Source organism: Spea bombifrons, chromosome 9 (genome assembly GCF_027358695.1).
Source record: "Spea bombifrons isolate aSpeBom1 chromosome 9, aSpeBom1.2.pri, whole genome shotgun sequence".
NCBI lineage: Eukaryota > Metazoa > Chordata > Amphibia > Anura > Pelobatidae > Spea > Spea bombifrons.
Genome location: NC_071095.1, coordinates 26,176,448 through 26,320,626, shown reverse-complemented (window position 1 = coordinate 26,320,626; position 144,179 = coordinate 26,176,448). Strand labels below are relative to the sequence as shown.

Genomic DNA, 144,179 nt, shown 5'->3' with positions numbered 1-144,179 from the left:
CTGTGCAGATACAAAGACTCTGAATGCTGTCCCTTTAATCGGACCGCGTGGGATAATGATAACGGGGGCGCAGTCCAGCTCTCTCTGCAGCCCGGGTCGTGGGATATGGAAATTATGTGTTTGGTCCAAAATCCTGCGGATCGAAAAAACGTGTCCTTTCATACCCGAAAGATCTGCCTTCCTTCTGAAAACAAAAAGGAGATAGAGATAAAAGGTGAGAGAGTAAATTCTGATGATTACAGTATAAAGAGTAATAGGGATCGGACCCCATTATTAAATGAAGGACTGATATGTATTTTAACAGCTAAACCCTCTGCTGAGCTTCTATTTCCTGCATTGTGAAGACGTCAAGGCCTTGCTGTAGCTTAGACAGATATCATTGGAATCCTTTATAGCTTGGAATTGGATTCACCCACCAGGGGATTCGGAATCTCCAGCTCCCCAGTTTTAGGGGTAGATTATCGTTGGACAAGCACCAATCAGCAAGAGCCATGAGATGAAGCCAACTCAATCTCCTCTTCCAGGAGAGGGTAATACAGTGAGGGTATTAAACATACATGGGACAGGCATACGGCTCCTGAATCTAATATGAGATCAACGACTGATTAAGGTTTGAGTCTTTACAGCAGGAAAAACTGGCAGACTAGACAGGGGCCAGATGGGGCCGATCTATTTAAATAACCGGCCATGCCAGTGATTGTATATCCACCTGAGAAAGTGATCATTTAATTGTGTGATATTCTCACTTATTTATCAGAAGGAAACGGACCAATAACACACTTTATTTGTAATTCATTTCAGGTTGTGTTTATTGTTCTGTTAAGCTGGGCTTGTTTAGCCTTCTACTTCTAACGACTGCATCCGTTCTAATATGGAACAATCGAAAAACAGGTAATGGCTGCCATTATATATAAATATGGAACCCCACACTATGGTGAGATATAAAGAAGATGGTAATGCAGTTAGAGTTCTTATTACATCCTGGTTCTAACAGGTGATTGACAGCTGCCATAAACGTCACGAATACGGACACCGCACGCATGGCGCATCTTGGATCTGCCACCAATGTCCTAAGAACAAGCCATAAGAAGACGCAAATCAATATAAACTTCTACGTTGGTCAGAGCTAAGGACTCCCACAGAGACCGGTCACTGATTAACTTGATGATGGCACTCCATTATAGCAAGTCATTACTTGCTAATTGTTAAAAGAAATAAACGAGAGCCATAGATTATTAGCTTTAGTATCTCGGACATGCTGATTGCCTGACACATTTCGCCCTTACTGAAGAGCCCTATGATTACGCACGAGACTGTTGGCTTGTCCGAGACATCCAAGCCACTGTGTTGATATGTACGAGTTTGTTATTTTGTATGCCTAGCAAATAAAGCAAGTGTTTTTACTGAGACCTAAGGGAGCTCCATGCAGTGTTTTTGCATTGATTGGGGGGGGGCTATTGGAGAGAACTGACTTGTATAAAATACCTAAAATATAGCCATGTGCACTAACATTCCCCAGCACTGGATGGTTTTTGCTATGCAGTTTAATTTAAGTATGTAATACCCGGTAAACATACATATATATATATGACTTGTGGATTTAGATTCGTATGAATTGCAAATGTACCAAATTTTAGTAAATTCAGCGATTCATACGAAGCCCTAAAAGCAAGGCAAGACTCTTCACAAATCAGACGAAAACAAAGTAGAAAACTCAAAATCTCCGCAGACACCACATTAATAATAATTATTATAATAAAATAGTAATACTAAAGGTAAAAGATGGCTGTAATCCCACACTTTAGCACTAGGTGCCCCAGCTTCCCTTTAATAAAGGGGCATTTCTGGACATATGTGAATATTCAGTTATATTATGTATCACTTAGCTCTTTATTGGGATGCTAACAATGAGGTATTTGTAAATGAGCTTGATAAGACATCAGAAGCGGTTAACTGTTTTTTGGAGGGAAAACATAAGGGGGCGTCCCATCCCTTGTCCACACCCCGCTCTCATACTCTCCTCAGTCCCCTGGTAATGCTGCTCGTTACACAGATGTCTTAGTTACAGTCATGAGGTTTACATCTCCTCGGATCAGCTTCAATATTCTGTTCTTATTTCTACCCATCCCAGGTCAGTAAACAGATGTTAACCCTTTATTCGCACATACTAATGCTACCTGTAACCTCTAACATGTTAAACTCAGATCTGTGGCTTCGAAATATATTTTTGATAGTTTGTAACTGTGGGATTTATAGTCATTAACAACGTGACCTTGCAAATGGTCCAGTTTTTGGGGTCTGTTTTGTAGATCTTTTATATGCGGTTCTCCTCCTCGCGCTAATAACAGCTATTAACAGAAGAATAAAAGATATTCCATTTAAATTAAAATACAATAAAAGGACAGACAAATATTGCTGTTTTTTTCCCTGTATTTAATTGTGAGAATTTGTAGAGGGAAAAAAAAATACTTAGCGCATGTCTCTCCATATGTTTAAAATAATTACTACAAATATTATTATTATTATTAATTATTTATTAACAAACAACACAGGACTGTACAATTTAAATGGGGAAGTTAACATCTAAAAGAATATAATACTGTTTATGCTGTCAAATAGTTGCCTCATTTAATAGGGCAAAAAGATTATTTACGGCTGATATTAACATATTTACGGCTGATACTGTTTATAGTGTAACTCAAGACTTGCGAGCCGAGCCTCTCCTCCTAATGTATCGGTTTGTCTTAGTCTGTGGATTCTAGTCTTGTCAGACCCCTAGAATATATGTATTGCAAGAAGAGTTGCCTAAATTGTTGACGCTATATAAATAAAAGATAATAATAATAATAATAATAGTATATTATAGTATTTAAGGTACTAGTATAAATAGTAATTAAGGTGTTAAAAGGGAACTGACAACAAAAAGTTGCTCTGGTATTGCCTTAATATATATATTTATTTAAATATTGCATTTGTGTTGGTTTTAGTCCAATCTACTAAACCAACACCCTGATTATACTGCCTGCGATAGACAATAGAATGACTTTAAGTCACTCTAAGAAAATGTCTTCGGAGATACTAGACTGTTCCCCACCGGCAGAATGAAATGTAGACGGGGCTCTGTCTATTAGATAACAGAACAGGAACTCCAACTACAACTAGGGTAAAAAAACCACAGAAAAGAATATTTTTAAAAACCTGTTTATATATATATTAAAATGAATGAATCACAATAAAAATCTCATTAGTATTCATTGGATTTCACGCTCACATTTATGATTTTTCCGTCTTAGTTCCCGCAGCACTTGATACCCCTATGCAGGTAAATGGGGTATTAGGACAATCCGTCCGTCTGTCCGGCAATTTGAATTTGACTTATGTCGTAGAAGATGTCAGGTGGCTGTATAAAAACAGTGGTGGCGGCTCCATGATTGCACAATTCAAGAATTCCAACGTTGAAATTTATGAGGATCGTTACAGGAATCGTATAGAAACATCTAACGATGCAACGGAATTGCTGATCCGGGATTTGGGAGAGGGAGACAGCGGAGTTTATCGCCAAACCATTCTTTTTGCAAACAAAAAAACACAGGAATTTTTATTTAATCTCACTGTATACGGTACGTACTCCATCATCCGACAATATAAATACATTAGTCCACATAGCGAAGGCTGGATATTTGGTCTGCGGTTTATTTGATTATCACTTTCTTGTTTCCACATGTCTATGTAACGTGCTGTCGTATGATGTGTTCTTGTTTCATGTCACCTCCTCTTTGCCAGTCCATGTGGCTTTACAAACCATGTCCAGTCTCAATGCAGAGCAGTTCTCTATGATACGAGGCTGGACGGCATTGAGAGTATGGACCTCGTTACGCTCGTTCTATCATTTACGGGTCGCCGCTAGGAGATTTACTGGGGGATTTCTCTCAAGGATCGTTCTTTTACGCAGAGAACAAGTATGGCCACCCATCTGTAGCCATTGCATGCCACGACGACAGACAACGACGGCCAGGGACCCTCTGGTGGGTCTATAATCTAATTTCCTAAAATAAGATCCCAGAGCGGTCAGCACGCAGGGCTCTATAGTAGCGCACTGCTGATCACAGTATCTGTGATCAGCCTGTAAAGATGGCTCATCATAGGTCCCAGGAGGGTCTGGAACGCTGCATAGACCCTATGGGGACTACTCTACTTTCCGGTTGTTCGTTTCCATCAGAAAATGTCCAGATGGATTAGGAAAGCTGATAGAGGAGACCCCATGCTGTCTGACCTCACTGGTGTAAAAACCTTCTTTGCTATAACTTTTCAATTTTGATTAAGATATATTAATCCCTCCATCTCATTACAGAGCCAGTTCCTTCCCCGGTCATAAAGGATGAATTGGAGAAGAAGACGGCCGTCTGGTGTAATCTTACTCTTCGTTGTTCTGTCCCTTTAAACACATCAGCACTGTCCATCAGCTGGCTGTGCAGATACAAAGACTCTGAATGCTGTAATCGGACCGCGTGTGATAATAATAACGGCAGCGCAATCCAGCTCTCTCTGCAGCCCGGGTCGTGGGATATGGAAATTATGTGTTTGGTCCAAAATCCTGCGGATCGGAAAAACGTGTCCTTTCATACCCGAGATATCTGCCTTCCTTCTGAAAACAAAAGCACAATGAAAGGTGAGGGACCCTGGATTATCTTATTCATGCATTACTTTTTTATACATAAAAGTGCCAGAATTCCAAAAGGCAGTTTCCCACAGCTGGGGGGCAAATCTACTATTATCAGAATGGTCTATTCAGCCGCTGAACCCAATTGTGATGCAGAACGAAAGTGGCCACCTTGTTCTTCCTCTAGATATTTCTTTCCTTCATCTGCTTCTGTGATCATACAGAACATCCCGACAACACGGAGGGCCACTGGACAGCTGATCGAGGCCACAAATCAACTGGAAGCCCAATTAATCCGAGAGTTTATATTATTATTATTATTTGTTTTATCGCAAGGTATGAGTGGCGAGGAACATGTCACCAGGTCCACGTCATGGCAGGTCCTTCCACTTTTTGAGCCAATGACCCTACATATTAGAAGTTACAAAACACGAAACACAGTCCCATTTTTATATTCCACAGCTAGTCCGTAATTATATGTTGTCGGCTCGTTACAGGTCGCAGTTACCATATTTGGATACCCATCCTTCTTGGGGTTCTTCTGTTGATGATAATCATTTTTAGCAAATGGAAACGAAAAAGGAAAGGTAATGTGTGCTAATGTCTCGTCTAAAGTTTTGTGTCCTCATGAACAGAGCTAATGATTATCCTTTGTCTGTTTCTAGACATCAATCACATATTTATTTTTTATTTATTTTGATGACATCATGCAGGAATTCCAGAAAATAGGGCCGATCGGGACGTTGAATATTTTGATGTCGAAACCTTTAGGGGAGGAAGAGACCAGGTAGGAGCCATCAAAAACACCATGCTTAATTCTAAAGGAATTCTATTCTTCCCGTTGTTCCTTCTTCATGCCTTTTTAGGAAAATTCCATGAGAAACTGGGCTTTGTCACTCTATTATTTATTAAACGCTTTAGAACGGGAAGTATCAGTGTGTTTAGGTGTTCAAGGTCTTTTAAACAAACTTCCCCAGGCACCAGAATAACACCCTTCAATAGCCGGAGAGCCTTATTTCATTATGTCAGGTGCCATAGGTTTAAATAATGTTGAAAGCTAACACCCAGCGTTCTGTTAGATTCCTATAGGCTAAAAGTGCAGTTCACATATGATTTTATGCTGTTGCTTCTAAGGAGCTTTCACACAGAGGTCAGCGACGACATGTCTACCTTTCCCTTCTTGGCCTGTCTCTGCACCATGTTAAAAGGCACAACATGCTGATATATCAGCTGGCTGGCAGGAGGGTAATTTCCACGAGTGCTGCCCTACAGCCGACCCAGGGCTTGTACCCACAGCTTCCCCTCTATACCAGTCCTCCTTACTGCTGAGCAGCGACATGTGATATCATATGCTGGCACTCCGTGACTTAGAGGAGCAAAGCCTCCATAGTGTTATTGGGCTGGTCGGGGAGATCATTAAGGATCAGCTCAACAGGGGTCCCCCCTCTTTTGCAACATCACCTCCCTGGACTAGTCAGACTAAGGGTCTAGCTTGGTAGAATATGGCTACAGATGAATAAATAAATTATTGCGTATATGTGATGAATTAATCTTTGCCAATTCTGTTGTCAGTTATTATGTATCGCTTTATTCTAGAATGTGGTGGACAAGAGTGAAGAGAATGCCTCTACTCGTGAAATAGTTTACTCGAAATTGCAACACCCAGAGCTGTCCTCATCAACGTAGCATACGGTAAGACAGATATTCTCAATAATTCCCTCCACGGGGGGCAATAGGGCAATGTGAAATATGGAGGTCTTCCTCGCTCTTCCTCCAGGAGCCTGACTCATTTTCTATGTCATTGTGAAAACTGGAAGCTGGACATCTGTCGTTAGTCGTCTGGGCCCGGTTTGCTGACTATTAAGGTTTAGATACATTGGTACACAGAGTTGGAGAGTTGTTTCTCTTTTTTCCCCAGACACATATAGACCCCAAGGAACGGGGTGGACAGATGAAGAGCCAATATATTCCAACAGGACGTACCTGCTAAGTCAGGGCTTGACAAATTTGTTGTAAATCTAGGCGCCAGGTAAAAAAGTTAGGAGCCAGGATTTTTTTAAACTAACAGTTGGTCAGGAGTGATCTGATCATCATCAGCCCACTTACTAAACTCACAGCGTTTGACCTGGAAGCACCCTGGACTTTCAGGTCAGTGCTGTTTTTTTTTTTTTTAATACATTTTTTTCATTTTTTTAACTCTTTCGATGCTGATGTTCCATTGGAGCACAGCATTGACAGATATTTTGTCCCCACAAGCTTGTGGGGACAAATGTTAACCCCTGCAATGCCACGAATGTGTCATACACAATTGTGGCATTGAAGGGGTTAACGCTGCACCGTCGCTCTCATGGAGTGATCAGGCAGCAGGGGGGTGTTGGGGCTGGTCTCCACACTCATGGCGAGACCAAAGAACCCTCTCACCCTGTCCCTGAAGCTGCCTCTGGCAGCTGGGAAGCAATTGCTGGTCTATAGACCAGCCACTGCAGGGGGGAGTCTATGATGACTGCTGTAGGCTTCTATGCCTACAGGAATCATCAAAGGGCTTGTGGGGGCTCATTTTTTTGCTGTTGCTGGTCAGCCTGGGCTTCCAGGCAGACCACCGGCAGCAGAGCCCCTTACAAAACGGGAGTTAACCCCTAAAACGCCGCGGTCGCGGCATTAAAGGGGTTAACACTGCACTGTCGCTCTCAGGGAGCGATCAGGCAGCGGGGGGGGGGTGTTGGGGCTGGTCTTCACACTCATGTGGAGACCGAAGAACCCTCTCCCCTGTCCCTGAAGCTGCCTCTGGCAGCTGGGACTCAATTGCTGGTCTATGGACCAGCCATTGCAGAGGGAGTCTCTTTGATGACTGCTGTAGGCTTCCATACCTACAGGAGTCATCACAGGGCTTGTGGGGCTCGTTTTTGCTGTTGCTGGTCTGCCTGGGCTTCCAATAAGGGGTTAACGCTGCGCTGTCGCTCCCATGGAGCGATCAGGCAGCTGGGGGGTGTTGAGTGAGGTCCCCAGACTTGTGTGGGGACCCAATCAACACACAAACCCCTTCCCTGAGGCTGCCTGTGGCAGCTGAAAACACGAGTGCTGCTTTTCCAGCAACCGCGTTTTCAGCCTACAGGCTCACTCCGTGGGAGTGATCTCAGACTCGGGGGCGGGCTCTGAGTGGCTGTGCTGTCTGCCCAGACTTCTGGGCAGACAGCAACAGCGCCCTCATGTGGTGACTCAGCCTCTTACATCCACAATTTTTTCTGGATGTAAGAGGCTGACAAAACCTAGGCGCCAGGACAAAATTCTCTGTCGCCATGGCGCCTGGGATTTGTCGAGCCCTGTGCTAAGTAACCAAAGATACCCCTGGAGATCAGTGGCAGTACCAGAAACCAATCGGCATGGAGCTGGAGAAAGTAGACATCGCTTGGCGGAGGTTGATTGGTGGTCTTGCAATGTCTGAGGTGGTCAATAGTCATTGAAACATATATTGTGACTGCAGATCAGGCCCATTTCCCCATCTAATCACCCTGTTCTTCCTACTGTGAAGACTCAGACCTTAACCGGTCCTTGGTCTTATCACTCAGGAGCCATATGACTATGCTATGCTAGTTTACACTACTTCACTGTATTATCCTCTACCACTTCTGCTGGGAGGCTGTTCCACTTATGTACCTCCCTCACTGTAAAATGACTTCTAAACCTCTAGTTTTAGGTTATAACCAAGTAGAATAAGAACGATTAAGAAGTAACCAGCAGCCGGGTTTTCAGTTTACTCAGTTGTTGTACATGTCTCTATAATGAACGTTTTTCTCCTTTTATTTACCTACATTTCCCTCTGTCCTGCGTCTTTCTCTTCCTGCCTCTTTTAATTTCTAAACGGACGTTGCAGCTGTATGCAAAACTCCTTTGTTCCCTTTCATGCACACGTTATCTGAGCACCTGTCTCCGATATCAGAAGAACGCCGTTGCTGTAATTTGATACATTATAGAGGAAGCATTCAGACAACTCGTTGCAGCGGCCTCATGAGCGGGAACGTAGGCTTTAGCAGCTGTGACAGGTGATAAACGACCTAATAACCGTAATTATAGCCCACAATAAGTCATTTTTTGTGGGAAGCTATGTCACGAAGTACCTACTCAATTGTATAGCTAAATGCACAGGGACTGATAGGGTATACGGCTTTATGAACAAGCCTATGGAGAAGCCACCACCTGTCCGTTTTGTTGTCCCTGCTATAAAAACGTTTTTTTTTATTGTGTAAAACAAATGGAGTTTATGGGGTAGACAGTCACACCCTAACAGACACTCAATGTCAAAAGTACCAATGGGGAGCTGCTCCAAGGCAAATGTACGAATGGTAATTTGAGTAGTGGGCTAGAGTGACTTAATCTGGTGACCTCAAAATGTTCACTGACTAATGAAAGGGTATGGAGGAAGATTAGCATTGCCGCAAAGTATCAGTACAGTGCAGTGTAATCATGAAAGAATCAAAATATGTCTGACAATACATAACAGGTCTCCCAGGATAACTTAAATTTGTACTACTGGTTCACTACATTCAAAGGCTGCAACATTTGCTAGACACAGGTCTTACCCTCCCTGATCAGAATCCAACTGTTTTATTGCAGGGCCCTTTACCCAAAGAGCCACCATCTGGCCAAACGTTTAAAATAAAGAGCATCGGTGGTGGAGATAACCGACCGGACCAGTGAACCAACACTCTAAGGAATACATTTATTCGAATTCCCCACTGGGTTTCTTTCTGTACAACATTGCACTCCCTATTACGTGTTCCCCACCTGGGTCTTTGTCAGAGTGGTCAATAAATTCTAACCTTCTCCACAATTAACATTGCCCTTTCAAACTTTGGACCAGTGTTTGATCTGGTTTCTTTTCGGCCACCATTTTTGCTTTTTTTTTTTTTTTTTTTTAGGGTGCTTCTGTATGGAAAGCTTTCCTAATGACTTAAGTGTCTCATGAAGGATAAGTCCAGCTCCTTCCTGTTATCACCATCAATGACCTCCTGATCAACCCGTCTACCCAGTTTCTCATACCATGATTTCTTTAGTTAGTGTTCCAAAAATGCTGCAAGACCTTGGTATTGTCAACCTCGGCCCCATTCCAAAATAAAAAAAAAACAAGACCATATGCAATTGAATTCACTTATTTTATTCAACTTTGGATACATTTGGCCATTGTCAATAATTCAATATTCTCCCCAACAGTGACACCCACTACCTTTATTAATATGGTCTCATAATGACCCAGTATAACATCTGGTATTGTTATAACATCACCTGTAGAGCCTGCCAGAATCCAAATCCCTGCAGCCACACATAAATCATGGAATGTTCTGCTTCACAAGAAAAACCATGCCTTAAACAGCTGCCTCAACGTATGAACTCTAACTGCCACGTCTCTAAACATAGAATAAGCTATCTCTTCAACAGGGATGGGCAGGAATTTCACCCTCTTCAACCCACGAGTATGTAAACATTACATCCAGTATAGCCTGACTAAACCCCGTTTTATTTGAGGGTGTTGAATAATCTGAACAAGTTAACACATGAATCTATTTTGTCTACAGCAGGTAGGTTTCTTCCCAGCTTCTTTGTTTAACCCCTCATTTGGCAGGGGCTCTGATCTTCGAAGCGCAGTCTTTTTTTTTTTAGCAGCAAACATCTATAAAGAATAACATTTTGTTAATCAAAGATACTTTGTTGAAAACACAGGACTAAATGTTGCTAGATCCAGGGGGGGGGGGTTCTTGGAGCACCTCCAAAACACTGAGGTTTCTTAGAATACTATACCAGAAGGAGAGCTCCATTTTCTCACCTTTATTTATAACCCGACGATTATGGCGTCATTTGGTCAAAGGCATACAAAATCTATTGCTGTTAAGCTTAACTTTGAGTGGCCTTCTGAGGGTTGGGACTGTGCAGAAGGCCACCCTGTCCTGAATGTCCACCTCTCGGGACACATGCAGTACTAAAATCACCAAAAGGGCAACTTGTATTCCCTTGGGGCCCCCAATCATACAGCACTCACCCACACATACATGCATGCATGAAGTGGGAATTGCTGATCTTGAAAATTAGTTTTAATATATAAATAACTTGGAGAAAAGACCAGACAACTTGCGGTTGTTAGCGAGACTCGTGTGGTCTTGCATGAGAGGAACACGCGTATCTTCTGAAACTCACCACAGTCCACTTCCTAAACGTCCACTTGCGATCTATCTCTGAACATCCCTTTTCTTAAATAGTTTCTACCCTTGTTAACCGACATGCCTTCCAGTCTACACTGAAAGAAAAAAAAAAAAAGAGACTACAAAATAGATTAAACAGCCATCAACATTACATTGAACCATCTTGGATAAAGTAGCCACGTCGATCAAAAATATACCTTCTATTTGGCCAAGAATGCAGACAATTTAAAGTGACTTCTGAGGTCCAAGAAGTGTTTAGCGACATTTAGTTTACAGTCACTAGTGGTTTTTTTTTTTTTTTTTTTTTAGATATAAACTCATCTACCGCCCACTAATTGACTAATCAATGCAATAGCCTCCTAGTAGAAGTGGTAGAGGGTAATACAGTGAGGGGATTTAAACATGCACTGGATAGACATATGGATCCTGAACGTAAGACAAGACCAGACCAACAACTGATAAAGGTTTGACAAAGTAGGTGGCTATCCGGTCCGGATAAGTGATCTGCTGGCAGATTCTATGTTCCTCCAGCAAAAGCCATCGCCTTCAGCTTAAGAGTCGTCAGATGAACAAATGGTCCCACTTTGTGGTTGACTATGCAGAGTCCAATAGTCCAATTCCAGTAAGATGCGTAGTTGCCATTAGATAACGAGGATCATCAAAACAATGCGTAAAAACTCAACGAAAAGTAAATTATTCAGAGATTATAAAGACATGAACACCGGAGCAGCCAATGACTTAATACAAAGTGCTTCATGTGACAAGACATAACGAGCAGGGTTTGTGGTACCCTAGCGTCTGGCATTCTCTTTTCTGCATTCATCATGGGAGATTAAACAAGCAATCGTTTCCTGTAACTACATGTCCCAGCAGATCCTGAAACAGACAACGGACTGATGTTGTTGAAAGAACCCATACATCCCCCAATCTCTGGAACGCTGGGGACCTAAAACAGGCTACACGCCAAGCTTAAATTTTATTTAAACACATGCCTAAATACGGTATGGTGGGTCTGTCTCTCCTAGAGAAATTTAGTGATCAATTAAGGGCTAGAACCCCAGATGTTACTGCGAGCATATTAAAAAAAGCATTAGTCTTTAACTTAGAAAGTAAGAATTTCTCGAAATAAGGGGGTTTTTTTTCTCTTTTTTGGCTGTGGGAACACTAACATCCGAAGGGAATAGAATAGACACAGATAGTTAATTAAAGTCATATTGCTTAGCGTTAGGGCAAATTTATAAAAAATATAAAACGGTGTTGCTATTAGCTCAGCAAAGCTTTGCCTTTAAGAGAAGGTAGTAAGCAAATTTAAATTTCACTATTTGGGCATAATTTTAATATAATCTTTAAGAGTATTTCACTCAATCTGGACACAGATTCGACTTCCAGATCTGAAAAACAAAAAATAAAATAAGTGCATGTTAATAAAGCCCCTGTGGTCAAGTCCCAGCGCGCCGAGACATCATCTGATAACAGAATATACTTGCATGGGGGGGGGATACTTTGCATTCCTTTGGTAAATACATTTGTCAGAGGGGTGCAAACAAAACACCAGTTAAATACATGTTCCGATCTGTAAGTGTAAAAATATATTACAGCTTAGTTTCAGTACTCCTGCTGTACATTGTCAGCATTGAGAGGTTGGTAGATAAGTGGGACAGGAGATGTGGTTAAGCTTATGCAGCGAGGAGATTTACATATACATGGGGTAGGCAGGAAAACCAACACGCTAAACCCCGTGAGTAAGAGATATAGGACAGAGCCCATTCTAGCAGCAAAGGTGCAGATGGCCCAAAATTGTGTGTTACATGGGGCATCTGGCCAACTGTCACACTTACACTATGGGGTACTATGCTTTGCAGCCATAACACCATCATCATGCATCCATCATTGGCATAGAACTACTTCATCAGCCATCATCTCTAGTCCTGAGCAGTGGTATTTCATCAAAAGCCAGCTGGATCCGAATTCTTTAAGAGCCCACTCAGAGGCAGGATCTTGGCGAGGGTCAATTAACACAATGTTATGTACAAGCAGCTAGAGAGGCCATTGGAAAAGGAGTGCTGGCATGAGCACATACATTTTTAAGTCAACAAGTGCAAGAATGAGTAAAATACGTATGCCAGTGTGTTACCAGCATGTGCGCCTGCAGATATGTCTCAGGGGAAGACCAAAATTTTAATTTCAGCTGGTGCAACCCAGCCCCAGAGCGCCACCGCTGTCCCCCCAGAGGCAGGGCGCAACCCAACTGCAGAACACCACCGCTGCAGGGCGCAACCCAGCCACCGCTGCCCCACCAAAGGCAGGGCGCAACCCAGCCACAGCACGCCACAGCTCCATAAAGGCCACTTTAAAATGGGATTCAATTCCTTTTATGATGTAAAAAATGAATCTACTTTAAAGTATAGGCTGTATCAGAGAAAACACACAGCTGGCAAAGCAAATACAAGTAACCGGAAGAAGGTTATTGACTTAACCCCATGTCCTGCTGGGAGACAAATATTGTAGCTTTTCCTATGCAACAAATTGAGACATCCCATGTGCCGTTAAACTTTACCCATAAGTAATTAAGCTGAATTTGGCTCAATTTTTAATAAGACTGCTTAATTGCAGTGTGACAGATGGTGAGCCCTGAGGTGTTGCCACAGAATACACAACACATTAGTTTGTGATTAAACCTTCAGAAAAAGTAATAGTGTGCTATCCTAGAGTAACCAACGTAATTTAATAAGTCAAATAAAAATGTATCATTAAACTCCATTACCAGGCCTCGCTAAAATATTTGGTATTAATGTATTATATCACTTGAATTAGTGTTCTCTAATCCATGAGCAGACAAGCATGGAGAGTCTTGTCCAATTTCACAGCTATATTGCTTTTCAAGGGGGCTGAATCAGTGGGACTGCCTGCATTAAAACCCAGAAGAGACTCAAGTGGTTTAAAGCCTTCTCTGGACACCATTACCGGGGCAGCAGTGTGGCAGGAGGGGGTTAACCCCTAAAGTTTGGCCAGATCCTGCAATTACACTGAGGGTTCCAGCTGCCCCAGTAATTGGGGTCCAACAAAAGCTCCAACTGCTTGAGTATCTTTTGGGTTATAATGCAGGCAGTTCCACTGATTCAGCCCCTTGGCAAGCAACGTAGCCGTAAAATTAGACCAGACTCAAGACTTGGGACAGGGTACAGTAACATAGTAGCAACCAAAGCAATACACAGCCATAAAGTGGGACAGAACCCCCAATAGGCATTTTTTTAACAGTATTCACTGGATTCTTGCTTAGTTTTACGTATTTTTTGATCATACTTTTCAGGTTGCACCCTACATCATATATTTTTGAACAAACAGAACTCTTCAGCACACCAGCCAGCTACAAAAGCAGGGCATCTCACAGTACCTTCCACAGGGTCTCTCACAGTACCTTCCACAGGGTCTTTCACAACCTCCTCTCTCTCCCCAGTCAAAGACCCGAATGCCTTTAGAACTGCCTTTTATTCCCTGTGGAGGAGAAGACAATTACCTCCACCTGAGAAGGGCTTCAATTACATTATTAACCCTTTCCAGCAGTGAGATGCAGATGGGCAGGGGGTCCATAGCCACGGCTGCTGAACCCCGGTCTGAGGAAGGTGATTGAGACCGGGATTCCACATTGAGCCCCCCTAGGCAGACACCCTCACCTGTACCCCACCAAGTATCCAACAGATCCACAAAAGAGTGCTCTGATGGGGCAATGGGCATCCAAGGTATCTAGGGTCAAACGTCAGCCGACACTTCCCGGTTAGGTGTGTAAGAATTTAGGTGAGTAATACTATTATTGGACTAATGTAGCCCTTTGAATTTCTTAATGCTAAATTTGAGTTCAAATACATAAATTTAGTTATGATGAAAGGTATGATGGTACTAGTTTAACTTCGAAAGCAAATGGGATCCATGAAAGGAGAATTTGGCATTCCAAATGGCCGCCATTTTTTATGTTTCATTTTTCCATGCTAGGACATGATCCACCTTTAAACGTTATAGCATGGTGGTGGCCAATGGATACTCCATCTGTGGGTGATGTACAGGTCTCACGTAGCATTGGGAGAAATATTTTCTAAAAAAAGTTGTAACTCCAGTGGATGTGGTTACAAGGGCAAAAACTGGGTTCTTGTCACGTTCTGCCCAGGCTGCGGAGCTGCATATCTGTCCTGCTTTAGTTTCCCTGTTTTGCTTTGATCCATTCCTGGATTTCCTTTTGCTTTGTTCTATTTTCCATTCCTTGCTTCTGCTCCGGCTCTTTGCTTCAGCTCTGCTTCCTTTATAAGGTGTGCCCCAGCTGTGTGTTCTGTTTGTCTCAGCCTGCAGTCTGCAGTCTAAGGTATGTCTCAGTGCTGTGTGTTTGGTTTACATGTGTGGTTTGTTTTGTATCTCTGTCAGCAGGGATTAGCGTTAGGACCCGCCGTCATTGGAGTACTTTGGCGTAGTGGTGGCCTAAGCATACTATGGCCATATAATGTGACGGAATCTCTAATAGTTATCTTGTAGTCCTAGGCTAGTTTCTGTATTCATGTTTGTCTGTCTCTTATGTACCTTTGCCCTTCTTCCTTGAATCATCTGAGGATTCCGGTTCCTCTCTCCCCATGTCCCAGTTAATATGTCCTATCCTTGCTTAAAGGAAGAAGCGTCCGAGGGTTCCGGCTCCTCACTCCTTCCCCTGTGTTCCTTGCCTTCTTCCCTGTCCTTTGTTGTGCCCTGTAACATGTATGTCTTGTCTGGTTATGTTTATTCCTTGTCTTGTGCCTGTTTACACCTTGCGCTATTCATGTCATGTTTCTAGCCACTTCTCGTGAATATCTTATATCATGTTTCTTGCCTGGTCTCCCTTTCCCTTGCTTGTTATGTGTCTGCTATATTAACCTTTGCCTAGCTTCCATTCTCCCAGCCTGCAGCATCCTGCACGTGATTCATGTGTTATGCTTTATGCCTGCTCCAGGGTGCCTGCAGGATATATCTCTGCTTTGTTCTGGACTACATCTGCTGCCATATCAGGGTGCTGGTGTTTGGCTGCACTACCCCAGGTGCTCATCACCTGGGTGAGTGTGGTCACCCTGCAACCAGGCCCTGCCCAGACTCCACTACTGCATCGTGACTCCTGCATACAATCATCGGGTGCGCTGGGTCCTTTCATTCACCTGCTTGGACCCAGTCCGTGACAGTTCTGCATTCCCAACATGACTTCAATTCTCATCGTCATGACAAGAACTTTGGGTACACTAACCTATTACCTCTTTGTCAGCTGGGGGCTTAGAAGGAAGTTCTTATGACGGAAAAGGGAACTGTGAAATAAATTCATTTTAATAAAGCATTGAGTTCCTCAATTCACATCCATATTTAATTGTTTGTTTCCTTGCTTCAGGTAAATGTCACGGTCGGCATTATTATTTTATTATGTTTTCCTCGGTGTTGCTCTTCATCGTAATACTGGCTGTGGTGCTTATCATTGAGAAGATGTTTGTGGGCACCATCTCACCCAAGGAGTAAAAAGAAACCTCATGTTTCCTGTTTTGTTTCTTAAAACTTAACCAAATCGCGTGTATTACGGATCTTGTTACTTGCTGCTGGCAGATCCCCTGTAATAAATTGAAAAGACATTTTGGTATTTGTGAGGACATCTTGAGAACCAGCACTGTTTGGGGTCTCTTGAAGACAGGAGTCCAGGAACGTGCTTCTAAAACCTCAGTGTTATCTTTCTTTTAGGACAGAAATAAATAACACATCGAAACCTTCCTATCTATCATGTTTTGTCAGATTCTATTTCAAAGACCTCTCAGTGCTTGATTTTGTGTCACATGACAATTAGGTTTTCCCAGGAACAAAAATTATGATAATTTTGCATGATTAAGGAATTGTTTATGGTTTTAGACCAAGTGCTTTTCATTGTTGGCCAGATTGGTAACAAATACTCTTATAGAATGTGATTTTCACAAATATGTAACTTATGTTTTTTTATTTTGTTTTACAGAAAATGCAACAGATCAGCCAGAAACGGTGTATTGGGAAGTTGATGGTCGTCCCTGTACTCAGCAGGGTCCTTATCTGCAGGTTAGATAATTAACTACTGTTAACAGTAGGGCAAGCCAGACCAAGTTCAAAGTAAGAGTGGGTGCCCGCTAGTGGGGGTACTCGCCTCTTGATAAAAGCATTTCCGCCGTCATCCCGCCTAAGCTATTCTGAATATGAATCAAGAATAATTCAGGATTCAGGATTAAATAAGCTTCAGTTCTAATGAAGTTTCAAAAAAAATAATTAAATTACTTACCTGCAGCCCAGTGCAACATACCCTCTGCGGTACCATCCCTCCCCCAACACCGATTGGCTGTTTAAAGCAGCCAATCAGTGGCAGGAAAGTGCGCCCAAGTCAGTGGATATTATTAGACCCCACTCTGGATTACTTGCCGAGCCGGTGCCGGAGCTGAGTGAAGGTGAATATACCACATTGGTGCAAGTGGCCAACATGGAGCTGGGGGCGAGGGCTAAATATAGACGGGAGGATTCTAAAGAATCCCTCCATGGATTTGCAATGGTGAGCACATTAAAATTTAAAGGGACCACTGAGGCATCATAAGAAACAAAGTAGCTATGACGACTGGAATGTGGTTTACTCGAAACAGTGTACTTAATTCTGCTCGGCTGGTATCCGTTTCTCTAAATATTAGTGTTTGGGTGCGCATCTTTTTGGAATCAAGAAACATTAAAGGTTAAGACGACATTACAATAAAACAGCAGGCTGCTTCCCGCTAGAAACCAGTAGCAGATGGCTCCAAATGAATTATTTTTGTTCCATTTCGTCACCGTATCCATGGAGCCATGTTTACACGCATTGTCAAGCCGTTTAACCCCTAAAGGACAATGGGCGGCCCCTAAACCCATTGAAAACAATGCATTTTGAGCTCTATGTACGGGCTTTGTCATTAAGGGGTTAAAGCAGAAAACATACTGGGTGAGCTTTAACGCAATACAAAACCTTATGTTATAACTACGATACCCTCTCCGAACTGAGGCACAGACATTATTTACTAAAGGTGGGCAGACAGGAAGACCACGTTGCAGTTACAGGTGAAAGGGGTCATCAGACGTTATGGACAGTAGGTGTATAGTTCCAAAACCGTGGTTAGTCTCCTGTTTAGTCTACTGTCCCCTGTGATGGAGGTGTAAACATACGTAAAAAATCCTCCGTGATACACGTCACTAACTAAGCATATGTAATGGTGCTGCTAGAATAAACAATATTTTGTGTATCTTATGGGAGCAGTCAACTCAACTTCGTGTTCTCAGGGCCTGCATGATTATTCCTCCCCGTTCTGTTCTCTCTCTCTCCTATCGTTCCCAGATATGGGTACCATAGTCCCTCCACCACATAAACCATGGTTTGTCTTTGCTCAATAGAGCTTTTACAAGGGAGACACTATGGAGGCCATGCCGACCCAGCACTGCCTCTATTTAAAAAAAGCACTGTGCGCCTTTTAAGTCACAGAACTCCAGGATATGATGTCATACGGTAGATCTTCCCAGTGAGGATGGTGGCCATGTTGGGGGAGTCAGGGGTCACCTTTGCTGCTAATGCTGTATTTTTTTTATTTTTCCAAAAGTGTGAAATTAAGTGGAATAAGTAAGTAAGTGGAACTGCAGCTTTCAACTCAGAATTACTATTTTTGTGATGCGGTTCATTTTATGATGTGGATTATTTTTTCCCCTAAGAACTCTACGAAAATCATTTAACGCCGCATGCAAATATCACATGCAAATGTCACATGCAAAAGCGTATCGCATGATTATATCAGCATCGTGGTTACTTAAAATAATTGTCTGACATAACAAGAATAACAGAGTCTTTCAATGGTCTAAAATTTGTGAAACCAAATAAAATCACTATTTTGCTCATAACTTTTCACCTTCCAACTTGCAGCCTGTCGAGGCACTTTTGCGTGAAAATTAGGTCAGGATTACCACAAAATAAAAATTCATTATTTTTGCCATGCCATCTATATTTTATGTATATATATATATATAAAGGTTGAGAAATGTGCCCCAAATGTGAAAATTCTATTACAAAGTGCCCAATCTACATTTTTTTTTCTACTAAATAATATTAGCTTTGGAAATCTAGTAGGTAGCGAGGCACCTCCGCTTTTGTTCACCAGAACCACTCAAGATCAACCTTTAGGGTGGTCTACAAAACGTAGGTTTTTTTTTTTTGTAGAGTCTTTCGACTTGACATTCATAGACAGGAAATTTTTGGGTACCGCAAAAAGGAGGTCGCAGCCCTGTGGTGAGTCTTCTATTAAGACAGGATACCAAGAAATGGAACTGTAAAAAAAAATACTGTAAAAAAAAATAAAAAACACAAAGAAAATCATCATCCAAAAACTTGACATTTATTAATTTTGAATGAAATCACTGAAACCGAATATCCAATTCACAGAAATGGAAACGTAGCAGAAGCGACGTCTTCTGTTTAAAGGGACTGTTTAATGTCCCACACCAAAAAAAGCACGCATTCTGTAAAAGGTTAAAAAGATAAAATACAGCACTTACCTTTTGGAGAAGCTGCAGCTCCCCAGCTCCTACACAGTCTGACAATCCTTGCCTCTGATTGGCTACTTAAATCAGCAAGTCATTGGCAAGAAAGTGTCGAAGCACAAGAGGGGTCTTGTTCGACCCCCAGAGGGTTCTCCAAGGTGTGTTCATAGGTAATAGTGGGGAAGTGGGGGAAGGGGGCAAATGCATATGAGGGGTGACACCATGATTTTAAAGATATCAGTTATTATGTGCATTAAAGTGCATATGATGGCTGAAGTATCCCTTTCTGCAGTATAATTGCTCCAGGGCAGGGCGTTATGACACACTGGAATATCAGATAGAATTTGTCATTGTTAACATTATGTCATTTAATACATATTTGTTTATGTAAAAAGTGCTTTTGTAAGACGTAAAATGTATATTTCAGCGTACAGTTTAGGTACCGTATGAGAGTAATAGGCAATACGCTCTCTATGAGAAACTATACCATGACTTCTACGTTGGGCCAAACAACATTGGGAAATGGAAAAAAAGAATATTGTAGTTTAAAAAAAAAAAAAAAAAAAGATAACATGTTAAGTCATGCGTCTTCTTGGGGTGATGGGGCAGATCCTCCGGTTCTAATCTCATTTAATAATATCTGAGCTGGTGCTTTAGCAGATAGCTTCATTCAGAATATCTTCACCTCCAGACAAGTCATGGTTTCCAAAAAGACTTTTATGAGAACCATCAGCAAGCCACTGGGAGACAATCTTTGTGACAGTCTACTAAATGGTTAATATTTCCCATGTATGGAAATAATTACCTAGACTAACATGATCTGCTTCCTCCTTTTCAATACTGAGGGTTTCTCGACTCTCGTTTCATGTTCCTGGTGTGGTCAGCGCCTGCCTATGTTTTATGGCCAGTAGGCAGATCTGGTAACCTAACATTGAAAGAATCAAACGCAGACCTACTAATAGTAATCACTGGCCTCGTACAGTTACACCAGTCCTTGGCGTGTTAGTATGGCTCATCCCATGTACCGTGTAGTGAAACATATGTGGGATTTTAGATTAGATTCTATAACGAATTGATCGTATTCCGTCGGATAGAGTGTCCGAACCCTAAAGGCATGATACGCTCCCACGCTCATTATATTTCCCAGAATGTACAGAGAAATGACCCATTTATTGTTCTTATTTGTTTGAAAAAAAAAAGCTTTACAATCTCTATTTCTTAATCGATTCAGTGTCGTAGCTTCCACTAAAATGTCCTTCATTGTATGAAAAATAGGGTTTGAGAATCTTCAGCCTTTTTTTTATATAGGCTTCATATTGCCGTAATTGTGTGCGATGTATTCTTTAATTTAAAAATGAAATGTTATCTTATTTTTCCTCTCTCCTGGCTGCTTTCATCGCAAACAGGAAGTGTATTTAGGTACACTTCCTGCATTCAAGGGAAGCTGATCTGCCATTAATAGGAGTGGCGACAAGCTACACTGATGTTCAACAACATTCACGTGACTGTATACATAGAGGTGAGAAAGGCAGGGTATACTTTTAATAATAAATACATAAACATACCGAGAATTTTGTATAACTTTATAACTTCAAAAAAATATAGTAGAAATATTTTATTCCGCTGACTCATTTCTTGAGAAAGAACAGAATATTCGATGGGAAAAAAAAAATGTTCACGCTTTTCGTCCTACACAAAGTTCCTGTGGAGGTTTGCGCATGCACCCCTGTCTCTCTCGATCCGGAATGGCGAAACGTCCACCGACGGGGACCTTCTATCGTCGGCTTCTGTTGAAAGGGGAAGCGGACTGTCAGCAGATAAATGGAGTTTGGTGAAACCACAGTGAGTCCAGCGTGACTGCACCGCTTTGTCAGCATTCTTCCAAAATAAAAGTGACTTTTTGTAGTTTTTGAAATGATATAATTGTTTGCAGATCTCTCCTAACCGTCTCCAGAGAGACGTGTGATTTAAATCAAAGCCTTTAGCAAATTATTACTCTCTGTACTCATTAGATGCCGGATCAAGCATTGACAAAACCCCTCCAAGCTATTAACTTTTATGTCTGTAAAAAAACGAATAGAAGAAAATCCTGTGGCTGCTATATATATATATATAAACATTGAAATACTTAAAGGGATTTAACAAAGTACAGGAAGCACGTTCGTTTGAAACGAGGGGCAATGTTAGAACAAGGGGTCATGGTCTGCAACTTGAAGGTCACAGGCTTAGATGTAATGTAAGGAAAATTGGGCAGACTAGATGGCCTGGATGGTTCTTATCTGCCGTCAGCTTCTATGTTTCTATTTTATATATTTAAAGGAGAATTTCATGGACTCCTTGATCTAAACCCACCGCGCTGTATACAGTACTAACACCAAGCACTGTATACAGTTATAACCCCCAACGCTGTATACAGTAATATAACCCCCAACGCTGTATACAGTAATATAACCCCCCAACGCTGTATACAGTAATATAACCCCCAACGCTGTATACAGTAATATAACCCCCCAACGCTGTATACAGTAATATAACCCCCCAACGCTGTATACAGTAATAACCCCTCAGTGCTGTATACAGTAATAACCCCCAACGCTGTATACAGTAATAACCCAACGCTGTATACAGCAATAACCCCAGTGCTCACTTTCTTCTATTGTAGTCTGTGGAAGGTTTGCTCCTTTTAATTACTTGGATTCTATCTGAAGAAGAGACCCCTAAGCGCATGTTGTCCCGTTAAATAATTGATGTAGTTTCTGTGTTACAATACCGCCCCCTGGTGGTAATAAATGAATTTGGACCATGATGCCATCTGAGATTAAATGTTTACTTACCAACAAAAGAGGGATTATTATTATTATTATTATTATATGTCAAATATCCTTTATTTATATAGCGCTAACAATTTACGTAGCGCTTCTTACAGCACATATATTCAGGGTATATGACAAGGCTAGAACTGACAGATTCATTAAGAGCGAACAAGAGTGTGTGTGTGTGTGTGTGTGTGTGTGTGTGTGTGTGTGTGTGTGTGTGTGTGTGTGTGTGTGTGTGTGTGTGTGTATAAGCAAGGATGAGCCTAGGCTAAGTAGGGATTGGACGGAGTATTGCTTAGACCCCCCCAACTAAAACATTTGCACATACTAAAGCGCAAACTCATTCTAACATCATACACTTACTCAAACATAGACACACTATGCCTCCCCCTAACACCCAGCTACTCACAGCAAATACACTCATATCAACAGTAACCTACACACACGCTAACAGCACACATCCTAACACCACATACTTACACACACTAACATCATGCAGTAATACACACTCACTCTACCAGCATACACACACACACACTCTCTATTACACTAATACAAACACACAGCCGCAATCGCCCCGATACCTCGGCGTCATATAACACGCGACTCCGCGCCTTAGTGTGTGTTAATGTTAGTGTGCGTGAGACTGAATGTGAACGCACACCATAACATGTAAAAAAAAAAAAAAAAGTTATTTAGCAGAGAGAATATTAATTCAATTGCCCCAAAATGTTTCGAGGTCTTTCCCCTCTTATCGAACGAATAATCATATTTTTAAAGGTTGAATCTACCTAATTAGCTGGGGAATGGAAGTTACCCATAACAGTTTTATCTCTACCAAATTTAATAAAGAAAATAGCATTATTGGCTAATATATTGCAAGCTATTGAGACCATCTAGGTCTCTTCTTACATATTATCTGATTACATATATGTACGAAGAGACCTAGACGCTTGTAATCTATTGTACCAAATTTGCTCTTTTTTTTTCCTTATTCGGTTACCGCGGTGCATCTCTATACCTCTATCAGATGAGTAATAGGTGCAGGAATGGTGATACCTTGGGACATTTACATGATCCTAGAAAAGAGACCTGGGATTTGCAGATCTGGCTGGGCTGTAGATCTAGAACACTGTTTGAATATAAAAGACCCCCTGGTCGTGGTGGTCTTTGTCATTTACAAGAGCTCTTAACATTGAATGAAAATGAACATGTTTATTGAAGAGGCGGTGTGATTCAGACCGGCGTGTAACGGCGAAGCCAAACCCACCATCTCTCTGATGCCGCTGGTGACGATGAGGACGTACGTTACACCGACAAACCCCACTCCCTGCCGTGACATCATCACTTCACCCACGCTGTGCGTCTGATGCTGTCTCGGGTGGGATGGGGCTGTGGGTGGAATCGTGACGTGAAGTTCCAGTTCCCTGTTATTTCTCGTACTAAAAAGAACCACCTTTACAGCTTCCCCATTTGGCTGTAATAGGGAATGATCAGCTCTCTGATACATTGTAACAAACGGACAGCGTTCTCAAAGAGTTAACAACGTAACAAAGAAACGCTAAACGGAAAATAAACATGGAATTAAAAATCTAAAGCAATCGCAGGTTATAATAAAAATAATATTATACCTCACTGTACATCATATATATTATAGTTAATAGAATATGCCTAATATATATATATATATATATATATACAAATATTTATTGGTTATTTTAGTATATTACTCAGGTTTATTTATTGTATAGATGAAATGTACATTTGTAAATGATGATATAGAATTTCCCAGAAGCCACGGAAATCTGCAAATCCAACTCACTTCCCTTTTAGATACACGGACCGTTCCCCGATGGCATTAATGGGGAAGTTTTAAAGCCGCCCATATGTGTACCATACATTATATTACGTTAACAGAGCGCCTGCAGATTCCGTAGCGCTAATACAGTAGTATGTGTGTGTGTGTCTGGTTGTGTTTGTGAATGTGTGGGGGTACGAACATGTGTCTTTGGGTATACACGTGTGTGTGTCTGGGTATGTTAGTATGAGTGTGTGTCTGGTTGTGTTAGTGTGTGTTGGGTGTGAGGGTCTGGGGGGGTTTTTAGTACTGAGTGTTTGTGTGCGTGCGTGTCTGAATGTGTGTGTGTTTGTGTGAGTGCCCCTCCGGAGGTCAGACTCTGAATTTGCCCCCTCTCTTTTACCGAAGGGGAAGAGGGTCCTGGTCTTATGAGTTTACAATCTATTAATGACTAATGACCTAAACCAGAAACTAGAACCTGCTGGCAGATCAGCCCCACTCCGCCATCTAGTCGCCCGTTTCTCCCGCTGTAAAGACTCAAACCTTAACCTGTCACTGGTCTCGTCTTAGATCCAGGAGCCGTATGTCTATCCCATGCATGTTTACATTCCCTCACTGTATTACCCTCTACCACTTCTACCAGAAGGCGGTTCCACTTATCTACCACCTATTACAAGGTAAATTAGTGACAAATAATCTCAAAATTGCCAAGCGCCGGCAGCTTGTATAACCTTAACTAGCCAGGAGGGGGAGTCAGTGGCCCAATCATTATACGAAACGTATCCAACAGGTTACCAGACTTCCAAACAGCTGAGACGGAATAGACATTTAAACTTGTTTCGTTGCCTTTAGGATTAAACAACAAAAATGGATATTAAAGTACCGGTTCTACTGAAGATAATCCAAAAAAAACTTTTTAATGAAGCCACGGTCACAGAATCAGCAGAGGTCCCTCCTTCAAGAGCCAGCAGAACGCAACATCGCGGAGGTAAGGACCTTTAGTGACAATATTTACCCCGTTGCTTGGGGCATCTTGGATTGTAAGAACGTTGTAAGAAGTCTTCGAGTGGCGGCACCACCGGATACTGCTACCCCATTCCATACCTCCCTAATGTCCCGCTAGAGAAGAATGGACATTAAAGTACTCTGTGTGAGTACTATAATATAAATTCCATAGAAATAAAAGCACTCGCCCCCACCTGTCTTCTGTGGTCTGATGATTCTTGCTACTGATTGGCTGCCTGAAATAACCAATTAGAGGCAGTAAAGCCCTCCTATGTTTGCCAAGCCACCGATGGAGCTGGCTGGATGTAATTAAATATAACAGCTGTGGGACGCGCTAATGCATGTGGGGGGCTTTCCAATAGGGGGCTCCATGATAGTTTAAAGCAGGCATGTCCAAACTTTTTCCGAAGAGTGCCAGATTTGATGAAGTGAACATGTGCGAGGGCCGACCATTTTGCCTGACATTCTTTGAACCATTAAAATGAAATGCAAATTAACTATTTTATGCAAAGTTTATTGAAAACGGCATACTTTTCATTTTGTGACTTGGACGACAAATCTAACCAGGTGTTAAATCACTCTGCCTTTAATATCAAAAAAACAGATCTATATTTGGGCAACTTATCTGTGGGACCTTATCAGTCCGGAATGCGGGCCGCAATTGGCCCTCAGGCCGGACTTTGGACATGCCTGGTTTAAAGGGACCTCTCAATAGTGAATATGATGGCTGGAGTTTTATTTTAAGTTTGATTTGTGGTTGTTGGGTAATTTGGGGCTTTCCATGTTGCAAGTAGAACCTTAACATACTTTCCAGGCAATCTGGAGCATGGAAGGAAGCGACACTCCCCTAACATTTAATAATTCTGTGGCCTATAAATGAAATACCGGCAGGGCTGGGACACACGCTGACACCTACACGTGCCGTATTTTTCCTCTTCGTATTAACCGGTTTTCTACATCCTATAAAATAGCTGACATTCTTTATATTTTATTATCACAACTTGCCTTTAAAAAAAAATATATATATATATATATATAGTTTGCATATGTCCTACTTTTGCGGGCAGTGGGGAGACCCTTTCATATTGACATGAGTGCGTTGCTATTGTTGCCGTATTGTTGGGGGGGGTTATGGCTTCAGCTCAGCGACAGGACACTTGGAAGTATTACATTTACAATTTAATATAATACAATATGATAAAATGAATGAATACAATATAATAATATAAAATAGCATAATACAATATAATATTATAATACAATATAATGGCATTAAATAATATAATACGGTAATATTAAATAGTATTATACAATGTATTGATAGAAATATAATACAATATAAAAATATTTAAGAATAAAACATAATATAATAATATTAAATAAGACAATATCATAATATTAAAGAATATAACATATTATTAAATAATACAATATTATAATATTAATGAATATAACAAATATTATTAAATAATACAATATTATAATATTAAAGAATTTACTATAATACAATATGATATAAACTAATATAAAACAAGGTAATGATGGTACTATAATACAATATAAAAATATTAACGAATATAACATGATCAAATAATGTTAAATAATATGATATAATTTAATAATATAAAATAATACAATATAATGACAGTAATATAATATAAAATAATACAATATCATAATATTAAATAATATAATACAGTATAATAATATTGAAAAATATATTATAATAATATTATAGAATATAAAACAATGTTATATACTTTGTTGCATTAAACCCAAAACACCCCTGTCCACCTTAGCCTCGCCCCTTTAACCACGTCAGTAACAAAATGCTACGTGTGACGGACTAGAAGCCGAGTGACGACGGAAAGATCCGAAGCTGTTTCACAACTGGTGGGTGGGGTTATGCTGCGGCGTGGGCGGGGTTGGGTCGGTGACGTTGCACGCTCGTCTTTCTCGCTCTCATTCCAGAGCACGTCCTGTGTGTTCTGCGAGGGGAAGCGCTGAACCGGAAGTGGGATTAATAAGGCGGCAGGGACTTCCTGTTCGCCTGTGTGTGGAGACTGGAGGCGGAAGCGTCGTTTGTAGTGGCGGAGCTGTAACCGAACGGACGGCACCGGTGAGTGTTCGCTCTCCCCTTATTCTTTAAACCCCAGGCTTTCTTAACTGCCCCCTGCTGGCCAGCCTGCCCCCTTTGCTGCCCGTCAAGGGGAGACAGACACCCCTTCTCCTGGGTGCCAGTGGAGTCTCTTACTTGTTTTGGTTGCCTGTGGGTGAGGGGGATCTCAAATGATCGTGATTGGCCTGAGGCCAGGAGGCAGTATTATTGCTTCTACATCCAGGTAGCCAGGGGCATGTAAAATACAGGAGGCCTCAAACCTAAGAGAAATAATAGAGCAGAGAAAGGGGCAGCTCAGCTTCCCCCCAAAAAACTGTCCTTTACCCCATCGTATATGGTGTTACAGTAGGAGCTGATCTCTCTGACACTGTGTGGATATGTGTGTATATATATATATATATATATATATATATATATATATATATATATATATATATATATATATATAATGCACAGAGCTGATGACGTCATTTGTGATTTATTTCTCTCTTATCTCTCACTGCAGCCTTTTAGCAGAGCCGATGTTTTCTTTCCAGCTAAATAACTTTATCTTTTATCTCTGTATTTATGGTTATATCTTAAACAGCCAATGGCGTGTTATGCTACGGTAACTATCCAGCTGTTTCTGGACTGCAACTCCCATAATCTCAGCCAGCTTCTTCATAGTGTTCTTGCGGTCGGAGCGTTGTGATGGTTGGGTTTTCTCCATCGGTGGGGGGGGGCAAGTATACATTGTTTCTTTTTCTTGTTTTTATTTGGTGTTGCGATTGTTTTTGTTGCGATCGTTTCCTCCGGACAGAGCTGATACTTTGTATCCAGTAACTTTATTGTTCACTTATTTGTGGCAATTTGATACATTATTCTTCTACTATGGGAGTTTTTCAAAATATTTGCCCTGAAGTTCATTGTTTAACCCTCCCGTATGAAAATATGTGCGGTCAGAGGTTTTGATGTAATGTCAATACGTTTTCCTTTACTGAGAGGGTGCTAGATGAAACAGCCTCCCTGCAAATGTGGTAGTGGGTAAGACTGTGAGGGAAGTTAAACACGCATGGGATAAGCATATGGCTCTTGAATGTAAGATGAGACCAACGTTTGATTCTTTACAGCAGGCGACTAGATGGGCCGGGTTGGTGGGTCGTGGGTTCTGCCATTAAGACGGCTGTTTTATTGCTGTGATTATATGTTTGGGTTAGTCGCGCTTCGGTGACAGTTGAGCTCTGATGATGGGATGCGCTTAACACCCCATTGTGTCTTCCTTACCACTTCTTTGTGTGTTAGACTGGAATGATGTTGGTCTGGATCAGGAGTAGACTGTCAGACGTTGTGTAGTCTGGTCCTTGGGGTCACGTTACTGCAGCAAAGTGGTGATCTGTTATGCAGTTGATTGGACTTGCGTTGTGATAGAAAGCGTAGGAATGTGGCTATTCCCAACCCACCGCGTTGGTCCATGAAGACAGGAGGCAGAGGGGCTTAACTGACACCTCGCTTCAGATTAGTGAATAGAACTTCAAAGGTTTGGGGTCACTCAGCTGTTTCCATGGCAATATAATTGCAAAAGGATTTTCTAACCATCAATTAGCCTTTTAAACTTAAACTTGGATCAGCGAACACAACGGGCCATTGGAACACAGGAGTGATGGGAGTGATAAAGGGCCATTGGAACGCAGGAGTGATGGGAGTGATAAAGGGCCATTGGAACGCAGGAGTGATGGGAGTGATAAAGGGCCTTTGGAACGCAGGAGTGATGGGAGTGATAAAGGGCCATTGGCACACAGGAGTGATGGGAGTGATAAACGGCCATTAGAACACAGGAGTGATGGGAGTGATAAAGGGCCATTGGAACGCAGGAGTGATGGGAGTGATAAAGGGCCATTGGAACGCAGGAGTGATGGGAGTGATAAAGGGCCATTGGAACACAGGAGTGATGGGAGTGATAAACGGCCATTAGAACACAGGAGTGATGTGAGTGATAAACGGCCATTGGAACGCAGGAGTGATGGGAGTGATAAAGGGCCATTGGAACACAGGAGTGATGGGAGTGATAAACGGCCATTAGAACACAGGAGTGATGGGAGTGATAAAGGGCCATTGGAACGCAGGAGTGATGGGAGTGATAAAGGGCCTCTGTACGTCTATGAAGAGATTTTCTTAAAAATCAGCTGTTTCCAGCTACCGTAGTCCTTTACAACATTAACCCCGTCTGCCCTGGATTTCTGACCCATTTCATGTGATTTTAATAGACAAAAATGTGCTTTACTCATTTGTACGTGACCCCAAACTTTTGAACAGCAGCGAGCGAGCGAGTGAGTGCGTGCGCACGGTCACAGGACCTTTACGTTGCACACACGGGTCGTAGCAGAGGCGCATGGCGAGTGCTTCCTGTGGTTTGGTGTTGTGTTTGGCAGCGAGTGTTATGAGCAGTGTGTCGGTGTACTTCCCGCGGGCTGCGCACACGGCGACGGAATTCGTTCCGAGCTCCAGCAGATGTCACGGTGTTATGATCCGCATGCTGATCTTTCTTTGGCTGGCTGAGGTGTGCGGTTTTACTGCTTGGGTTTGACCGGGTTATTAATAACAAAGCAGGAGTCCTTTCGTGATTTACTCATCGTTATGACTATATTTCTGTGGAAAAAGGGCTGTTTTTTTACCTTTCCCGTCCCAAATTTGCATAAATGGCAGAATGTCACTGTTTATTTTGATTGACTGATGTCCCAAATCCCGGCTCCCCATCGTTCCTGATATTCCGTCCATGGCTGGCTGTATTTTTTCTTTTTTCCCCTTTTCTGTAATTTATTGCCATAATACCCATGCTTACTACACTTTTTTTTTCTTCTGTTTTTATGTCGACGGCACAATTCTTTGTAGCTCTAATGGATTTGCGACCGCGAGGAAGGAAACGCGTAAGCCGCACACTTCCTTTTGTTTATGAACCAGAAAAAGGGGGTCTCGCGCTGACCGCAGATGCGTTACTCACCTGTAACTGGGAGTTTTTGAGCTTCCTCCGCCGTGACGACCTCGAGCTCTTATGATAAATGTTTCTTTTATCGGAGGGGGATTAGAGGCGGCCCCCTAGTAGCAGGCTGATCTCTGCAGCGTTAGACGTGAAGTCTCCACGATGTTGCAAGTGCCGCCGGATTGCAGGGTGACCGTGGTATCGGTTCCTGGAATTATATAGCTGCTGTTTTTCTGCGCTGTTTCCACATCTGTGGAGACCTTCTGTGAACTTTACTATCAGAAGACAATTAATGGTTTGCATTTTTATTTTCAACAGTCAACCGGAGGGTGAAAGATGAAGACAGGTTGCAGTATTGCAGAAAAACCCAAAGGAGGAGGAGGTAAGACTCCACGTCTGATGCTTCTTCTATTGGGGGATTATTAAACTTGGTAAAAAAGGTGCATTGGGGGTCCCGTGCTATAGGTTTCCAGTTAGAAATGCTGGAACTCTCAGCCAGACGAGCGTCCACAGATTGCCAGCCTCCGGCCTGGACTTCTAGGGTCTCTTCCATAAGAGCTGGCAGTGAAGGAATAGAAGCTGATGCAGCTCTGCCACTCTTATCTGTTGCATAACACCGACGTGCAAATTTCGAGGCAGGGCCTCAAGCATCTGGGTAATGCGGCCAATAAAAGTGGTCTTGTTTTCTTTGGTTGGCTCTTCGTAAAAGTAACAGTGGAACTGAACACGAGAAGATTATACTCTTTGGTGATCCATTCAGATGACCGTTTCCGGGTGCATTGCCAACTCTAGAGCTCAGTTATTGTCAATGGCGTGCCATTCTTCCCCTCTGAGGCTTTCATCGATGATATCCTTCCAAATGTTTGGCTTTAGTACTTTGGCTGCAGACTGCGAGCTCTTGGTGTTGCCCACACGCGTAGAGGCTTCTTGTGTCGCTGTGCAGCTCACAGACTTTAAGCCGTTTGTCTCCAAGGGGGTCTTTAAATGGTATTCGTTGCGTGTTCCTTGTTCCTGTCGTGTCCTGCGTTGTTACTCTTGTATGCCGTGTGCTGATATAGTATTTAACGCTTCCGTCTACATTATGCGTTTACATTTTTTCTTCTGTGAAACTATTTATGTAAACATTAACGACTCTGCAACGGATCTGGTGGTTTGGAGGCAGAAATAAGTAAATACAAACTAACTGCGTGACTATGAAGAGCACAATATTCGTACACCCTATGTATATATATATCTAATCCATTAAGATCTCATCTTAACCCCCCCCCCAAAAAAAAATCAGAGCCCGCAGAAGATGTCCCAATACTGTTTCTTCTGTGCTTCTCCTGTTCTTGTCTCCAAATGTAATGTCGGCCCTACTCTCCACTCAGTCTCCAGTCCCTTGGAATTTGAGGTTATAAATGAGAATTTTAGGTTCCGTAATGAATGTTTCTCTCCGCTTTCTGATCTTTGCCTGCTTTCTATATGCCCAGCTCGTGGCTCTGTGTTCTCTTGTGTGCCGTCCGTGTAGCACGGGACGGACAATCTCACGTATTCTAATGTCTCTACCTTGTGTAGGTTGGTTTTGTGCTTCTGTGTAATGCTGGCCTTTCTAATCTCTCTCTGCTTTTCTTTATTTTTTTTTGTGTACGTTCCGCTTAATTGTCTTTTAGTTCCCATATTTTTGTCTGATCATTCTTTTGCTGTCACGCGTCTTTCTCTTTTCTTTTTTTTTTTTTTTTTTTTTTGTCATTTATTTTTTATTTCTTTAACGGCCTGCAGGCTACCATTTCCCGGACTGGGCTTACAAAGCCGAGTCGAGCCCCGGGTCGCGTCAGATCCAGCTGTGGCACTTCATATTGGAGTTATTGCAGAATGAAGACTTCCGCCACGTTATCGCTTGGCAGCAGGGAGAGTACGGAGAGTTCGTCATCAAAGACCCCGACGAGGTGGCCAGGCTGTGGGGTCGGAGAAAATGCAAGCCTCAGATGAACTACGACAAGCTGAGCCGGGCACTCAGGTGAGAGATCGAGGCTCTTGCTTCGCTCCATTACATCATATTCTTTTGTCATTACATCATATTCTTTTGTCAGTTTGTTTCCTTCCTTACGGAACTTTATCCTATTGTGTATTGTTTGTTTGTGATAAAGCCCGTCTCGCAAATCATCGCATCCAAATCTCTTCAAGTCCTTTTTTTGCTAGATTAGATAAATCTGTCTGCCCCCAAGGTCAGTCCAATGTCATCAAATTTTTTTTTTTTTTTTTTGACACATCGGGGAACGTGGCTTCTAGAACACACAGGGTTGTAGGCGCTCCGCTGTGAAGTTGAGCCGGTTAGTAAACAAAGGCGTGGTTAGGAAAGCGGCCAAGGAGCCGGCTATTACTCGGAAGACGCCTTACACGTAGGTGCGGTCGGATTCCTTATGTATGTGCAAGGTTGCTCAGTTGTGTCAAAAAAAAACTTTCATCCCAAGAATTGCCAGAAAATGCCAGGTTAGTGAATCCATTGGTACGGAAGCGGTCCGACCCACCTCTTCATGGGGGAGATGGGTCGGAATGTACTTACATTAGGACCTTAAGAAGGAAGAGGTAACGCCAGAGGGGGCTGCAATGATACAAATCTGTGGCGAGAGATGGAAGCTGCTGTAACCATTTCCCACTTGGACAAGGATGTCCCTCAACATTTAAAGGAGCATGAACTTTTTTTTTTTTTTTTGTGGCCAGGTGACACGGGGTTCAGGTGAAGCCACATGGGATAATACATCTTTCCTTACACACCTCCCCGTGTCAGAGAAAAACACGACTCCTGCCAAGGAGAGAACATTAAATGTTTTTAAATGTGTCCGATATTCCCTTCTCCCGCCTGTCAGACGTCTTCTCTGTGGTAGGAAGAAGGTTTTGTGTCCGCATTGTTGTTGGCGGCAGGTACAGGTTCCTCCACGGCTGAGAGGCACGATATGTTATTCAGACGTGATTGACCCCCCCCCCTTAAGTACACATTTCTTGCAAAATTAAGAAATGTTAAAGAAAATTTTATGATTATATCCATGGTCCGTAATGATTGTCCTAGTCTTCTTAATTTAAAAATGAATTTCACATGTGTGTTCTCCCCAGAGATATATCTTTAATTTACACATTCATATTTGTGGAATTTGGTTTGTGTTTTGGTGCCCTTTCAGCCGGTGAAGCGGCATAGTTTGCCCTCTGCTTCCCTTATCATGAATGTTTGCTGTTGATAATATCCCTATCTCAGCGATGTGGACGAGCAGTTTCCTTTCGTCCTTCCTCACGGTGCTAGCCGGCTCGTAATGGTATCTGTTAGGAACACGCAGGGCGTGTGGACTTTGCCTTCAGCATCTTATTTATAAGGGCAGCGGTTTATCTATAGGAGGGACCTCGTTGAGACTCTCTCTGTTCCGGGTCTCGGAAACAGAAACTTTTCCACCCCCACCTCCCCAATCTCTTATTTGTTTGGATACTGTACCCCTAACCCTCCTGTTTGCTTAGAGGTATCCGTATTTAACAAACAGGCAATAGGGGTTAATTCACCAAATGGTTGTCTCTTCAGCACACGCTTTGTTGTGTATACCTGGTACGTTTCTCGTGGAAAAGGGCCGAGCTGCCCCATCATATTGTGTGGTTTAAAATATAAGGGTCATTTATGCTTTATACAGGGCCAACCAAGCTCTTCCTACAGGAGAAGCCCACTGGCGTTGGCCCTCATGGTCCACAATAGTATCGGGGATTTAACATTTTCTACTCGCCTGCAAGCTCCCGCTTTAGTGAATAAGCCCCAAGTCATACATGATCTTTTCCTGTTGCCCCTTCTGTGACAGGTGTGAGAGCTTGAAGCTCAAGGATTTATTGTCTGGTTTTATGGCTCTTATCTTCTTAAACATGTCAGTATACTGTTATTTCTCTCTGCTGGTTTAATAACCTTGTTTCTTGACTCTCGCAGGTATTATTACAATAAACGGATCCTTCACAAAACTAAAGGAAAGAGGTTTACTTACAAGTTCAACTTCAACAAACTTGTTATGCCCAATTACCCTTTTATCAACATCAGACCCAACGGTAAGACATTTATATTTTTGGTGTACGAGAATAGGAAGCTTGGCGGGGATTTAATGTTAAAGAAAACATGCTGGTCTAAGGCATTTCTGTAACGTGCCTCAGGCTCATTTCAGATAATGAACACCTGCAAATCCAGAACAGAACCTCAGACCTTTCCACAACCAATCATCACTGGACTTTTATGGTTTTAGTAGCACTCTGGGAAAGGTCCAATGATGTTTGTGGAACGGTCTGAGGTTCTGCTAAAAGACCTTCTTAAGAATGTTGTTGATGATGTAATAGTCCACGTGGCTGCATGTGTTCTTTATGATGGATCCGGTCTGTTTTCATAATCGTATATTCACGTAGTTACTCACGTAGGGTAGCGAGCGCTCAAACAGCAAAGCCTTTCTATCATTTTGAAAGACACTTTGTTCTTGTTCAACGTTTGGAGTATGAGGAAGGCTGCAATTTGCTATAATTTAGGGAGTGGCGCGTTTGGGTAGTTCCTCGGCTCTGCAGACCTTGCCATCCACATTTTTGTAAATCAACACCTTTCCCCGAGGCTGACGTGCAAAATATTTGTATTACTAGAACATATGTGACTTCTGTGCTTTCCTGCCCAGGGCACGGCAGAGAGGAAACACAACCTGTTGCAAGGAGCTAAAATCCGGTTTCATTTCTGCTCTTTGCAGTGGCTGTTTCAGTGGAACATATAGATGTGTATAGTTTTTCTTTTCTTAAAGGCACATTATTGGTACTTCCTTTAGTATTTAATTATTAGTGAGAAGTATTGGAATTTTGATTAAATGCTTCATATTTGTTTTATTTATGGTACCAGAATTACTAGGGCTTCATGAAAGAAGCTTATAGTTATAAACTGTAGTCTTGAAGTCACTTTAAAAACATTTTTTTTGCATTAGGTGCCATCCCTCAGAGTGCCCCGCCGGTCCCGTCTGCCTCATCCCACTTTAGCTTCTCCTCGTTAGACTCCCCCAATGAAGATGCCAGAGGAAGCCGTTTCTCTGGGGGATCTGCAGCACAGTCCAGCCACGAGTCCTTGAACGAAGTCGGCGACCGCAAGCCAAATCCTGAATCTGATGATGTTTCCCCAGAATGGCGCCGTGGTATAGACCTGTCTTCTCGAAATGCTGTTGGCCCTGGTGTCCTCGGCCTCCAGAAGCCGAAATCGGATATCATGCTCCCTGTGTTCCCGATGCCTGGAATGTATGCTGACCCCCATAGTCCATTCTCAGTCTCTCCTCTTACAGGGCGTGGGGGGCTCCTTAACATGCCCATCTCACCCGCTTTATCCCTCACCCCAACTGTCTTCTCATACAGTCCTTCTCCTGGACTGAGCCCAGCTTTCCAAAGTGGCAGCTGCTTTAACTTCAATCCTGAAGAGATGAAACACTACCTGCAGGCCCAGGCTTGCTCTGTATTCAACTATCACCTTAGTCCACGGACTTTACCAAGATACCCTGGCTTTATGATTCCTCCTTTCCAGCGTCATTTCTCACCAGAAGACCAACAGTCATTCCCCATTAAGCTTCAACCGCCACCAATGGGACGTAAGAACAGAGAAAACAGCGAGAGCTCCGAGGGCAAACGTCCAGCTGCCCAGCCAGCTCCTGCCCTGCCACCGATGAAGGTGGAGCCCATCTCGGATGACGAACCACCCTCTGATGAAGAGCTAGATTCTTCAGACCAAGCGGAGAAGGAGGACTACAGCAGCGACGAGGAACCCGAGAAATCCATAGCGAGACAGGACACCGCTAAGGCAGGGCATATGTTTGTCAAACCCGCGGCCCCTTCCTGGTCGCCGTTCCCACCAGCAGCAACTAGAATACAAGGCTACTCTAAAGCGGGTACAGAAGTGCTGGCGGGGTCTGGCGATAAAGCGGAGAAAGACATTTCTGTCGAGGTGGTCGCAGTGGAGAAGAAGGAAGACTCCCTACCGCCCAAGCTACGCCTTAAACGTCTCTGGAATGAAGACAAACAAGCAGAGGCCATCGAAGACCGAGAATGTCGTAAGGTCAGCTGCATCGTAAACGGCCTCCGGACGCCAGTACTCCCAGCAGAACCCAAGGCACTAACCGCTGCCGCCGACTCTTAATAGTGGAACTGAAGCAGCGAGAGGAATTTTTAATAGTATAATCCTATTTATGTAGCACTGCTCCAGGAAGGGTTGGTGTTATAGGTTTTATTACTGATGCCCAAGACGCTCCTAATATTGCAGGTGATTCTTAATTAGTATTTTTGTTGGGGTTTCAGGAAGAAGATTACCTCTTATCCACAGGAAACGAGACTAAAGCAAAAAAAAAAAAGAAATCCAAATTAAGACATTACTTTAATAATTGTTTTCCTTTTCTTTAGCCGGTTAGGTGGAGACATCTAACCCCATTAACTTCGCTTAATAAGATTATTTTGGTCTTTTGCGCTGCAGCTTTGATGATAACCAAGTCCCATATATATATATTTTTAACTTTTTTTTTTTTGAGCAGAGGAGTATTGCACTTTGCTTTTTGATTTTAGGTGAATAGACTCTTGGACCCTGCTTGATAGCTGCTGCTGTCCCCTTTGCCTGGAACGACACTAACAAGTCTAAAAAGAAAAATCGAAAAAAAATCTTCAAGGGATAGTGTGTGTGTGTGCGCGTGTGTGTGTGTTGATTGGACAACACAATTGCAACAAAATGGGCTGTTGTGTTACTAACATTGAATTTTAGGGGGAATTAATTTTAATTTTTTTTTGTGTCTCCTACTAGCGAGGGCTACTTTCTGATAACATTTTGTAACATACCAGAACTAGTCAACAGAAATACATTTTTCGTGGGCGGAGAGCCAAAAATCCATTGATCTGTTCTGTATTTGCCGAATTTGTTGGTTTTTTTTTTGTAGCGAAACCAATGGAGCGTAATTCTGCGAAGGCTTTTTATGAGTAAGGATTACTCACGGCAGAATGTCAGGAAGTGCAGCTTGCGGTTCGATGACCTACAGGAAGTCAAGTTAGCGAATGGAGGAAGGCAAGAGGAATGAAAACAAAATGAGGTCCTCTCTAACACAGATGCTGGACTTCCCCTCTTTTTAGTACCCTATTTTTTTTGTGGCAGCAGTCTGCCTTCATTTCCTACTGACGCTTGTACATTCCCGCTATCGAAAAGTAAGCACTGCTACGGCTAAAACTACCACGGGGGCGGGATTGTTGGCCTTTCTTGGGTTATGTGGATAATAGTTTTTGTTCTGTTTTGACACCCTTATGAAAAGCTAAAGTAAACTTATTTCAGTGATGGAGACTTCCGAGCCGAAGTCCCATTGTTCTCCCGAAGACCACGCTATGGTTTTAGTCTTTTTTTATAAGTTTAAGTTTCTATAGCAACAATTTAACCCCTTAATGACAAAGCCTGTACATGTACGGGCACAAAATGCATTGTTTTCAATGGGTTTAGGGACTGCTCATTGTCCTTTAAGGGGTTAAAGCATTTGTGCGTTCAGCATTACTAGGAATGATGGCTCTGAGTTTAGTCATAAAAGAGCAGAGTAGGTGGAACGGCACCTTTTCTGTGGACACCAAATCGGGGTTGTCCATCCCTACTGTCAATGGCTGCGAACCAACCGACCATAAGGGTCGGAGCTTCCAATATCCAACAAATCTGCACCACGGAGACCGTTTATTGCCCTGGATAATAACCGGGACAGCCCTACGTTATTTCATTCTGATGTAGTTACTCCCTCTCTTGTAATCTGTCTTTATCCTGGACGGATGAACGATCATCTCTTCATCCCACTGCAATAGAACCAAAACTCAAACATGAACACGCGTTTGGCCTTCCCCTGTGTCGGTGTGTGTGTTTATGTAATTATACATAGATGTATAAATATTTTAGACGGCTCTTATTCTGCATTCTAGGTGTGACAATGTTGCGACAATATTGCGTGACTTCCTTATTTTGGGAAATTATTTTCGCCATGGTGATTTGATGTTTCCCGTTTGTAACATCCAAGAATGCAGACCAACCTGTCGGCAGACCGGTCGAAACCTTGGCCCTGCTTCCGCGTATATAATTGCTTCGGAGTTTCTAGTTGTGTATCCAATTAACAATCTCTACATGCGCAATAAACGCACGGCAGGCGAGAGCACGTGAATGTCACCGCGCCTGCTTTGTGCTGCGCAAGTAGGTCAAACATCCATCGTCTGCGAGTTGGGACTTAAAGGGGCAATCTACTGTCACGCTAACGAAGAACGCATGTTGGGACTTGTGTTCCTTAACCCCTTAATGACAAAGCCTGTACATGTACGGGCTCAAAATGCATTGTTTTCAATGGGTTTAGGGACCGCCCATTATCCTTAAGGGGTTAACCAATAGAACTTAAAATCTTTCTCGGCCCCCAACTGCCACGTTATACTCCCCATCGCTGAAATAATATTATTACCATGAAATAATAATAATACCCCATCCCGCCACACGTCCTCCTAGCAGCAAGTATTCCACCGTAATTGTGGGGGTCGTGTTTCTTTTCTGTCTCCCATCACATTTGTACGCCGTTTCTATAGGTTTGTACATATAACCATGAGGAAGACTCAACGGGTTAAATAAGTGGCTTTTTTTCTTTGTACTCAAAAAAAATGTAATTTAAAAAAAACAACAACAATAGAACTACTAAAAATCTTGTGTTGCTGGAGCACGCGGTAAGGATTGCCGTTAATGAAGCCGTCTTGCCAGCCGGTGACGTTTTGCTCCAAACAACATTTTTATCTCAGGGTCCTTGTTACCTCCAGTTGGCGTACGTTTTGATGGCAGCTGCCTTCCCGAGGATCTTAGTGGGAGTGGCGTGGGAGCTCATATTTTGGGTGTGTTTTTTTTTTTTTTTTTTTATATATATATTTTAACTTGATTTCATTTTTTTAGCGCAAAAGTAAGGTTTCAACCGATGCGTTTCTAATATTTGTCCTTTTTTTAAGGGGGGGGGTTGATAAAATTAAGTTTCTCATTTTTACTTGATTTCCGCTCTGGTTTATGAGAAACATAAATTCACAAAGTGATTATTCAAACTCAGGAATGGAGAAAAAAAACTATTAGGACTTTCCTTACGATCAGTCGGCCTGCTGCAGGCTTCGCGCTCATGGGACGCATCTCAGTTAGTTGCCCTCTGGTAGCAAGTGGGTGTTATTTCTAATGTATAAATCCCCTTTCTCTATGCCCAAGTGCCAGGTATTTTGTAGATGCTGCTGTTTCTCCAGGTGTAGGCTTGCTGTTGTATAATAAAGCGTTTTAATTGAATTTGATATTGACGTGTAAATTAACAATATATTTTGTTAAATTGGGTAGGGAGAGCCATTCCACATTGTGAGAATTGCACTTCATATTGATTTATTTTTTATTTTTATTAATTTCCTCGAGGGGTTAAACATTGGACCAGAGACGGCCATATTGTATTATTCCCTAAGGCAGTTATCAAAGTTCACCATGAGCCCCATCTAGTGTTCACACCATGGTATTGCAAACTACTCAATGCACTTTTTTTTTTTTTTTTGTTAGGGGCGGAATATTTAATCTTGGAAAGTTTTTATAAAAAAAAAAAAAAAAAAAAAAAGTGCCAAATCAAGTGCATCAATCGGTATCATTTTATGAACACTAACCGGACAATCAACCAAGTTAACCAGAAATCACATGCAATGAGGAAAGGAGCACCGCTTGCTCGTCCTCGTTTTTGTTGAATCAGGAATGAAAAGTCGATGGGAACCATTTAAAAACAAAAAAAAAGAACGCTGCCTCGCTTTGACAAACTGCATGACCTTGTAGTTATATCAGTTTTCTATTTTTTTGTTTTAATGGGGGAAAAAAATGAGATGCCCCATGGTGGGGGGGGGCAGAATTTGCCTGTAATAGACTAACTTCGATACATATATGCATTCTATCATTAGCTGGCATTCCCTAACAGGAGCGTCTTGCCTATTTAACTGTACCAGTGTTACCTACCTGTCCGACGCCCATAAAATATTTGATTTATATCAACTTTTTTAAACCAAAGGAGGTAATATTGTTGTAGGAAGTTTTTTTTTTTCTCTCCTCAAATCCTGTTCTTGGTTGATTGTCCTCATTTGTATTGTATTTCCAGATTTTACTGATTTTTTTTTTTCTTTCTTTTCTTCGAGGGGTAACTATATTTTCTTTTTAGAATTAGAACATTGGGGAGTTACTAACGACATTTTGTCACACTTGTTTTTAGACATTTAGCGGCTTTATGTAAATAACTGTATATTAGCTAATCTTCTGTGCAGTGCCTTTAGATGTTGCAACATTCTATAAAGTCTTCAAAAACACAACTTTTTGGCATATATTATATATATGATGTAATGTTATATAGAAATGTATGTATAATATACATATTTTCCCAGGGGTATATGATAGCTCTGTATTTTGTATGAAATTTGGAAGTAAAGTATTTTACCTCAAATTTTAAAAATTTTAAAGTGAATAAAATTTCCCTTTTCAATACTTTTTTATTTTTTTTAATTTTTTTATTTTCTTGGATTCTTGTGTTTGCAGGCTGGGGGTGGGGGTGATGCAAGTGCTGGGTGCTGGGTCCTGGGAGTGGTTGCTATTTAACAGATAAAATTAATGTTATGGGAAGTACTGTTGCATAAAGTACAAAATGGCAGCCATTTAAAGGGGACTTATCACAACCTTAAAGTTTAAGTCTAAAAAGTGGCAGAGGGGAATAAACTAAAGCAGAAGAGGGTAAGAATAAACCAACAAAAGTAACATCCAGAACTGTGGCTTCCTTCTAGCATATACCCATAACTCTATGGTCTTCTGGGTGCTACTCGGTTGGTTGAGACCTGGAGTTGGAATCGGTCATGTGAACAATAAAATTATATTTAAAAGTAAAGTATATTTGTCAATGCACTTTGAGCGTAAACAGACTTGGCCGCTTGCTCGGAACCTGCTATCCCCAGACCGAGGCTAAAACATAAATACCTTCATACGAGAAATCTTCTCTGACCCCCCCATCTTTTTCTGATTAAACCTGTGGTTTGTGCAGAGAATTATTAATCTCTTGGCCAAAGGAGGCATAGTAAGTGGGGCACGTGCAACCTTATTGATCGGCAAGATTACTCCATTTCGCCTGCATCGATCATATAATTGCTTGATCTCAGATCTCATTTAGATCTTGCGTCCCTCTGCTATTGCTTTTCGCTTTCCAGGTTAGTTTCACAACCCTGACACCATGACCAATTCCATGATAAATACGATACGGGCCCGTCTGCCGGCATCATAAGCTTTGTTAATTATAAAGTTTACACCTGGATTAAAAAAAAAGGCGTTCTTCAGTTGCAGAAATTTTGGTCTCCAGTGCTGAGCTTCTGTGGTTCGTGGTCCCGTTGTTTGGGTCAAAATGTCTTACCGAGGAAGCTTTTTGTTTGCCAAGATGTTGTACCCTCTTGCCCCAACAGTCTGATTAAAGGGTTAAATGATAATTGGAACCATGGAGGGACAGACCCCCAATTCCTACCAGAACGTCACGTTTCAAATAGTTAAATAAAACGCAGGTGCCGATCGTGAAAAAAAGGGATACGATTGGTGTATGAAATCTTCTGGGATCAAAAGAGCAACCATTGTTTAGTCATAATTATAAAACAAAGAGTATATTAAATAAACTGTCACACTCACGATATCTGTGACATGGTCCCTCAAGTCTTCTGAAGTAACAAATATGTAAACATTTTCATTGACGGCCATTTTGAATTCTCACAACGGTACAAATGGGATGTTTCTTATGCCTAGCTAGTATTTGGGATAAAAGACAGGCGTCCCATTTAAAGACACGTTTTCTCAACACTTTTTCAACATCCTCATCTCCTGGCCGTCCCCTCCAATTTAAACCTATAGGAGCAAATCATAGGCGGGGAGGATTGGTCAGAGATTCGGCAATCGGAGTAGATTTTGCAGAGGTTTATTGCGTATGTGTAATATCTCGAAGTCTATTCGCAATGTTCCGTAGGAATACCCAGGTGACTGTTTTCTTATATGTTTAATTTATCAAGGTCAACTTGGTGTGGCTTGAAGAGGTCATTCTGCGTGCGGAAATGGCTGCAATTGTGGGGTGAACGGTGTTCTAACCCCCGATAGATGTAGCTAGCTGAGCCAGCATGGGTTCATTGTAAATGATGGCGTGTGTGCCACGCCAGCCCAAACGGTCTTTTTGGTCTCTAAATGGACAGGTGAGTCCAGACACTCCAACCGTATGTCTATCTCCGTGTGTCCAGCCAATATAATGTGCTGACCCCCCCCAAAAAAAAGATGGTCTTCTGTTAAATATACGTTGAGTGACCTTTTGTAAGAAAAGCCCAGAGAGTTTTGATGAATGCACCTCATTGGCCCTCAAATAGTTACACCCTTGAGGTTTCAATGGTTTTTCTCCGCATCGCCGTGAAAGGTTGATTACTCGCCTTTTTATTTATAAATACGGGAGGGTGCGAAGCAGCCGGGGCGAGATGATACTTAAATGAGTTTATTACTCCGTCTGTTTCCCGGGATTGTTATTGATTTTTAGCTGTCACTTTTCATTGGTGCTAATGGAACTTGAAAAGCCATCCATAACCACAACTCGTTGAGCCAACCTCCTGCCCTCTCCTCCAACTCATCTTCATTCAGCTGACGGTTTGCTCAGTCCCCTCGTTCTGACTCCTTAATCTTGAGCCCCCTCCAGAAATAATATTGGCCTCTGAGCACGTTAACTGTTCCAAATGAGTATCTCTTTTGTTGCATAAATGATGGGTTGGGGTGGTTTTATTCTTAAACTAGCGTACTCGACGTAACCCTAATTAATACCAATTTTCCATTTCATTGTCACGCTTGGAGATTCACGTGATCAAACCAAGCTGAAGTAAGATTAGTCTTCACAGATTTAAAAAAAAAATGCAAAAATTGTAAAAATAAAATAAATAAAAATATATATATTTTTGACTCACTGCTAAAAGATGGTATTTAAAAAAAAATGATCAATGATCTAAGATCAACGAATATGGATTATATAAGGATCTTTATCTTTTGAATACAATGGCAGATAAGGCCCGTCTGATCTGCCCACTTTTAGACCTGCCCTTGGCCTTATCTTTAGTCCTGGGTATGATTATCTAATGCAGGATTAAGGTCCACGGCGTCTTCCTATCGTCTTCGGCAGCCAAATGTCAAATCTGTTTTTTGTTTTTTTTTACGTCCAGACCACATTGTGCCATCGCATGTTCAATGACATGTCTTAAGCCAGGCCAATGGTCATGCGCGTTCAAGGGCACCGAAACCGGCTGGACTTCATATTATATCCTGCGGGACCTGCACACGCGGTGATGGCCACCAGCCTGAGTTTGGTGCTTAAGTACCTAAAGTGAAGTTGTTTCAGAACCACTTTATAAAGTGCAAAAATTAGTCAAAATGGGAATTATGGTCCCTTTAATACTCGTGATTTCAGGCAAAGAAAATGACTCCTTCTTGGATTATGTGTAAAAAATGCGGAATGTAATGTTCTATCACATCATGTTAGGTCATAGGGGCCATGAAGTCATTCTCAATATGTTTAGAAATCTATCCCACGCACAGTTTATTAGAACTTTAGGATGTCTCCGTATCTTTCTGGAGATCTGTGGTCTTCAAAAACATTACGCAAGATTCTAGAGATCCATCGTATCTCTCCATCACGTCTCTGCCCTGTCATAATATTGATCGAGGCGAGGGCAACGTCGGGTGGGTTATGCTGTGTTATGAATGGAGTGGAGCTCATTTGGCTTTGAAGGGTTAAGCGAGCTGATTCCAACCACATCACTTCTCCTGGGACTGCAGAACACTGGGTTATCATTTGAAGTAACTCCAAAGCGGACGAAACCTGCCATTTGTTTGACAGATACAGCGAGGACGAGAGAGAGAGAGAGAGAGAGAGACGCCGAACCAGACACCGAGGTAAGAGACTGCAAAGGCAGATTTCAACGTATATGGAACCCTGTCAATCACCAATAAGACAGCGGGACTTCCTCCGTCGTCTGACATTCAAAACTTTTCAAAAACATTTTTAGAAACAAATATTATTGTAATTTTTAGAAAGTATAATATTTATTTTAAAAAAAATATGTAATTTAATATGTAAAGATTTTTTAAAAAATAAATAATTTAATACCACATAGAATTTTGGTGAATTTAAAATATTTTGACTTTATTCTATTATCGCTCTAGACATTATGCTGTAAGAATTATTTATTTATTAGTTATTTTATTTTTCCTTATTTTTGTTTTTGGAGTCTGACAATGATTATTTGATATTTGTATGCCAAGAAAATGTAATATTAGATTTTTGGGGGGTTAATATAATATTCATTTTTTTGTTTTTTTAGTGTCTGATTATTTTGGAGGATATGTTATATTCCTGGATACCGCGCTCCAGTATAAGTGGCAGACACTATGATATTAAAGGAGTTTGTTACTGGAGAAATGAATTAGGTTGTGCTGTGACTATTTGAGTGCCAATAGAATTATTTTTCAATAAATGTTTTTTTTTTTTAATTCTGTAGTAAATAACAAATAAATTATGCTTTAATAGCACAATTTTCTTATTTAAAAATGTACTGTCCTTCTTAAGGATATATTTAAATATTACGCATTCTCCACTGGGAGTCTGTCCCTGGTATCTACAACCATAGATAGTGTTCTTTCTTTTTTGTTTTGTATGTATACATTTTTATAATAAGACAAGTTTAAAGGGTTTATTACAGGACGATGCTGGTAAGTTAATTGTTATTAAAAAAAATATAATTTTTTTCAATATTTTTTTATTTTTTTCACAGTAGTATAGGAAATGCTTTTCTTCGGAAGAGCTTACGTTCTAAAGCGGTGTCTACGTGATATTAAATAAGTCTGTTGGCCGTTTAAGAAGATAAATTTCGCTCCCTTACTTCATCCCCTGTCTTATTTCAAATGACCTTCCTGCGGCTTTTTTTCTTTTTTTTTTTCCTCCCCGTTTAGGATTTCTTGTTTGACTGTATTACAAAAGCCTTTTAAATACCATTTCCCCCAGAGACACAAAGAAAGGAAATAAAGAGAGTCGGTCATGAGCGTCAAGGAGGGAGGTTTAGACATTGACCAAAAAGAAATGTCTGATTATTGCAAACCTCGGGCAGGGGGCCAGCGCCATCGGCGTGCGTTCCCAGAATAAAGAGGAGTCTCCGGTGCAAACATTTATTTTTATCTGCATGCGCGACCGGAAGTACGGAGGTTAACGCACTTACGTAATTGTATGAAAATAGATTTTATTAGGTTTTTTGTGTAAATCCGTGTGTGATGGCTTCTAATTGCACAGAAAAAAAAAATCAGAGGCCCCCCATAATAGGAGCAAAACTGCTTAGGATACCGCTCAGGGGCCCCGGGATGCCATAGGGCCACAAGGTATTTAGCCAATCAGGGAAGTCTCTAGTCCGATTTTGTTCCCAAGTTGGTGGGTGTGGCTTCTGGCTCCACCCACCACCAGCCAATTCTATCTGCTTTCTTACAATAACCCCATCCGTTGGGTATAGCCCCGCCCCTTTATCAAATCGAAGGGTGAGAACTTATGCCCAAAGCTCGAAAGTGCCGGACCATAAAGAAAACCCATCGTTTTATTCTTTGTAAAATAGGGGTTTTCTTTAAAGCGACTTTATTGATACTCATCATCATCTTGTTACGACGTTATAACTGTCTTCTTAGCGGCGGATCCCGTCTGCGATGGTTAACGCTCAAACTCTATAAATGTCCGCCGAGCCGCGGCGCCGGTGAATGAATGTCGCAGAGCCCTCCGTGCTCCGGTTTATGGCTTTCCCAACGCCGCATAATCTCCTTGGCCTAATAGCATTAAAAGGGCTTTCAGAAAACAAGGGTATTGACCCCTGACTCGCGTTTTATTAACGAGGGAAGGGCCAATCACCGCTGATGAGACTCGCGGGCCCGGAGGAGGAATTAGTGAGCTTGCCGGGGATTTAGAAGGATGAAGACGAGGAGACCGGAGTATTATTCCCAGCAGATACTGAGCTGTTTGTTTTGTTCAAACAAGCGTGAGATTTTTTTTTCTGTCCCCGTCTCGTCTCACCATTGCCTTTTCCATTTATATATTATAACCGCTCCAAAAAGAATGGTAATGACTGGGATTAAGAAATCCTTTGAGAATTTATATCAGGCAGAAGATAAGCAGTCTGGCACGTGAGGATGGTAGATAAGTGGAACAGCCTCCCAGTAGAAGTGGTAGATATTATAAAGTGAGGGTATTTAAACATGCATGGGATAGGCATATGACTCCTAACTCTAAGACGAGACCAACGGCTGGTAAGGGGTTAAGTCTTTACAGCAGGAGAAACGGGCGACTAGAAGGGCTGAATGGGGCCGATCTGCCATCAGATGGTCTTAGATACTATTGTCCCTTCATATCTCAATTTCCATCATATTGCAAGTATTTTGCAACTGGTATGTGACATATTTTAATAGACAAATTCATAAGATCTGTTTATAAGAATATCGCAAAAAAACAAAAAAAAAAAACGAATTTGGACAATTGTTACATTTTTTTTAATTATTCTAAAAATAATGATTTGTCATGATCACGTCATAAACAGCAGGCTTTTCCAAATGGAGCCACTTTACTCATTAGAACCCGACCTTCCTCTGTAAAGAATCTTCAGTCTCTCTGGTATTCTTTTGAATCAATGCTCTGAGCCGAGTCTTCTTGTTACAGAGAACTCCTTATTATTTGTCTATTATTTTACGATTGATCCGTTATTCAAGCCACGTTACCTGTCCATGGTGCTGATCACGGTAACCAATAATTGTGTCATGTTTACCCATCTGGTGGCCCATCATTATATATATAAATATCTTGTTACAACTTCAAATGAAATCGGCTTGTCCGATCCCTGCTAGAGAGAGCAGGTCCGGTGAGTCACCCCCTTCCAAAAATAAAAAAACAAATAACATATAAATGAATAGAAATAATATCGATATATTTCTTATAAGCGTGACAGAATTTAGAAGGCTAGTGAATGTCTCAACCACAATTTATACATAGTTTAAAGATAGTCCGGAGCTTAATTTAAAGGGAAAATATTTTTTTAATATAAGTTTATAGAAAAAATAAAATAAACGTCGTTAGTTTTGCTGATCCCATCGTTATTCCGCGTCACCTACATAGGATTGGGACGAAACTAAGCCGTACTAATGAAATGACATGTTTACATACACTTTAAATAAGTGGCCTCGGGCTAATAATATATTTTCTTTGGCTGATGAAAATCCGATGGGAGAATCCTAAATCCCTTAAATCTAGCCTTAAACCTCGGTGTAAGTTACTTCTTATTTTTGGGGTGGATAAGAAGATAAGATTGGGAAAGTTATCCCTCCTCCTAGTACCCTATATATTTGCGACACACGGTGAAAACCTGTTTGACTATTTTATGATCATCCGTGGAAACATTTTAAGAATATTGTCTTGGGAATTCCGTAAGTGTTAATTTATAAATTTCATATTTAAATGTTTTATATTTTTTATACATTTTGTCTAATAATATTCATTGTTTAAATTGCTTTTGGTTTTGTTTTTTTTTTTTAAACATGTTTCTTAATTTATCGGTGAAGTTAGTAACAGCTAAAATTTTTTATTTCAGTTCGATTAAGAATAGCTAAAAGAAATAATACGTAAAGAAAGATGAGTTTCGGTATTTGTCATCTGAATAAAACTATTTTATGTTCTATATTTTCTATTCAATTGCATGGAAATGTAATGACAACAGGGTTTTTTTTCCAATGTTAAGATAAAAATAATTCTTAAATTAAAATGACATTTGCACTATTTAGAAATTAATATTGCATTTAAAAGAAATTACTAAAAACTGACAAACTTTTGCATTCATGATCAATATACTTGTGTTTTTTTCAGTTTGAGTATAATCTATGCATTTTTCTTAACAGAAATATATAAAATTAACAAAAATAATCACAAGAATAACTTTTTTTATGGTTCAATTACAAAAATAACGGTCTCATTTTTTACCCTATTTAACCCTTCAAAACCCTCATTGTTTAAAAGAAATACAGTAGCCCTAAAAAGTACAGTTTTATCGCTGTTGTATTACTTGTTCACAGTAATGATAAATTAAGCGTATTCACAGTAATTTTTTTAATTAACATAAGTATTTAGTCTTTTTGTATTTTTTTTTAGCACAGAATATTTCCAAATCTCTTCTTTGTGCCCCAGTTTAGAAATCATAACATTAGAACAGGTAGATTAATCACATCACATTTGTTTGCAACAATGGTTTTAATGGAACGTTATGGGACATCACGCGTGTTTCTAGACCCCCCCCCCCACTCTCCGGTGGTAATAAAGACATACCAGACATATCCGAAAAAAATTGCCAAACTAAGCCCCCCGACATTCTCTGTAGCACCCGTATTTCTTAATTCCCAGTTACACCTGAACAGGAACATTGAACATTTGCATGGCAGGGAACAGACGTAAGTATGGAAGCCACCATAGAACTTGTTTCAGAGGAGCACGAGGATTATGAGCCTTTGTCTTTTGGAGACAATTTTAAGATGATCAAAAATATGTTGTCACGGCCTCAAAATGTTATTCATGTGGATGAAATGTGAATTCTGTCATAAAATATCCGTTTTTATGTTTCCAGGAGGGAATAGGATGCACTGCGGATGTGTCTCCGGCTCGTACTGGCTCCCAGGTAAGAAAGCACAAGGAAATAATGGGGAGGGTTGGAAAAATTAAACAAAAGGGGCTCAGATATTGTTTCCTTCCCTGCTACAGAAGTGTAGGTCCTCCTCTTGTCTCTTGAGAAGAACATGCAGACCCCTTGGGCACATGTGTCCTGGTCTTCCACCGCCATGCAGGAGAGGGAGGTTTGGGACATAGACCTAGACTTCGTAGGGTGCAACAAAGAAATAATTGCTTAATTGTATAAAAAACTGTTTTTTCCCTTTATTTGTAGTGTAAATACAGTGATGTCACGAGAGGATTTTTGTGTATTTAGGGCAGACTGGTTATCGCACATAATGTTCGCCTTACTGTTGAGATCCATATTCCCCAAACTTTCTTGATTACGTCTACCTATTTATTTATTTTGTGAGGAATTACTTACGTTACTTACTTTTCCAGGGCTGGCATTCCCGGACTGGGCTTACAAAGCCGAGTCGAGCCCCGGGTCGCGTCAGATCCAGCTGTGGCACTTCATATTGGAGTTATTGCAGAACGAAGACTTCCGCCACGTTATCGCTTGGCAGCAGGGAGAGTACGGAGAGTTCGTCATCAAAGACCCCGACGAGGTGGCCAGGCTGTGGGGTCGGAGAAAATGCAAGCCTCAGATGAACTACGACAAGCTGAGCCGGGCACTCAGGTGAGAGATCGAGTTATTTTATAACCACTGGTTTAGGGTACCAGTGGGGCTGGATGTACCTCCAGCAATCAGTGGCCTCCAGCTGCCCCCAGGAGTTAACTCAAAGAAGGTGTCTTTCTCTGGTCCTCTATGCTGAGCACTGGGACATAATGCATGCCTCCCAAGTGGCCTAATTGTTGCAGGACAGTCTCGAGCCCAGCTGTCCCACGTAGCTACCACATTGAGCCACTAATGTGGACAATGGGGGGTCGCTTGGGTCCAGGGAGAAATCAGTTGATGTCTGTCCTTTTGCAGCACCCATGTGGATACATTGTAACAATCTGAAGATGAGCGGCGATAGGGGGCTCTTTGGGTACTGTGGGTGGGGACGACACCTCCCCCCACCCACTCCCAACTCCGGCCCTACCCATCCCTGCCTTTAGCCACACCCCAACATGTGAAATGTTGGGTGTATGCATAACACTGCAGTGCTCCTATGCGGGAGAAGGGGTAATAGTCACAGACTTTACGGATTGACTGGACGGAAGAAAAATTACTAAACCTAAAATACAGAATATCATCCAATCTCTCCAGGTTTAACTCTGTATATGCTGATTTTGTTTTCAGATACTACTACAACAAAAGGATATTGCACAAGACAAAGGGGAAGAGATTCACCTACAAATTCAACTTCAGCAAACTTATTTTTGTTAACTACCCCCTGTGGGATCCCAGATTTCCTCCCCAGCCCGTTTTAATGCCAAACAATATGTGTCGTCCAGCTGTAGTGCCCCCTGGTGTCCAGAGAGAGGTAAGGCGATTGTCTGGAAATTCAAGCTCCCTGGCACGTTAAGCAAACTCACCTTAGTAGATTTGTAGTTTGATTATTTCCTCTGAAGGTTTCGTTACATAAATTCATGAAGAAATAGTCAAATTTCAACATTTATCCTCTCTGTTTAATTTCAGGTTTTACAAAACTCTCTTCTTGCACACAAGTTATTGACAGATCAGCTTACTTGCCGCAGAGCGATGCAGGGTCCCGTGGATTATGACAGGGTCTCTGAGAAAACAGGATCATCCTCGCTGGGTAAGAATTTCCATAGACAGGACCTGTGGCTGGAATAAAAAAATATATTTTCTCAAATAATCTTGTTTTTTGTGTAATAGTTGCAATTGTACAGTTCTATGAAATAAGTGATAAAACCCACATATGCACCATAAGTTAAAGAAAGATATTTTACCAATATCTACTCTCTTCTTGTCCCATTATTTGTTTTTTTTTTATTCCTCTGGCCTTTTTCAGAGCTTGCATGCATTCAGGTTAAAACTGGTGACTTGGCACCTACTTCTCCGCAAATGGAGGGGACCAAATGCCCCGTTAGCCTTGTTTCCACCATGGACCCACACCGCTGCTTTCAAAATACTACAGTGATTTACTACATCAACAACGACTTCATCTTTCCTTTAATGATACACAACATGCTTCTTCTTTCCGCAGGATCTGGTGTGTCCTCTCCTTCAAGTTTTTGGGGACCCTGCAACCACTTTGGCCATAATAGACCATTTAATGCATCACCATCCCCTTCAGAACTTCATCCTGCTTTTCTTGCTCCCAACTCTGGCCCATCTCTTTATTCACCTCCCCATGTCCCTTTGCCAGGGTCGTCCGAATGGCATCTGTTTGCAAGTCGCTTGCTCCAATGCGGTCAATCTCTAATGTCCTTGGAGGAAAGACTTCTTACTCTTAGTCAAAGGGGAGCACACCACAGGTTTTCAGGCAGTTCATTCTCCACCCAGCCTATTACAAATCCCAACGAAGTTCTGGGAGTCCTATCACCCATGTCCGATGCTATGCGAGAGAATTGCCAGACTCTGTCCACTGTAAAACCTGATCCAGAGACATCGTCAGAGAAGGATACCATATTTCTGGACTTACATGGTACCAAAAACATTCCTTTCAGCTCTTCTGATAACAGTGGTATTAGAAGTAAGCACATGATATACCAAAATATGTCCAATCCATCAGCTGTCAGCAAAAACTGGTTGCTGAAGCCTGTCTAGATGCCCTCACGAAAGATCGACACCTATTGTATAATATGTTTAGATGTGGACATCGTGACTCTACGGATAACGTTGTAAACCCTTGTTTTTGTTCCTTCCTCACCAGACATTACCTCCACAATAAAGCAGTTTGAAACCAACACCAAATCACTTAGCGTAATACTACAGTTATATTGCACCCTCTGCAGGATATTCAGTGCACTGGTCAAGACAGTTGGCTTCACAAATGCTTAATGGGGTATCTGAAACTCTCCTGGTTCTGTAGACCCTAAGGAAGTAAAACCCAGAATTCCATAGACAAAGGGTGGTATCGAAGGCATGTTGAAGACAAAGTCGACGCTTTGAGAGAAGAAGCTCATAGATGGACCAATGGGTTGCATGCTTGTATGTAGAATGCTGAGGGATATAAGAAGACTGGAAGGTGCTAATACCTTGAAAGTCAACTTGGAGGATGGTGATGTGAAGCTACAACATGGATTTATTGGAAAATGTTTCTTTAAAATGGCAAAATGTTTATTGTTGGGAAACTATAAAAAGTGAGTGAGTTTAGGTATTTTTTGGACCCAACACAAGCACAGAATTGTAAGTGTCGGAATAATTCTTTTATTTCCTACTGATCTCTGATTCTTCCCAATCCTCCTTAGTGCTATTATACTTGTAAAAATAAAGTGTCACTTTCCTATTGATTTTAATTATTAGGAAGGGAAACCCTTTAATTTAAGAACATTCTAATTCAATTGTAACAATCTTTTCAATTGATAATGATCCCAATTCTAGACATGCTGTAATTATATAGTCTGTGAATTTAAAAGGAAGGGGCAGGCTAACACAGAGCTCATGTTTTATGTCTTATTCTTCTTCTAAAATAATTGTATGTGTTAACACTAAGCTCAAGATTAATTATTTCAACTCTCTGACTTCACTGCATTAAAAGGGACAACAGAAAGGAGCTTCTGCAGCGGGAAGGGCTGAGCTGACCCTGTATAAGGTTGTCCCTTCTTAAAACCCAGGAATTACTACGTAAGCATCATGGTGTTAATATAAGGGCTAGTTAAAAAAAAAAATATATATATATATATATATATATATATATACGGCAGCTAACAATGTAATATTCTAAATAAAAGATAATAAAATAACAATAGACTACAACTTAGGGGAATGGCGGGCCAGGGCGTACCTGCCTGAGCATGGCACCCACCAAGATCACTTATCAAGGGATTATCACAAACCATTTCTTTTCAGTGCCAAAAATGTATTATTTCATAGAACCCCCTCCAACAAAAATTTTTTTGTTAGTGCCACCTAGCGGATATAATTCCAAACACAAGCCTATAGAATTCGTATACTTGGACCTCAAAAAGCCAAATCTCCACTCTGATACCTAAAATAATATATAGTATCCGTACATTTTCTGGAGATTTTGCCAGCAAATTGAACTGATACGATATTGTTATTGAAGCAGATGACAAATGCCGAGGTGGACAAGTGCTGTGCTATCAGGTAGGCGGATCTTAAATAAGCAAGATGGCTGCCTACACCCAAACTTCCATTTCAGTGAAACAACTAACAAGAAGCAAATTGGTGATTACATATGGCCTTTTCTATCTATGTAGGGGAAAAATATAGAAAAATAAATAAATAAAAGCATTGAAATACATAAAAAATAAATTCCCTTTCTGATTTTATAAACATCTATTATGGCTCTACCAAGCTACTAGCCCACAGTCCATCTCAACATGCTCTTAAATTAATAGTCACCTATTCCTTACATTTGGGGAGATTTTCAAGAGGGTACAAAATATTTTAATTGGGGTTTTCAAAAAACGTAACAATAGGATTTGGAGAAAAAGCTGATCAGCCTTGTCTGGTTCTGTGAAAGTGATGGTCTGTCTGAGTGACAGTTGGCTTCATGAAGCTAATTATCGAAGAGGAGTCTGCAAAAGACCTTTGAGAAGATGTAACCCACGGTTCAGTAACCCCAAGTGAGTATGATGTCAAGAAGTAAAGAAAATTGGACTAATTAGGACAATACTGGTCTTGCTCTGTTTCTCTTGATGCTCTTAATGCTTGATCTACAGTCTTGATCTAAAATTGAAACTGCCAGATGGTACACTCCTCAAACGGAGCTAAAAACAAAAGCGCAAATTTAAGATTTTCAACAAAAAACAAAACAAAATACAAAGCATACAAAAAATAAGGGAACGTAGGAGAACTGAGAAAAAAGGTAAATTGCAAGATGAGTCGAGGCTTTGTGGACAGGATGAAGATTTAGGCTCCCAGATCAGTCCCCTGACACTTGACCGGACCACCGGGCCCTAAGAACGAGATGATGTTGATATTGTAGCACTAAGGGTCGGTTAACCTGGGTTAGACCCAGTTAACTAAACTTACAAGAGCTAGATTGCATTGATGCGCATCCCAGACAATCTGACACCTCCGTCTCTCCATCATAATGAATTTTCTGCTTCCACTGGAGGCTCGGCGGATTCCGGCGTTGCCAGCAATTTCATATAATTGATAGCATTAGGACTATAAACATTATAACGTGAGGCTATGTAAGCCGAGAACATCGGAGAGGAACACAGATCGATACTAGCAATTTAATTGTATAACAGGGCCAGAAATGCTCTACAGAGGAAGATGGGAAATAGGTAATGTAATAAATAGAAGAAATTTAACTCGGCCCTTAAATGCTTTGGTTTGTAATTTGATAGAACGAAAATTTGAAAACAAATCTTTATATATCCCCGAGGAAGACACTAATGGCAAATGAAAACAAAATACTATATTTCTAGTCATTTATTTAAGACAATTTGTACTTAAAGCCATAATTTATAAGAAAGCATTGCGTGTTCTCATAGTCCTCCACCCACCCATTTATCTCATCTTCTGCTGGTTATCGAAGGAGATGGCCAGGTATGACATCATACTCTAGTGCTTCTGGTCATTGTGCCCAATGAGGAAGCATGTCGAGAATGAATTCTATCATTGGAGGTCCAGATCTGCCTTATTTCCACAGTGAAGGATGTGGACTCTTATCCAACCATGTCTTGTAATAGAGTGGCCTTCAAACAAAAGGGATGAGTGGAACGTGTCACAAGAGAGCGATCATACGATTCTTGGTCGATAGTATCGGTGGTGGGTTCTTGGACTCTTCCACTGGTGGAGAACTCTAATAGTGATTGGAATTTCCCTGAGACTTTAGAGTATTGTGGTGGTCAGTGTTTCCTCGATGTCCTGTTTGAGGCCTTAGTCCTGGATATCCTTCCTCGACGAGGAATCCCAAGTCTTGGTCTCCTGGTGCCATTGATCATGGCGCTTGGTGGTGTTATCTTTTATGTGGTTTCATGCCATAAAACTGATTAGATTTTTGGTGTGACCGGACTCCCATTGACCAAAGGACACCAAAAACGTGTCAGACATGTTGAGAACTGGATGTCTACTCCATTACCCTACATTGTATCTACAGAACACCAGCAGATTCTATACCGCTATTACATTAGAGGGAACATGATTACAATATCAACAGCCTCCATGGGACTTTCACAATGATCTAAACCATGTCCACGGAAGCCATATATTGTTATTTTGAGATTGTTGGGATGTATGTTACTCCATGGTCCCGAAAGGGAAGGTAACACCAACAAGGATCATGTTAACCTAGTGAGGAAGACTCCAATGTTACCTGTGAAGTACCTGGGAAGTCCCAGTTCCTCGGCAACTCTTCGTAACAGTCCTAGGAACTCATCAGTCTATAAAGATATTTTGTTTATCACTCGGACATGCAAATCTCCCAGAGGCCTGTGCCGGGTTGTGATGAATGAGGACGTTTCGGTCGCTTCTAATCGTTGGTTAATACTAGATCCAGAAAGATAAAGTGCCTACATGACAAAAACCATGAGACAGCAACATCGTATTCTTCATCAGTATTGATCGTATTCAAGGTTAGCAGACGCCATAGAAAAGTGTAATTAAACACATATCCACTAGAGGTCAGCAGCCCCCACTCTGACGGTCGAAACATGTCCCATCCATGTTCCGGGAGATGGTACCAATAGGAGAACAGGCTCTTTTAATGAATGATACAATACTTCTTAGGATATAGCCTCAGCTGTCATGAAGACATCTTCTTCTCTCTCTCTCACAATAATAGAATTAGTGTTTAGAAAAAAAAAAATAGAATTTTTTTTTTTTGGCTTCTTCACCTCAAAATAACGTATACAGCGTCCCACTGTCCATGTTTTGTTACTTTAGAGATGTTCGCTGCGTATACAGACAGTTCAGTGACTTTGGTCACTGTTTGCAGCAGCCATAAAGCAATTCCTTTCACATAATTCTATTGGGGGGGCGCGACCGAGCAAATCTCATTTCCTTCAGAACAGATAATAAAAGGATTGCCTGTCGACAGATAAATAAGTGTTTGCTCTGGAATTTCATATCATTTATTAAAATAATATATATATTTTAAAAAAATTCTATTAACCCTTTCAGGAGCTGATTTTTTTCCCATCATGGACTTGACTTATCAATAAGGGTTAATAATCTTGTCTTCCACAGGAACTCCATGCAGCTCCCAGCGAGTATTCCCAGCGGCTTCCTGTTGCTCGGACAGAACGTGACACAATAGGATCAAAAGTTTCGGAAAACTAAAAAAAGTTAGTATTTCGACATATATTCTCAATTTTTTTTTTGTTTGCTATTTAACTCTTTACGATGGACAGTTGCATGCCAGTTATACAGAAAACATGAAATTGTGATGTGGCGGGGACGGCACCTTTACATTTAAAAAAAATAAATTCTCTGAATTTTCAGATTTTTTTAATTTATTTTTTACATTTTTAGTAAAATATCGTTGTTTTGCTTGTGACCACGTTAAGAAATGCAAACGAAAAATGGGATTTAGCAAAATCTGGGATAGGAGTATACGAACTGTTTCTTAGATTTGCTTATTATACCTGCCAACAGTCCTCAGATTCACTGCACAGTTCCCGTTACACAATTGCACAGATATTGGCCCAAGGTATGACCTGGGAGCGTTGAAATTTCTTTGCAGCTTTTTCAGCACTTTGTTCACACGAATAGTAAGAGGTGATAAGTGTAGTAATTGAAGTCATTTGAGAAAAGTGTTCTTTAAAAGAAGAGGGGTTGTTCATTTTAGATTATTTACATTATTATGTTTTATTATTTATTTTTTATTTGTTTTTTTTTTAAAACATATAATCGTGATACTATCCCATTCTGTTTTGTACCAAATCTGCGAGTTATGATAGTGTTGGGTAATCAAATAAGTGTAATTAACCGGGGGGGCTTCTATGGCCCTTTAAGACTATCTTACTAATAAGGACTCGGTGACAGCCAGTGAACTCGAGTGCGTAGAGGAAGCACACGAATGATCCAGTTAGGGTAAAAATACTAGTGTCCCCTAGTGTCCATTGGCCATGGAATTCAGGGAAAGCCCCCCCCCAGGGCTTACCCCTTGCCAGTCTGTCCCCTGATCCCAGGGCTTAACCCAGAACCCCTGTACTATGTCACCCAATGCCCATGCGGCCAGCTGGCCACGAGGGGTTAAACTTAAAACCATCCTGCAGCCTCAATGGAAACAGAAAAATCCGTCCAGCGCGGACAAAACAAGACAGCCGTACATCCGCCAAACACAACTCGTTATTTCATTAGCAGCTTCTGTAATGTTTTCCAACTAAATCCAGCTTCCTGCAGCGAAACGGAGACTGAGACACCAGGGAGGGTAGAACGAGGAGGTCAATATGGCTACAGCACAAAATCAAGAGACTGGGCCCTGAAGAGGCCGTGGGATGGAGGATACTACACACTGGTGGGAAATAAGGATCACGTGCCTAGTCTTAAAACTGTGGATATTTCTAAATTTGCACCGCCTCAGCTGGAAGGCAGATTGCCACAGTTATGACTCCTGCAATGGGGATTCTCCAGCCATCATATACACTTTAATGCATAGGATAGGCTCACGGCCCCTTGCGTGGTGTCCCTTTTGCAAAATGCATGGGTGGTACTCTACGCATTTGCCCCCTTTTCTCATCCTCCAGCTCGTTGCCATGTAGGAGATGTGCCCCCCCTGCATGTGATATACTCTCCTCCAATCAGCTTTAGCGCCGGCTCCGCAGGTGCTGCAGGGGAAGTCCTTTGAGCTCATGTGCAGAAAAGCACTTACGTTGATTGCAATGGCATCACTTTCCTGCTGCTCATTGGTTGCTTGAAGCAGCCAATCAGTGGCAAGAATTGCCAGACCACAGAGGAGGGCAGCAGCAGGGCTGCAGATTCTACTTGAAGTAAGCACTCCATTAACGTGCATATGATGTCTGGCAAAGTAATGGTACGGAATAACACGGTGCTGGTAGATATACATGAAGAAGAGACCTAGCTGGTCTCAATAGCTTGCAATCTATTATACTTCTGTTAGCCAATAAAGGTATCGCCTTAACCAAACTGACAGATCGAATATATATTTCCAAACTGATCCAGGGTGATCACAAATTATTTTTCGCCCTTGGACGCCCCTGGAAAATGCATCTGCGCTATCTGCTTTAAAGTCAGTGCCGTCTACCTCTGCAGCAATTTTCCTAAAACATACAAGGGGTTAAAAGGGAAAAAGACCCAGGAGTTCTACTGTATTTGTGTCTCTGGGAGCTGCAACCATTAGCCTGATCCCAAGGAGAAACAGGCATGAGAGATGTGGTGGTGGAGAGGGAGGGGGGATACAGGGAAAAGAGAGGAGGAGGAGGGTATTCACATGGGTGGAGGAGGAGGGGGCAGGAATTATCCAGCCTCCAGCAGTCAAGGGGAGGGGGAGGGGCACAGCTTTAGCCTGTGTTTATTGCTGTTCCTGCCTCTATGTATGCAGAAGGGGGGCAGGGAAGAAAAAAAAAGGAGAGAGAGAGAAAAAAGAGAAAAGAAAGGAAAGAGGGAGGAGAAATTGAGACAGAAAATAACTGATTTTTTTCCCTCGATCTATCCCAGGCCCCTATGTCCTCCAACACACCCTGAAAAAAATCTCAGCTTTGCACTTTCTTGCAAAGAAGGAGTGGAGGGTCAGGGGTGGGGGGGACTGCAGATTTTTTTTTTTTTTTTGGAATACGATTATTTTTATTTTTTTTTCCTGGATTTTTTTTTTTATGCGCCTTCCTACTGCATGTGCAAAGAGGGTGGGAGTGGAAGGAAGAGCACAAGAGGGGACAGGGATGAAGGAGGGTGGACAGGGGGCTGTGGGAAAGACTGTGGATCATACAGGCCTCTTGCATGTACCAAAGGATTTTATGGATCTGCTTGAAAGATGAATCTACAAGAAGATCGAGCCTCCTGGAAGGATTTATAACTATCTGTTTTAATTATTATTTTTTTTAATTTTATTTTTTTTGTGTGTTTGTGACCCATAGGAATTTTGCTGACATCAGAAACCTTTTTTCCCCCCAGAATATATATATATCTCTCTCCAACCCCTATAGCTGATTTTATTATTATTTTTTATTATTTTGTTTTTTTGTTTTGTTTATAAGATAATTTATTATTTTTGTTTCTTTTTCCTATGGCTGGCTGGACGATCCATGCAGAGGAATAATATATGTTATTTATTTAACGAAAACACAAAATATTTTTAAGAACTTGCTGGGTTAAAGTCTTTTTTTTCTTTCTTTTTTTTTTTTTTGCCTTGTCAACAAACCAGCTGTTACAACAGGATTTAATTGTAGCTTGCAACAATGTTTAACCAAGAGAATCCAGATCCTTACGTGAACATGGGACTATAAACTTGAATTTATTTGCAATTTCTAAAATATATTCTTTTTGATCATTTTTTTCTTTAGCAAGCTTACAAAAAAAAAAAGCCAGTATTAATATTAGAAGAGGAGGAAAGCATGCAGGGTGTGAAAGATAAAATGGGTTGTGTCCCTTTAACATTTCACATATGCATTTCTATGCAGTAAAAGAAAACCCTATTTATTTCATTTTTATTTTTGCATCATTTACTCTGATTTGATTCTGGATTTTTTGGGAAATTCACAGCAAAAATGAGTATTGGTTCACCCCAGACCTCAATAGACAGGTAAATATATATTTAATTTATATGCAATATTTCATATATATTTTTAATCGACATAAAATGACATTATTATTGTTTTTTTAAAAAAAAATGCATAATTTAATTTTGTGTAAGGTGATATGTTTTTTTTAAGCTTATTTTTTGATATGCAGAAATTTGGTCCATTTATTCATTTTCTGCTGTCTCTACCCATTTTATATATTTATATTAAAATGCGGAATTGCCTAGAATAATGTAAATTGCATTGCTGCTGGCACAGGCGACTTGAAATTTGCTTACTGAATTAATGCAATTTTTTTTGTTTTATAAAATTAGGAAAATTTGGGAATAATGCACAATATTTTTCTATGTATTTTTTGTAATGGAGATAAGTGCTTTTTATGCATCGTTCTGGGCTGTGTGACAGGTTAATTCATCCCTGTCTATTATTACTGCATTCATCCCCTCCCTAAGCGTCTGATTCAACCATTTCTGTGCTACCGCTTGCTTTGGAGAGAGCGAAGGCCATAGTTTCATCTTTATTTTTAAACCTCCTTCCAGGGCTGACTAATCATCCCATGATTTTGTTGTCATTATTAAAGTTAAATTAAATATCGCTTAAAAATCTTTAAAATGATCATTTTCTGACATTTTTGATACTGAAATATAAAGTAGATTTTGTATCTATTGTCTACACCCTTTTTCATTACAATCTCCAATTTTTAGTTTTATTTTTAAAATCCAGCAGGCCCAAGGAGAGAGATCTATTGCCGCATATTTTCATTTAAGAGGTTAAAATATGCTCCAAAAAAATAATTTTAGATAAGTCAGGTGTGGCCCCTGGGTGTCCTCTTTCCATTATTAATATACAACGTGACATTGTCAATATCATCTCCATCAGAGAGGCAGGCTTGCTGTCATTTAAGGTGACAGCTGTCCAGATGTGTTGGGGCAGAATCGACGTTTCCCAAGAATTTTATAGGCTTTTATTTTTTTTAGTATTATCTGTCGAAATTTCATAATTCCTTAAAGTAAGATGATTCTACCTTATTTATGAGATAGGCTGGGATTCCACCATATTTTTTTTCGCTCTAATGGCTTCACGTTGGGGTCAAGTGGACAACCCTTGGGGTCAGTTGAGTAGATAATGAGAATTCATCATAATATCCTCTGTAATCATGTTTTATGAGCCGCGTAGTAAATATATTAAACAATATCTCCTTGGTGGACTCCTTTTAATTAAAATAAAGACGTTGTGCCTTGATGTCGACTGATGTGGGTGGCTGGAGCCAATTCTCAAGTACCTATCAGTATTTCTAAAAAGTTTTTGTAAGACGTCAGACATCTTTGTGAAACGCTGGGAACTCCTTATCTGTTTTTTTTTTTTTGAGCAAACTGGAATTTTACGCTTGGAGCCACAGGGGATCTTGTCTACACAGTAGCTGTTTTCCTAAGGAACTATTACCCCAGGGAGATAATTTGATTGGTGAAGGCTTGGATGAAATACTTCTTGGAACATTGAACTTAACCTGCCTTAAACATCTTTGTGCCTTTGGGCCATTATTTCTCAAAACTTGTTGAGTGTTAACACTTTGAGTGGTTTAGGTAATTAGTTTAGAATAAGTCCACCAAGCTTTTTTTGAATCGGACAAACAGATATCCCAACATTTGGTGTTTTGGTTGTGTACGGACATAAAATAGAATTTTCAGAAGCCCCAGGAACCATAAATACATTTTTAAACTTTTACAATTGCTGTTGTTTGCTCTGAATATTTGTTGTGCGTTTTTTATTTAAGTTAATTCATCTCTGTCTTAAAGGGGAACCCCCACTGTTTTTGGTGCCGCTGGTGGTACAGTTGTGTGGTCAGTAGGGTTCCTAGCGTTGTGTTCTTAGCAGTATATGGAAGAATGTAACTTACGTTCCCAGTGGGTGTCCTTGGTTCCTGGTTCTCTCCGTGTGCACAGGCTGCCGTATCTTCTGTTATCTTCCCAAGCCATCCCATGAACCAAATGGACATCCACCCAAGCTGTCGGACGCACCTTGAGGGAAGATCCATATTGCCAAAAATAGGGCCACGTTTTGCTGCCTTTTCGGCTATATTCAGCTTCTGTATGGGATGTCTGATGCAATTTGTGGCCTCCATACTTGTGCGATGAGACTGCACACTACTTTGCTTGCAACTTCATCGCTGCACTCTTCTGAGCTCCAAGGACCTTCCAGGTCATGAGGCCAGAGGTAGGTGAGTAATCATAATAAACATCAATGTAAGTTAAATTAAAAATTTTAAAGGACTTAACATATTAACTATGTGCTGCTTACATTATTAAAATATGTACAACTCTTTGTCCTGATTGGTGGGAATTTCTTTCTTAATTCAGTGTTCTGCTTATATGAAGGTCTACCTGGTGGAAGGTGCCGGAGGATTCCATTTTGTGAATTCTATCTGTGACGTAGAATTTTCTCCTTACACCTGACCTCCTGATTGTGTACATTTCACGTGGACTTCTCCTTCAGAACCTGTGGACTTTGTACTTGACTTCAGGCATTTCAGGCCGGTGTATTTATAAAGTGCTTGCCGCACGCTTTCTGACCAGCTTGAAGCATAAAGTCATGGAAAAGTTTTGTGTTGAAGAGATTACATGTTGCTAGATTCAGTTGAGACATTCCATGGATAATTATATGACAGCCCAGCAGGTTTAATGTCTCTCTTTCTTTGTTCGAAATATGTGGTTTCTTACGGCGTGGATTTCTAATGATGTAACTCTAGTTTAGTAGGACCTGACTTTACTTTACATCATTTTGAGTCACGTTCCCGTAACGTTTCATCACACATATCATGGTGACCGAGACGCGATGTTACTGTCTCTCTACCCCTAGAGCTTCGTCCCCGTTGAGGCTGGCGTGGGTCAACTTCACGCAATGAGAAGAAGGCCCGTATCAGACCTCGGGTTATGCAGCAAGTGAGTGAGGTGGCCTGGATGTGATGCGTTTCTTGGAGATGTATAGTTGCCACCAAGATTCCATGGACCTAGACATACTGACCCAAAACAAGATGGAGTCTTTTGTCAAAGTTAAAACTTTTTATTGAGCCGACGCACAATAACATGTAGAATTGTGTAAGCTTTGAGTGGCATGGGTTTCTCAAACAGATGTGAGCAGTGTATGGAGGATAAAATGAAGTTAGGACCTCAGGGCCGTATTTGTGAGAGGAACGATAGGTTTTCGCCAACAAGTTGTTTTTGTGGAAACTTTAGGTACATTTTATATATATTTTAATTGTAAATGTAAACTAACCACATACATCTAACGATCAATATTGTCCTTATCCAGGGTGCATGATGAAGTTTCCTGGCAGATAAAGCAGGTTCTTCGGTAGTTATTTGTCCAGTGAGGAGATGCCAGTGGTGGACGGTAAGACCCTCGTGCCAAGGGTTTTCCCGACAAGCTGTGACTCGCGTTCCCATTAAAGACGAGTCCTTTTTTAACTGGAGGATTCCCAGCCTCCCCGTCCAGTCCAACTGCAAACAAATTGTCGTTTTTGCCTACTGGGACAGAGATCAGAACCAGTAAACGTCCGGGTCTTTTCCCGTAAAGCCGGCAGCCATGAGTGGGTGTCCGTGTTTAAAACAATCTGCTTCAAAAGAATAACATTATCCTTGGAAGAGTAATATTGTGGGTGGTAGGAGATTGCTCCAGGGATCTGTGGCCCCAGGCAGCTCTGTTTAATCTCTAACAGTATATATATATACGTATACGGTAGCCTGGATCCTCTCTCCGGCTGTCATGTTTACAAAGCTATGAATTTTTAATAGGGTGAAAAGCAGAAGGGGGATTATGTAGCCGGGCAAAACATATATATATATATATATGAAGATTATTGGAACTGGCTCCATGGTGCAATTAAACCTCCGTTTTTAGCCATAATGAAGCGGTCCTATATGTAAAGATGGCTATATACGTTACAAATGTATAGATCAAATAAGCTTTGCATTGGGATATTGATCCACGATTCAGAGTTTTCTCTACTTTTACTATAGTTTTCATAGTATGGATTCTGTATTGGTGAGCGCTCTGTATAGACATAATAACTCCCTGCTATTTAAAGAGCAGCTTTGTTATTCGCGTCTCTTGTATCGATCGGTGGATTTTTATGTGTAGGGACAGTAAGCAATGCAGGAAAACAAGCCATTTAAACATGCATTATAGATAACTTGTGCTCAAAATAGTGCTTTTCCTTGTTTGTTTTTTGTTGTCTAATTAATTAGAATTACGCTGCAAAATAACCATTTAGTGACCTTCTAAATTGGTGGATAGGATGAGAATATTTGTTTGTCTCACACCACCAGAACCTGTGCCTATAGTCCTAACCCAGGGCAGCACCAATGACCCCCCCACACACACACGGTGCCATGATCCTTAATGCTGAGGTCAGGGGTATGACATCATAACCCAGCGTTCTGCAAGTAAGGAAGCTATGGAGGCTGCAACAACTAGGGATGGTCCTGCACAAGGTTATTGGGCCTGTTGGGGGGCCCAACAGATCTTAATTCATTTACTTCAAGATTCCTTATGATTTGTAAAGTGAGTGGTGACCGTACTACCGCCATGTATTTACATATCACGCAATGCGTTCATTTTTTGTCTATCTGTTAAAATCATTAATGTATTGCAGAATAACCGTATCCCACCCTACACTTCCTTTAGTGACAGGAAATTCCAGCTGCCATTTTAGAACCTTGGAATGTATGGTTCAAAAACAATAAAATAGAGAAACTTTTAAGTTATTTGGGATCTCTAGCAGGAAAAAAACATCCCACTTCTAAGAAAACTGTAATTTAGGAAAGAAGAATGAGTTTTGGTGGATGACCCGATGATTAAGCTAAAGGATGGGATGATTATTTAGTAAGTTCTGTGAGATACATTAAAGACTTTTCCATTTAAAAGCGGCTTTCCTGTTTATGGTAGAGCTTCCCGAGTCTGAGGCCGACTTGGTCTTCAAAGTCTTGGACTGTCCCTAAAAATAGCATCTGGAGGGTATGTTCCAGCATGTTTGATCCTGTCTTATTCTTCTTCTCTGAAAGAAGAATGTGTTGGGTTTTTACCTGTTTAGTTATCTGGAATTTCCTAAGGGGAGACCGTTGAGTAGCGTTACTGGCTACTAAGGTGTCGGTCTAACCTGCCGTTGTAGATTCTGAATATGGCGGATTGACCTTTGATAGACCTTTCGGAGGTGGTAAACACCAAATTACAAAGGTTTTGTAGCTGACATCACAGCTCTGTGAAGATAAGAAGACAATCTGAAAAAGTTCTATTACAAAATACTCCAAAAGGGATGATTCCAGGAGTAACATTTTATAGAGCTGTGACATCAGCTTTAATCACTTCTACTTTGTACAATCATTGATGACTGAGGATGAAGGAAGTTCCCCTAATGTCACACTTCTCTATGATTGGATGTTCACCACAGCAGTCGTGGTCCAATGACAGCTGTAGCTTTAATACCAGGGCCAGAATGGGGAGGACGAGGGGTCCCTGGCACTTTAAAGATGGGCATATCCAGCTGGTGGCTTCACACTCTAGCACCTGATCTACTGACTCATTGACCACTCTTGACTTTTAAGAACTTTTTTATGATCAAAGATATCTACCTGAGGGACACAAAAGTAGAAGTTGGTAGATTTATGTAGTTCTGCTGGTGACTTTTGCCTAGAAGGATATTATTATTATTATTACGGGGCACCTATAGTTTGCATGACCACCTTGGAAGTGTTTTCCTGATGTCTTGGTCAGTTGGTCCATTATACCTTCGTGCTAATGTTTTCAAGAACGTTGCCAATATAGCTGCCTGAAGGGTGTTTTGATCAAGATCGTATCCTTGGTCCTTGTGCATCTAAGACCAGCTTGTTCCATCCCACCCCACCTCACCAAGCACTGTCCAACTTTTTATCTTGATGGACTCCATTCCAGATGACACAGGAGCAATGTAGACCGTAGGAATCTAGAAGTAATAAATATTCATTTAGGTTTTCCACTAGAAATACCTTGTGATGCCCCATGGTGGTACATAAGTAGGTAAAGCCTAATGACGGTGAAGCATCAGGGAAGGAAAAAAGGGGATGTGGGTCTCAAAGTGTCCTATTTTAGGACCTTGATCCCTCTTTTCCTTTTCCACACCTCTCAGAGTCAAACTGTTCCTCATTGGCTATTTTAAAGCTCGTTAGGTATGTATAGAGTCCCTTATGTGTGTATGTATGGGGCTTCCGCGCATCATCTCCAGATCTATAGTTCGGATTCCGGCCTTGGGTTCTCTGTGGGGATTCTTTTGTTCATAATTCTACATCCTTTCATCCCACCTGCTGGGATTCCCCTGTTTAAATTTGGCGGAAGCCATTTTTTATTTATTTATTAAAATCCATATTTAAATATATTTTCTGGTAGAAATTCAAAAAGTCAAGGAAGGACAGATCAACAGGTGGACTCCCAAAGCCAAGTTGGGGCCAGACGAAGCGTCAATAATCCCCTTAAAAAAAAAGTATATTTTCTTATTAGATACTCGACCTGTGCCTTCCTGATTTGTTTTCTGACTAGCGCAGGACTCGATGAAGTGTGAAAGGTCGATGCAGAAGGAGGAGGGGGTTAATTGCATGCCGTGGATACCAAAGGAAGGTGTTGCGATGCTGAAATGCCTTGGGAGAAATTCTCTAAGCTCCCTAAAAAAATCCAGAATGGGTAATACAGTTTTGGTGTTTTAATGGCAGCCTCCTAAAAAGAAAATGCACATTAGCATATGGTGCAAGGACTTTAAATATGTATTAACTAAACCTGTAGGGGGGGGGAATCACTTGAGGAGAAGCTGCAGCTCCAGAGCTGCAGCGTAACGCCTACTCTGTGGTCAAATGTGTTTTGCCTCTTATCGGTTCCTCAGGGAAGGCAATCAGTGGCAGGAAAGCACTCCGGCCGAGAGCAATGAGAGTGCTTTCAGAATGGGGTGGAGGTCTCGTTAGACCGTTAGAAGGCTCGCAGAGCCAGCGCTGGGGCTGACTGACAGTGAGTATGTCTCGCGGCAGAAGGTGTGTTTGGCCCAATAATTGAAAACATTATTGTATGTGTTTCCCATGGAAACACTCCAGCCTCCATTATTATTACTAATACTATTATTATTATTATTATTAATACTACTATTATTATTAATACTATTATTATTACTACTACTATTACTGTTATAAATATGATTACTATTACTTTTATTATTATTACTATTACTGTTATAAATATTATGATTACTACTGCTATAACTGTTATAAATATTATTACTACTACTATTAATGTTATTAACATTATTATTATTACTTTTATTATTACTACTATTACTATTTATTATTATTATTGTTATTTCTATTATTAGTACTATTATAAATACTTTTTTCCATTTAAAGTTGGATTGTAATAATTGTATTAAGTAACAAAGTTCCTCCTGGGATATCGGGATGGGGAGCGTGGCAGCATTTTGTTTACCGGAACCCCAGGCTGACGGTATAACGGAGTCGTTTTGCTTTCACTCTGATCCCCGTCTGCAGGAATATTTTTATGTTTTTGGGGTTTTTTTGGAGGGGGGGGGTTCAGGGTGGCCGTTCATGCTGAGGTTATTGGGATTCCCCACGTTGGATCTCAATAAGTGTTTTGTTTTGTCCGCCGGTCATACCTGTCTGTGTTGAGCTAGACCACAATAACACATGACTCGATTCATTCGGCTGCGATGGGAAGCAAGGCGTGGACTTTCGGAACGAAGGGGGAAAAAATGTGTTCTATTTTCAGAAATAAATAGGGAGCTGACGGCGTTTAGTAAATGGTGTAATAGCTAGTGTATAAAATGAGCGGACACCCAGCTGAGATGGTTGACCCACTTAAGGAAAATGTCAAAAGGACATTTTATTTCTTTCGACTTTAGGATCTGATATTCAGGATGTACATCTGATCTAAACGATGTAACATCCCAGAGATAATGTATCATTTAATCCCCCCATCCGTGGAGGGACTGTTGTGGCCTCCGGGCAGAATTTTTAAACATCCTTTTTTTTTTCTTCATGCCAGCTGCTGTGTCTCAGATCCAGGTTTTTACTGGAAAGTCCCTCTGTGAAGATGCTGAGGTCTCTGCTCTTGTGTAGAATGAACTGTCTGAGCAGACAGAGGCACGTTGTGTAGAGTACGTCTGAGGCCAGCTCTGTCTGGGATCGCGTCCCTCGCCCCAATATCTTTCACGCTGCTTCCTTTTCCCGTCTTGTTCCTACAAAGAAAGGGGAAACGCCGCTATTCCGTCCGGAATGAGTCTTCAGGTCCCACTGGTCTGATTGAAGTAGATCCGTTGAGCCGACACCCAGCAGAGGTGGCCGAGCCACTGCAGATGATTTCAGATGTCTTTTTAATGCAATAATTTAAACCAAGTCATTGGGCTCGGTCCAGGGGCTGCTGAATTCCTGGTCGGAGTTAGGATTTAGTGAATACTGGGCATTAATGAGCTATTTACTAAGGGTGCGTTTTAGTGTTTGTGGTCTGCGTAGGGCTGGGGTTCTGGCACGTATTTTTTTTTTTTTTTGTATACGATAGCAGGAAACAGTCCCGTCTCGCTGTGACTCCCGCACCAAGATAGTGTTTGAAGAAAGGGTGTATCAGCGAGGCGAGTTGTGCACGGAATCGGTAACCCGAGTGTTTACAGGCTCCTCCTTTGTTCCTTTTCTCCCAGCGTTCGGGAAGCGTGGCCACGAACAAAGTATCCGCTTTTTAATCTTAAACGCTGATTAACCTTTAGCGACATTGTATTAGCTCCTCCCACAAGGTAGTAGACGCATGGAATGCCTTTCCTGTTGAAACCTGATGTAACCCATGGGCTCCCGGACAGACAGACAATGTGTGGTTATTTTCTTTTAGTGAGCGTCGGAGTGAAGGCTCGCTGTTTGTTTGTTAATCCCGCTCCCTTTATTCGCTCAGCTTTGCCACTTCCTGCTGTGCTCCGTAAACGGTCTGACTACTCCATAAAGGACGTCACCTTAAGCAAAGGTCACTGTGTACAGGGTTCACCCTCCTAATCTCCCTTCCTGACCCAGGGTGGATGGGCCCCGGCTGGGAGTTGTCGTTGTGGACGTTGTGGCCTCTACCAGAGACTCCGAATTTCTTGAGATTTGGGTCGGAAAATGTTTGCGTCTCTAAGGTTTTTAGCTCATTTATTTTCCTTGGCGTTGGGCTTCTGTGGCTCCCATGCTGTGGTCTGCGGACCACCGGAGTCACAAGCGACGTCCGCGTTACTTGGGATAGAGTTACATGCGGAGATCAGAACATTTTCTGCTTAGAAACATAGAATGAAATTCCCTCTCGGAATTAACCACTTCTGCTGGGAGGCTGTTCTACATATCTACCACCCTCTGTAAAGTAAAACGTCCTTACATTACGCATGTAAACATACTCAAACAAAGCGCTCTTTCTGCGATTGGCAGCACATACTAAGACATCTGAAAGGGTGCTAAACATGTACATAAAAATATAAGCAAATATTGTAACCATGTATTACAAATATTTGTTATTTTAATTGAAAGATTGAAATATAAATATTTTTGTTTTTCCTAAACACACAAACTCACGTCTCCTAAGGAACAGTTACATAACGAAGCATTCTGTTGACTTCTGTTGCTCGGGTTTCGCCCCTTTGTGGACGCGGCGAGGTCACTGACTTCCGTGGGTTAAATATAGGTGTAAGGAGTTTGTCCAGAAGCTGCAGTTCCGCTTTTGGAGCAAAATGCAGCTTTAGAAACAAGATTTCGGGGGACCGGTGAACGCCCGGACCCTTCCCAGAAATCATTCTTAAATTCTGAATGAGAACAAAATTCTGCTATTAAACAGGGAATTCTTAATTGTCACATGACACGCACACAGGCACTGATAGGCTGTTGTCATAGGAACTCAAAATGAGGTTGATACGTTTCTGTAGTGCTTCCCGAAGACAGAATACAATGGCGCCTCTGCTAAGGTTCCACATTCTCGACAATGCAGCTTTCAAACAATTGTTACCTCCTCAAACCATCACCTCCCTGGGACCTTCATCTTAACCCAATTTGTGAGATTATCCCTCCCCAATTGGTCCTCTGGGGGTTGGTTCCTGAAGATGAGTTTAATAAGACTTTAGTAATCTTAAGACGAGACATCAGGAGGATGCCCAGTGGGCAGTGATCTTTTGGTTGGTGGTAATGAAGTTCTCTGTAGAACGTGACCTTCAGAGACCATTGGGTCCTAGTGGGACCATTAAGGAGACATGGCCTTCAGAGACCACTGGGTTCTAGTAAGACCATGGCCTTCAGAGACCACTGGGTTCTAGTAAGACCGTTAAGGAGACGTGGGCTTCTGAGACCGCTGGGTTCTAGTAAGACCGTTAAGGAGGAAGTTCATGGAGAAATAGCGCTCTATTATCACAAACATCGTAATAAATTGACAATTTGTTAATAATTAAACAGTGCGTTCTACTAATTAACGTTTATTATCGTTGGGTACGTATCACGGCCACAATCTGTTACTGGATGGAAATTATGCCGATTTAAGTTTTTAGTGTTTTTCGAGGGAAATGAGGCTATAATGAATATTCTTGACTTCCATTAGTGTCCACAAATTACTGAAAACGCATAAAACCATTAAAAGGAAATTAACTCGAAATCTGGTTTTCCTCCACTAGCTATCATTTAGCTCTCGGTCTCATCGAGGAACTCGCTATTTTTATATATATTTTTTATATATATATTTTATATATACCGGTATATATTTGTAGATGGCAATATTTATATTTTTATTTTGTAAAACAAAACAAAGAGCCTAAATATTTACATTTTAATTTATTTTTAATCTATTTCAAAAACTTTCATTGTTTATTATGTGTTCTTGACCAGAGTTCTATATCCCTCGTTTACAGCATTTAAAGTTGGCCGAAATTTAAGGAATCTCAAATTTAGTACAGATTGGACAAAATATTCTATTTATAATATACAAAATGTTAAATATGTTATCGTATTTATTTTATAATATTATAATCATTTTATATTGTTGTTTAATATTATTATTATTATTGTTTTTATTATTTAATATTATTATTGTTTTATTTTTTTAATCACTTATTACATTTGCTGGTCTAAGCTCATCCCTAAGTAATAAGGTGGAACCAGGCAAATTCTGTAATTAAAGAAAAAGTGTTTTTTTGTCCTTAATTTAAAAAAAAAAAAAAAAAAAAAGCACATACATGCTGTCCGTGAACAGAAAGCGGTTTCTCATTCCCAGAAGCACTACTTCGGCCCCTGTGGGAGGAAGCCCCTTTAAGTCATCAGAGCGGCGTTTAATCTGCCATCTCTTCCTGTGCTGTGAAGTGTAGGTGTAACTGGGCTGAGCTTTGGTCAGATCCTCGTCTCACACAATGAGGAGACTGCTGTGCACTTGAAAGAAGTAGCCCGCACAATGCTGTCTATTCTAGTCCTGGCCAGGGTTTCTGCGCCGAGTTGAGTTTTTTTGGATTTCAATGGACTTCTTGTATGCTGTAAGAAAACGGGATGTCTCGGAGCAGCAGAGGCTGATGGGAACGCTTTGAGTGGTAGATTCAAAGGATACGATGACATCAAAGAACGTTTTTTTTTCTCCTTTTGAGGCCTTCAGAACATGTCTTCTTCATAGTGGACCCCCCAGGTTAAAGTGCAGAAAGACAGACTGTTATGTGAATGCTTTGAAGAAGTAGTCCTTTATAGGAAACAAACAGCCTTCACGTAGAGGTGGTAGTTTTTCTTTTCTTTTCCCTTTTTTTTTAATGCGACTTGAGGCAGCTTGGGATCATGGGACATTTTATTGCCACTTCCTTCTGTTAACCTTCACTTCCTGATCGCTTTATGGCAGACTGTAGTAATTACTCATTATCGGGGCTCCTACTATACAAAAGGAGGTGACTGCTGTGGCCCATACCATTTCATCCAGTGGGGGGGGCACTTATTGCCATAGCAACCATTCCATCCGATCCTATAGTAGTTTTTATTCTCCAATAAACAGTGAAGCGGGAGAGACAAGGGAAGGAATAATGTGTTTCACTATTAGCGGCAGCCATTGTTTTCTCTAAATTTCGCTTTTGTGATGCCCATCCTTGGAAGACGTTCCTTGAATCAAAAATGACATCACTATATGGGGGTGACATAACTGTGAGAGGCGCTCGGAAGCTCTCCTGAAGGATTCTGGAATGGATGAGGAGTTGGGTAGGAATGGTGGCCTCTTGGCTGCTGTTGTATGGCCTCTTTCCATGGAATGGTCCTCTCTGTTGGGTGTGGAGACCATTACCATGTAAGATTGAATGGTGGCGTGAAACGCGAGCGTGCGTTCTTCCTGTGTGTCCGGCCGGTAATATGGTTACGTCCTGGGTGATAGTTTGGTTCCTGCGTCAGATGGAGAGTTAATTGTACATTATTTGAGCCGGACGGTCTCCTCGGAGTCTGCGGCCTCGCTGTGACCTGCCTCGCTGTCTAGGTTAAGATGTCCTTATGTTATGGAATCTCATGCATCATAATCCGCGGTAGGATTAGAAAAGCGGGGCTACCAGATCGGGTGAAGAAGAACGTATCGAAAGATGTCTATAATCTCGTTGTACATCGCTGCGGAATATGATGGTGATATATATATATATATATATATATATATATATATATATATATATATATATATATATATATATATATATAATGATTATAATAATCCTACATCATAAACATAGAATTTTTATTTATTCTTTAGGAATGTTTTTGCTGGTCTTGAAAAATATTTGTTTTTTTACATTTTGGAGAAATAGTTTTCCGAAATCCTGAAATTCCAAGTCTGTCCCGTCATTAGGTATTCCAATATTTAACCTGGAATCATACGGGATTAGAAGAAAAAGAGATTCTGGTGTAAAATAATGTTATCGTCATAGCAACCATCACAATGGTCCCATCAGCAGTAACGTTCCACTGGTTGCTGTGATAACAGGACAAGTGTAGTATCTGCATCACACTCCCCCATTAAAAAAGGATTTTTGGGACAAATTTAGGAACGAGTCACACTGCTTTCTGTTCAAAAACTGAAAAACCCAAAGAATGAATTTTTTATTTTTCAAAAACTGCAGTTTTGGGCACTTTTTTCCCTTTTCTTTTGTTTATTAAAATGTAAATATAAATACATAAAAATAAACTCTGCTCTGAAGACTTTGTCCTTTAATCATGCGTTGGTCTCATCTTAGATTCAGGAGCCATTATATGTCTATCCCGTGCATGTATAAGTTGCCCCACTGTATTAGCCTCTACCAATTCTGGGGTGAGGCTGTTCTATTGATCTACCACCCTCTCAGTAAAATAAAAAGGAATCTTAGCCATGTTCTGGAACTATAAGCTATCCTGGTAAAATAGACATCCAGATATCACGCGACGAGCGGTACGCTGTCTGGTAGTAGCGTAATATCACACAGATGGATGTGTTGGAGGCCGTCTGCCTGGTAATGGAGCAGGATTGCAAAGCCTGTGTTAATTTATACAGCAAATTTCAGACATAATTAAGATGAATTTCGTCTCCTTGCGCCGGGGTCCAAGTCATAATCCAAGGAGATGCCTCAAAACCGCAGACAACGCGACCTCAGGAAGGATGAGTGCAAAACATTCATGTAACAATTGTCTTCTGCGGAGGAATGTTCAGAAACACGCACTTCGACATTCCTTACACGGTTCTACCTTACATGTAATGTAAGGAAGTCTTACTTTACTGAGAGGTGGTAACATTTTATATAAAAATGTAAATAATATGTATAAACAAAAAACAATAAAATACATATGTAAATATAATCTATAATATATATTATATAATATATATTATACAGTATAATATATGTAATATATATGGTATAATATATAAATCATATAATATATGTAATATATATTATATAAATCATATAAAATATATATATATAATATATAAATCATATAAAATATATCTATATAATTTTACTTACCTGCCACCTCTCTCCACTCGGCCACAGCAGCGGTGACGGAGGGGGGTCTCCCTCTCCTGCGAGGCGGCAGGTAAGTAACAATAATATAATATATCATATACTATATATATATATCATGTATATCTTATATATCAGATACAATATATATATATATATCAGATCATATATAATATATCATATATATGTATCATATATAATATATCATATATATATATCATATATATCATATATATATATCATATATATCATATATATATATCATATATATCATATATATATATCATATATATATATCATATATATATATATCATATAATATATATATATCATATAATATATCATATATATATATATATATCATATAATATATCATATATATATATATCATATTAATATATCATATATATATATCATATTAATATATCATATATATATATATATATATATATATCATATATATATATATATCATATAATATCATATATATATATCTCATATAATATATCATATATATATCTCATATAATATATCTCGTATAATATATATCATATATATATATATCTCATAATATATCATATATATCTATATCTAAAGATATCATATATAATATATATAAAATATTTGTCATGTATATTATATATAATATATATAAAATATATATATATATATAATCAGAAAAACAATGTTTCAAAGAATTTGTCTACTCCATAACCCATTTAAATGAGATCTGTCCTCTGAATCCTTCAACTCCAATCAAAAGAATTGTATACACAGTATGTTGTGGTGAAGTCCTATGCAGAAATAATGTTTAATATCGTACTAATGTATGCATTAGTGAAAATTACCATTTAAAGACCTATAAATTGACATTGTAGGCAGTCCTGATATGTTGAGTGACTTTTCCACCTCAAGCATCACTCTTTCTGGCAATGCTAATGAAGTCCTGTTTCTATAATGAAGTCCTTTAATCCATAGACTTTAATGAGTAGGAGAGTCCTACATGCGCTCCTGCCTTAATATGCACTTTAATACACATAATAGCACAGTGTGCCTCTTAAATTATCATCCTCTCCTCCTTGCAGGGGATTTCTGCAGATAACCCACTCCCCAAAATATATGCTCTCCACTCGGCTCCTAGTCTTTCAGGATATTTGGCTATTAGCCGATTGTAGTTTTTAAGTTTTTAAAGTTTTTTACTTTTTTTATATACCTCTGGTTGGCCACCTCCAGCAACTTCAAAGTCATTGAGGTCCAACTATAACTTTGAAAGTTCCCTCTTACTGGTTTAAAGTTGGTGATTAAGTTGTTGACTGGTTTGGTCTCCAGTGTATACCAGTAACGTTAGAAAACTGTGAGTGGGACGGCTTCCGCACACCTCCTAGGGATCTCCAAGCCTCACAAAGCCTTGGGGGTCCTCCGGTGCAAGAATAAATTGGCCAAACTGGGGCGGTTACTAAGAACCATCATCTTATGGGTTATGAAGGTTCCCCCAAAAAAATAATTCTGGGGGGGAATCCGACGGGGTGGTGAAAAAAATAATTTTATGGTAAAGAAGTTTCTATGGAATTAAACATTTCTGAATATAATAACTTTGAGCCAGTGATAAAAACATAAATGGAACCACCACCTGGTTATAATATGTTCACCTCTGCCTGCTATGCAAACAAACTCTGCACTAGGGTGATATGAGGTCAGGTTGATGATGTCACATAGTGGGCGGAGATACTGAATTTCTTCCCCGTTTTTGTTCTGCGGCTATACATCTGTTAAAAAATTCCACAGGATTGTGCGTGGGTTACTGTGTGATGATGCTGATGTCTGCTTTTTTATATATATATCGTCGATATACCTCTTGTCAGACTTGGGGTCCCGGGAGGGACGGGATCTGCTTCATCCCCCCCAAACTACAACCATGTTTCAGAGCAATATTATCAGGAAAGTGAGATATTTATCTGTGTTACGGGATTTAGTAGATACGGCCTTGGGTCTGTAGGGACCTCAGATGTCAATCCGGTAGTATTTGCCCTGCACGTATTGCTGCACCTCGTTGTGATGTCATAAGAAGATACCGTTTGCAAATGAACTGCTTCATTGGGGTGTTTCATTTTGGGGGGCTAATTACATTTAAAAAAAAATTACAGCTTCTCAAATGATGTGACAAATGCCGAAGTATTTTCCCCGTGTGTAATAGGTCGCCTTTTGTGATGTCATAGAACTATCCTCGCTGTTCGCTCAAGGTACATGTTAAGGGGGGGAGGATATTACTGTACACAGCGCTGGGGGGAGCATATTACTGTATACAGTGCTGAGGATTATGTGTAAGGAGAAGAATATTTGCCTTTAACCTCTGTATGGCCTTTGCGTTGATCCAGGGTAATTTGCCACAATCTCCTCTGTTGAATGCCTCCCAATATCGATGAGTGTCTTTGGGTTTGTAGATACAATAAGGGGGTCCCGTACGGGTCCATGTTCTCCCCCTGATGGTTGCGTAGCTAGTTTTCTGGCCGGGTACAGAGAAAACCGCTCCGAGTGCTGAATCCACGGAACAAAATCTCTTCCCTCCCCACAAGTTCTTCTTCTCTCCAAATCCTCTGTAATTATGGTTTTTCTAGGTCTGTAAAGAACTCCCAACACATTCTTTATTTTGGGTTTCCTTCCATTTTTTTTTGATTATTCAAATTTTGGAAAAAGACTTAAAGAAGTCAGCGACCCGGTGGAATGTACCAGAGCCGGAGTGTACATTTTTAGATCATTCGTCGTCCATATTTATAGATTCTAAAGTAAAATGGGTATTTCAGAGAGCCTGTGGCAAAATGTGACACAACTAGCATCATCTATTCGGTTTCCTGAAGTTCTATGGAAGCTTCTCCCATGGCATACACACAAAGTGTGTCTCTAATACGTATGTGTTGCTTATTTTAATCTAGACATGCCGTTATTGAGCGTTTAGCGCAGAAAAATTTAGGATCTGGGAAAACTAAAAGCTCATTGATCACGACGGTGACGACGGACGTATCACAATAGATGTTTATTGGAGAGAATGAGTAACCACTCGCTCTAGCCGATGTAGGTCACTGGTCTGCAGAAGACAGCGCCCTCTCGCACTCCGTCACATAGCAGACGACCCCAGAGAGCGCAGACTTTCGGGAATCGAGGCTTTGTTCCCGGCTCCTGAATCACTGTGTGTTGTGTGTTGCTTGGGGACCAGGGCCGATCTAAGCCTGTGATCTGGTGTCATTGTCCTGAGAAACCCTATTTAACTGGTTTAACCCCTACATCGCCTGAAGCAAAATAGGGCCACGATCCTCCATAATATTAACCCTTCAGAGCACTTGGTCCATTTCTTTATAAACCCAAAACAGGTCTCATGTTTTTTTTTTTTATTATTCCTCATATTTAGTGCAAAATATCGGTACATACTTTATCAAAGAAACCGATTGAAATGGTTAAAAGAGAGGGGGTCTCATTTGCTAACCCGCTGAAGGTTAACTCTGAATCTTTATTACTCACTGTAGAACCCTTTTTATTAAAGATTGGACTTAATCATGCTCCAAAATGCAGGTTTTTCTGCTCAAAGCGTTAATAGCTTGCATGCCATTAACCCTTACTTGCCCATAAGTGTTCTCTGTATAGTCCTGCCATCTCATGTTTTAGAAGTAGAGAGACAGTTATTCATTTCATGGTTCTAATGAAATGGTAGAATGAAAAAATAAATGTATCCATAATAAAAAACCTTCCTTGTTTTGCTTGAGATGTAAATATAACATAAATATATATATTTTTTTAGCTCATCTTGTATGGTATTTTTATTTTCATGGGCAGCTTTCCATAAAATTAAATCAATCCTAATGCCATGGAGTATATGAAATATATTTTTATTAACGTTTCATTAATTTTCCATCTTTATATTTCAATACAACAACAGAAATAAAAGGTAAAGGTCATAATATAATGTGTCATTATAACATATGCATTTTAATTTAAAGAAAGAAAGGAAGTAATGCTTGGAATATAATTTACTTTTACACTTAATTGAGTTTCAGGAGGGGGAATATAGATGACCCAGAGACAGGCGTCTAGATCAGGGTTGTGTATCTATTTCTGGAGGGGTGTATGGCTTTTCAGTACATGGGCACAGTTGTGCGATGGTTAATAATGCGTTATGCTGTAACGTAGGTAATACCGGGCGCTCCCGGCCTCATGCGTGTTATTGTGTTATTGTGTGAGTGTGTTCACCCCTCCGGCCTACGCTTCTACAACTTGCTGCGTTTAGCAGAAATGCAAGCCCTACTAATGACTTCAACGAGGGGGCTCTGCTGGAAGCTCCCTCGCAATTATCCAGCGGAAAATCCTCCTATCCATGCTATTTTTTTTAACCCTTTAAATCCTCTTCAGCTCCTTGGAGTTAAGTGGGCAGCAAGATACACCCGACGGTCCTTCAAAAGCCCAGAAACCACATTTGGTTCCCCGTTCCAACAAATTTCATGCATTTTAAACCCTTTGTGGTCCGGAAGAGATGCAAAGATATCTAGTTATAGGGGCTGCTGCAGAACTACTATGCATCACATTCAGGGATCATATGCTTTTGGTGAATGATTTACTATTTTAGAAGGTTCGGGTTATCAGTCAGCTCCTTCCTCCACATTTAAATTCTGTAAATCATCATAAATCCAATCTCCATTACCAGGAAATATTTTCTTTACATGGCTTAGCTTCCCAGTGGAGTTGCTAGGGCTCGTTTTACTGTTCACCTTACTCCAGACTTATCTTCAAGACCAAGGACTGATTAAGTATTTAAGGTGGGGGCTTTAAACAAGCTTTCCTTATTTAATTTCAGAGCTGGCGTCCACCACTACCTGTGATCTATTGATAACTGATTCAATATAAAATGTATAGATTTAACATATTCTTATTTGATCTATACATTTACTAGCGGTTTATTAACGGTATTGGGAAAAGGTGTCCAGTTTTCAGGATTTTTGGCTCTCGTTTTCATTCAGCCATTTAAAATACTTTTTCTTTGTAAATCTCTGTCCACCTGCTTGATTTTTTTACCTATACATTGCCTATGTCTGCTGCAGCGGAGGCTCATGGGAGTTGTAGTTCACTAGACCATTATTGATTACATGGCGCTGTTGAGGATTATGAGAGCTGAGCAGATGGAAAGCTTCTGGGTTGCATGCACATGTTCTCCAAAATTCGCTTTAAACCCCTTTCCCACCGTTCTTTTCATCCTCCTACCCACCCTTACTTCCTCTCGGGTCCCTTTCACTTTCTAAACCACCTCTCGGTTAATAGGCTCTGTCTCTTTTTTTTTTCCTAGACCCCAAACCTTCTCGTTATCTGTGGAGTGTCCGCTCCTTGCTCCATCCCCTTGTCACTTCATTTACATGCAGCCACATGCTTTCTCATCTTCATGCTCCAGGAAGGTTCACGTTAAATCTATCTAAACCCAGAATTTCAATGAGAACTTCCTGCTTTCTCTTTTTGTGAATAGCAGTGTGTCTCTGTCTTTCACGCTGTCTCTTGTTACCTTGTTATTTCTCTCCTTTTCTGTGCCCTCTTGGAAATCGCTGTCTGTCCCCGTCATCGCTGTGTCGCAGAACAGCCTCCAAACGCCATCCTCATCTACCAAGGTATGTATGATTTGGTTTTGGGCATAGATTAGCGAGATTACCTAAATATTTGAGGGAATCGGGGAGGGGGAGTATTCCATAAGCACAGTACGGTATCATATGGACTTCCGCCATGGACTTTGCAATCTATATGTATGTAGTGCTATGTCTACACCTTACGAAACCTAAGCTCTACATATTTTTTATTCTCGAGGTGGGGGTCAACGTACCAAATTCCTTAATGTTTGTTGTCTTAGTACTCAACGATCGTTTGCGGTAGAAAAACAGGATGACCTCGTTCTTATTGTCTTACATGCAATTGAAAAGCTTGTGACAGAGTATTGACCTCTTGTTTATGCAATGAAACGCTAGACCTCGTTTGTAAGCGGTAACTTATTGGTCTTCAAAGCAGTGGAACCTTGACTGTTGGAGAACACCAGTAAGAACATGCTTAGAATTTCTCGTTTTGGAAGGAACGAGGAATGTTTCTGCATCTTCTAACTTTTTGTGTGGTGTTACATTTCGTCTAAAAAATACAAAGTAAAGTTGGCCAAGGTGTTTTATTGAGTCATTTTGCCCAATCCATCTGTGATCGAATGGACCTATCCTTGTAGGCTTTTAATCTGTTAATTTTATAAGAATGTCCAATTGTAGCTATTGATGAGAAGCTGAGAAGTAGATGGAGATAAGAGTCAAATCTAGTATGATCTGTCTGAGGATCATGGGAACAACCTAACATGCTGGACCCTCGTGGGTGGCCAGTCAGTTGTCTTCTGCTGTTCCTCATGTAGACAGCTGCATGGTAGATGAGATTTTTGTGAACTAACTTGTATCTGTCTTTCTCCTGCCCAATTCACCCACGGCCGTCTCGCCTCCCGTCCAGCCCTATTGCTTCCTGGTAAGATGTTACCGTCAACGTGTCTTGTGTTTCCAACCATGTCATGCCATCTTTCTTTTTCCTTTGTGTGGAAACTTTGAATCCTTTGACCCTTTTCTACACCCACATCCTAAATTCCAGAGGATTCAGCCTGATGCCCATGTACATCTTATACTCCTCCGAGTATTTTTGAGACTTTTTATCAAAGTACGCAGAACAGCATCTTTGATTGTCAAGCTCATGATACAAGACTGCCATATTGTCTCACCTAGAATGGTTAATCTCAACGTTACTGTCACAATAAGTACAAAAACTTTTAATATTCTGGCAGGCGACTATCGCTTCCGGCAGTCTTCGGAGCAGGAGCAGATAGTGACCGTCCCATTCCATAAGATCCTTATTCTCTTTATCATGGCAGATGTTCTTCTTCTTGCGCTGTTGCGTTGCAGGTCGCGCTGGCTCTTAAATGGTTACTTTGGACGAATGACAACCTGCTACCAAGTTTTAAGTACTTTGTCCTGTGTTTGAATTCCGTTTATTCCTGAATACCGACAGCGCCGAGAGCGTGTGCTAAAGAATTCAAAGTATGCTGCAAGCTTCACATTGATTTTTAGTTAGTTTTTTTGTTCCTCTTCAGGCCCACATTTTACTTTGTTTATGCACTTTGTATTTACTACCAGAAAAGCTTTAGGTATCTATCCACTCATCAACGCGTCTTCTAAACGGCATTGTTTTAATCCTTCATTCTCTACAAGTTCCACAGTTTCGTATACACCGGCAGCCGTTAACCTTGACTTTATCCTTCGCGTTGTTAGTCTATAGGTTAGCCGCCTGTTTTAAAAACATGCGTAGAACACATAATAAAGCTTTAAGGATTTTTGTGATTGTAAAAAATTGTAAATTTATTTAAGAAAAACCCCACACTATATTCTAAATTGGTCTTCGGCCCCATTATCATTGTTGGGTGTGTTTGCGATGTAATCAGAAAAGCTCATTGATGGCGATCGATTTGCTCAAGATAAGGAAAAGGGTAGATGTTCCATCACAGAATTTCAACGTATTTCTAGAGCGCAAGGAGATCCCGTAGCATTAATATAGTAGCGTAGCGTAACCATGAAGCAAAAACACATTGACTGGTAAAGGTGGAGGGGGTTGATCATCAAGGTCATCAGGTGATCATCAGGTGGGTAACAGTCTGCTTCAGATTTGGGGCTCAAATTTGGGGCAAATGAGTATCCAAAAAGATGTATTATCATTATCCTTTACTTATATGGCGCCAACAAGTTCTGCCAATTTAAGATTAGCCCATACATTAGGTAAAGGGGGTCTGACTCGCAGGCTTACAGATGTTTGTAGTAAAAGTTATTATCTATGGCTACCATGGTTAATTGAACTGGTTTGTGTATCCCCGGCTTGTCTTTACTCCTGGCTCCCGTGTTTTTGGGCTGGCTCTTACGTATGGAGGGAACTTGTTGAATCCTTTTGTGTTAAATGGGTCTTCAGTTACCCAGACGCTGCTTTTGTTGGAGAAAGGGCATAGTACTTTTGAGTACGTTGTAGAAAAGACAACCATGCCAAGACGTGATGGCAAACGGCTCCGTCTTGGAGATATGCCATTTGGGAGGCAATTTCAGAGAGATGGTGAAGAGAGGACAACTAACTTCACTGTTGGCAAACATTGTTTCCAACATACGCGAACCAAAAAATAACTGATCATTGTGTTCATCGAAAAACTGGGCATTTAGTTATTTAATCTCCAGTTAATCTCCACACGTTTTTTTAATCAGATATTTGACAGAACAGATTAATTTTGCCTGTTGTCTAGAATTAAGAAAAGTGTTAATACATTGAATCTCTTTCTTTTATGAAAATTATTCTCTGTGAAGATGCTCTTTAGGTTTAAAGCCATACTTGTTCATAGTCTTGTGTTTCATAACCTAGGGATATCCCTCTACCCCAATAATTTCCTTATATGGAAAGGGTGACTGGGTCCTCGGGGGTGGGAATTAGCCAGTGTAGAGTGTAACAGAGCAGGAAGTGAGTGGAGCTACATGCCAATTATCTATTTACAATGACCCTCAGTGGCGAATCCAGAAAGTTTTTGCTTACGCTATGTGGGGATTTAGGCTTCGGAAAAAAACTCATAGCTGGTTAACAATGAGTGAATTTTTAGATATACATTCTTGCTAAAACTACAGGATATCTACAAGATTTATAATCCTGGATTAATGATTTCAGAGCCACAAGGCTACTATGTAGAGTGCTAAACACCCCCCTCCCCACCCAGGTAGTTTTCAAGGATAAAAATGGGTGTGTTCCTCACGTTTCTGCTAGTGAATGGGTTAAACCTTTATATGTTCTTGTTGATGTACCCTCTGTTCTACAGAAATGATGCGCATGTCCCGAAAAAACTTTTTATCTCCCTGATCTCTTCTTTTCCCAAGGGGTCAGCAGGGTGGTGTCAGCAGTCATTTCTTTTTGGCATCTCACTAGTTTTCATTCCGACATTCCCACAGTCTACACAGCCCCTTCTTTTTTTGTTTTTATGCGGCACCTTCAACAAAACCATAACCCCGCTGTCCCTCCCTCTGCTAGATCCAGTGAAGCTCCTACGGTGTTGAGGTTTATGAAGGCCTTCTGCCAAGTGACTTAGTCTACTCTTCATCTAAGCAGTCTCTAGTAACTCTTCCTCTCCAAAAATTTACATTGTATGCATGGGGTCTGTCTATATAAAGATCAGCAACAAAAGAGCCATCGTTGGTCGTCTTGTGACATCATCGTACTGTACTTTATGAAAATGCACAATTGTAGTGGATACTTTTTCTTCCTGCTTTTTCTGTGCTCTTTAGTCCTGTTGTAAACACAGATTAGCTAGTAGGCTGTCTCTCGCCTCTAATCCACAGTCTCTTGAACATGTCATTCCATTACCTTGAGTTTGGAGTTAATCTTTAACTTTTTCTGCTGCCTTGGATTTTAACTCCAATGTACAAGTAAAACCCATAAATGTATTAAGCAAAAAAAAAACTACATTCTGTGGCCGTAGATGCAGCAGTAATTTAAAGTTCTCCAAGATGGGTTGGTTTCACCGTCGGTTGGTATGACCCAAGAAGTGTTGGACAACCTCAGCTGTGTCCTTAAGCTTCTAACATGTAGGACTTCTATTCACACTCTGATTTGTGATGAAACACTGTCACGAATACTGCCCAACTGCAAGGTAACCCTTAAAAATATAGAGATCGAATCACCCAGGTCAGCAAAACAAATCCCATGTTCCTACGTACAAAACCAAAATCAACTTAGACAGACATAGGCCTGTATTGTGTGTTTCTTTTTTTTTCTTCTAAATACATCTATATACTGTAAAAAAAAAAATGATACATTTTGCACTTGTAATATGTTAGGACATGATTTACTTTTTTTTTTTAAATCCTTGGTCAAGCCTGGGGCCATAAAAAAAAAAGTTTGAGGACCATGAATGACTAAGGGGCCAGGAGTTAAATAACAATACCTTGTCTGTTGCTCCCTGAATATTATTTTTTCCAACTATAAAACATTTTGATACATAAAAAACCTTATTCCATTCTTGTATGTAACATTTCCCCTGTTTACTTTTCTTTTTCCCCTCCACCACCCTTACTTGTTTGCTGTCTTTATCAGATGCTTCTGTGTGTTCTAATCTGTCTATGGTGGAACATAGGGTATTAATCCCATTCCAATCCCTTTCCTCCTCCAGGTTGAGCAGCCTGTCTTCAGTTAGCGACGGAGCTTCAGAACGAAAGTCTCCGGGGCACCAGCGCCAGCCCTCTGAATGTAACGAGTCAACAGGTAACCGGATCACCTGTCCTTGTTAGAGGAAAGTCCAACGGTTGTGGTACAAAAATATTTTTGTACAGCGTGTTGGAAAAAATCAGAGAGAAACTCTAATATGCTTAACACAAAAGGTATTACAATCGCGTGAACGTGGTTTCATTTGTAGCATCCCACGTGGCTTTTCGTGGCACCGCTTTTTAACTACTACATTTTTATTGGTGGCAGCTAATGTTTTTGAATTACAATTAGTCATTATTAAGTTTCCCCCTAATTATTGGTTTATTCCACTTTTGTTCACACGATTCTAAAAGTGCTAGAGAGTCAGCTGGACAAATGGTGTTGGCTCCCCTACTGGCCATCGTTGGAACTGCATCCAACATGATGGCAGTTAAATATTGCACGATCTTTTTAGGTTTGGTCCAGCGCTGTGTCATTGTCCAGAGGGACCAGAATGGATTTGGATTCACAGTCAGCGGAGACCGAATTGTCTTGGTTCAATCAGTTCGTCCAGGTGAGTGACCACTAGGCAGATTCCTGGTACAACGTATTGGTTGTGTTCCCGCAAAAAAAGACTCTTAAATTCACTAGCAAATATAAAAAAAACCCTTAATATATAGACGTTCTCTGTATCTTAAAAAAATAAATTATAGAATCGACTATGAAATAAAAAATGTATTTGTTTGGCTGTGTTTCAGGTGGGGCTGCCATGCGAGCGGGCGTACAGGAAGGCGATCGCATTGTGAAGGTCAGTCACCTAAAACACATCAAAATGTTGCTTGTTTCTAAAAACACGTCTCTCTTCCATGTTGGAATTCTGGATTTACTTTGTGGGCTGGTGAGACATCTGCTTGGCTCAACCGTGTTTGAGATGCAACAGTCTTCTGGAATCTAGCAAATGTATCGCGGCTGTGTTTGAATATGATTGGCCAACATCCTTTGCCAAAACACCAAAATTATTTCTCCGCAGGTGAACGGTACTCTGGTTGCCAACAGCTCTCACATCGAAGTCGTCAAGCTCATCAAATGTAAGTCACCAATCGAGCTCTTAGTGATCTCAACTGATTTAGTATAACTTCATGCGAAAAGAAAGTATGATGAGTCTTTGGAAGATTGTGAAACACCCCAATGTCAACTGCCATCTCCTCGATTCTTCAGAATCGTCTCGTTCTGCTCGAATTGGCTGGTATTTTGTGAATGTTTTTATACGGAAATGTACCTTTCCTTTCTTTCCGTGTAACCAGCTGGAACGTACGTCGCGCTCACGCTGCTGGGCTCACCTCCTCCTTCTATGGGCATGTCCGGGTTTCAACAAGACTTTGGCTCTTCTGTTTCTCCACGGAATACACTTACAACGACGGTCCCTCCACCTCCTGCGCCTCCTCTCCCTCCTCCCCAACGCATAACAGGACCTAAACCACTGCAAGTAAGGACCATGGCCCAGCGCCTTTAGAAGTGGGGTTCCTAAGGACGCTGTAATAACTTTTTATAAAGTCGGGGTAACTTCCTCGAGAAATAATCCATGTTATGTATTTGACTTCAGGACCCTGAGGTGCAGAAACATGCCACTCAGATACTGCGTAATATGCTGAGGCAAGAGGAGAGCGAACTACAGGTAATTCCATACCAACATTTTGTAGTTTTCCATAGAAATGGAATTTTCAGGACTGGTTCACCGAAAACCAAAATAGAGCTCCTTTTGATCTATACATCATGTTATCCAAATGTTTTACTAATGTATACGTTTAAAAATTGCCATTTCAAGATAACTTAAATTTGCAACCATGTCTCGTTACACATATTAGATCTACTTTAAGCTTATTGGCTTTTTAAAAATGTATTTTTAATGATTTTTTTTCTTTTATTTTGTTACTGTCTTAAAGGATTTGTCTGCTGTTATAATGTGATGCGATAGTTATCCCGGGGTTCTTATTTAACGTAGAGCAGAACTTTAATGGATAGTTTTGTTTCTCTTAACACAGAACCTCTGTGAAAATTATAACAAAAGCCCGACCTCCGCGGTGCTGGAGCAGATCGAAGGCGCGAGGAGGAGGGTCTCCCAGCTGCAGCTGAAGATCAAGCAGGAGACCGGTGGCCCTGGGGTAAATCCCAACGACTAAACTGCATTTAGTCTTCTATGAGCTGGAGTATTTAAAAAAAATAAATAAAATGAAATTAAAAAAAAGAGCAGAGTATAAAAACAGCTAATTTAAATAATTCAGCAATCTTTGCTAAGGTTTAATAGCTCATTTCATTCAATTCCTGATTGAAGCAGAATTTCCAGCTATTTTATTATTATTTTTCTATATTTTTTTATATTTTTCTCTCTATCCATCTGGTGAAGAGCACAGGAATGCGCTCTTGTTTCATACCATACTGAGAGGTCCTCTCTGAGACCTACGGAGGGCCCTCCAATCTCATCCGATACTCAGTAACATACTAACATACAGTAACACGCTAACATACTAACAAAACTGCACACACACAGTAACATATTTACATGCACACAGGCACATACACGCTAGCATACTTACACACACCTGGCAATGCGGGGGCCTCCGTAACACCAGTGCTCGCATAGTTGGCTTAATTACTTATAAAAATGTTAATATAATGTATATACTATTTTTCTGTTGATTCATTTATAATAATTGTATATACATAATTTAGAACTGTTTGTGTGTTGTAGGATTTGCTGCGGACGTACAGTGACTGCGGCTCCGTGGGGTATAGGAATGTGGAGGGTGAGTTACTGATTTTACTTCTTCTGCAGTTATTGGCATCTCTATTTTTGATCTTATACATTGCTCCGTCTTATTAATTAACACGCCGACTGATGGATGTGGTAGTAATGACCCCACAGATTGTGGGTTAAGGGGTTCTTCTGAGTCCCTGTATGTGCCTGTTTAAGTACGTTAGCGTGTGTGTGTGTGTGTGTATGTAATGTTGGTGTGTTTACAGTGTATGTATACATATGTTACTGTGTATGTGAGCATTCTACTGTGTGTGTTACTGTGTGTGTAAGTATGCTAATGTGTGTGTTAGTGTGTCTGTAAGCATTCTACTCTGTGTGTTACTGTGTGTGTAAGTATGCTAATGTGTGTGTTAGTGTGTCTGTAAGCATTCTACTGTGTGTGTTACTGTGTGTGTAAGTATGCTGATGTGTGTGTTACTGAGTGTGTGTAAGTATGTTACTGTGTGTTACTGTGTGTGTGTGTAAGTATGTTACTGTGTGTGTTACACCGCTGGGGGTGAGTATAACTTATGGTGAGAATAATTCCAGTTTACAAACCGAACCCAGGGCCCCCAAGAAAAGAATCGGTGCAAACCATGAAGACGTTACTCAATAATCACAAAAAGATTTCTCTGCATGTTGCCGGAGGCTTTGGTCTCTCATCTTAAATGTTTTTTTTGGGGGGGGGTAAGGTCTGTACGCCTGTTAATTTTTTTTTATGTAGGACGCCTGTCTATGGACTCGCAGGATGGAGACAGCGGGATGGATTCAGGCACTGAACGCTTCCTTTCCAGCAGCGAGGTGAGAGCCGTACCTTAACCAGGGAACCACGGTTCGGGTAAAATGACCTTGTTGTCCTAATTGGAATAAACCTAAATCCCACCCAGTGTTCTTATTTATTTGTGGATGTGAATGTGATTTACAGCATGCGCCGTGAAATAGAATAGCTGGAACGCCTGTTGACTGCTGAAAAATATGTCCCCAGTCTGGGTTCCTCCGCATTCTGAGCGATGTTTGTGTTTTTGTACTTGCCATGCTCCAGTTGAGGGTGTGCCAGGCCAATTCTAATATATTTGGGAAGTAGGAACAAGAAGATTCCATATCGGTATCCTAGGTAGTTGATACTCTTTTTGTGCATCTGCGTTGTATCCCGGAGAATTCTGTTTTAATGTCGCAATGTCTTCCCATCGAAACAGTATTGCCTTAATCGGAACTCTGTCTTGTCGGACCAAGGAGTGGACAGTTCTCACACTTCGCCTGTCATCTCTACAAAGATGTTTCAGCATCACCGACGGCATGGTTCAGACACGGCGTTTATCCCCAGCCTTGATACACAGGTATGTGTGCAATGTGAATGTGAGTTACATATTTTACACCCTTCGGGGGTCCTTTCTAGGTCCATGTCATTGGCCAATAACCTGGATTCTGCCACATTTTTGAAAATGGCTCGCAGGGTTACTTGACCACAAAAAGTCAGGCAGCTCTTATACAAACCATTCCAAGAGAAGAGATGGACAAGTGTTTTGGATATGAAACTAGGATACTTAACATATAAAATAAAGCCTTAAAAAATTATTGTACAGACTTTTAATTACGGTCTTTTGGATTTATAGGGAACAGACAACACCAGACCTTCTATCATAGGACCAGAGGAAGAATACGACCATGGATATTATGTAACGGAGGTATGTTATATGCTGTCACCGTCTGTAACGCTTCGTTACCATCTTCCAGTTGAAAAGAAATACAATTGTATTTGTAATAGCAAGTAGTGACCTTTCCTTCCCGTTCCTTGGAAGATATTGTGGCATTTTTCATATGTAGGTTATAGGCGTTTAAGAAGATATTTCTTGGAGTCTCAACATTTTGAGAATTCTTTTCCCTGGGTTCTATAATTACATTACCTCTGTCGCCAAGTATATCCATGGCAAAGCCGTCTCTTTATAAAGATACTGGTGGATGAAGGATACCCGTAAGACCTGGTTCTACGTGTACATGATGGTAGAAGAGGTGATAATCTCCTGTTGTCCTTTTTCTCCCGCAGTGCGATGGTCTCTTTCAGGATTTAGAAAAGTTGAAATCCCGGCCGGCTCACATGGGAGTGTTCTTGCGTTACATTTTCTCCCAAGCAGACCCAAATCCATTGGTAAGGGCTACAGCTTCCAGTATTACTACAAACCTTCAAGAGAAATTCTATTTTCCTCCAAAAAATATCTGGTGCCATGTTTATCCTAAACCTTCACGGTTTTTGAAGTTGTCCCCGTCTTCATGGTGTTATCCTATCTGATTATATCAGCAGATATATTTAGTAAAATTGTGTATAAGAAGGTATTTTAGAGGTGGTAAGTGAATGAAGTCTCACTGTTCTGGTCTCTGTTCGCAGCTCTTTTACCTTTGTGCCGATGTCTGCCAGCAGTTGAGTCCCAGAGACGCCTGTGCTTTGGGCAAAGACGTCTGGAACATCTTCTTGGATAAGACGGCAGTGAGTTGCTTGTTACTTGTAATTCTGGAGAGAGATGTTCCTGTATTTAGGTTCCAAGCATGGAAGGCTGGTGAACTTTTGGAGTGCAATTTTCTGTGGTTTAACGTATAGCAGGACCCATGACTGTATGACAACTTGTGGTCTGGCTTTACAGAGATTGATCAATGTTTTTATCATCTTCATGATAAACGTTCATTTCAACATAATAAATAAATTATCTGTAATTTGTTCTCCTTCTTCACAGCCGCTGAAGGTAAAAATCCCAGAACAGATATTGACCGAAATAGGTAAGAATGGGTTCTTCTACAGTAAAGCATGTTGGTCATACCCTTTGCCTTAGTTTGGGTTGGGTAGTAGTCTTGTGTCGTACCATACTGAGAAAAATCCAACGGATATCGAAGCCTTGTATGTGCTAAATGAGCTTGTGAAGATGAGTGATCTTTTATTATTTGACCTTTTAATTATACTAATTGGAGAAACGGCCCATTAGAACTCCACTGTACGTTGATATTTGGTCATAGGGCTTACGTACATCGCGCCTCCATACCACTTTTGTTTATTCTCATGCAGACTCGCGCTTACGAGGCTCTGAGGATATCCGTGGTGTGTTCAGTGAAGCACAAGATGCCATGTTACCGGAGATACAGGAGCAGATCCAAGATTACAGGTAACTGCAGACGTGCCACATGCATTTAGAGAGACCCGCAAAGCGTGTTGACCTCAGAGGAAACATTTTGGACTCATGGTCCTGGCGATCAATCAGCATGGTCTAGAAACGCACGCAACACAGTCAGCAGCTTCGTACACTGGCACCTGTAAGCCTGCATATGTTAATGATACCCCAGGCAGTAGGTGAATAAGTGTTTTGCGCCCCCTAATGGTCACGGAGAACATACACACTCAACATTCTTAGAGAAGAGGTTTTTCTCTCGAGTTCATGCAATAAATTCGTATTATTCTCTGATGGTGTTTGCTGTAAAACCCCTTGCTCCATTAGCTTTGGCGTTGTCCCTAAAACTGTCGATCTAGAGTAATCTCTTGATGGAAATCTCCCTTCTAGGACAAAGCGGACCATGGGATTGGGCAGCCTCTATGGAGAGAATGACCTTCTCGACATCGATGTTGACCCTCAAAGGGAACGGCAAGTCGCGGCCAAGCAGATTTTTCAGCTGGAAGAGATTCTGTGAGTTTGGGATGGCTGTCGGATGGGGATTATATTGTAAATGGTTTAGGTTGGTTGGACTGTTGCTCTAGGGATCGGTTCTTCAATTAAATGATACTTAATATTATCAGATGCCTCTTTGACGTGGACCTTCCTGTTCAATTTAACAAGTCTCCGCCACTATTGTTTGCCAAGGTTGACGTAAAGAAAAGCAACTCTCTGTATCCCTTTGCACGAATTATCTGTTTGGCACATTGTGCCACAACGAGAGCCTTTGGGTACAGAAAAGCATGTTTTTGGTTTTTTTTTTTAGTTTCCCCCTTTTCCGGGAGTAGTCTTTTCAGACCATTCAATGTCTTTTCCCAGTTGGGTGACTTTCTCTCAGTTGTCCATTTAATTTCTTTTTATTCAGTAACCAAAAATTGTCGGTGAAGATTCCATATTCTTTAATAATTCTTTTGTGACAGAAAATCATCCATGGTTTAATTCTTTTTGTTTGTTTCTTTAGGTCAAAGTATGAAGAAGAGAGAAGGTAGGTTTCTTTCGTTGAATCCAGTGGCTTGGCGAAACTTTGCAATGCATTGTGTATCTAACGATAGATGACAAATATACAAAAATATATTCTATTATCAAACCTTCTGTCCCGAGGGGATAGACTCATCTGGTGGAAAATTAGATGATTTGGAATGTTCTATATAGTCAAATTCTTTCAACGTAAACGTCTTATGGCACATTTCGGGCTACATGGAGCCAAAAATGTCATGTCTTGAGGGTCCATAAATAAAACCAATGATGTATAATTGCCCCTTGTGTGGTTTCTCAGGCACAATCCTCTATATGTTGGTATCCTGGCTTCAAAAACTAGTTACCAACTTTTCAGAAGCTATAACGTGAGCAGCCAATCAGAAAGCAGAGATCAGGTGCATCTTGGGAGATATTACTTCGTAAGCACGAATGACCCAAATACATGAAAACATTGTGTGAAAAACCAGAAAAAAAAATCTTTAAAGAAAAATCCATCCATTAAAAAAAGCTATTGAGGGTTGATAACGTTCCGTTGAGTGGGTAAGGAGTAAAGTTTATTCTCCCACCTCCAGACCCAGGATTTCTGAACGTTCTCGTTAAATATATCCCCGTGTGGTGTGGAATGTTCTGTGTTTTCAGTCTTGAGGACGAATGGCCGGCTCTGCAGTTTTCATGCTGATTTAGTATATATAAGGTGCCGTACAACTCAGGCGCTAGGAATGCAAAGCTCGATAAATCCCTTTGTTTGAAACCTCAGCGCTTCCGGGAATCCATCGCCGTAATGTATACATCAATTCGGATTTGTCTAGAACTCTACCCCAGCCCCCCCCGCCCTGTCTCACAAGTTTATCTCTAATGGTCCTAGTGATAAATTGTAGATTACAAAAAAATAATGTATCGTATTTTTCCCATAAAAATATTCTTAAAATTCTTAAAATATTAAATGACCCTCTAAAAAAGAAAAAAAAAAATTGAAAAAGTCATAAAACAAAATCGGTAATTCTAAGGCTGTCTGTCTTACTTGTTTTGTGGCAGCCAAGCAAAATTAATGAATTAATAGCTATCAAAGACCCGTGGTTACGCATGTGGTCAGGGCGTCGGGAAAGTGGTTCTTTAATCTAGATATAGCTAATTTATGTCCGCTTGTTCTAAAAGTGCTGTATAGAAAACGGGGGGGCTCAGGTTGCCGATGGAATTATTTTTTTTCATTTATTTGGAATATATATATATGTGTAATATATCGGGAATATGTGAGATATGTCATTTTATAGTATTTTTTTAACCCTCGACCTGTATCTACTTCAGTTCTCCCATGGCGTTCGCGCTGGGTATATATATGAATTATTGCGGGATCCGTTCTCGGGAGACGCGTCCTGCCAGCACCTCGGAGAAATCCCAAAGCTTCCCAGATAAAGACAAGTGGCTTCCGTTCTTCCCCAAGACCAAGAAGGTGGGTCGGCCTATTTCTCTCTTGATTCAGTGACTTCCGATCTTCGAGGGCCCCCTTTCGTACAGCGGTAAATATCATGTCCGCCAATGGAACGTTTTTCTTTACTGTTCTCACAGAGTAGCACTGCGAAAAAAGACAAAGATCGTGAATCAGCCGAGGACAAGAAACGCAACCCCATTCTGAAATACATCGGGAAACCCAAGAGCTCGTCACAGAGTAGTGAGTACTGGCCAGCGGGGGGTCCCTGTGTATCCAAGAAATGGCTTTTTTTAGGACCTTGCCTATATCCCAACAAGGCCTTAGTTTTTTTCACCCTGCAATAGGGATATATTGGGCATTACGATAAAAATGTTGACTTTCCTGCTACCGTAATATGATTAAAATGAGAGGTCCTTACACTTTATTGGGCTTCCCTGTAAAGTGAATTGTTATTGGGGAGCAGATATGATTTTTGGGTTTTTTTAGGTTTGTAGGGAAAAAATTAGAATGGAAAATGAACAATAACATTAAAAATTAAAAAAAAGACATACAGAAGGGGAAGAGGGACCAGCAGCTCCTGGGAGCTTACAATGTATTAGTGGGCCGGGGAAAACGGGACAGAAGAAATGTCGTTTGTTACTCCTGAGACTGTGGCTTTTGACCCATTGGTGTCACGTGAAAGATAAGTGTATGACACACTAAGGTTTATTCTATAGTTTGTGGCCGTCGGGCAATGATAGGCAGGTAGGAACCATAATTCATATCGTCATTCAGCTGATGATGGTCTTTGAGGTCAAACACATTCCAGAATTGGTCCAAAAAAGGTCCAGAGTTTCCCAGACACAATGTTTCCCCATCTAACAATACGCCTACATGGTGTCTTAGAAAAGGAATTTTGCTTTTTTTATCGCTGTGCTCCTCTTCACATAATTCCGCTGCTTGCTTTCGATTAAGAATGATTTTAATTTCTCGTTTTTTCATTTATAGCATTTCATGTTCCTTTGTCCCCCGGTGAAGGTAAACGTCCTCTCATTATTTTGTCCTGCTTACAAAACTTTTTTCCTTTCCTTATTTTTTTTTTTTTTTTTTTTGGTTGCACTAACCTATCATTATAATAATTTTCTTTTTAATCCAGCTGGGTGCCTTGTCCACTTCTTTGCTAGATAACAATACTCTGGTCAAGTGGGGGTTTCATCGGCTAACCTGAAGAGGTTACAATCTAGCGAAATGACCTTTGTCCTGATCACATAGATGAAGCCGAGTAGATGACCCCTGGACTATTGTAATCAATTGATTGTAACCTCTTCAGAGTTTAGCCTCATCATACTAACCGTATCCATTCTAGAGTCTCCGCTAATCTAGAAGTTCTGAATGTCCCTCAAACCACTTTTCTTGTCCTGCTTTGGAATGTGTCTTTTATGATGGTGATAACTTTTTTAAAATGCGTGTTAAGTTTTGGAGAGAGTCGTTAACATTATACGTATTATCTTTTTTCCGCCCCCCCACATTTCTCTACACCCCTCTCTTTCTTATCATCTTTATTTCAATCTCTTAATCGGCTTCCTTTTCTCCCCACCTCCTCCGTTCTCCATTTTTTCCCCGTTCCCCTTCTGCTATCCATTTGTCCACTTCCTCCCTCCCCATCTCCCTATCCCCTCTCTCTCTTTCATTAGTAAAACCAGGAAACGTCAGGAACATTATTCAGCACTTTGAGAACAACCAGACACACGACCTTCAAGATATTGGCCTGCAACGATTGTCTACGGGAAGCTTTCCCGAGGACCTTCTGGATTCTGACGGGTAAGATAGGGCAGAACATGGAATCGGGCTGAAAGTCTGAAACTGGCCATCCAAGTTGAGCTACCAAGGAAATTAGATGCTTTGTCAATTCAGTTCATACTTAACTTGTTTTCACTAACCAATGTCTAATGGAACTGAATCAGTCAGAGAGACAATTTGGAATCAAATCAGGTCTCTTAAGGACGAGGAGCCAGTTCATCTGTTTTAATAGTCATTGGTATTGTTGTGTCGGGCTCCATGTGACACGGTGGTCTCATGCATAGTTGAGCACGGCATTGATTTTCATGGCTTGTCCTAGAATAGAATGGAGATCGATACAAAGCTTGCCTGCATCTGCCACGTAATGCCGGCAGTCTGAGCCGAGGCTCTGGCGCGGCGTCTAGTAATGAACATTTAGGGAAGGGTGAACTGTCTGGAAAGAAGGAGAGCAGCTGGTGGGCCAGCGAGACAAGGTCCTGAAACATGGATAAAACAAGACCAGAGAGGAAGATATGGAGGCGGTAAGGCAGGTCTGGATGTTTTGTTGGGTTATTAGTTGAACAGACAGCTGTTATTAATGGATGATATTCACGTTAGGTTCCTCAAGGATCTGCACTGGGTCTGTTAGTAGACATTCTTGGTGAAACGAGCCAAACGGCTAATGATTTAAGTAAATTAGTAGAACGTTTTGGCTGACATTCAATGTTGAAAACTATAAAAGGGATTCAACAAATTACAAGAGGAAAATTTATATTTCAAAGGAGTAGAAATGTTCAGACAAGAGGTCCTAGCCTAAAACTGCAGCGCGAGAAGCTTGAATGTGACATAAGGAAGTTTAACTTGTATGGTTGGGCGATGGTAGATAATTGTCACAAGATAGTAATTACAATGCTCCCCACTCCCAAAAAGTGGAGCTTCGAAGTCATAATGGGAACTGAGAGTAGCTTTGAGCTAAGATATCACATTTTTCTTGAGGCTAATCTTTGGTTTTTTCGTCTGATTGCGTGTCACATAATTAGATATGCGTTTGGGTTCTGACGACAAGGCAACGGTTTAAATGTAATCAGGTTTACTTTTTTAAATTGAATTGGAATCCCTCATGACTCATGTCTAGCCAATGAATATTGCATTTAACCTCTTAATACCGGAAATAACTGTTGTCTAGGGCAATTCACGGAGGAAAAAAATGCTAGTAAAAAAAATTACAATTTCCACATATTATCAGTAAAGAAAACCTGTTAATTCTGTTTAAATTTTTTTTTAAGTTTCTGCAACAAATAAATATTGGATTCATCCTTGAGAATGCCAATACTGGGATTCCATAGTATCTTAGATGTCCACAATTCTGAAGGGCCTCCTAAATCCCAAACATCCACTACACTCAACCCGTTTTTAATGTTATTACAACATTTGAAATAAATTATGGTAGTTATTTTAGATAAAAAAAAATAGATAACAGATCTTCACGTTCTATCGACAGCTCCAGGTCAGAGGTGAAGCTCGGGCGGTCGGAAAGCTTGAAGGGGCGCGAGGAGTTAAAGAAATCCCGCAAGGCGGATAATGTTCCGCGTTCACGCAGCGATGTGGACATGGACGCAGCAGCTGAGGCCACCAGGTTGCACCAGTCGGCGTCCTCTTCTGCATCAAGTCTGTCCACCAGGTGAGAGTTCTGTTATGGGTCTTATTTACATGTTTTGTGTCAATGAGGGGTTTATGCCACCTGCATGAATCTCTCTTCACCAGATTAACGCCCTCATGTATTTATTCCATAGGTCGCTAGATAATCCAACGCCACCATACACCCCAAAGCTATGTCGCAGGTAAGACCAACCGAGCAAACCCGGGGCTTTTGGGCTTGTACGTCTTTCATTGCAATAAAATACGCCGGAGCACAACTGAAACGCTTCCGTTATCCCAGGAGCGTGGAGTCGCCCAATTTGGGGTTTACTGGAGATTCCCTGCTCTCCAACCTGCAAGAGGATGACCCCGGTCCACTTTCTGATCTTGAACCTGAACCAGATGCACAAAATTGGCAGCATACCGTAGGTCGGGACGTGGCCCTCAACCTAACTCCGAGGGAGAGAGCCAGACAGGAGGTGATACATGGTAAGAGTAACGCTCTACAACAGATTCAGATACAAGTATTCTCTTTGTAATTGTCATCTGTACGGCCGCCATCTCAGCAGAGCGGAGCGCATCCTCCACTCCACTTTGCTACATTTTGTGTTTGACCAGCCGGAGTAGGTTTGGATTTAGGGCCATTGCCCATGTAACGTAAAATGCTTTCTCGTGTCTGTAATCAGAACTGTTTGTGACTGAGGCGTCCCATCTCCGTGTCCTCCGAGTGCTGGATCTCATTTTCTACCAGAGGATGCGAAAAGAAAACCTACTGTCCCAAGACGAGCTGTGGCTAGTCTTCCCCAACCTTCCCGAGCTCATCGAGATCCACAGTAAGATGTACTACCTCATATTTTCTGTAGGGAATTCTTTCCAGAATGCCTTTTTCCATATGTAAGCACAATAAGAGAAGATATTTTATGTTACGATTGACGTTCCCCATACGGACAAATTCTCTAGATGGCACCACGTTTGGATTGTCTACTAAATTGCAGTGAGAAGGATCATAAAATGGAGCTGGAATAGGATTTTGGGTAATATCTTGCCCCGTAGATAAATATGGGTGCGAAACGCGTTATGCAGATTGGCTACCTACCAACGCAGAGCTACTTAATCGCAGGCCATTAATAGAATATCTTGAACTAAACTTTATAAAATTATTTTATCTCCGTTCATTTCTTGACTCTAGTAAGTGCTTTGCTCAACCTCTGATGCCTCTCCAATGTCCTTTCAGACTCCCTTGCAGAATCCATGAAGCGCGTGAGAGAGGACGGGCCGGTTGTCAAAGAGATCGGTGACCTCATGCTCTCCCGCGTATGTATCAAGACTGATAAGACCGATAGCCATGTGGTTATTATAAATTTGGTTAATTATTAGAACTTCCTTGGTTGCCTGCTGGTGGTCGTTATGGACCAACAGCGGTAGAATATAACTTTTTATTGGGTCAGTAATATTGTATTAATTGTTTTGTTCAGTTCGACGGCGCCATGGGAGAGGAAGTTCGTCAAGAAACCGCCAAGTTTTGTTCGTACCAAACAATTGCACTGGAACTGATCAAAAGCAAAAAGAGGAAAGAGACGCGGTTTAATCTCTTTATGCAGGTAATATACCTTCACATCTGGAAATCGGGCTAGAATTGCTTCTTCTCATAGTGTTATGATGCACCCACCAAATAAATCATGGCTTTTATGTGTTTCTCTTTGAGTCCCACAACGTGGCAGATCCATAATACACATATTCTATAAGAATGTTTTTCAGTGGACTTCTGTATATTAAACTTAAGCACCTTGTATCCTACTTGTCTCTGGGCTTCTGTGCCTCTGTATAAACATTCTCCCTTAATCCACATTTTGGGTTATATTTCACTTGATCTCTTCTATTATAATTTTCTGTCTTGCTTTTTCAAACCTTTTGTTCATTCATACAATCTTTTTGTTTTCTTGATGTTCAGGAAGCGGAGAGCAGCCCTCAGTGCAGGCGACTTCAGTTAAAAGACCTGATCGTTTCAGAGATGCAACGTCTTACCAAATACCCTCTGCTTCTGGAGAACATCATCAAACATACAGAAGGTAAGGACGTAGATCATGAAGGGCTTTGAGACTATGGTGGGCGCTGAGCTTCCCGCTAATAATAATAGAATTCTTGAGATCAGGATACTCGCAACAAAAATACAAGTTCTTGTTGGAACCTTAACAAAAAAGCCACCATTTCTCCAACCATTACTGGAAGACCAACACCAAGAGAGGACGCGTGCAAACGGATTAATGGTCGAGTCCTCGTCCTTTAATGCCTGTAACAACAAGTTTTTAGGGTTTAGTGGCGTTTCTCAGTTTCTGAAGATGTTGCAGTATCCCTGAGGTCCGAGGAGCACCTTCCAGAAGATCAGAGGTAGGGTTTTTGTAGCCATTAGTTAACATGGCAGGTGTTCTTGCATTTGGAATATAGCAGGAAAGCGATGGAGTAAAGGATTACTGGGGGAAAAATGGCTGCTGTTTACAATAGAGTATCCTGTTTGAGTTCAAACCATTAAAATATCCAGTCCTGGTGAAAGTATTCTTTCCTGGCTCATGCGATACGACACCTTGTGTTCTGATCCCACAGCCGGCACACAAGAACACCTAAAGCTTTGCCGCTGCCGGGATCGGTGCCGCGATATCCTGAAGTACGTAAACGAGTCCGTCAAACAGGCAGAGAACACGCATCGGCTGGCAGAATACCAAAAACGTCTGGACACTACATCGCTAGAGAGGACACACAACCCTCTGGCTGCAGAGTTCAAGGTAACCTGTATTATATGTTGTAAGCAAGTTTTACCGCATTTAAGGCTCTTGGGTCTTTCGGCCTGCCAAATCAAGCCACCATGGGTTTTTCATGCCACACTGAAGGTCATGCTATCCTTGGGTCTACGAAAGAAAGGCATACATGGTGATTTGTCCAGATCCATGTCTGTAGATACAGATAATCCAACCACACCTGCTTACTCTACAAGTCTTTACGTTTAGTACTCAAAAATGCTCTTTGTCTCTCTTTTGCTACATAAAATTTAAGACCGACTGTACAAGGTTTCTATCACGGTGGCAATGACATATTGAATAGAATGGGTACGTTGTCAAAAAAAATTATTACTGTTAAATCAGAAGTAATGCCATTAATTACATTTCCCGTTTGTCCACAGAACCTAGACCTGACAACAAGGCGCATGATACACGAAGGGTCTCTAACCTGGAAGATAACGAAGGATAAGACTATAGGTATGCAGTGAACAAGAGTCATCGCAATATACATGGATTTAAAATCATAAATAGAAGGTGTCATGTTTACACAGGGTGGGGATGCCCTAGGAGGGGCGCTTTTTGTCATGGTACATAATGTTACACACATGCAACAAGACGCCCGTCCCTAATTTTTACATACTTGCTTGTGATAACTAATGACTTGTTTGTCTCAAGATGGATCATGTTGGGAATTTGTAAGTGTTGTAAGAAGTGTTCTAATTAATTAATACATTTGCTAAACAATGTTTCAGAGTGCCCAATGGGGGAAACGAGGTTGAGTTATAATCTTTTCAGATATTGACACCAGCAAGTTATTCTTCTGATTCCGTGACCCAACTACTCTCTCCGCGGCTTCTTGCGATTCATGTTACCTATTTTGTGTTTTCTTCGCTGAATTCTCAGTTTGTAAGTCGTACTTATTTCTTTGTCGCTTCTTATCTCCACTAAAGACTTACATGTCCTACTCCTCGAAGACCTACTGGTCCTCCTCCAGAAACAGGATGAGAAATTAGTGCTGAAATGTCACAGCAAAACCCCCATGGTGTCCACAGACACCAAGCAGACCTTCAGCCCGGTCATCAAACTCAACTCTGTGCTGGTCCGATCGGTAGCAACAGGTAAGAGCCACCCTCCCTCGAAGCTTAGCTCTTCACTAAACACACTATTTTTGCCTTGAACCTTTGGATCGATTCCCCTGTATTCTTGAAAATCAATATGAGCCATTGTCCAGATTTTTTTATATGAAGTCTCCCATACATTGTGATCTGTAACAATATTTGTACTTCTCCCACAGATAAGAAAGCCCTCTTTATTATCTGCACGTCAGAACTTGGACCTCAGATCTATGAGTTGGTGGCTTTCACGTCCTCGGAAAAAAATACGTAAGGCTGGTGACCTAAAACTGTACTGGATCAAGTCTGACTTGGTTGAGCATGTGTTTCCCGTTAGCAGCTGCCTACATTGAGAAGGGTTTGGTGGGCTCTAAGAACTTTGCTAGGGATACTTTGACAGGTCATCCTTCTCCTGCTTTTCTCCTGTTGTCTATATACCAACGTCCTACATCAGGAAAGTACTTTGGGGTTCAATAGAAATTATTTAGAAACCATGGCCTTAAATTTGTATTCTTTGATTAGCCTCCTTTAAGATTTCTAAGGATGTCTTTTAACCCTTTATTTTGGTGGTCACATACAGATGGAAGGAACTCCTGGAAGAAGCCACGAAAAGTAACATGAGGAATACCTCTGGTCTGACAAAACGCACTCAGGAACTATCTGGCTCCAGGCCTCCCTCTGCCAGGTAAAGTAAATCAACTCTCCATAGTTTTTGGGGATACCAAAAAAATTTCAGCTCACCGACTTTGCCATGTATTATAATGGGCCGACCAATCTGTGCCTGCTTTTGGGTCACATGACTATTAAGCGTTCCTTGAAGAAAAATTGTGAATGATGCAAAATTTTATACGGTTAAAGTATTATTTCTAGAAAGAGTTTGCGCACTCAACAGTAATTAATGAAGCCCCTGCTGTTGTACTTAAAATGTTAAAATTGGCAGAGTAGGCAAGAAAAAACACATTTTAATGAAGTTGAAGTGTTTTTTCCTGCAAAGCTGAGGTTTGAAGGGCGTGCAGGTTTGCATTTGTTGGCAGGATTTAAAAGCAGACATTGTTTTGGTAATTCTAATTCACCGACAACCTCTTTCTTGCAGTGTGGTTTTACAGGATGCCGGCATCCCAACTATACTATCTGCAGATGACGAACAAAGGGCCAACAGGGAGGACCTTACATCAGGTACATCTCCTTCACAGATATTTTGTGGCAATTGATAGCATGTTGCATGTGGCTTAGCCAAGGACACCGAATGGCTTCCACCAGTTTGCCAAATTGTCCTTGTTCATTTATTCTAGTAGACGAGAGCCAGAATGGCTTAATGGCCGACTCTAAACCCAATATGTTGCTGGAAGAGCCAGAAACAGAAGAAGCGGAGGAAGAGGAATCCCCGACGCCTACGCAGGTGCCTCTGTCTTCCAAGGTGGAGGATGCAGGAGGTGGGTCTGAAGGTTCATCTTCAACCTACCCTTCCTACAAGTGGCCTCCTGTGACAGAGGGGCTGGCGGATTCTGCACTTGAAGATGGTGAGTTTCTGTTGTAATAATTAGTCTTTCTGCATGCGTCCGTTGGCCGTATCATTGCCTAGCTTTTATTGGTATTTTACTGGTCTAAGGTCTTAGCCTTTATGTTTTGTCTTGTAAAGCTTTGTTTTTTTCCAGTACATTTTGACATTTGATCTTTTTAGCATTTCTTTGTTTCATGTTTTCTCATTGCTTGAACTGATCAAATTAGCATTATCATGGAGGCAAACTGTTGTTAGGATGCAAAGAATCCACATGCTTCTAACATCTATATCTATTTGTTTGGGTTTGTTAGAAGACGATTCAATTAAAATAATAACAATAAGTGATAGCTCTAAGATGATTACTTAATTTTGATGTTCAAGTACAACCTCTCTGTTGCCTTCCAGTGGAGAACCTTCGACAACTAATCCTGCGCAGCCTGCTTCCCTTGAGACATTCAGAGTATGAATCTCACACTGCCCCAGTTGCTGAGCCAGAAGAAGACCTTACACCCACTCCTTCAGTTACCGGGGCATCTGGGCACCCCTGGGAAACCACAACAGACACAGTATTAGAGACTCTAGATGGAGAGGACCCAGCAGATGGCAGGGGAGACCTGAAAACGCAATCCTACATCAGTTCTGAAGGTAGCACTTCTTTGATAGACCATAGAGACCTGACATCCTCTAGAGATGGAGAGGAGACTCCTTGGAACCTGGTAGAGAGACATCCGAGTGGGAATTCTGTCCTCCAAAACCAGCCTGAGCCGCTAGAAGCTCCTACTGAGGATTCTCACGACAAAGGATACAAAGTTATCCGGAAAGGTAAGAAGAAATGTTCTTGGAAACCAATAGCTCAGTCTTCAGACACATAACACAGCCTGGGTCGTAGGTTTGGAAAGCCTTCTCGAGGTTAATGAAGACCTCAAGGGAGTCAACTATGCCTGGTGTATGACATGATCTGACAAGTTAGTACCGCAGCTTGGCACTCAAAGTGTGAGTTGCTCCTTTGATGGCTAAAGTACCTTTGGTAATCACTACACTCACTATTATTAGGTCCCATCAGTAAATACATACTCACCGTTTTTTCCATAGTAGTTCACTTTTTATGTTTAGTTTTTTTCTTTTATCTCCCAACCAGTGATGTGACCTTTGGCCCCTTATGTCTTTTAAAGGTCGATTGATTTCTGTGGTAGAGCTGCTTCACATCAAGGTTCTTTATTCTAAAGATACTGCACCAATTTTTTCTTAGCTCACTTGGTGTTGGCTAAAACTTTCTCATGGCAAAAAAATCAAAAATTGTGTTTGTTTGAACTCAATGTGGGAGTAAAGAGCAGTTTAGACCAAACCGTGCTCTAAAAAAGTCCCTTCTCAGACTGTGTACTCTTGTTCTTCTTAGCTTGCAGAGTTGCTTTTTAATTCGGCCTTGCTTACATTTTTATACCTAATGTACTTTGGGATAAGATATTGGAAATGAGATTTCTCAGCCCAGTTTTTATAAATTTTTGAAAAAGTGGTGTTGCACAATTCCTGTCACTAGACAGACTTATACCGTGCTTACATGCGCTATATCATATTACATCATATCTCAGAGCTACTGTAGCTTTTAGGCCGTAATGGCGTCTCTTTGATGTCATAAAAGCTTCCCACCCCATTGTATATCTACAGCAACACATGGGTGTACCAAATGGGGGATGCTATGTTCCCAATGACAGGACACATAATATTTTGGCAGATTGTTTACACGTAGAACATACCGCTTTCAATAGAGACATTGCATCAGCATTTAAATGACCTGTGCACACAGCCAAGATATGTTAAAGTCCCCTTTCTCAACCTCTAACTCTCTCAACACACCTTGTCTCTTGCCCGGTCATCCCTTTCAACCTCTTCTTCCTCACTTGACCCCCTGCCTCCTTTTCTTTCTTTCTTAACCCCCTTTCTTCGTTCTCTCACCGCTTATCTCTCGTTTCCCCTTCGTTCCTTACATCGATATGCTCCTGCCATAAGCAGCCGTATAATTGTATAAAAGTACTCTTGCTGATGACCTTCTTCAACTAGCGGTGGACTAAATTGCATGTCTCTTGGATCTCCATCAAAATAAAAGAACACGTCATTTACATGTGATCAATAGCTATGGGTAAAGGATCATAAAACACACATACGTATACTTCAACTATGGTGGTGGGTATATAGGAAAAGAAAACAGACCTGTCCACCTCAGTCCTCCTTAATTTCTCACTCCAGACTGTCCATCTTTCGTTTGTAAGTACGATTAACTCCCTGCGGTAACCCACAGCTGTATTTTACATATTTATTTCTCCTGACCGTATGAATCAAAATTGGACACTAACGTTCTTTCAGCTGATTTCTGATTTTATCTTCTAAAATCTTTTTTTGTTTTTGTTTTTATCTTTCCAATTTCCCCTCCCCTTCTTTTTTTTTCTTATTTTGTCTCTGTTTTATTTATTTTTTTTATGTTTTTTTTTGTTTTTATTTTATGTTTTGTGTTGTTTTTTTGTTTTTTTTTCTTTTATCCTTTTCTCCCTCTGGTGTTTTCTGCACAGCTGAGGTGGTGGGAAATAATGATGTCATACCGTTGCCAGACAGCAGCCAATCAGAGAGAGTGTTGCAGGAAGCTGGCGGTGGAACTAATTTAGATGGTAAAAAATAATTATCTTCTGAGTTGCGAGGTGGACAGGAGAAGGAGGGCTTTGCCAAACAGATGACCCATCTCTGTCTGTCTCTCGTCATCATCATCATCATCATCATCATTATCATCATTTTGCATACGCTCAAGTGGCATCACCCTTTTATTCCAAATTATCTGCTTTACAAAAGGACATACATTCTATTATATGTAGCATCCAAAGTTGACGTATCTGCTTGTTCTGTGTTAAAGGTCTACATGTGTAAACCCTTCACGTGTCTGTGCGTTCCATTACGTGTCTCGACTAACCACGTCTAGCAAATCATACTAAAACTATTTATTTGAAGAATTAGAGTCATGAGTCTTTTTGTTACAATCATATGTTTGGATTGTAAACTGCAATACTGCACTTTTACTGCAGTATTACTGCACATTTACTGCAGTTTTACTGCATTTGTAGTTCACTGTACTGCACTTTTACTGCAGTTATTTTTGTACGGAAGTACAAATGCAATAAAGCTGCAGTACATTGAATTACAACTGTAGGTTTGCAATATAAAAAAAAGTGCAGTAAATGTGCAGTAAAAGTGCAGTACAGTGAAGTACAAATGCAGTAAAACTGCAGTAAATGTGCAGTAATACTGCAGTAAAAGTGCAGCATTGCAGTTTTTTCATGTCCAAAAAACTGCAGTATTACTTCAGAAAAACTGCAGTAATTTTTTGTAAGGGTAATATGTAAAGCGGATCTGTCTCTTCTCCTTCCTGAAAGAGTAATCACGTCCCCAAAAAAATTACTGAATAGTTAGGACCATATTCATCCTGTTAGAATTATCTGAATATCTTAATGTCCCTCCACTACCACCGCCAATATTGGCGTGTCTTCTCTGTCATCTTCCAGTCATGGTGTACCGTATGGCGGCGTCGGGCTACTAACCAAGCTCAGTAATAGACCTCCGCATGGAAAATTGCTTCTAATGTAATGTTTCGGTACATGAAAAAGAATGACGGTGGAAGGGGTTCTTTTTTTAAAAAAAAATAAGCTCAGGACAATGTTTTTAATGAATATTCGCACCACAATCGAGAAACTCTGCTCTAGAACACAAAATGTCCTTATATTTTCACATCTGGTCTCATGGCGGTGTTGTCGGTGTTATCATCGTGGAGTCTGGGCAGGGACAAAAGAAAAGGATTCAACTTTAGAAATGTTCAGTTGATTAAAAAGCGAATTTGTATTTGGCCGGCAGTCCATTTTGTGTCAGAAACCCGGCTCTAGGTTACGTGGTTAGGCGTTTTCCACTAATTTCAAACGAATTAGTGAAATAGCAATACAAGTGAAGATTATAGCTTCGTTTTACATGGGAACATTTAAATCTAATACATATATTTGTTTATATATAGATTTTTTAAAGGTGTTCTCCCATTTTCAAAGTTAATTAAGATTTAATACTAGGATAAATTTCTCTTGTATTGTAGATGATAGTCAATTATTTGGAAACGTTTTTAACAGATATGTGTTTTTGGTTTCTTTTGATTTAAATAGGCTAAAATTTGTTGAACAGATTTCTTTGGCGTTGGTTTGTCCATGATGAGATGCTACCAGTGGGTCAAGGGGTATATTTAATAAAACATATTACATTCGCTATCCTGGAATGAGGGGCTTTCTTAAAAAAGGAAGCCATTTTGGACATATGTTGAGTTCCATTAGAGGCGATTTCTGGAGTGTCCAATATTTTCCTTTAATTGTGAGTTAAGCGTTGTTTCTGTATACCCTACAAAAGTCCATCTTTGCTGCTTCCAATTCCTGGACGTATATTTCCGATAATGTCCTATCAAACAACATCGAAATGATTATAGGTTTTATTTACACTTATTCTGGCCTTTTTAAGGGTGATGCCTCGTATTAACCTAACTCACATTTAAGCTTTTGTTTTGTTTTTAATCTCCATCATCTACATTCATCTCTTGAAGACCTTTCTTTAAGGTCTTTTAACCCGCATCCCCCCCCCCCCAATTAACATGTTTTGTTGAATGCCGCAAAACCTGAGATTGAATTTGCTAATCCCGTTTTGAACACTGTCTTGAGCCTGGGCACGAGCTGGATCAGTAAGGGTGCCTTTGCTCATTAAGTGTTGGATTAGAATGGTTAGAATGTCTTCCAAAGTCATTCACCCCCAGAATACGATGGCTTGTTGCATGTATTTTTGTCTTAATAAATACATCTGACCGCTATCCTAACCCCTATCTCTCTCCACCCCTGCATATTAGGAAATATGTTTTATGTGGTCATGCCATCTGTTCCTGCACTGTCCCCTCCCGAAGAAGAACACAAAGAAGAATGTGATCTAAGTGGCTACTCCGAGCGGCCAGAAAGCCCTTGTTTGTCTAAATTTCGGGATAAAACCAACCCGCAGTCAGAAGGTCCAAGCCCCTCAGCTAGGAGTACTGAAAGTGAACCCCCTTCTTCAGATGTACTTCCACCCAATTTGATTATTCAGGATGTAGATATGATCTTCCGGACGATCGAGCAGCTAACGGCCAAGCTTCATAAGTTAAAGGTGAGGTTGATATCTGGATTGGGTATTTTCCGCTCTTGGGTTGAATCGCTGGTTCCCGTTGAGACTTCTGGGCATCTTGAGCTGAACTTTTTTAATAAACAAGACTCTTTTCCACTTAGATAAAACGTTTTTATTGTACAATACAATGTTCCAGTAAAAAATATATACAACATAAAATTTAAGGTTGTAAAGACAAAGGAAACGTCAGGATAAAAATGTATGGGGCTCATTGGCACGCTTATCGCGACAGATCAGTCCCATTCGGCCTTGTCAAGTCTGCCACTTTTTCGCTGGACTTAGACCTTGAGTCATGAATTGCTTGAGCTTGATGGCCACCGCAAATGCAGTGCTGTTGCACGCTTTGAGCCGCAAGGTACATTTAGTAATCTACATTGGATGAATGGGGAGAAAAACCAGGCTAGAAAAGGGACACGGGCAAAAAAAACAAACAAAAAAAAATCATGTGATTTTCTAGGTGGTCAGATTTTGTTTCTACCTGATTCTGATCATGAAAACGTATTTTGTCATTGCTTTGTTGATTAAGGTTTTGACATATAGCTGACAGATGGCTCTAACTTTAACTACATTTCCCATTATCCATGGAAGAAGTTTTCCTGTCGGCTGCAGGAGTCCTTCATAAAATAGAATCTGTGATTGTGTAAATAAACCGTCTCTTTTTCTTCTATCAATGCAGGAAGTGGAGTCGGCGCATCAAGAGCTTTTAAGGTCCTTGGGACAAAGGGCGGCTGAAGAAACAAACAATAGCTATGAGACCCCAACGGAGGAGGAGAAGCACTCGCGCTCGCACCACGAACCCAGCGTTACTAGCAACTCTCTCTTCTTCGTAAGAAACAGCATTTCTGTGTCCCTCCGCCGTGACGGTAAGGATCTTAGTAAATAACATCCTTTTTGTAACGCATACTACGTATTCCCACGTCACAAGTTATCACGAGTTGGTTAGCTGGGCTTCGTGGCGGGACTAAAACTTATACAGTCTGTTTTGAATCTGGAACGACCGGTCACGTTGTTACTTTAAAACTAAAATAATGAGAAAAGACCATTAATCTATTGTAATAGTTTTTTTTTTGTTTTTTTTTACTCTAAATCCATAAATAATTTTTCTACAATATATTTAGATGTAGATCTTATTATGTATTAGCAGTGGCGTCGCTACAGGGGGGCAAGGGGGGGCAATTGCCCCCCCTAGGTTATTCCTTGCCCCCCCTGTTGCCCCCCCGCCGAATCTGTAACCCCTTGACTGCTAACGACGGCATGGCGCCGCCGCTAGCAGTACCAGTCAGGTGCTAACGACGGCACCATGCCGTCACTAGCACTACCTTACCTTGATGGAGGTCTGTGGACCCCCATCACCACCTACCCCGGCGATCTGCCCCTCAAACTGAAGGGCATCACCGGGGCCACCCGATCTGCCCGGTGACGTCTCGCGCAATGATGCGATGACGTCACCGCGCAACTTTATTAACAACTGACAATTGTCAGTTAAAGAGGTATGGGGGCATGCTGCTTAGATGCCTGTATCTCAGGTATGAATGTTCGAAAATGCGGAGGGAGCCGAAAAAGAGAAAATAAAAACAAAGGAGAAATTTTAAAAATGTTTAAAATGTTTTTTTCTTGACTGGTGGGGGGGGGCCCTCAGAATTTTGTCCGAACTGAAAGGGCAAGAAACGAAATTCGTTGCCCGCAAACAAATGGTCAAAATCTGAAAAAAATCTGTTTCACAACGTATTTGTTTTTGTATTCATCTTTTCTCTTTTTTTTTATTTTTTATTTTTATTATAGGCCTGTCAGAATCACAAGCCAACGCTATCGATTACAACATGGGATTTTAACGACGTGCCCCCGCAGCCAAGAAATATGGCTGTCTCTACCCCCCATACCTGTTCAAATGGCCATCGTGGTATGCAAGACTTTGAGATGGAAACCGTTTTTTTTTTTGGGGATCAGCAAGGTCTGTAAATAACCGGGACTGACAAAGAGAAAAATACTTTAAAAAAAAAAAAAACAAAAAAAAAAACTGGAATTATTATTTTTGGAAGAAAGAAAAGCATGTTAGCTTAATTACACACATATATGTATATGTATAGTTATATACCTATTTAAAACAAAAAAAGAATAATTCACTCTTGCTGGAAAAAAAAAACAAAACAAAAAGTGTTTCCCCTTCTGAAACGCATGCTGTTGCTGTGGCATGTTCCTCGCGAAGGCCCTGGCTAAAAAAAATCCAAGTAAGCGAGACCTCTTACGGACGGCGTTACACGCGGGGAGACGTTCTGCCTTGCTTCTGATGCCCTTCTGCGCTGCGGAGAGTTTATTCTGTAGAAAATGCACTATTTCCGATTACGAGAAGCCCTTGTATCTGCGCACGGGCTGCCCCCTCTGTTATATTTTTTTTTTTCCTGTACAAATATGTATGTATGTGCATTTTTTTGTTTTATTTTGTAAATAGTTTTTTTCGTTTTTTTTTTTTTTTTTTCGTCCTTCCCCCTGCCCTCTTCTGACTTGTAATAAAGCAGGCTTTTTACCACTGGTGTTCTGCAAAGTGACCATTTAAATTTGTGATTTATTTTTTTAATAATCTGTAAAAATCTAATGTGAGCATACCATGGATTTGTTTGTTTTTTTAAGGGGGGGGTGCAGTTAAATTGCCTTTTTTTTATTTTTTTCCCTAAGAAAAATTCCAGGCTGGCTTTGCATATTGCTTAAGATGCCATTAGACTTCAAAAATAACTGACTATTTTTATTATTTATTTATTATTTATTTCACCAAAGAAAGAAAATAATGGGAAAACAGCTTGCACTTTAGAAGTTGCAGGCTACTTTCTTGGCAAACTGCACAATATACTCTCAGGAATGATTTATGATTTAGTAATTTTGTAAATCACATGGGCGGCCTCTGCCAGTTGGCGGAGACTCGTGCCAATATTATCTGTTCGGATTGATACAAAAACCTAGAATTTGCATATAAAATTACCAGAATCACTTTCTATACACTTCATCGCCATCTAGCAAACAAGCTTATATTGTTAAAGTGACGTCTTTATTAACATACATGTAAATAGGAAAGGCAACTATCGGGCGGTGTGGTTTTGATACACATGTGTCTGAAACACGGAAGCCATGGGGGGCCTCCTTTCTGTCATGTCTGTTTTATTACACAGGAAATCATAAGTGTTCGTGACTTCAGTTCCTGTTCCAAAGGACTTTGCGTGTTCTGCCTGAAAGGTATCGGTTTAGTTGGAATGTTGTTTTTAACCAGAATTACTATAAGTTAAAGTATTTTCCTTTACAGCCATCTGCACTGCCCCAAACACGCATGCGTTACGTCATGCTATCACATCTGCAGGATCACGTGTGACATCACTACCGGCACACCTGCAGGCACTGCGTGATGATGTCATCGCACAGCAAGCTGAATTGGATAAGGAGTGTAACAGGATTAATGTGGATACGCTAAAAATGTTAATGCCCCAGTGTGCTTTACTTAGATACAGCCCCCCACTCCTTGTGGGGGACACCAGTTATCTTGAACAATAGTAGCCCCAGACCCAGGAACCACCTGGCAATGGTGACGAGAAGGCATCTACAGCTTCCAGGACACGCTGCTTGAATGGCACAAAGACACAAAGAAGAAACCATTACAGAGAACACGCTTCCAAACATGATTATGTAACATGACCAGAACTCAAATGCTCACCCACAAACCGCCGAATCCCTGCCACGGTGACCCGAAGCCGTGCCCAAAAACTCAGCAACGTGGTGAATCGTGGTGACGGTCTGTATAAGCAAATCCACGCAGGTCTTTTTTAACCCCGTGTGGGCGCACGCCCTCTCTACTGCTAAGCAGCCATTACCTGGGTGCACGGCCTCTGCCTGATATTTAATAATCATATAATGATACAATTCTGAGTGGATTAGGCAGAGCTCTCACACAAATATATCTCCCTACAAAATTATATAGGTTTATGAAACAAATTAAAGGTAAATATCCGCTCATAGCCAGCAAATGACAATTTCTAACATTTCTGCATATATTACGAAATTCCACCATTGGACCAACACAGTTACACTGCACATATCTCTCTCACACACACACACCCCCTCCTCTATTATTTCTGAGAATATGATGTATTTTTACTGAGGAAATGTAAAGATATAGCGATTCAGCCATGTCACATTCCATGCATGTTTGCATCAATATAGAACAAATAAAAATCATAGATGTCAACATGCAAGAAAAAAAAATATTCTTAGCCCTGGTGCAAGAACAGAAATATCCTGAGCAAGAACCTTGATTTATATGTAATGTAATGTAATTTAATGTAGTTGTGCTTCTTCTCCAGCAGAGGGCGACCTAGCACTGTCTGCTTTTGGACATAGAACTGCTTCATTGTTATTATTATTTATTATTATTATTATTATTATTATTATTATTTCTGCAGCGCCTCATACAGTCCATACATTCAAAGGCTGTGACAAATTTAGAGTTGACAGACCAAGAGGAACAGATACATTCGAAAACGAGAGACCGTCGTTTCCCTGCATATAAAACACTTTAAAACTGATATTCCTAAAATGGCCCATTGTATAATCTCCAATCACCTTCCCCTACTTCTGTATTCATGTTCCCGGGATGCATTGTTACAAATTGTATTGTATATACAGAACAATACACTCTGCAATCTGCACATTTGTATAGCAGAGCAATCATCCACCCTCTCAGTCTCGAGGTATCATTAGTGGCTGGGAGAGTGTCATAAATGGGACAATTTCATAAAAAGCCTAAACACAAAGATTCCGCTGTAGCCGCGGGTGAAGTATGTGCTTCCCTCATATTAAACAGTTATTATATGATATTATATATTATTATACATCCAATTATATTAAACACAAAGATTCCGCTGTAGCTGCGGGTGAAGTATGTGCTTCCCTGATATTAAACAGTTATTATATGATATTATTTATTATTATATATCCAATTATATTAAACACAAAGATCCCGCTGTAGCTGCGGGTGAAGTATGTGCTTCCCTGATATTAAACAGTTATTATATGATATTATATATTATTATATATCCAATTATATTAAACACAAAGATTCCGCTGTAGCTGCGGGTGAAGTATGTGCTTCCCTGATATTAAACAGTTATTATATGATATTATTTATTATTATATATCCAATTATATTAAACACAAAGATTCCGCTGTAGCTGCGGGTGAAGTATGTGCTTCCCTGATATTAAACAGTTATTATATGATATTATTTATTATTATATATCCAATTATATTAAACACAAAGATTCCGCTGTAGCCGCGGGTGAAGTATGTGCTTCCCTCATATTAAACCGTTATTATATGATATTATATATTATTATACATCCAATTATATTAAACACAAAGATTCCGCTGTAGCTGCGGGTGAAGTATGTGCTTCCCTGATATTAAACAGTTATTATATGATATTATTTATTATTATATATCCAATTATATTAAACACAAAGATTCAGCTGTAGCTGCGGGTGAAGTATGTGCTTCCCTGATATTAAACAGTTATTATATGATATTATTTATTATTATATATCCAATTATATTAAACACAAAGATTCCGCTGTAGCTGAGGGTGAAGTATGTGCTTCCCTGATATTAAACAGTTATTATATGATATTATTTATTATTATATATCCAATTATATTAAACACAAAGATTCCGCTGTAGCCGCGGGTGAAGTATGTGCTTCCCTCAAATTAAACCGTTATTATATGATATTATATATTATTATATATCCAATTATATTAAACACAAAGATTCTGCTGTAGCTGCGGATGAAGCATGTGCTTCCCTCATATTAAACAGTAATAATAGGATATTATATATTATTATATATCCAATTATATTAAACACAAAGATTCCGCTGTAGCCGCGGGTGAAGTATGTGCTTCCCTGATATTAAACCATTATTTTATGATATTATATATTATTATATATCCAATTATATTAAACACAAAGATTCCGCTGTAGCTGCGGGTGAAGTATGTGCTTCCCTCATATTAAACCGTTATTATATGATATTATATATTATTATATATCCAATTATATTAAACACAAAGATTCCGCTGTAGCTGCGGATGAAGCATGTGCTTCCCTCATATTAAACAGTAATAATAGGATATTATATATTATTATATATCCAATTATATTAAGCACAAAGGACAGCAAACAGGAGATGTGCTGCTGGAGAAATGTATCGTCTTCTTTAACACAAAAGCACTTCACTTGCTGTGAAGGGGTAATGGGGGTGAGGGTTACTTTGGATGAAAGTACTTATCTTACTGCACGGTGGTCAGCTACAAATGCATGTGTTGGGGCGATTTACTGAGCTCATTCACCAAGCATTGAGCATAACGGGGGGCACCCTAATGTCACATGATCACCAGCAATAGCGTGCGCTAGCGCTGCAGATAATGTAAGTGAAAGATAAAAAATCTTGTCATTTTGGAGAATTGTAATGATTCAGCTTTAATAAAATGCAGCACGAGTAATGAGGACGTTGATACATTATTACACAAAGTGTTACATCACTAATACAGCATCTATCATTATTATTATTACTACTATTATTAATAATATTATTACTACTATTATTAATAATATTATTACTATTAGTATTGTTACATTTTATGATTATTATTTATATATGTATGTAATATGAGAATATATTTAGAATGTAATATATATAATAATATATTCGAATATATAATAAAATATGTATATATAATAGCATATATAAAAGTGTAATTTAGGTATAAACTTTGCTGAAAAGGGGAAAAGAGATTTTCTCCGGAGAACAATAACATCTGCTCCCTCTGTCTTATGAAAAGCAGTACTTGTCACCAAGTAAAAATAAAAGTCACCTGTGTTCAAGCCACTGTGTTCTGCTAACGGGGCAAAGGGGAGGCAGAGATACCTGGGCAGAGTGAAGTCCGATGCTTTGGGTTGCAGTCTCTTTGCCCCCTGAGAGTTCCCAGGTATGGAAAGACTTAGCACTCTCCGCACTCTCTCCTTACTCAGTAACAGGCATGTGAGTGACAGTACGTGATGGGAGTTGGAGTCCTTGACAAATGTGTCCTCCTGTGGCACATGATCTTCCCATGGGGCGGGGTTTATGAGTGAATGGGCGGGGCTTTGTACCAGGAAGAAGTGGCATGTGTTTTTGCCCTGTGTGGGAAGCCGTCGTTCGCTTACCTTACCTTCTAACTATTTTCGCCTCGCTTTCGATATATTCAGCGGAGATTTGGTCGCGAGGGTCACTCGGTTGCCTAGGAGAGCCCGAGGCCTGGTTGGGAGGTCCAGGCCGCAGCTGCTATGCATGACGCTTTTGAGCCGGTGCTGATTTTGGAGAAGCTGCCCTTGCAGATAGAGTGTCTGGCAGCCTGGGGGTAAGGACCGGGGCAAAGACCGGGGCAAAGACTGGGGCATGCGGGTTGTCTACCGGACATGAGCAAAGCCGTAGTGACAGCTTATTATCATTTTGTGAACTGTGAGGGTTAGTGTGGACTTCCGCCAGGGGTATTGAGTGACAGGACAGGGTGAAATCACTTACTTGTATGAGGGGTTGTAATTGAGGCCCAAGTGACAGCAGACAGCCTTTAATCGCCATTACTCAACATTATTATTATTGTTATAGTGTATTAACTAATTAATAGCGTTAGATGTGACGTCACGTGATGTGATGCTATGGAATCTCGAGTGTGACACAATACGGTTAATTATAGCATTACGTCATCACTCACGTACGTGTGTGTGTGTGAAATGCTATGTCTTGTTTGTTATTATCAGTTTTGTTTTTGTATGTGTGATGATTACAAATATTTTTGTTTTTGTAACTCAGGGTGTGTATTGTTGTTATTTAGTAACATCTTAATACTACTGAGATCGTGTTTCTCCCATAATTCTTGCTTTACAGGGTTAAAAAAATAGGGTAGAAAAGAACACAAAACAGATGATTTTAGACAAAATTCTCCAAGAATATCCCATTGAAAACACTAAAGAATTATGCATATCAAACTTTAAATAATATCATTTAATATAATTATTACGTAAATGTATATAAGCAAAAAATTTTTATTTTTAATCATGGATTCCAATACAAGGAGTCATATTTTTTTTTTGTACAAAATTATAATTAATACAGAGGATTTTTACAAATAAATTCTCTTCTTTTTTTCAGAGGAATGGCTTCTCGTCGGAAAAAAACAAGGGCATCTCCTGTTATATCGCGTGAAGAAGGAGCAGGGTGAGTGTTTTTGCAATACCCAATAATAATTGATGATTTAAATAAAATGAAGCCTTTAAGTCTGGTGTTGAATTTCCATCTAAAATCCGGACTTTTGCTAAATGTAACCAATTGAAAAAATGATCCTGGGTGGTTTAGTCAACAGCAACACATAATAGTCTGTTAATTCTGTGTCATTACGCTCACTTTTCGCGATATTAAGTGATTTTGGTGAGGATTGCAGTTAGTATCTGTAGTTGTGGTTGCTGGACATCTGGGTTGTTGCTCCAAAATGACTCTTAATAAATATGGCTCCTGTCTAAATATGTAAGTGTACGCAGTTACATGCATGGGCTTTAATGCGGTTGTTTAAGGGATAATATAATATAAGACATGGAGGGGCAAATGTGTTGGGGGGTCTTCAAAATCCTCCCAGTATTTTCAAAGGGGACACCATGTCAATTTAAAGGGGCCTCTCAGCTGTCATATGCACTAAAGAGGATATGATTGCTGTGGTGTCCCTTTAAAGACAATTTAGTGCATATTTTTGGGCATATTCATCAAATATTACTTATTTGCTTTGTTTCTAGGATGCAACCAGTTTAAACTGACTTTGAGAAATTGAACAAAAACTTTGCAAAGAAGATTCAGCAGGTAAGGCATCTGATTTGGAAAGTAACTAATATGCGTGGGGATTGAATCACTTTATATCACGATGGCTTCCAGCTCTGATGCGCACCAAATATCATGCCATTGCCATTCATTTGCCAAGAGCCCTCGGAGACTGTTGCATTAGCTGGACATCGTAGCACAATTCTTGCTCTTCATGAATCTTTTATAATAGAGGTTGTTTACGATTGTGACGACGGTTTAAAATGTGACCTGAAGATGACGGCTCCTGCAATAGAAAATAATGGGAGTTATTTTCATAGAAACGCAAAAGGGGAAAAAATGCTTAATGTGATGTATGCCAGGACAACCGATCTTACGCGGGCCGCACCTCGAGTGCTGCTACAACAAGAGCCCTGCTACTTACCTGTGGGAGGGTCTTTTGTACTGCATAGAGGAAGCGGAACCCAGCAGAGTTCCCGTGACATCACAAGACTCTGCTCCAGTCCTGCTTCCTCTGTGCAATACCAGAGAAGGCAGAGGGAGGCCACCCTGTACCAGCATGTACTGGCTGACTTGGCATGATAGGAGTGTGATTGCTAACAGCAATCACACTCCTATCATGCCAAGTCATATTGCTGTTTTTTTTGTCCAATTGTGGTGTGACCTTACCGTTTTGCTGAACGAGGAGGGCACGTGTACACCCAAGTGTGCCCTAAACTGGACAGATATCCCTATGGCTATGGGTGAGATATGTCATTCGGAAACACTCCATAACTCATTGTGCGCGTGCTGGATATTAACTATTCCATCAACAAGCACCCAAACTTAGTATTTAATTATTTGCAACGGAGAGAACTGTCTGGAGGCTGGTTCCGGTGTCTATTGCCACTCAGATACAGCAGTTGCTCCGGGATAATCATTTTGAGCTTGCGCTGCAGCTGGCGGTGAGTAACCTGACCCACATGCTAGTTGTGGGTACATTGACTGTTTGCTCCAATGCCATTGACTATCAAGTTGGCTGGTTATTGTAATGCCGTGCAACCCCTTTTGCTCCATGCCTAAAAGCCATCCTTTGGTTTATTAAATAAGAGATTGCACTTGTATTTGTAACATTGAAGGGGTTATATTTTATAGTGATTTTAATATCCAGCTATAGATAAAGGCCAGACATTCCTAGTAAAGAACACATGAGAAATATCTCTAAGATGAATCGCCTGTCCTGTGTATGTTTGATCATTTTTTTCTGTCTGAATGTTTCCTCTTTTTAGAGAATGAAAGACGATGCAGTCACTGAGAAGAGGCAGCAGATCCACCACATTCAGAACCTTTATGCCTTCAACCTCTTCTGCCAAAAACGATTTGATGAGTCAATGCAGGTTTTCGCCAAATTGGGAGATCGAGAGGTTTGCGGGAAGAAGTTATTAATATGCGTCTCTTGTTGGAAAAAGCCAATCTAGCTCTCATAGATTACTTGACCCAAGTGAGCGCTGTAGTAAACACCAACTACAGTTTCCGTACATATTTTTCGCAGACCAAATAAACCACGGCATGGGTTCAGTTCTAACGCCAGCTGAGAAGAGAGAATGCACTGAGAATGCTTGTATACGCATGACCCTGAAACTCACTCAGCTCGTCACAGCCCGTCCTGGGGTGTTAGTTGATCGCCTCCTAAACACTTTTAAAATGGGCGTACGCCGCCATGTAATGAATGTCTTTCAAACACAGACCAATAATTATTTTCTTACACGCAACCAGAAAAGGGCCTCCCAAGTGTGAAGTTAGGGCAGCCCCGATGTTCAGGCTCTGCCCTGCGTAGATGCCCCTTGTGGGGGATCCATTCTGATCTCTAAATGCAGCCTTAGAAGCGCCATTGCTGGTACTGTGGAACGCTCAAACCCTTCCCGGAAATAATTATTTCATCGTGTAATATTTACCTCCATGCATTCAAGAAGGTTATTACAGAGCAAACCGTGAAAAATACACTGCACAATACGATTTGGGGAACAGAAGGAAAATAAAGAGAATAAAAATATATTGTAACGGGAACCATTGTAGGTCTGTAATAATCAAATAGTAAGAGTGTATAAAATGCAACAAATAACCAGCTAGATTTTGGGCCATTTTCATTTATTATGAAGTGGTTTTGATTTGGGGAGAGGGTAAAAGGAGGGGAATCGTTGGGAGAATCCATGGAACTTGGGGTTTTAGCCTCTTGCATGAGTTGGACAATTATCGGCATGGGGAGTCATTTCGAGACATATTTCTGATAACGACATCATATGGACGTCCTCGTATGGGTATTTCAGAAATATAGTTTTTCCACATAATCCTCATTTAATTCTTCTAACGCGATATCACTTCCCGTGCTGGTTGCGTTGTCCGTTATTTCCATCTCCTGTTCCGTTTCTCACATTTGCCTTCATTTATCTGGTTTAAAGTGTCCGTTTATTCTTCATCCGTTGGTGATCGTATTTAGCAACTGGCATCGAGTCAACTGACTGTTCGCTCCTTCCATGCGCGGCCAGCCGTTCTGTAGAATGTGTGATTATGCTACATAAGATGAAGACTAATCTGTTTAATGATACAGTTTACTGCGCATCCTATACCCGGGTTCTGCCTGTAGATAGATATGTATATAGTGAAAACCCGGGGATAGGATGCGTATGTAATCATATTTAATAGATTATAGTGTTTCTGATATAATTTTGTCTGCTGGTTTTTGTTTTGTTTGCGTTGGATACGGTGTGTTGGTATGGAGGATAGTTGTCGGTTCTACTGCTCTATGACATCAGAGATGGTGAAGCGCACTCAGCAGTGTAGATCAGGAACGGAGCAGTCCGTTGCTACCTGCTGCCTTTTGTAGTGTGCTATTGACTTCAGTGAGAGAATATAGAGATGGATATATCAAAGGAGGATTGTTTCAGAAATCTGTGTTATAAAAACATCATCTTCTACGGCGTGGAAGAGAACGAGCCGCCTTACGATCCCGCCTGCGAGGTGGATGACGTTCACATGAGGACGGTATCCGAAATAAGCCTGGAAATGGGTGAAGATCTTCCCAGTGGAGACATGGAGCCTCCTTATGTGCTTAACTACCGGCCATACGAAGATGTGCACATGAGAACGGTGTCCCAAATAAGTCTGGAAATGGGTGAAGATCTTCCCAGTGGAGACATTTGGCCTCCTTGTGTGCTGAACTACCGTCCGTATGAAGACGTCCACATGGACACGCTGTCCGATATCAGTTCACAGCTCAGTTACCAACACGAGAATGATGTGCCCAGGAGAGCCGCCCCCGAGATCGGCGTTGAAATGAGCTCCCGCTCAGAGACTCTCTCCGCTAAAATGCCAAGAGGGGGGAAAGCAGCCAGATTTTTTAGAAGGCTCTTCAAGCCGAAGAGATTCAAGGCCAGCTTCTTCTGTGTTTGCGTCTGTGGCATTGAGTAACGTCCCCAAGAAGACCTGGGAGATGCTGAACCCCCACATTCCCTGTGATTCTCCTGTGATTCCCCTCCCTGTATCCTTCCCCCAAACCAATATAATAAATGATAATTACCAAAAATATACTGGGTTATTTGTATTTTTTGCCGTCTTCTCTTACTATTACAGATGGGGTAGAATTGAAAGGGCAGAGGTAGAAGGCTGAGGGAGGAGAGTCAGGCCAAGTCGTTTCCCAATTTCATTCCTACAATAGAAACATTGAATTTGACAACAGATAATAAAAATCTGACTGCAGCAAAGGCTCAAACCTTAATCAGTTGTTGGTTTTGAGATTGAGGAGCCATATGCCTATCCCATGCATGTTTGTTTCCTCACTGTATTAACCTCTACCACTTCTACTGGGGAGATGTTCTAGGTATCTCCCGCCATCTCCGTTACATATCATCTACCTGCATCGACTACCTGTGCACCTGTCGGGGTCCCCGCCAGCGTCGCAGTTACTCACCGGAGTACCCGCTTGTTCCAAACGCCAGGTCCCGCGTCTTGTCTGATGCTTGCTCCACCGCAGCCATCTCAACCCCTTCTAGGCGCGCTCGCCCTCACAAAACTTTATACGTTCCCCGAAACAAACAACGGAAAACGCGCATGAGTGATGTCATGCCCAAGGGGCGTGGCGTTCACTAGCGGGGTATTCAAAAACTGATCCTCAGTGCTCAGTTATTGTGCCGTGTAGACCTCTGTTCCTTCCTGCTTATTCCTGATTGACTCCTTGTGTACCAGACCCGGCTATCCTGCATTACGCTGATTAACCTCTTGTGTACCAGATCCAACTATCCTGCATACTGCACTCCGCTTACCTTCCTGGCACCTGTTGCCGCCTCACAGCACCTCGCAATATTTTTAACCATTTTCTCTTGAATTGATGAACGTGCCGCATGCATTTAAAACGTGCAGTTTGAGCCAAAGTATTGTTTATAACTATTAAGAATCACTTCATTTGATCCATTGATTAAATCCAGAGGCTGTAAATGTAGAGGCGTTTTGTAAAGCCTCTAAAATGTGAGACGGCAGACAAGGTTTTATAAATGGAACCGCGTTCCGAAGCGGTAGATGTTAATACGGCGAGTGAATATAAAATCTGCACGGGATTGGCATACGGCTCCTGAATCTAAGACGAGAACAACGACTGCTTAAGGTTTGAGTCTTAAATCCGGAAAAAATCAGTGAGATGAGCAAAAACCCGGCACACACATTAGGTTGCATTATGGCCTCCACAAGGCTTTGTTCCCAGGGCTGCTTTTTTAGTTTAGTTTAATGGTTTAATGAATGAACGTGGTACTTATGGTCACAATAATTATATATTGCTATAAATCCCCTATGGAGGCCACCTAAACCATGTCTGAGGACCTGCTTACACTTCTAGTTCCCTTGGTCTTAAAGACCTGTTACACGTATGTTTCACGCTTTGAGCGCAGTGCGGGGATTCTACATACTGCCGGGAGGCACCTGCAGCATGTAGCGTTCCTGTGGATTCAGATTTATAGTTTTCGGGTGCCGAGGTGGTAACTCTTATGGGAACATTTGGGGAAAAAAATGTCTTTCTAACACAGGCCAATAATTATTTTCTTACACGCAACCAGAAAAGGGCCTCCCAAGTGTGAAGTTAGGGCAGCCCCGATGTTCAGGCTCTGCCCTGCGTAGATGCCCCTTGTGGGGGATCCAGTCTGATCTCTAAATGCAGCCTTAGAAGCGCCTTTGCTGGTACTGTGGAACGCTCAAACCCTTCCCGGAAATAATTATTTCATCGTGTAATATTTACCTCCATGCATTCAAGAGGGCAATCACAATAAGAGCAAACCGTGAAAAATACACCGCACAATACGATTTGGGGAACAGAAGGAAAATAAAGAGAATAAAAATATATTATAACGGGAACCATTGTAGGTCTGTAATAATCAAATAGTAAGAGTGTATAAAATGCAACAAATAACCAGCTAGATTTTGGGCCATTTTCATTTATTATGAAGTGGTTTTGATTTGGGGAGAGGGTAAAAGGAGGGGAATGGTTGGGAGAATCCAGGGAACTTGGGGTTTTAGCCTCTTGCATGAGTTGGACAATTATCGGCATGGGGAGTCATTTCGAGACATATTTCTGATAACGACATCATATGGACGTCCTCGTATGGGTATTTCAGAAATATAGCTTTTCCACATAATCCTCATTTAATTCTTCTAACGCGATATCACTTCCCGTGCTGGTTGCGTTGTCCGTTATTTCCATCTCCTGTTCCGTTTCTCTATCACATTTGCCTTCATTTATCTGGTTTAAAGTGTCCGTTTATTCTTCATCCGTTGGTGATCGTATTTAGCAACTGGCATAGAGTCGGCTGACTGTTCGCTCCTTCCATGCGCGGCCAGCCAGCCGTTCTGTAGAACGTGTGATTATGCTACATAAGATGAAGACTAATCTGTTTAATGCGATACAGTTTACTGCGCATCCTATACCCGGGTTCTGTCTGTAGATAGATATGTATATAGTGAAAACCCGGGGATAGGATACGTATGTAATCATATTTAATAGATCATAGTGTTTCTGATATAATTTTGTCTGCTGGTTTTTGTTTTGTTTGCGTTGGATACGGTGTGTTGGTATGGAGGATAGTTGTCGGTTCTACTGCTCTATGACATCAGAGATGGTGAAGCGCACTCGGCAGTGTAGATCAGGAACGGAGCAGTCCGTTGCTACCTGCTGCCTTTTGTAGTGTGCTATTGACTTCAGTGAGAGAATATAGAGATGGATATATCAAAGGAGGATTGTTTCAGAAATCTGTGTTATAAAAACATCATCTTCTACGGCGTGGAAGAGAACGAGCCGCCTTACGATCCCGCCTGCGAGGTGGATGACGTTCACATGAGGACGGTATCCGAAATAAGTCTGGAAATGGGTGAAGATCTTCCCAGTGGAGACATGGAGCCTCCTTATGTGCTTAACTACCGGCCATACGAAGATGTGCACATGAGAACGGTGTCCCAAATAAGTCTGGAAATGGGTGAAGATCTTCCCAGTGGAGACATTTGGCCTCCTTGTGTGCTGAACTACCGTCCGTATGAAGACGTCCACATGGACACGCTGTCCGATATCAGTTCACAGCTCAGTTACCAACACGAGAATGATGTGCCCAGGAGAGCCGCCCCCGAGATCGGCGTTGAAATGAGCTCCCGCTCAGAGACTCTCTCCGCTAAAATGCCAAAAGGGGGGAAAGCAGCCAGATTTTTTGGAAGGCTCTTCAAGCCGAAGAGATTCAAGGCCAGCTTCTTCTGTGTTTGCGTCTGTGGCATTGAGTAACGTCCCCAAGAAGACCTGGGAGATGCTGAACCCCCACGTTCCCTGTGATTCTCCTGTGATTCCCCTCCCTGTATCCTTCCCCCAAACCAATATAATAAATGAAAATTACCAAAAATATACTGGGTTATCTCTTCCATGTTTTTTTTGCCATCTTCTCTTCCGATGTTGACTCGCAGAGTTCCCAGGTATGCTTATGGGGACCTTTGGGGGGAAAAAAACCCTCAAAAAGTCTTTGCCATTAAGTATTATTTACATACAACCATAAAATAATACCCCAGAGACATACCACCCAAGTGTCCTTTTTTGTGGGGCAGTCCTGATGTATCTGCTTGTTTCCAAGCAGTGGGGTTTATGGCTCGGTTGAGTAGATCCTTTGATCATGTCACATATTTACACGTTGCAGTATATGGCTTGAGAGAACAATTTGTCTGGGCCAGACCGGTGACAAAAAGGTGGTTTAAGTCCAGCGACCACTAAAGGACGGACATGGTGAGTGTAGAGAAATAGAACCGACAACAATACTCCATACCAACACACTGTATCCAACGCAAACAAAAGAAAACCAGCCAATAATTTGGAAATTAGAGGAATAAACAGGAAATTATAACAAGATTATATCAGAAACACGATAATCTATTAAATATGATTACATACACATCCTATACCCAGGTTTTCACTATATACATATCTACCTACAGGCAGAACCCGGGTATAGGATGTGCATTGAACTGTATAATTAAACAGATTAGCCTTTATCTGATGTAGCATAATCACACATTTACCGAACGGCTGGCCGCGCATGGAAGGAGCGGAACAGTCAGTTGCCTTGATTCTGTGTGGTGGGCGTCTTGCAAAGTATGTTTTTTTTTTCTTCCAGAGGAAAGACAATGAGACCGTAAAGCTGGTGTCTACTGAAAAACCCGTAAGTACTTTGACCGTCCCATGGGGTGTTAATGGTGCAATCACCGAGTCCCAGGGAATGGCGTGTTTGAATCGCCTCTGATTTTCTTGTTAGGTGATGAATGCTGTGGCAGGACGGTCCGTACCTATTTATTGCCCGCGTTATGACACAAACAACCCAGGAGGGGGCGCCGAGAACAAAAAGAAATGAACCTGCCGCTCAAGTTGTCGCTACTACACCCAGTAGCAAAAACAACACCTTCACCAGTAAGTGTGATGATTGTGTTCCAGATATCCACGTCTAGGAAACGTTGCGTAATTTAATGTCGATGCTGTTATAAGAGCTTCTCCAGCCTTCATGTACTTCAGTGCATATGATCGCTGAGTGGTCGCTTTAAACGTTTGTTTGGTTCGTCATGCAGATTATGCAGAATGCCACGGATGCATTTGCCTCTTTCCCGGTCCCCCAGCTCTGAAGCTTGCAATAGATGTGGTTGTCCTAAAGAACCTGTACGTTATACTCGCTGCCAGCCGGCAACGAAGTGAGAGTTCCAGATTGTCTAATGAGACCCTGTGCGCATGTTTTAAAAGCTCTCCCATCGCCTTTATGGTTTTTATATGATTAAACCTTGAGGAAAGTTGGTAATGACTGATCTGCTAAGGTATATTTCCCTTAAATATCAGGGGGTACCTGAGTTTTCCCCTGTTAACCCCTTGCTGTGAGTCAGGGCAGGTGAGCTCAAGGCTGGTCCAGACGGGCCGCATGCTTGGGGTTTGATGGCGCCTCATGCTGCGGATTCTGGGGGGTGACGGGGCTTAGCATAATATGGCCATATGATGTGACTAAAACTCCAATTTTGTCATCTTAGAAAGGTGTTTTTAAGTAGCTTTAACAAGGACTACAGTTATGAGAGTTTATAACCTATTTGATGCTAGTGCGCTGATTTAGAGATTGTGTATGGCTTTGGTCTTCAGCAGCACCCCTTATAATAAATGCTGGTTCAGGTGAGTGCTTCCCTTTTGGATCTGTATATATATATATATATATATATACACACATACTCACAAAGTCCATTGCACACCATTCCAAATATTACAAGCCTGGTGCTAGTAACCAGCAGTTTCCATACAACTTGAACACCTGGAGTGCCGACCATCCTTTGAGAGTGCTTTATATATATATCTATATTTATATATATATATATAAAACTTTTATCCTGTATGTAAACAGAATTCCGCATTCTAGCTCCTGAATGATAGAATTGTTTCCTTGTCTTGCAGGAATCTCCAGCGCCGGCTCCTGCAGGACCCCTAGAACTCCTGGTTGCTCTGGCACCGCCGCCGTACCCGGCTCCTCGGCCATGGCAGCAGGAAAGAAATCAGATCCAAATATTAGCAGTAAGTGTGAACGCCATTCTCTACATACTGTGTGTCCGGGGAAAGCACTTCATCTTCATGATAGGCCATTCAGGATCCATGGTTTGGATCTAGGAGCCAGTCAAAAAAGTTACAAGCCAGTTTTTTTTTTTCTTCCCCAATCACGTTGTTATTTACCTGGCGCCTGGGGTTTGTCGAGCCTTGCCATTCACTAACATATATTTACACACAACATACGATAATAGACACATGCTAACATCTTATGCACACTACCACCTTACAGTAACACACGCACATTTTATGCTCATGTACACTAACGCCATAAACTAATAGACACACTACATGCTGACATACACACTCATGCTAATGCCATACTGTATACATGCTAGCATCACACTCTTATACACATGGGCACACACTAGCTAACATTATACGTATATACAATGAAACACGCTAACACTGTGCACACATACACACTGAATTTGGCACTACAATACAGTAGAAATACTGATTCTGTCACTATACATTTACACACACACTGACTCGAGCACTGTACATATAGCACACATACACACTGACACTACAGTACTACACACACACACACACACACACACACACTGACTACAGTACTACACACACTGACCCTGGCACTATACATATACACACTGACTCTACAGTACTACACACACTGATCCCGGCACTATACATATACACACTGACACTACAGTACTACACACACTGATCCCGGCACTATACATACACACTGACCCTACAGTACTACACACACTGATCCCGGCACTATACATACACGCACTGACTCTACAGTACTACACACACTGACTCTACAGTACTACACACACTGATCCCGGCACTATACATACACGCACTGACTCTACAGTACTACACACACTGATCCCGGCACTATACATACACACACTGACACTACAGTACTACAAACACCGACCCCGGCACTATGCATGTACACACTGACACTACAGTACTACACGCACTGATCCCGGCACTATACATATACACACTGACACTACAGTACTACACACACTGACCCCGGCACTATACATACACACTGACCCTACAGTACTACACACACTGATCCCGGCACTATACATACACGCACTGACTCTACAGTACTACACACACTGACTCTACAGTACTACACACACTGATCCCGGCACTATACATATACACACTGACCCTACAGTACTACACACACTGATCCCGGCACTATACATACACACTGACCCTACAGTACTACACACACTGATCCCGGCACTATACATACACGCACTGACTCTACAATACTACACACACTGACTCTACAGTACTACACACACTGATCCCGGCACTATACATACACGTGCTGACTCTACAGTACTACACACACTGACACTACAGTACTACACACACTGACCCCGGCACTATACATACACACACTGACACTACAGTACTACACACACTGACCCCGGCACTATACATATACACACTGACCCTACAGTACTACACACACTGACCCCGGCACTATACATATACACACTGACTACAGTACTACACACACTGATCCCGGCACTATACATATACACACTGACACTACAGTACTACACCCACTGATCCCGGCACTATACATATACACACTGACACTACAGTACTACACGCACTGATCCCGGCACTATACATATGCACACTGACACTACAGTACTACACGCACTGATCCCGGCACTATACATATACACACTGACACTACAGTACTACACACACTGATCCCGGCACTATACATATACACACTGACACTACAGTACTACACACACTGATCCCGACACTATACATACACGCACTGACTCTACAGTACTACACACACTGACCCCGGCACTATACATACACACACTGACACTACAGTACTACACACACTGACCCCGGCACTATACATATACACACTGACACTACAGTACTACACACACTGACCCCGGCACTATACATACACACACTGACCCTACAGTACTACACACTGACCCCTGCACTATACATACACACACTGACACTACAAAACTACACACACTTACCCCGGCACTATACATATACACACTGACACTACAGTACTACACACACTGATCCCGGCACTATACATATACACACTGACACTACAGTACTACACACACTGATCCCGGCACTATACATACACGCACTGACTCTACAGTACTACACACACTGACCCCGGCACTATACATACATACACTGACGCTACAGTATTACACACACTGACCCCGGCACTATACATACACACACTGACCCTACAGTACTACACACACTGACCCCGGCACTATACATACACACACTGACCCCGGCACTATACATACTCACACTGACACTACAGTACTAAACACACTGACCCCGGCACTATACATACACACACTGACCCTACAGTACTACACACACTGACCCCGGCACTATATATACACACACTGACCCTACAGTACTACACACACTGACCCCGGCACTATACATACACACACTGACACTACAGTACTACACAAACACTGACACTACAGTACTACACACAGTGATCCCGGCACTATACATATACACACTGACACTACAGTACTACACACACTGACCCTACAGTACTACACACACTGACCCCGGCACTATACATATACACACTGACACTACAGTACTAAACACTCTGACCCCGGCACTATACATACACACACTGACCCTACAGTACTACACACACTGACCCCTGCACTATACATACACACACTGACACTACAGTACTACACACACTGACCCCGGCACTATACATACACACACTGACGCTACAGTACTACACACACTGACCCCGGCACTATACATATACACACTGACACTACAGTACTACACACACTGACCCCGGCACTATACATATACACACTGACGCTACAGTACTACACACACTGACCCCGGCACTATACATACACACACTGACGCTACAGTACTACACACACTGACCCCGGCACTATACATATACACACTGACACTACAGTACTACACACACTGATCCCGACACTATACATACACGCACTGACTCTACAGTACTACACACACTGACCCCGGCACTATACATACACACACTGACACTACAGTACACTTCTAGTTCCCTTGGTCTTAAAGACCTGTTACACGTATGTTTCACGCTTTGAGCGCAGTGCGGGGATTCTACATACTGCCGGGAGGCACCTGCAGCATGTAGCGTTCCTGTGGATTCAGATTTATAGTTTTCGGGTGCCGAGGTGGTAACTCTTATGGGAACATTTGGGGACAAAAAATGTCTTTCTAACACAGGCCAATAATTATTTTCTTACACGCAACCAGAAAAGGGCCTCCCAAGTGTGAAGTTAGGGCAGCCCCGATGTTCAGGCTCTGCCCTGCGTAGATGCCCCTTGTGGGGGATCCAGTCTGATCTCTAAATGCAGCCTTAGAAGCGCCATTGCTGGTACTGTGGAACGCTCAAACCCTTCCCGGAAATAATTATTTCATCGTGTAATATTTACCTCCATGCATTCAAGAGGGCAATCACAATAAGAGCAAACCGTGAAAAATACACTGCACAATACGATTTGGGGAACAGAAGGAAAATAAAGAGAATAAAAATATATTATAACGGGAACCATTGTAGGTCTGTAATAATAAAATAGTAAGAGTGTATAAAATGCAACAAATAACCAGCTAGATTTTGGGCCATTTTCATTTATTATGAAGTGGTTTTGATTTGGGGAGAGGGTAAAAGGAGGGGAATCGTTGGGAGAATCCAGGGAACTTGGGGTTTTAGCCTCTTGCATGAGTTGGACAATTATCGGCATGGGGAGTCATTTCGAGACATATTTCTGATAACGACATCATATGGACGTCCTCGTATGGGTATTTCAGAAATATAGTTTTTCCACATAATCCTCATTTAATTCTTCTAACGCGATATCACTTCCCGTGCTGGTTGCGTTGTCCGTTATTTCCATCTCCTGTTCCGTTTCTCTATCACATTTGCCTTCATTTATCTGGTTTAAAGTGTCCGTTTATTCTTCATCCGTTGGTGATCGTATTTAGCAACTGGCATAGAGTCAGCTGACTGTTCGCTCCTTCCATGCGCGGCCAGCCAGCCGTTCTGTAGAACGTGTGATTATGCTACATAAGATGAAGGCTAATCTGTTTAATGATACAGTTTACTGCGCATCCTATACCCGGGTTCTGCCTGTAGATAGATATGTATATAGTGAAAACCCGGGGATAGGATGCGTATGTAATCATATTTAATAGATTATAGTGTTTCTGATATAATTTTGTCTGCTGGTTTTTGTTTTGTTTGCGTTGGATACGGTGTGTTGGTATGGAGGATAGTTGTCGGTTCTACTGCTCTATGACATCAGAGATGGTGAAGCGCACTCGGCAGTGTAGATCAGGAACGGAGCAGTCCGTTGCTACCTGCTGCCTTTTGTAGTGTGCTATTGACTTCAGTGAGAGAATATAGAGATGGATATATCAAAGGAGGATTGTTTCAGAAATCTGTGTTATAAAAACATCATCTTCTACGGCGTGGAAGAGAACGAGCCGCCTTACGATCCCGCCTGCGAGGTGGATGACGTTCACATGAGGACGGTATCCGAAATAAGCCTGGAAATGGGTGAAGATCTTCCCAGTGGAGACATGGAGCCTCCTTATGTGCTTAACTACCGGCCATACGAAGATGTGCACATGAGAACGGTGTCCCAAATAAGTCTGGAAATGGGTGAAGATCTTCCCAGTGGAGACATGGAGCCTCCTTATGTGCTTAACTACCGGCCATACGAAGATGTGCACATGAGAACGGTGTCCCAAATAAGTCTGGAAATGGGTGAAGATCTTCCCAGTGGAGACATTTGGCCTCCTTGTGTGCTGAACTACCGTCCGTATGAAGACGTCCACATGGACACGCTGTCCGATATCAGTTCACAGCTCAGTTACCAACACGAGAATGATGTGCCCAGGAGAGCCGCCCCCGAGATCGGCGTTGAAATGAGCTCCCGCTCAGAGACTCTCTCCGCTAAAATGCCAAAAGGGGGGAAAGCAGCCAGATTTTTTAGAAGGCTCTTCAAGCCGAAGAGATTCAAGGCCAGCTTCTTCTGTGTTTGCGTCTGTGGCATTGAGTAACGTCCCCAAGAACACCAGGGAGATGCTGAACCCCCACATTCCCTGTGATTCTCCTGTGATTCCCCTCCCTGTATCCTTCCCCCAAACCAATATAATAAATGAAAATTACCAAAAATATACTGGGTTATCTCTTCCATGTTTTTTTTTTGCCATCTTCTCTTCCGATGTTGACTCGCAGAGTTCCCAGGTATGCTTATGGGGACCTTTGGGGGGAAAAAAAACCCTCAAAAAGTCTTTGCCATTAAGTATTATTTACATACAACCATAAAATAATACCCCAGAGACATACCACCCAAGTGTCCTTTTTTGTGGGGCAGTCCTGATGTATCTGCTTGTTTCCAAGCAGTGGGGTTTATGGCTCGGTTGAGTAGATCCTTTGATCATGTCACATATTTACACGTTGCAGTATATGGCTTGAGAGAACAATTTGTCTGGGCCAGACCGGTGACAAAAAGGTGGTTTAAGTCCAGCGGCCACTAAAGGACGGACGTGGTGAGTGTAGAGAAATAGAACCGACAACAATACTCCATACCAACACACTGTATCCAACGCAAACAAAAGAAAACCAGCCAATAATTTGGAAATTAGAGGAATAAACAGGAAATTATAACAAGATTATATCAGAAACACGATAATCTATTAAATATGATTACATACACATCCTATACCCAGGTTTTCACTATATACATATCTATCTACAGGCAGAACCCAGGTATAGGATGTGCATTGAACTATATAATTAAACAGATTAGCCTTTATCTGATGTAGCATAATCACACATTTACAGAACGGCTGGCCGCGCATGGAAGGAGCGGAACAGTCAGTTGCCTTGATTCTGTGTGGTGGGCGTCTTGCAAAGTATGTTTTTTTTTTCTTCCAGAGGAAAGACGATGAGACCGTAAAGCTGGTGTCTACTGAAAAACCCGTAAGTACTTTGACCGTCCCATGGGGTGTTAATGGTGCAATCACCGAGTCCCAGGGAATGGCGTGTTTGAATCGCCTCTGATTTTCTTGTTAGGTGATGAATGCTGTGGCAGGACGGTCCGTACCTATTTATTGCCCGCGTTATGACACAAACAACCCAGGAGGGGGCGCCGAGAACAAAAAGAAATGAACCTGCCGCTCAAGTTGTCGCTACTACACCCAGTAGCAAAGACAACACCTTCACCAGTAAGTGTGATGATTGTGTTCCAGATATCCACGTCTAGGAAACGTTGCGTAATTTAATGTCGATGCTGTTATAAGAGCTTCTCCAGCCTTCATGTACTTCAGTGCATATGATCGCTGAGTGGTCGCTTTAAATGTTTGTTTGGTTCGTCATGCAGATTATGCAGAATGCCACGGATGCATTTGCCTCTTTCCCGGTCCCCCAGCTCTGAAGCTTGCAATAGATGTGGTTGTCCTAAAGAACCTGTACGTTATACTCGCTGCCAGCCGGCAACGAAGTGAGAGTTCCAGATTGTCTAATGAGACCCTGTGCGCATGTTTTAAAAGCTCTCCCATCGCCTTTATGGTTTTTATATATGATTAAACCTTGAGGAAAGTTGGTAATGACTGATCTGCTAAGGTATATTTCCCTTAAATATCAGGGGGTACCTGAGTTTTCCCCTGTTAACCCCTTGCTGTGAGTCAGGGCAGGTGAGCTCAAGGCTGGTCCAGACGGGACCGCATGCTTGGGGTTTGATGGCGCCTCATGCTGCGGATTCTGGGGGGTGACGGGGCTTAGCATAATATGGCCATATGATGTGACTAAAACTCCAATTTTGTCATCTTAGAAAGGTGTTTTTAAGTAGCTTTAACAAGGACTACAGTTATGACAGTTTATAACCTATTTGATGCTAGTGCGCTGATTTAGAGATTGTGTATGGCTTTGGTCTTCAGCAGCACCCCTTATAATAAATGCTGGTTCAGGTGAGTGCTTCCCTTTTGGATCTGTATATATATATATATATATATATACACACATACTCACAAAGTCCATTGCACACCATTCCAAATATTACAAGCCTGGTGCTAGTAACCAGCAGTTTCCATACAACTTGAACACCTGGAGTGCCGACCATCCTTTGAGAGTGCTTTATATATATATCTATATTTATATATATATATATAAAACTTTTATCCTGTATGTAAACAGAATTCCGCATTCTAGCTCCTGAATGATAGAATTGTTTCCTTGTCTTGCAGGAATCTCCAGCGCCGGCTCCTGCAGGACCCCTAGAACTCCTGGTTGCTCTGGCACCGCCGCCGTACCCGGCTCCTCGGCCATGGCAGCAGGAAAGAAATCAGATCCAAATATTAGCAGTAAGTGTGAACGCCATTCTCTACATACTGTGTGTCCGGGGAAAGCACTTCATCTTCATGATAGGCCATTCAGGATCCATGGTTTGGATCTAGGAGCCAGTCAAAAAAGTTACAAGCCAGTTTTTTTTTTTCTTCCCCAATCACGTTGTTATTTACCTGGCGCCTGGGGTTTGTCGAGCCTTGCCATTCACTAACATATATTTACACACAACATACGATAATAGACACATGCTAACATCTTATGCACACTACCACCTTACAGTAACACACGCACATTTTATGCTCATGTACACTAACGCCATAAACTAATAGACACACTACATGCTGACATACACACTCATGCTAATGCCATACTGTATACATGCTAGCATCACACTCTTATACACATGGGCACACACTAGCTAACATTATACGTATATACAATGAAACACGCTAACACTGTGCACACATACACACTGAATTTGGCACTACAATACAGTAGAAATACTGATTCTGTCACTATACATTTACACACACACTGACTCGAGCACTGTACATATAGCACACATACACACTGACACTACAGTACTACACACACACACACACACACACACACACTGACTACAGTACTACACACACTGACCCTGGCACTATACATATACACACTGACTCTACAGTACTACACACACTGATCCCGGCACTATACATATACACACTGACACTACAGTACTACACACACTGATCCCGGCACTATACATACACACTGACCCTACAGTACTACACACACTGATCCCGGCACTATACATACACGCACTGACTCTACAGTACTACACACACTGACTCTACAGTACTACACACACTGATCCCGGCACTATACATACACGCACTGACTCTACAGTACTACACACACTGATCCCGGCACTATACATACACACACTGACACTACAGTACTACAAACACCGACCCCGGCACTATGCATGTACACACTGACACTACAGTACTACACGCACTGATCCCGGCACTATACATATACACACTGACACTACAGTACTACACACACTGACCCCGGCACTATACATACACACTGACCCTACAGTACTACACACACTGATCCCGGCACTATACATACACGCACTGACTCTACAGTACTACACACACTGACTCTACAGTACTACACACACTGATCCCGGCACTATACATATACACACTGACCCTACAGTACTACACACACTGATCCCGGCACTATACATACACACTGACCCTACAGTACTACACACACTGATCCCGGCACTATACATACACGCACTGACTCTACAATACTACACACACTGACTCTACAGTACTACACACACTGATCCCGGCACTATACATACACGTGCTGACTCTACAGTACTACACACACTGACACTACAGTACTACACACACTGACCCCGGCACTATACATACACACACTGACACTACAGTACTACACACACTGACCCCGGCACTATACATATACACACTGACCCTACAGTACTACACACACTGACCCCGGCACTATACATATACACACTGACTACAGTACTACACACACTGATCCCGGCACTATACATATACACACTGACACTACAGTACTACACCCACTGATCCCGGCACTATACATATACACACTGACACTACAGTACTACACGCACTGATCCCGGCACTATACATATGCACACTGACACTACAGTACTACACGCACTGATCCCGGCACTATACATATACACACTGACACTACAGTACTACACACACTGATCCCGGCACTATACATATACACACTGACACTACAGTACTACACACACTGATCCCGACACTATACATACACGCACTGACTCTACAGTACTACACACACTGACCCCGGCACTATACATACACACACTGACACTACAGTACTACACACACTGACCCCGGCACTATACATATACACACTGACACTACAGTACTACACACACTGACCCCGGCACTATACATACACACACTGACCCTACAGTACTACACACTGACCCCTGCACTATACATACACACACTGACACTACAAAACTACACACACTTACCCCGGCACTATACATATACACACTGACACTACAGTACTACACACACTGATCCCGGCACTATACATATACACACTGACACTACAGTACTACACACACTGATCCCGGCACTATACATACACGCACTGACTCTACAGTACTACACACACTGACCCCAGCACTATACATACATACACTGACGCTACAGTATTACACACACTGACCCCGGCACTATACATACACACACTGACCCTACAGTACTACACACACTGACCCCGGCACTATACATACACACACTGACCCCGGCACTATACATACTCACACTGACACTACAGTACTAAACACACTGACCCCGGCACTATACATACACACACTGACCCTACAGTACTACACACACTGACCCCGGCACTATATATACACACACTGACCCTACAGTACTACACACACTGACCCCGGCACTATACATACACACACTGACACTACAGTACTACACAAACACTGACACTACAGTACTACACACAGTGATCCCGGCACTATACATATACACACTGACACTACAGTACTACACACACTGACCCTACAGTACTACACACACTGACCCCGGCACTATACATATACACACTGACACTACAGTACTAAACACTCTGACCCCGGCACTATACATACACACACTGACCCTACAGTACTACACACACTGACCCCTGCACTATACATACACACACTGACACTACAGTACTACACACACTGACCCCGGCACTATACATACACACACTGACGCTACAGTACTACACACACTGACCCCGGCACTATACATATACACACTGACACTACAGTACTACACACACTGACCCCGGCACTATACATATACACACTGACGCTACAGTACTACACACACTGACCCCGGCACTATACATACACACACTGACGCTACAGTACTACACACACTGACCCCGGCACTATACATATACACACCGACACTACAGTACTACACACACTGACCCCGGCACTATACATATACACACTGACCCTACAGTACTACACACACTGATCCCGGCACTATACATACACGCACTGACTCTACAGTACTACACACACTGACACTACAGTACTACACACACTGATCCCGGCACTATACATACACACTGACCCTACAGTACTACACACACACACACACACACACACACACTGACTACAGTACTACACACACTGACCCTGGCACTATACATATACACACTGACTCTACAGTACTACACACACTGATCCCGGCACTATACATATACACACTGACACTACAGTACTACACACACTGATCCCGGCACTATACATACACACTGACCCTACAGTACTACACACACTGATCCCGGCACTATACATACACGCACTGACTCTACAGTACTACACACACTGACACTACAGTACTACACACACTGATCCCGGCACTATACATACACACTGACCCTACAGTACTACACACACTGATCCCGGCACTATACATACACGCACTGACTCTACAGTACTACGCACACTGACTCTACAGTACTACACACACTGATCCCGGCACTATACATACACGCACTGACTCTACAGTACTACACACACTGATCCCGGCACTATGCATACACAAACTGACACTACAGTACTACAAACACCGACCCCGGCACTATACATATACACACTGACTACAGTACTACACACACTGATCCCGGCACTATACATATACACACTGACACTACAGTATTACACACACTGATCCCGGCACTATACATATACACACTGACACTACAGTACTACACACACTGATCCCGGCACTATACATACACACACTGACCCTACAGTACTACACACTGACCCCTGCACTATACATACACACACTGACACTACAGTACTACACACACTGACCCCGGCACTATACATATACACACTGACCCTACAGTACTACACACACTGACCCTACTGTACTACATACACACACTGACACTACAGTACTACACACACTGACACTACAGTACTACACACACTAACCCCGGCACTATACATATACACACTGACACTACAGTACTACACACACTGACCCCGGCACTATACATACTCACACTAACACTACAGTACTAAACACACTGACCCCGGCACTATACATACACACACTGACCCTACAGTACTACACACACTGACCCCGGCACTATACATACACACACTGACACTACAGTACTACACACACTGACCCCGGCACTATACATACACACACTGACCCCGGCACTATACATACTCACACTGACACTACAGTACTAAACACACTGACCCCGGCACTATACATACACACACTGACCCTACAGTACTACACACACTGACCCCGGCACTATATATACACACACTGACCCTACAGTACTACACACACTGACCCCGGCACTATACATACACACACTGACACTACAGAATTACACACACTGACACTACAGTACTACACACACTGATCCCGGCACTATACATATACACACTGACACTACAGTACTACACACACTGATCTCGGCACTATACATATACACACTGACCCTACAGTACTACACACACTGACCCTACAGTACTACACACACTGACCCCGGCACTATACATATACACACTGACACTACAGTACTACACACACTGACCCCGGCACTATACATACTCACACTGACACTACAGTACTAAACACACTGACCCCGGCACTATACATACACACACTGACCCTACAGTACTACACACACTGACCCCGGCACTATACATATACACACTGACCCTACAGTACTACACACACTGACCCCGGCACTATACATATACACACTGACGCTACAGTACTACACACACTGACCCCGGCACTATACATACACACACTGACGCTACAGTACTACACACACTGACCCCGGCACTATACATATACACACCGACACTACAGTACTACACACACTGATCCCGACACTATACATACACGCACTGACTCTACAGTACTACACACACTGACCCCGGCACTATACATACACACACTGACACTACAGTACACTTCTAGTTCCCTTGGTCTTAAAGACCTGTTACACGTATGTTTCACGCTTTGAGCGCAGTGCGGGGATTCTACATACTGCCAGGAGGCACCTGCAGCATGTAGCGTTCCTGTGGATTCAGATTTATAGTTTTCGGGTGCCGAGGTGGTAACTCTTATGGGAACATTTGGGGACAAAAAATGTCTTTCTAACACAGGCCAATAATTATTTTCTTACACGCAACCAGAAAAGGGCCTCCCAAGTGTGAAGTTAGGGCAGCCCCGATGTTCAGGCTCTGCCCTGCGTAGATGCCCCTTGTGGATGATCCAGTCTGATCTCTAAATGCAGCCTTAGAAGCGCCATTGCTGGTACTGTGGAACGCTCAAACCCTTCCCGGAAATAATTATTTCATCGTGTAATATTTACCTCCATGCATTCAAGAGGGCAATCACAATAAGAGCAAACCGTGAAAAATACACTGCACAATACGATTTGGGGAACAGAAGGAAAATAAAGAGAATAAAAATATATTATAACGGGAACCATTGTAGGTCTGTAATAATCAAATAGTAAGAGTGTATAAAATGCAACAAATAACCAGCTAGATTTTGGGCCATTTTCATTTATTATGAAGTGGTTTTGATTTGGGGAGAGGGTAAAAGGAGGGGAATCGTTGGGAGAATCCAGGGAACTTGGGGTTTTAGCCTCTTGCATGAGTTGGACAATTATCGGCATGGGGAGTCATTTCGAGACATATTTCTGATAACGACATCATATGGACGTCCTCGTATGGGTATTTCAGAAATATAGCTTTTCCACATAATCCTCATTTAATTCTTCTAACGCGATATCACTTCCCGTGCTGGTTGCGTTGTCCGTTATTTCCATCTCCTGTTCCGTTTCTCTATCACATTTGCCTTCATTTATCTGGTTTAAAGTGTCCGTTTATTCTTCATCCGTTGGTGATCGTATTTAGCAACTGGCATAGAGTCAGCTGACTGTTCGCTCCTTCCATGCGCGGCCAGCCAGCCGTTCTGTAGAACGTGTGATTATGCTACATAAGATGAAGGCTAATCTGTTTAATGATACAGTTTACTGCGCATCCTATACCCGGGTTCTGCCTGTAGATAGATATGTATATAGTGAAAACCCGGGGATAGGATGCGTATGTAATCATATTTAATAGATTATAGTGTTTCTGATATAATTTTGTCTGCTGGTTTTTGTTTTGTTTGCGTTGGATACGGTGTGTTGGTATGGAGGATAGTTGTCGGTTCTACTGCTCTATGACATCAGAGATGGTGAAGCGCACTCAGCAGTGTAGATCAGGAACGGAGCAGTCCGTTGCTACCTGCTGCCTTTTGTAGTGTGCTATTGACTTCAGTGAGAGAATATAGAGATGGATATATCAAAGGAGGATTGTTTCAGAAATCTGTGTTATAAAAACATCATCTTCTACGGCGTGGAAGAGAACGAGCCGCCTTACGATCCCGCCTGCGAGGTGGATGACGTTCACATGAGGACGGTATCCGAAATAAGCCTGGAAATGGGTGAAGATCTTCCCAGTGGAGACATGGAGCCTCCTTATGTGCTTAACTACCGGCCATACGAAGATGTGCACATGAGAACGGTGTCCCAAATAAGTCTGGAAATGGGTGAAGATCTTCCCAGTGGAGACATGGAGCCTCCTTATGTGCTTAACTACCGGCCATACGAAGATGTGCACATGAGAACGGTGTCCCAAATAAGTCTGGAAATGGGTGAAGATCTTCCCAGTGGAGACATTTGGCCTCCTTGTGTGCTGAACTACCGTCCGTATGAAGACGTCCACATGGACACGCTGTCCGATATCAGTTCACAGCTCAGTTACCAACACGAGAATGATGTGCCCAGGAGAGCCGCCCCCGAGATCGGCGTTGAAATGAGCTCCCGCTCAGAGACTCTCTCCGCTAAAATGCCAAAAGGGGGGAAAGCAGCCAGATTTTTTAGAAGGCTCTTCAAGCCGAAGAGATTCAAGGCCAGCTTCTTCTGTGTTTGCGTCTGTGGCATTGAGTAACGTCCCCAAGAAGACCTGGGAGATGCTGAACCCCCACGTTCCCTGTGATTCTCCTGTGATTCCCCTCCCTGTATCCTTCCCCCAAACCAATATAATAAATGAAAATTACCAAAAATATACTGGGTTATCTCTTCCATGTTTTTTTTGCCATCTTCTCTTCCGATATTGACTCGCAGAGTTCCCAGGTATGCTTATGGGGACCTTTGGGGGGAAAAAAACCCTCAAAAAGTCTTTGCCATTAAGTATTATTTACATACAACCATAAAATAATACCCCAGAGACATACCACCCAAGTGTCCTTTTTTGTGGGGCAGTCCTGATGTATCTGCTTGTTTCCAAGCAGTGGGGTTTATGGCTCGGTTGAGTAGATCCTTTGATCATGTCACATATTTACACGTTGCAGTATATGGCTTGAGAGAACAATTTGTCTGGGCCAGACCGGTGACAAAAAGGTGGTTTAAGTCCAGCGGCCACTAAAGGACGGACGTGGTGAGTGTAGAGAAATAGAACCGACAACAATACTCCATACCAACACACTGTATCCAACGCAAACAAAAGAAAACCAGCCAATAATTTGGAAATTAGAGGAATAAACAGGAAATTATAACAAGATTATATCAGAAACACGATAGTCTATTAAATATGATTACATACACATCCTATACCCAGGTTTTCACTATATACATATCTATCTACAGGCAGAACCCAGGTATAGGATGTGCATTGAACTGTATAATTAAACAGATTAGCCTTTATCTGATGTAGCATAATCACACATTTACCGAACGGCTGGCCGCGCATGGAAGGAGCGGAACAGTCAGTTGCCTTGATTCTGTGTGGTGGGTGTCTTGCAAAGTATGTTTTTTTTTTCTTCCAGAGGAAAGACAATGAGACCGTAAAGCTGGTGTCTACTGAAAAACCCGTAAGTACTTTGACCGTCCCATGGGGTGTTAATGGTGCAATCACCGAGTCCCAGGGAATGGCGTGTTTGAATCGCCTCTGATTTTCTTGTTAGGTGATGAATGCTGTGGCAGGACGGTCCGTACCTATTTATTGCCCGCGTTATGACACAAACAACCCAGGAGGGGGCGCCGAGAACAAAAAGAAATGAACCTGCCGCTCAAGTTGTCGCTACTACACCCAGTAGCAAAAACAACACCTTCACCAGTAAGTGTGATGATTGTGTTCCAGATATCCATGTCTAGGAAACGTTGCGTAATTTAATGTCGATGCTGTTATAAGAGCTTCTCCAGCCTTCATGTACTTCAGTGCATATGATCGCTGAGTGGTCGCTTTAAACGTTTGTTTGGTTCGTCATGCAGATTATGCAGAATGCCACGGATGCATTTGCCTCTTTCCCGGTCCCCCAGCTCTGAAGCTTGCAATAGATGTGGTTGTCCTAAAGAACCTGTACGTTATACTCGCTGCCAGCCGGCAACGAAGTGAGAGTTCCAGATTGTCTAATGAGACCCTGTGCGCATGTTTTAAAAGCTCTCCCATCGCCTTTATGGTTTTTATATGATTAAACCTTGAGGAAAGTTGGTAATGACTGATCTGCTAAGGTATATTTCCCTTAAATATCAGGGGGTACCTGAGTTTTCCCCTGTTAACCCCTTGCTGTGAGTCAGGGCAGGTGAGCTCAAGGCTGGTCCAGACGGGCCGCATGCTTGGGGTTTGATGGCGCCTCATGCTGCGGATTCTGGGGGGTGACGGGGCTTAGCATAATATGGCCATATGATGTGACTAAAACTCCAATTTTGTCATCTTAGAAAGGTGTTTTTAAGTAGCTTTAACAAGGACTACAGTTATGAGAGTTTATAACCTATTTGATGCTAGTGCGCTGATTTAGAGATTGTGTATGGCTTTGGTCTTCAGCAGCACCCCTTATAATAAATGCTGGTTCAGGTGAGTGCTTCCCTTTTGGATCTGTATATATATATATATACACACATACTCACAAAGTCCATTGCACACCATTCCAAATATTCCAAGCCTGGTGCTAGTAACCAGCAGTTTCCATACAACTTGAACACCTGGAGTGCCGACCATCCTTTGAGAGTGCTTTATATATATATCTATATTTATATATATATATATAAAACTTTTATCCTGTATGTAAACAGAATTCCGCATTCTAGCTCCTGAATGATAGAATTGTTTCCTTGTCTTGCAGGAATCTCCAGCGCCGGCTCCTGCAGGACCCCTAGAACTCCTGGTTGCTCTGGCACCGCCGCCGTACCCGGCTCCTCGGCCATGGCAGCAGGAAAGAAATCAGATCCAAATATTAGCAGTAAGTGTGAACGCCATTCTCTACATACTGTGTGTCCGGGGAAAGCACTTCATCTTCATGATAGGCCATTCAGGATCCATGGTTTGGATCTAGGAGCCAGTCAAAAAAGTTACAAGCCAGTTTTTTTTTTCTTCCCCAATCACGTTGTTATTTACCTGGCGCCTGGGGTTTGTCGAGCCTTGCCATTCACTAACATATATTTACACACAACATACGATAACAGACACATGCTAACATCTTATGCACACTACCACCTTACAGTAACACACGCACATTTTATGCTCATGTACACTAACGCCATAAACTAATAGACACACTACATGCTGACATACACACTCATGCTAATGCCATACTGTATACATGCTAGCATCACACTCTTATACACATGGGCACACACTAGCTAACATTATACGTATATACAATGAAACACGCTAACACTGTGCACACATACACACTGAATTTGGCACTACAATACAGTAGAAATACTGATTCTGTCACTATACATTTACACACACACTGACTCGAGCACTGTACATATAGCACACATACACACTGACACTACAGTACTACACACACACACACACACTGACTACAGTACTACACACACTGACCCTGGCACTATACATATACACACTGACTCTACAGTACTACACACACTGATCCCGGCACTATACATATACACACTGACACTACAGTACTACACACACTGATCCCGGCACTATACATACACACTGACCCTACAGTACTACACACACTGATCCCGGCACTATACATACACGCACTGACTCTACAGTACTACACACACTGACTCTACAGTACTACACACACTGATCCCGGCACTATACATACACGCACTGACTCTACAGTACTACACACACTGATCCCGGCACTATACATACACACACTGACACTACAGTACTACAAACACCGACCCCGGCACTATACATGTACACACTGACACTACAGTACTACACGCACTGATCCCGGCACTATACATATACACACTGACACTACAGTACTACACACACTGACCCCGGCACTATACATACACACTGACCCTACAGTACTACACACACTGATCCCGGCACTATACATACACGCACTGACTCTACAGTACTACACACACTGACTCTACAGTACTATACACACTGATCCCGGCACTATACATATACACACTGACCCTACAGTACTACACACACTGATCCCGGCACTATACATACACACTGACCCTACAGTACTACACACACTGATCCCGGCACTATACATACACGCACTGACTCTACAATACTACACACACTGACTCTACAGTACTACACACACTGATCCCGGCACTATACATACACGCGCTGACTCTACAGTACTACACACACTGACACTACAGTACTACACACACTGACCCCGGCACTATACATACACACACTGACACTACAGTACTACACACACTGACCCCGGCACTATACATATACACACTGACCCTACAGTACTACACACACTGACCCCGGCACTATACATATACACACTGACTACAGTACTACACACACTGATCCCGGCACTATACATATACACACTGACACTACAGTACTACACCCACTGATCCCGGCACTATACATATACACACTGACACTACAGTACTACACGCACTGATCCCGGCACTATACATATGCACACTGACACTACAGTACTACACGCACTGATCCCGGCACTATACATATACACACTGACACTACAGTACTACACACACTGATCCCGGCACTATACATATACACACTGACACTACAGTACTACACACACTGATCCCGACACTATACATACACGCACTGACTCTACAGTACTACACACACTGACCCCGGCACTATACATACACACACTGACACTACAGTACTACACACACTGACCCCGGCACTATACATATACACACTGACACTACAGTACTACACACACTGACCCCGGCACTATACATATACACACTGACACTACAGTACTACACACACTGACCCCGGCACTATACATACACACACTGACCCTACAGTACTACACACTGACCCCTGCACTATACATACACACACTGACACTACAAAACTACACACACTTACCCCGGCACTATACATATACACACTGACACTACAGTACTACACACACTGATCCCGGCACTATACATATACACACTGACACTACAGTACTACACACACTGATCCCGGCACTATACATACACGCACTGACTCTACAGTACTACACACACTGACCCCGGCACTATACATACATACACTGACGCTACAGTATTACACACACTGACCCCGGCACTATACATACACACACTGACCCTACAGTACTACACACACTGACCCCGGCACTATACATACACACACTGACCCCGGCACTATACATACTCACACTGACACTACAGTACTAAACACACTGACCCCGGCACTATACATACACACACTGACCCTACAGTACTACACACACTGACCCCGGCACTATATATACACACACTGACCCTACAGTACTACACACACTGACCCCGGCACTATACATACACACACTGACACTACAGTACTACACACACTGACACTACAGTACTACACACAGTGATCCCGGCACTATACATATACACACTGACACTACAGTACTACACACACTGACCCTACAGTACTACACACACTGACCCCGGCACTATACATATACACACTGACACTACAGTACTAAACACTCTGACCCCGGCACTATACATACACACACTGACCCTACAGTACTACACACACTGACCCCTGCACTATACATACACACACTGACACTACAGTACTACACACACTGACCCCGGCACTATACATACACACACTGACGCTACAGTACTACACACACTGACCCCGGCACTATACATATACACACTGACACTACAGTACTACACACACTGACCCCGGCACTATACATATACACACTGACGCTACAGTACTACACACACTGACCCCGGCACTATACATACACACACTGACGCTACAGTACTACACACACTGACCCCGGCACTATACATATACACACTGACACTACAGTACTA

The 144,179-nt window shown here is 41.5% G+C and overlaps 3 protein-coding genes and 1 long non-coding RNA gene across 4 annotated transcripts; all 4 read left to right on the top strand.

Moving 5' to 3' along the window:
• The first annotated feature begins 2,070 nt into the window (after nucleotides 1–2,070).
• On the top strand, nucleotides 2,071–9,789 carry LOC128504944 (SLAM family member 5-like). The gene is made up of 7 exons (XM_053475220.1): nucleotides 2,071–2,131; nucleotides 3,303–3,620; nucleotides 4,352–4,669; nucleotides 5,158–5,247; nucleotides 5,374–5,447; nucleotides 6,257–6,352; nucleotides 9,272–9,789. Exons 1-6 carry the CDS (start codon nucleotides 2,071–2,073, stop codon nucleotides 6,344–6,346), a joined length of 951 nt encoding a protein of 316 aa, XP_053331195.1. The 3' UTR covers nucleotides 6,347–6,352; nucleotides 9,272–9,789.
• A 17,214-nt stretch (nucleotides 9,790–27,003) lies between these two features.
• Nucleotides 27,004–37,162, top strand: ETV3 (ETS variant transcription factor 3). Its single transcript, XM_053475203.1, has 5 exons — nucleotides 27,004–27,145; nucleotides 30,420–30,483; nucleotides 31,863–32,100; nucleotides 34,039–34,154; nucleotides 35,057–37,162. Exons 2-5 carry the CDS (start codon nucleotides 30,438–30,440, stop codon nucleotides 36,247–36,249), a joined length of 1,593 nt encoding a protein of 530 aa, XP_053331178.1. The 5' UTR covers nucleotides 27,004–27,145; nucleotides 30,420–30,437; the 3' UTR covers nucleotides 36,250–37,162.
• Nucleotides 37,163–59,466: 22,304 nt separating this feature from the next.
• On the top strand, nucleotides 59,467–108,169 carry ARHGEF11 (Rho guanine nucleotide exchange factor 11). Its single transcript, XM_053474696.1, has 41 exons — nucleotides 59,467–59,664; nucleotides 83,905–83,996; nucleotides 84,394–84,492; nucleotides 84,677–84,726; nucleotides 84,949–85,006; nucleotides 85,223–85,404; nucleotides 85,522–85,593; nucleotides 85,961–86,080; nucleotides 86,668–86,722; nucleotides 87,437–87,513; nucleotides 87,909–88,049; nucleotides 88,326–88,397; nucleotides 88,757–88,858; nucleotides 89,096–89,194; nucleotides 89,439–89,481; nucleotides 89,765–89,861; nucleotides 90,255–90,377; nucleotides 90,865–90,888; nucleotides 92,187–92,331; nucleotides 92,448–92,550; nucleotides 93,298–93,327; nucleotides 93,984–94,110; nucleotides 95,570–95,749; nucleotides 95,862–95,909; nucleotides 96,008–96,195; nucleotides 96,393–96,539; nucleotides 96,941–97,020; nucleotides 97,182–97,307; nucleotides 97,658–97,775; nucleotides 98,308–98,486; nucleotides 98,882–98,957; nucleotides 99,431–99,598; nucleotides 99,775–99,862; nucleotides 100,173–100,277; nucleotides 100,686–100,768; nucleotides 100,885–101,112; nucleotides 101,499–101,915; nucleotides 103,658–103,753; nucleotides 106,006–106,295; nucleotides 106,990–107,176; nucleotides 108,096–108,169. The coding sequence occupies exons 1-41, from the start codon at nucleotides 59,630–59,632 to the stop codon at nucleotides 108,143–108,145; spliced, it is 4,800 nt and encodes a 1,599-aa protein (XP_053330671.1). The 5' UTR covers nucleotides 59,467–59,629; the 3' UTR covers nucleotides 108,146–108,169.
• Nucleotides 108,170–139,676: 31,507 nt separating this feature from the next.
• LOC128504479 (uncharacterized) lies at nucleotides 139,677–141,107 on the top strand. Its single transcript, XR_008355460.1, has 3 exons — nucleotides 139,677–139,756; nucleotides 139,850–140,001; nucleotides 141,008–141,107. It is a non-coding gene; the product is annotated as an uncharacterized LOC128504479 (long non-coding RNA).
• Nucleotides 141,108–144,179: the final 3,072 nt, after the last annotated feature.

What these genes read in the sequence shown, in the direction of transcription:
- ARHGEF11 (XM_053474696.1), top strand. Translation starts at nt 59,630, where the DNA reads ATGAGTATTGGTTCACCCCAGACCTCAATAGACAG. An exon ending in AGGAGACCGGTGGCCCTGGG is followed by an intron (nt 86,081 to 86,667) that starts GTAAATCCCAAC and finishes TGTGTGTTGTAG; the next exon opens with GATTTGCTGCGGACGTACAG. An exon ending in CAAGAGCTCGTCACAGAGTA is followed by an intron (nt 92,551 to 93,297) that starts GTGAGTACTGGC and finishes TTTCATTTATAG; the next exon opens with CATTTCATGTTCCTTTGTCC.
- ETV3 (XM_053475203.1), top strand. Translation starts at nt 30,438, where the DNA reads ATGAAGACAGGTTGCAGTATTGCAGAAAAACCCAAAGGAGGAGGAG. An exon ending in AAAACCCAAAGGAGGAGGAG is followed by an intron (nt 30,484 to 31,862) that starts GTAAGACTCCAC and finishes AACGGCCTGCAG; the next exon opens with GCTACCATTTCCCGGACTGG. An exon ending in AAGCTGAGCCGGGCACTCAG is followed by an intron (nt 32,101 to 34,038) that starts GTGAGAGATCGA and finishes TGACTCTCGCAG; the next exon opens with GTATTATTACAATAAACGGA.
- LOC128504944 (XM_053475220.1), top strand. Translation starts at nt 2,071, where the DNA reads ATGAGGTTTACATCTCCTCGGATCAGCTTCAATATTCTGTTCTTATTT. An exon ending in CTTATTTCTACCCATCCCAG is followed by an intron (nt 2,132 to 3,302) that starts GTCAGTAAACAG and finishes TAGTTCCCGCAG; the next exon opens with CACTTGATACCCCTATGCAG. An exon ending in ATGGAAACGAAAAAGGAAAG is followed by an intron (nt 5,248 to 5,373) that starts GTAATGTGTGCT and finishes GACATCATGCAG; the next exon opens with GAATTCCAGAAAATAGGGCC.